Genomic DNA, 144,179 nt, shown 5'->3' on the forward strand with positions numbered 1-144,179 from the left:
TTTGAACATTGTACAGCAATTCTTTTATACAAAGTCCGCCGATTATATATTTCGGAGATTGTACAGTAAAGGGGTACAATGCTAGGATTGTCCAATTTCGGACATTGCTCGTAACATATATATATATATATATATATATATATATATATATATATATATATATATATATATATGTATATATATATATATATGTATATATATATATATATACATATATATATATATATATATATATATATATATATATATATATATATATATATATAAACATTCAGGTGCAAAAAAATCGATCCATGGGTATTATTTGCTGAAAAAAGAAAATATTTGAAGATATTAGTTTTAAATCAGGTATATATGTAAAAGTATATGTTAGATTAAAATAATTAAATAATTTTTACAGATTATCCAAGATGTCTTCCCATCATATCCCATAGATGTTCTATGGGATTGAGATCGGGACTGCAAGCTGGCCAGTTTATACGGACAATTCCCACCTCCTCTATATATTGGTTGAAGATTCTAGCACAGTGAGGAAGCACGTTGTCTTCCATAAAAATAAAATTAGGTCCAATGAAAGGAGCAAAAGGTACCACATGCTGATATAAAATACTTGTTATGTATCTTGCAGCAGTCATAGAACCTCTATCTACAATAACTAAATCAGTATGGGCTTCTGAACTAATACCAGCCCAAACCATAACGGAGCCCCCCGATAACTTATTCTTTCCGCAATACTACATTGAAAATATCGCTCTCCGTGTCTTCGACAAACCCTTTCTCGGGCGTCTGGTGACCTTAGACAAAATCTGGACTCATCTGAGAACAATACATTGCTCCAATCTGCATCACTCCAGTTTTCATGTTCTCTTGCAAAAGCAAGGCGAGCTCTGCGATGTTCTATGGATAGTATTGGAGATAAGGCTGGCCTTCTGGATAATAAATTACCTTCTACAAGTCGTCGACGAACTGTCCATCTGCTTACATCAACATTTCTCACTTCGCTCAGACGATTTGAGAGTTCAACTGAAGTTAGATGCCGACTTCTCAAACATGATGAGACCAGAAATCGATCATCTCTTTGGGATGTTACCCTTCTACGACCTGATCCTGGTCTTCTTGTGAAGTTACCGGTGTCGCTAAAACGACGAACTGCTCTTTGAACCGATTGACTAACACCCAACATTTCAGCTGCATAATATTGGCTACGACCATCTTGAACTAAAGTCACCGCCCTTGCAGCATCTGTCGGAGTTAGAGACATTTAGGAAGGATAATTAAATAAAAATATAACACGTTTTGAAAATAAAATCACTACACTAGTATGGTTGTTGAATTAAAAACAACATTCAATAAATATCTATTTGCTTTCAGACCCTTTTTGGCAAAAACCTGAAATACCAATTTGTTTTAAGAAATATAAAAAGCAATATTAAAAATATTATTTTATTTCTCGTATACAAGGGTACACCTAAATTTACATACGTAATTTAATGTCTCTAAAATTATACAACTTCAAATAAATAAGGAATAGATCGAGTTTTTTGCACCTGAGTGTATATATATATATATATATATATATATATATATATATATATATATATATATATATATTTGTTAAAATTATTTTGTTTTAACATATTTTATAGACTAGAACTGCTTTAATATAATAAAATAATAAATAGATATTTTCTTAGGTGCCGGTAATGACCCACGTAATGCTTCTTCGAGACTACTGTCTGATAACAGCACGTGATGCCGTTTACTTTTGTTCAGTTATGCTACGGGATTTTGGATGACTCATTTTATTATTTGTTCGTTAGACTTTAGTAATAATAAAACAATAAAAAATACGCTTTTCTGCACTTTCTTTCCATTTTATTTACAAACATTAATTCTATATACAATATTGACAATTAATATATTTAGAGAGAAAAATAAAAACAAATAACAATATATCTGGTGTTCTATTTAAAATTGAAGTTCTATCACACTTTGGTATGGGAAACCCTATATACATCAATCTTTAATAGTTTCTACACAAATCTGCAGAAGGGTCAGAGACCTTTTCGCCACAAAAACGCAGCTATTTATGGATATTTATAATAAATGGAATAAAATTGTTTTTAGGGGCAATCCACATTGAGAAATGTCAAATATAATATATACAAAAATATCAGAATGGGGACATATTGTTGGTTTAGTCACTATAATATATATTATCAAATATAGCGACCCAGAAAATATGCTAGGAGAGTTTTCGGAGTAAATATTTTTCCCCAGTTGTGGAAAATGAAGCAATGCACATCATTCTTCGGCCAGGCATTCCATAATCTCATGTATCAGACAGAGATGGAGATATTAGCAAGAAGAATAAATTTCCCAGATTTATGGACATTTCATCGACAAATTGATGGTCCCTTCTGCCTCACAAAATGTCTTGCTGAAAAGTGTGCCTGAAGGTTTTTTTTATTATATCCTTCCCATATACCCTTCCTTAATTTATACTACCAAAATGATATTTGGGCAGGATTGGCAACATGGATAAAAAGTGCTGAACGGGTCTTTGATTTTCAATGGAACTTCCCTAAATATGGAAATATTTAGCCATCTCGGGTAACCTATATTCTTCCCTTCTTGCCTTATTGAACTTTGAAACTGCCGATAATTGGGTATCCACCGTAGTAAGAAATGTATATATGTACATTAGTTTTTTGATGGCCAAATCAGCGAATTTGTATGCTGACCTAAGACCAATTTTCAACAGCTCATCTGTCAGTGATATGTTACGGAACCAATTCTCGATGTGGATTTATTTATCCAGATAGTAATTATCTGTATTATACCCCTAAATATACCTATAAAATGCATAATAAATATACAATCAAAATTTGTTAGGTGTACAATATAAGTAAATATAAAAAGTATAAAAATATCACGGTTGTCGAATGTAAATATTATAAAAAAAATTTAAAAATATAAATACTGTTACAAACAATGAACTAATATACAATAGTAATCTTCTTAAGGGTTGATAAATGATTATTTTATAAATAGAATACTTTTTTTTTCTAATAATAGATACATTGCCGAAATAATACAGTAAAAACTAAAGTGTTCTAAATTTGGCTAAAGTATTATTGATTTTCAGCGCCTGAATAAAGTAGGATGCGGAATTTATATTTTTTGGGTGTGTATTGTAATCGCTTCCATTATAAAAATAATTGGTATCGATGTCATAAGCAAAATTTACATAACACTACCAAATTTGTTCAAAGATAAACATTTTGAGAAATTTTAGTATAGCAAGCTAATATTTGATGAGTTTTGCCTTTTTTCAGAGCAGAATCCCAGTTTTTAAATATAATTTTCTTTAAGACATTACACTGCAATGGAATACAGGGCAATACAGGGAATACTGAATTTTAGCTATGTACGTATGCATTTTTTTCAAGAAAGTGTTGCAGGCAGAATTAAAATATTAATTAATGGAGATCTTTGCGGTTATGTTTAATAAGTGCCTCAAAGAAGATGAGCCGCCACTGGAAGGAGGGAATAGAGCCATCATACGTTTTGATTGGAATTGCTCCTCCAAACATTAAAGAGAAAGTGATTTCTGAGATCGAGAAGTAAGAGAGTAACCTTTGTCATCCCATGTTTGGCCAGCGAATTTTTTGTCTACACGTCACGGTGTATTCGCTCCGTGCGTGACCATGGTAGGGGTACTTTGAAACGATGCCAGCGCGCGTAGCGGCGAAATATGACAAAATTGGACATACCTTTTTACGCATAAATTTTATCAAAAATGTGTGCAAATACATATTGCATATTTAATTGTGCTAATAATAGCAAAAATAGTAAGTGTAGTTTTTATAGGTTCCCAAAGAGTACATATAAATTAGAGAAAAGAAAAAGATGGATCCGTGCTATTAATATGAAAAAGTAAATATCACATAACTTCATTTTTATGCAATTGAAATAGGAACAATTTAAATAATTTACCTTAAATGATATATGTTATAAGGCTACAAGCTAACTGCAGAGTGCCTGATGACTTAAGCTTTTATATCATAACTTTTACTATTACTGTTTTTAAATATATGCTCTTTCACGTGAAAAACTTGATTTGCCAGTACTAGATTTTTCCTTTCTTTTCCGTTTGTGGTTGAAAAGATATATTATGATGAATTTTGAGAAACCCAGTTTTTATTAATACATTTATTTTCTACATAAACTGAAAAAATATAATTAAAAGGTTAATTATTAATAATTGTCAATTTCACATGTATTTAACAATGTCAAACATATGTCATATGTTTAACCTGAAAATTGGTAGGTCCAAAACTGTCAGATGAAGGCGGTAGGTGTCGCGTCAGTCACGCACGGAGCGAATATCAAACTTAAAAGATGGGGATATACAAAAGATGACGAGTGTGACTGCGGCAAAGTGAAAAATACTGAACATCTATGGGTTTGCACAGACTTGACCTAGGCATACACTCACCTTGACTTAATGGCAGCTAATGACAGGGCCATTTAAGTGGCGAAATATTGGCAGTATGTGATCCGAACATGCAAAGTAATTATTTTTCATTTATAAGAAAGGAAGCACGAAAGACTGCAAGAATTACAGGGGAATTAATTTAATATGTTCTTTAGCAAGGCTACAGAACTTACAGAACAGCCTTTATGGACGAGTATTTAAACACCAAAGAATTGAAGAACAAGTTAAAGAATCATTAGTTCAAAACATAGAAAGAAGCACACTCATAATATGGCGAAGGAAATGTGCCCAAATGGGAATAGTATGGCCAACTACTGATAGCTGTCGATACTGACTACTCAAATTAGATGCTAAGAAAACTGTTTGAGGAATACGAGAAATGGGGATTAAAAATAAATGTACATAAACCAACATATGGTAATAGGCGATGAAAACAAGCAAGATCTCGTCAAATTTAATACTAAGCATTGCTCACCTTTCACATACTTGGTATAACATTAACATATGACGGAAAGAGCCAGCAAGACATTAAAAACAAAATTGAATGAGGAGGACGTTCTATTCGATAATTAAATTCAATCCTCTGGTTTGGTTGTTAAATTCATAACGTAACAAATAAAATAAAATATATATATATATATATATATATATATATATATATATATATATATATGCTTTCAACATTGTTGAAAGCATATATACATATGGGTCAGAAATATGGAAAGTTCGAAATAAAGATACAGACAGATTGATTGTTATCACTGTTATCGTCATCATTGTTAACGTCAAGATTTCAAGGCTAGACCATGTCAAAAATGATTAAATTAGAAGAATTATTAATGTAGATGAGAAAACCAGGTCGAACCACCCAGAAGTATATGATTATCAATGAAATGAAGAAATTAATTCCGAAAAAATTATAGATATCCTTAAGCACCAAACTATAAATACAGTATTCAGAGCTAAAGCAAAAAATTGATTACATATAGTTCATAATAGTGTCTAATTTTTTATTTAATTATGTTTTAAATCAGATGTATTATTAAATATAGATTCAAATATTCTAAATATTAATTTAATTAATTTACTATTCGAGATGTTTGAATTTTTTAATAAATTTTCAATTTCAAGGTTATAATGACATTCTGAAACTGTTTCCTTTTTGTAAAAATAGAATTTTCTGGAAGTTGCAACCAAAGAAACTTATTTCCACGTTCTATAACAAAAAATGAGATATGTTGATTTGGAAAGTATCTAAACACTTGTTTAATTAAGCTGAAGACTCTTGGAGGTCCTGATTTAGTACATACTTAAGAGAGATTTAGGAAGAACCGTATTCGTTAATTTATAAGTACTTAGAGCGTATGCATGATTTCAAGAGTTGTTAAAGATGCATGCGTGAATGTAAAAGTATCTAGAGACCTATTGCTGATTTGGCAAATAGTAAAAAAGTAATTTATATGGAAAGTACCAAGAAATTTATAAATGCTCTTTGAAGAACCTAGAAATATATGACTTAGGTATACATAACACAATAACAAATAATATATACGTCTAAATACTGTTTCATCTACATGTGGACACTATCAACCCTTAATAATTAAGTACAATTTCCATTAGCCTGCGTTTCTATCCTCCTTACATCATTAACTTTGCTTGGTGGAAAACGTATAAAAACTATAACTAGAATACTCAATCCATATTAACTATCGTTTGTACTTGGTGTGGACGAAGATTGGTTTTCTAAAATATATGCTCATATTACAACGTTAAGGAGGAAGAAATTATTTTGGCCATTTAAGCGTTTAATAATTATACGAGTATGGTAAAAATTAATGCACTTTCAGATTTTTATTTGTATACATTCCATCTATTGCCAATTGGTTTTATTATAAATATGGGGGTCAATGATATTTAGTTTCACCAATCCTTACTAAAAAATATTTATTGCTCTGAAATTGAGTTCCAATGGAGTATTTTTTAGTTAATCACAACCTATATTAAACACCTTCAAACTAAATCATAATTTGAAATATAAGACCTTAGTAATACTAAAGCGGTCTGACAAGTGCGCGGCCTCGCTTAAAGATCGTAACCCTAATCGTATGATCTTTTCTCTTACGTTAGTACACAAAAAATATGTAAAATTACAAATCATTCCAATGCCTATATGAAAAAATCGAGTATCGAGCAGTGATAAATTTTTTACTACAAGAAGTGTCCAAGATGATCCATGTAAAGGACGTCCAAATCTGAAACTGCACAGGAAATCGTCGACAGAGTGCATGCTATGCTTTAGAACTTTTTCTTATTTAAGTGCCATCTCCATTTCGTAATTTTCCAGTGCCAGTGCTTTAAAGTATTGTTTCGAGCTGCAACCATACTATTCTCTCAGGCTTTACAGAAAATGTTTTCTTTCTTTTATCGTCCTTAATATAATCGATCCATGAAATCTTCAGAATTCTTCTGTATGTCCACATCTCAAAGGAGTTAAGTCTCCTTATTGCCGCTCGTTTCAGCGTCCATGATTTAACTCAATAGTTTAGGACTATTTGAGTATTCTTACAGCTACTGTCAAATTTCTACTACAAAGAACGTTTTAGTAGATTAAAAATTTAATTTTTGCAAGGAAAATTACATTTTTTTACATCTATAGTTCACTTTGCTAAACTTTTTATTAAAAATTAAGTGATCGTGTGGGAAAATAAATAAATATAATAATAATAGTCTCCCGTTTTATACCGCTGTCGCGGCTTTGGGAGTATAGCAGGGTAGTCTGCTATATCTAGGGCCTACGGTATACAAGGAAGGTAACATGGCCAGTGCTACGCTTCAACCGTCTATTATTACCCCTGGTTTTACCCAAGCTACTCATTTTTATTCAGGCTGAGTCGTCCTGGGGCCTATAGACATTTTGTAAAATGTCTAGATGTTCTTGCCGGCGGTAGGATTCGAACTCCGGACCACCGGCTTGCGAGGCAAGCATCCTACCGCTTGCGCTACGCAGGCCCCCTTAAATAAATAAATATGGAAGTTTAATTGCTTATTTGTCTAATTTATAAAATTCGTGTTACAGTTTTCAAAAACCGCATACAGGCTGAAATTTTTTCTATGAACAAAACGAACTAATTTTTTAAAACTAGACCTGATATTTTAGTGTGAATAAATCAGTTGTTTAGGTGGTAAAGTGTAACGTTTGATCAAAATATAAAACACATCGAACATACCATTCAAAAGTTATGATAAATAAAAATTTCAGTCAAAATTCACAACTCATCCTGTACATCATTAAACAATTAGAGCAGACACTTTTTAATGGTCATTTGTTATTCCCCATAGGAGCCTCCATACGAGGTATGAGTATGTGCAGTTCCTCATGACTCACCCTGTATATATGTGCTATATATATATACAGGGTGATTCATTAATAATGTCAAATCGCTGAGTTGTAGATTCTAGACCTCAAAATATATTGATTCTGTCCAATATGCCTTATACAAATATGGCTAGTTTCTGGGATAGAGTGTTTAAAATTAAAATATCGATTTTAATTTTAGCATGTTTTCACAATTTCTATTTGAAAATTGACAATTTTAGGTTTTTTGTTATGAGGATTGCTAATTTAGACTCTAATTTAGCATTGCTAATAGAGGTCGCTAGTTACACTTGGTTGTGTTTAGTAAATCAAAGCAATAACAAATTAAAGTAATTTATGAAAAAACAAAAAACTTTGAAGTTAATGTTCAAAATGTCCACCATTTACTTCAATATACTTTATGATCTGATTTCGCAAAGATCTCTTAATATCAAATAAACTTTGCTTATTATTTTTATTCTCATTCGCGGCTTCTTTTATTTTCTGTAGCCATTTTAAAAGAGAATTAATTATATTTTTGTAAACTAATGCCTTTAGTTGCGACCAAATGAAAAATACAAAGGATTGAAATCAGGACTTCTTGGTGGCAAAGCAACCTCACTTCCGTGACCAATACCTCGATGCGAAAACTATTGATGTAATTATTGATGAACTTATACAGAGGTCCACATAAATTGGTTGACAGTTCAAAAGAACCTATGAATTAGTCACATATTTCACCACACCAAATGTTAACCTTACGTCATGCTGAACATGGGCTTCTCTCAAAGCATGAGGATTTTCAGAATCCCACAAATGATTATTTTTCAAATTAAATATTCCTCGTGTATATTGCTTCGTCAGTAAAAATATATCGTATAAAAAAAGTTTTTTATTTTTGGTTTTTAATTTATTATTGTTACACAGAGTTAGAGAACAAATTTTTAATTTTAAAATAAAAATTCATTGGACTTTTTAGAAGCAAATAACTCGATAACCGACCGAATTACATGAATCAAATAAGAGTAACTTTTTTTGTAGAATTTGCTTTAATTTACTAAACATAACCAAGGGTAACTAGCGCCCTCTATTAGCAATGCTAAATTAGAGTCTAAATTAGCAATCATCATGCCAAAGAACGTAAGATTGTCAATTTTCAAACAGAAATTGTAAAAACATATAAAGGTATTGCGAAAATTAAAATAATATTTCAACTGTAAACACCCTGTATCTCGGAACCTAGTAATATTTGTATACGGTATGTTGGGCAGAATCAATTAAGAATGTAAAATCTCTCAGAGATTAGACAGTCTTAATGAATCACCCTGTATATATATTTTGAGTATACTTGACACTTCTATCCTGTATAGTCTCTTTCTTTGGGTGTTTATTTTATCTCGCTATGATGAACACATCTAAACGAAAATGCGCAGCATGTTTATTTAAACTAAAACATGAAAAGAAAGAGAAAACGTTCTGTATGGATTCGAGAGTGGATTATAATACGTGAAAAATACTGTTTTCCAATTTTTTAAGAATGAAGCCAGTCGATTTCGAAAGACTTGCTTATAAAATTGGTTCCATTATATCAAAGCAAGATTTCAAATTCAGAAAAGCAATTACTCTAAACAGAACTTGCAGAAACAGACTTGCTGTAACTCCACAATATTCTGCCATTTTCTTATAAGCATTATGTTTTTAATCTGTCCTTATAAATTTCACTTGTAACATCCCATAATTCATAACTGATAAGTTTACAATGATACAAATTAATTAATTGTTCCAAATTTAGCTATCAATTACTCTTTTTTATCAACCATCTTGTATCATGACCCAAGTGTCAAAAGTAGAGTAGCATCCAACTTTTTGCAATAAGTGTCCGACAATTTCAGTTCCTTTTTCAATTTGCTGCTTTATACTGCTTCTCCAAAAAGCCAATGCAAAGAGTGCCATGAACATCGCACCATAAGTCTTAATGAGTCATATCTTGAAATTGTTTTTAAAGGTAATTCAAAAGAAATATACACAAAAATACACAAGAAATTAGAGCGTTTTTTCGCAGACATGCCTAGATCTGAATCAGGAAGTATATGCCTGTTTCATTGATTTCGAGAAGGCATTTGACAGAGTGCAGCATAATAGGTTCAAAGAAATTTTGTTAAATAAAAATATAGACAGTAGAGATAAAAGGTATTTTAAGAACGATTTTCGAAGTGAAAATTGAAACGTCCATAAACTTATTTTGAACTTAAATTGTGAGTTATTCCCAATTAAAATAGTAATTACTTCAAAATGCCACAAGTAAATAGCTTCAGAACGGTATTGGAACACTGCTAGATGAAATATATCGATATGAGAAAAAATCATGTTGAAAAATAAACTTCTTTGAAAGCATAAATTGCCGTTTTCACTAACAGGCCAAAAACTTTTCAGACTACCTATATATTTTAAAAGAATGTACTTTGATCCAACTTTTTTTTAAGAATTTTATTTTTTTAGAACACTGTAGTTTTTATCGCTGTGAAAATGCATCAATTTTTACAAATAAATAAAATAAAAAATATATTTTAGATTACGACGGGTAAGAGATCTGCATATTTTGCGGGGTTTGACAATGTTAAAGACCTCAAGCTCTTCTACTATTTCTCCTTATTGTCCTTAATAAGCCAGGTGTGGCTTATTATGCTACTACATCTCGCCACTTAACTCGCTGACATTAAAGTTTAAACAGTAATTACGAAAACACGTTAGAAAGTTTCAGATTATTAAAGTGTATTTTAGAATTATTAGTTTATATTGCATCGTTAGCTACTTAGAGCTTTATGACATACTTTACGAGTCTGTCTTTACGACTAGTACATGACCATTTATCATAAAAAGGGGTGTTATCCATTTTAATTAGTGAATTATAAAAATAAATCAAAGTTATGAAGAACAGTTTCTTGAAATAGTTTTCATCGTTATCTTAACAGCCATTCCTCTTCTTTTAGGTTTTACAGCGTGTTTTTACGGCAGTATCTGTTAAAATAATTAAAAACTGGACCCCAAAAATGACCTAGGTGCAAAAAAAGAATCGACCCTTAAAAAAAATAAAATGCTATAGATAAATAATTAGTTTTACAAATTCTGAAAGATGGCATAAGATGTATGTACCAGACCACTGTTCTTGCATTAAAAAGCTAAGTGGTCACTGACGTTGTACTGCTAATAATGAACAAAGATATATTTGGCAAACTTAATTTAACCTATTCTAGCCAATAAAAGCATCGGAAATAATAAAAATAAAATTACTTGCAGTTTCAATTGCAATTCAGATCCGACAGTCCACTACTGAACATTAGCCTACCCCATCTGCTCTGCACCGCTCTTACCTAGTTTTTCTTAACTTTGCTTAAGTCGTCCTTGTCCTCTTAGTTTATATACATTCACCAATTTTATTTCTTTTCCGTTGATGGTTTGTTGAGGCACTAAATTTGTCATATTTTTTTCTGCATTTGCTGCATTTTCTTTCCTAATAGTAAATTAATTCCTAATTAAAGTACCCAATAAAAATATCTACCCTAAAATAGTCTGGCAATAGTGTATAAAACACACAAACGCCCAGATTTCAATCCATTAGTAGTTTTGTTGTTGCAGTGGCGACGTTAAAATTAGATTTTTTAAATACGGTTATGTGATCGAGAACTCGCATTTAAGCAGTAAGTCTGGTCCACTCTTGTGTTTAAATCATAAAATATAGAAAGTTTTTTTTATTTTACAATTCAGGTATTCACAGACATTAGGCATTCAGTAGCCGTGCTCATCAGTATTGTTGGAGAACTATAATCTCCAACCACATAATTCTGTTGCATAACTAATAAATATATTTCCTCTGATACACAAATAAATTCTTAATAACAGTGTGCATTAACTTGTTTCGTAGAAAATGTTATTCTCCGCCCATTTGACCTTAGATCGGCCGATCATTCAAATGCAATATTGTTTTCGGAAGTTTGGTAAACTGTATATATTTTCTAATTAGGGGAAACGTTCCTTACGATAGTTATTCACTCACTGTTAATAACATAAGTTTCTACTTCTTGCCATTTTTCAAGTTTAATTACAGTTCTAGCTAAAAAAGCAAGTGTTTTATTTTATTTTATCAACCTATTCAAACAGGCCAGATCACAGCGCATTCCAAGAGTCCATCTAAGTTTCTCTACTGAGCATTCGAAGGCTAGCGGAACATTGGACTTACAGCAAGTGCAAACCGCTGAAAGAGACACTGATATCATTTAAGACTCACCCTGAAGGGGCGTTGAAAACCGGCACCCCTTTAAGTATGTCACCACTTCTAGAGTTTTAATGCCAGAATACTATTAGAGCCGCCCTTCATCAATCTTCCTGCCAAGAGTCACTGCCAAGTCTCACTGCTCGCAATCTACTATCTGTCTATTATTCTTCCTTTAGTCATATCCTTATCCACCCCAATGACGCTTCCAATTCTGAACAACGATACCCTTTTAATGTTCTTGTTTATGGTTCGAGCCTCACTCCAACCAAAAATTTTTCAAACGCAGCTATACAAAAACAAGTCAATTGTAGTTGTGAGTCACTTATTTCTTCTTTATTTTATCTCCATTGGTACGGTTTTAATTGTTATATGAAATCTTGAACTTTTGGTTGATAGTGTCAACCACTGTAAAATTCTACAAGCATTATTCATGTACCTCCTCCTTATTTCTTATATTTACTCATTTCTCAAAAGCCATCTATTTAATTATCCCTCAATTAATTAAAGACTTTATCACTCATTATATTCTTTTCTTATTATCAGCTGGCTTATTGAGAACCTTTTTCATTTATTGAGAACCTATTAACATGGCAATTCTGATCTTGCTTACGACACTTCTGTATAGTTCGACCGATGTGAGCCCGAACCACTTCCGCATTCCGCAGAGTTTGGAGGCACGGATGTCTTCTTCTGCCTGGGCCCCGCCTGCTGTCTATTTTTCTCTGGATAATCAAATGAAGTAGACGGTACTTATCTTATTTCAATAAATGGCCTAGATATTCAAGTTTTCTTTGTTTAATTGTGCTCACAATTTTTTTCTCTTTCCCAATTTTGTGGATTACTTTTATGTTGGTGACATGCGCGGTCCAGCATTTTAATTACGTACTCTAATAAGGTTATTTCTCACCATACATTCCCATTACTTCTGTATTTGTTGATGTAAGTAACTTATACAGCCCCAGTTTGTCGTTTTTTGCATTAACATTCCATTTTTTCTCTTTTAATTTATTCATCACCTAAACTTCCTCTGTTTAACGCCTCATTAGTATTTTAATTAACTTTTATCGAATGCCAATTATATCTTCCACATTCGTTCCGCTTCGCATGATCTGGTTTCGTATATGTTCTCTCAGAGAAATGCCTAACACAACTCATTCGATGTTACTCTGTGTTGTTTCTTTATCGCCTGACTGATAACTCTATACGTGTCATGGTATCCATTCCATAAGTCATAACTGGTAGAATACAACTGTTGAATACCCGTTTCTTTAAATTTATTGGTATCTTCTTTTTTTTTTCAACAACAGTGAGTATTCCTACCGCTGCCTAAGTCATTGTGATTCTTCTAGTGATCTCTGCTGTTTGATTCTGGCTGCCTAGTTTGATCGTGTGACCTAGGTATATATAATTTTCGACACTTTCAATCTCACTGCAAGTCTATTGTGACATTTTGATGTGTCATCGCTATTGTTTTATTTAAATTCATTTTTAAACGAATTTTCCCAACCATTTTAAACCAATTTTAAAAATGGATACCACGAGAACGTGGCATCAAATAATACAAAGCAGGGAAGAGTAGAGAACTCATGAGGAGGCCTTTGTCCAGAGTGGATGCAAACAGAGTGAAGAACCAGAAGATATATTCTTATTTTTGTTATCATGGATATGTTCATTAATTCTTATGTCTTTAAGTCCTAAAATGGACAACAAACAAAATTCAAACTTAAAATTAATAATTTAATTAAAGCTTTTTTTTTCAACTGTACAGCTAATCGGCCAATCTTGTAATTCAACTTTTAAAAAAGTATAAAAATGCCACTTTAATAATCTGCCAACTTTTAACATATTTGTTTAAATAACAAACTTTCAAATAATCAAAGTGTGTTTACTACTATGCTCAAGAGCGGCTAGAACATCTTGTTTCTGCCTAACGTACAACCTTCCCTGCCTCCAAGGGTTTTGAAGATGTAAAGGTTTGAAATCATCCCTAAGGCAACGCTCCCTCGCACCTATCACTGCTACCAGGCAAAAATTGTTCAGCTTGTCGACGTCATACACTGGACCATCTTTGCCCTTGAGAATGACGGCCATGTTGAGCTGTTTTACAACTAGATCGACAACTTCCCGTGCAGTGGTTTGTGGTGTTACATGTAGTTTTAGACTAGTTCCTGCAAATTTATAATAAACCATGACATTTATTTTTGATAATTTCAAAAATTATTAACCTGCCTACATAAAAAAAGGCAGCCTAATATCCGAAAGATATAAAAATAAAAATAATTTAACATAAAACCAAAAACTTATAGTATGTAAAAATAATTATTTATAGCCATGCAATTAAAAGAAAGGGGTGGAACTTGTAGATTGGCAACACGGCGTTGTCTCTAATAATATTGAAGATAATTTAAAAAAACATGGAAGCATAACCAGACGAAAACACATAGTACTTAGATGATATAGATCGACATCTCAAATGGAACAGGTAATTTACAGTAAAAAAACACATAAAAAATCATAGAGCATAAAATACCTGCATGCTTTGCTTTGTAGACTTGTCTGAGACTTGAGATAAGATTCACCTTGGAAATATAGATGACTGTTCCATACATAACAGACGTTAGTTAACAATATAAACGTTACTTACAACCTCAACACGACTACCACGCCAATAATGCCTCAATTTTCTTCATGAATATTTCTTTATTTAAGAGAGTGCAAATTTATTATTCTGTTAAAGTACCCCGGCACTTACATATAGGTGGATCAAAAGTTTTCAGTATCCCAAGACTCAATCGTTTCTAAGTTACAGAGCTTCAAAGTTTCGGTTTTTAGTTAATTTTTTAAAATCATGAATTTTGAAACGTGCCGTCCCACACATTTAATTTACGCCATCTGAATCTCGTTAATCACGAATATGGGATCTGAATGACTTGTTTAAACGTCCCTTTGTAAAAAAAAGGAAAAGTGGGATATCCCACTGATCCATATATAACGGATATCTCACTAATAACGAAGACAGTGCTACAAAGATATACCAATTTCCTACATCGACGTCTAGCTAATTTTGTAGAGGACTAAATATGCGCAGAAGCTTTCAAAAGAATACCAATCTCCACAGAAGTCACAGGAGGGGCCGATGCATGCGCAGAACTTTTCAGTGGCTTGCGCCAAAGTGTATCAGTACTGTGTTCACTTGCACAAAAAGTACTGGAAGAACTGGTACATATGCGAAAGCAGGCAAAGGATGTACACCCGGGTAGTAGCGATCATTAAAACATATACCTGCACAGAGCAAACTAAGGATTTCGGAGAGGTGTATACATGCGCAGTGAATATCAATGAAACGTACACAGGCGCCGACGATACTATAGGGGCTGGCACATACGTAAAAGATTTGAGTGAGTTGTACGCAACCGCAGTTGGTATCCATGAATCTTTCTCAGCAGTCTCGGTGCAGACTGAACTGCAGAGGCATGTGTACACCCCATGAAGAATTTTGCGAGGTATACGTTTAACTGATACGTAAGGCAGGTTTTACATCTCGCTGAAACATTCTACTCATGTGTTGGTCGGCCCCTAAAGTACCGTGTATGCAGGTTTATCTTTTACAGATACCTGTTGCGCAAGTGTTCATCCCGCTGAAACATTTTGCGCATGAGTTAGACCCTACACCACCAAAAAATCAACTGTTTCTGAGTTACAGAACTGTAAAGTGACTGTTCAGTGTTAGAAGTAGTTTAGACTTCTGAATACGAATGATCTCATGATAACTTGTGAATTTGAGAGGTATTATGTTCTGTTCTTGTTTTGTATGACATCAGAAGGGTCTTCACGTACTAATTCTTTAATAAAATAGAACGATATACGTATAATTCGACTTCTTTAAACTAAGTGTAGGCCTTTAACGTTAAGAAAATTGGGGGTTATCTAAAGCCTCTTTCACTAATCAATAATCAATGGTCCCTTCTGTGACTTCTGTCCAGAATGTCATTTTTTTGAGAGCTTCTTTGCATATGTACACAAAATGAGCTAAACATATATGTAAGAAAGTGGAATATCTCTGAAGCCTTGTCCCCGTTATTATATGTTTGATGTGGCAACATTAAGAAATGTATTTCACAACCCATATTCGTGTCTAATGAGATTCGGACGCCGTATACTGAATGTGTAGGACGGTACATTTCGAAATGCATAATTTTGAAAAATGGACTAAAAAACGAGACTTTGAAGCTCTGTAACTCACAAACAATTGATTTTTTAGTCTTGGGCAATGAAAATTTTTGATCAGCATGACCAAGGGTCTCTGCAAAGTTACAGCTAGTTTTATTGAAACCACTTTTCCATACAAGAGAAGTGCCGGGGTAAGTACTTATATTTACGCATTTGCAGACTTTGAGGAAAGGGCTCATTGATACTTTAATTCAAATGCGAAAAACTTGGGTTAAAAGTTATGAACTCTAAAACAATTATCAAATGGTGATATTATATAAACCCTAAACGGAAAAATAGCAATAGTTAAGAAAATGCATTTACAGCAAAGTTTCCCAACTTTCTTAAAGAATCACTTTTTTCCCAATTAGTTAGATTAGGCAATATGTATCGAATTGTCTGGTCCTTTTGTAATGAGAACAAAATATTTCTATTAAAATTGGAGCTCAGAAGGATTCACAAGGTATATTTTTTTGAGTGTGAAGATTTTTCGACTTGTTGAGTTTTCTAGTAGAAATACCATATGATGAACCCATATTTTAGTAATGTCGTAACAGTATGGTATGATATGCTATTTATAACTGCCAAAAAATCTTAAATCAGGTTAAAAAATGTTAAAAATTGAAGTTGAAGAAGATATATGTAGCAACAATGCCGATAACGAAGGGTAAGAAATATTTCAAATACATACCAGATGCCAAACCAGTTTCATAGGCCGCATACACTTGCAGAATTCCATTCTCATTCTTAGAATCACTTTGATATAACCCTGTATCCTTTGTACCATCCTCTACATCTACATAAGCGTTAAAATTGGTCAGACTTTTCGATAAACTGGAATTAAGATCTGGGTGTAATAAAGTTCTGTTCGGAGATTTTACTTTTTCGACTTTTAGGCTTTGTTTGACGTTTATCATACTTTTGGAAGTCACCATTTTGGATTTTCGTCTTTTGTTAAACGATCCCATAAAGGGCTGTAGGCTACAATCGCTATCAGAGCTTACGCTCTGTATACTATTTGAGGTATCTGTTACGTTTATGGTGTTTATACTGGCTAGACTGTTGGATTGTTTTACGGATAAAAGGGGTACTTCTATATTGGACGACATGTTACATATGGTATTTGCTCTTTCTCGTTGTTGACTAGGGGTGGCTAACCGGCACAGCATGTTTTCGCTTTTGGCCGGTGTGATGCTGTCTTTTCTTACCGGTTCTTTTATACTATTATTACTATAATTATTGGTGTATTCGTTAATGTTGAGGTTCTGTTCACTTTTACTGAACTCTGTTATAAGGTTCGTTGAAGACATTGCATGACCAGGACCTGGCCAAGATCCTCGACCTAGTGTATGCTTTAATAATTTCTCTTCTGGAGGGATTTGTAGTAGACCCGGTGTTCCGAAATCGGTAGTTTCTGTTTGCATCAAACATCTACGATACAAAAAGGAATATTATAAGTGTTATATTAGTTTTACAACTGAAATTTACCTTATAGATATACCCAGTGAAACTCGATCTCTAGCAAATGTAATAACGTTCATTAACCACCTGACACTGTTCCATATATTGTTCATCTTATCTTGCAACTCTTGAAGTTTTAAAAGCTTCGCTTTGGCGCTGGCAATTTCGGTGTTGGAAAAAGCTTCTCTATGCAGGTGATCGGCCGATGCTATATCAAGTTCCAAGCTGCAGCTTAGCTTCGCGTACTTCTTGGTGATGTTCGGTTTGTAGGTGTTCAAATGTATCATTTCGAATACCTTAAAAATAGACATGGTAAATCAGTTGGCAACATGTTTATATCACGTATCAACGAATATAGACGCTTATAAAATGCTAAACCCCCCTGAGGTTGATCCGCACCCCCAAAAAATAAACTACACATTCAAAAAATTTTTAGAAGCTGTATGTGGTCACTAGAAGTATTTAGACAAATTTTGAGCAAACTTCATGTCTTCGTTTTCGAAAAAACTAAAAAAAACTACTTTTTTCCAAGCAGGAAAACCAAACATACAATTTTATTAATTTTCTTACAGCATAAAGATATAATCCTAAGAAATACTTGAGAATTTTTGAATGTACAGTTTTGCCACAATGGGAAAAAATAATGTGCTCCGACTTATAATAAAGCTACCGGTAAGAAACCGGACAAAATTTTAATAACAACATATATAAAACTGTAAAAGTGTAAATTGAAAGTTGAAAATATTTTCCTAAATATATGAAAAATCTCGTTAAACAAGAGTGGTGGCTCCATCTGAAACATTGGTAATATTTATCATCGATAGATAGTATTACTTTAGGCTTCGAAACGCTTCAAACGAAACGTCATACTAACAGGGTTGCTATATCAATTACTTTGTACACTTCCCGTCATATAAAACTGGTACACTTTTTTTTTCCAATGTAAACCTGGGTTCAGACTGGATACAGTGGTTCGTGAATTAATTCGCTGTTGCCATCACAGATAACGGAATTGCACTAAATCTAATTAAAAAAAATAAAGTTATTATTAGATAGGTATTATTTTTATCATTAACAACAAAAAACCGTATTTAATAAATTTAATAACCAGAGATAGGGTTCAGCTAATACTCAAAATATTTGAATAATCTTTAAACCTAGATTATTGGCACAGGGAACATTGGAATGCATCTACTGTACCTAATTTTTTACTTCAAATACCTACCGAACACGAACTGTATTTTGTATCAATAAGTTTAGTCACAGGCCAACTACCAAGATTAATTTATTATATATTATATGAACGATAACATTAACAAAAACTAACATTATACTTTATCCTACGTAGATTATAAAGTGACAGATCCAATATATATATATATATATATATATATATATATATATATATATATATATATATATATATATATATATATATATATATATACCCGGTATTTAGGCGTTCCACGCCCTTCCGGTAGGGATCTATGGAGGAGTATCACCTAGCCGCAAGCCCTTATCTCTTGCCGTACTGCTCCACCATAGGCCGATCAGATACCAGCATATTCTAGACTAAGCCGCAGATTCATTTTAGAATTTTAAACTACTGCGTTAGCCTTTTTGTTTGCTATTCACCGAGCCGGGGATTTGAACTGACATCTCTCGCATTGAAGCGAAGGAGAAGCCAGCCGCCCAGCCCGCTTGGCTATCCGATCGACGACAGATCCAATACCTCACTATAATGTTTTATTATAATAATTTAAAGTTATGTCTAGATTGATTTTATCTATCACTATACTTGAATTGAAAGATTTTCATAAATTATAATCAAGGTATGAGTACTTCGAGAATGTTTTAGTTTTTAGAATACTCAAAACTGACGGTCTGTCACACAGCCCTGCTTTTAGCTGATTTCATATAATATTTTCGTTGAACTGGCAACAGTGCCCTAGAAATTAGAATGACGCATGTGACAAGATCAACTTACACAACTTGAAAAACATGATTTTCGGTAATAAGAGTTGTACCAGTTTTTTATGACGCGAACGGTACAACACTTTGGCAGATTACAACAAAATTTAATAAGAATATTATCGGCTTGAATTTTGAACTGGCCATGCTGAAACTTAGGCGCATGACAAAATATCGTTTTACAAGCAGTTTACAAAAAGAAAAGAAGACCTATTCCTCAAAATTGTTTGATTAGTTAAGCCAGAGAGTTATTAAGTGGTATGTGTATGTGTGCACTCAGATTCATATTAAAACTAAAATTGTATGCCAGATTATAAAAATAAAATAGTGCCTAATTCTAACACTCACAAGTGGTATATTATAAACTATTTAAAATGAAAATAAAAAGCTTACCTTAATTGGTAAACTAAGCAGATCACCTCTCTGTAATAGAAGCTCCCTCTGTCCTGGTACTGCGCACGACAACTCCGCAGACGGGCATATAACTATAAAACTAACTTCATCGTTTAATTCAATAATATTCGATTCGAATATTCTATGACTAATAATATCGTCACTGTTGACGTCCATGTAATTAAACAGACGTTTCGATGCACTCGTTACTAAATCTAGAAAATTCCTTTGAACTTCTGTGGTATTGTTTACCACTTCTGGACGATTCAATTGCTTAAGATATCCCCATTCTTCTCTAAAATAGAAATCATTTATTATTTAGAGCGTGTTAGAATTTAAACTAAAATTATAGATTTTATTGCTCTGATGAATTAAAAAGAGAAATATATGGCGTTGGAGCACAAAAATTGATCTAGAAAAATGTTAAACCTATTTCATATATTTCTTTATTTTTTTTTTAACAACTCCTTTAACTTCTAGGATCCTCTGAGTTTTCCTTATCTCTCAGTTAATTATCGAAAAGATAAGGACTTCTTCTTCAAGTTCCGCTCCTATCGGAGATTGGAAATCATTCTGGCAATTATAATTTTGTTGGTTACGCGCCTGAATAGTTCAATTGAACTGCATCCAAACCATTCACGGAGATTGCGTAGCCACGAGATTTTACGTCTTCCTACGCTTCTTCTGCCTTTGATTTTTCCCTGCATTATATTCCTTAGTAGTTCGTATTTTTCACCTCTCATGATGTGCCCCAAGTATTCTAATTTCCTGATTTTTATGAAATTTAAAACTTCGCATTGTTTTCCTAGTTGTTCGAGAACTTGTTCGTTTGTTTTGCGACCCATCCATGATATTTTCAAAATACGTCGGTAACACCACATTTCGAATGCTTCTAGGTTTTTAATGTTGGATTATTTAAGTGTCCAAGCTTCAACCCCATACAAAAGGGTAGAGAAAATATAACATCGAAGCATTCTTATTCGGAGCGATATATTGATATCGCAATTACAAAAAAGTTTTCTCATTCTATTAAAAGTTCATTGCGGCATCTTATTTCTTTTGTCTGATCAGTATCTTCTGTGATCCATGCTCCAAGGTATTTGTACGAAGATATTTGTTAAATTTCTGTATTATCTAGTACTAGCTTAACTTTGATGTTTTCTGCTTTTGTAAATACCGTGAACTTGGTTTTCTTCAAATTTATTTTTAGTTCATAATCGTTGCAATATATATTTAGTTGTTCAGGAAGGTGTTGCAGTTCTTCTAGTGTTCCTGCCGGAAGGATGGTGTCGTCAGCATATCTTATGTTATTAAGTGGCTCACCGTTTATTATAAGGCCCTCACTGACCTCGGCAAGCGCTAATTCTGAGATGGCTTCACTGTATAAATTGAATAACAAGGGTGATAAATTGATAGATAAGGTATTGCCCTTTTCATTTCGCTTATTTTTTTATAATCTAACTCCTTAGTTAGTATGATTATTTTTTAATTTACTTTCTTTCTTAATGTTGTCAGTTGGGAAGACATATTGTCTTTTCCTATACTTCTGCTGACCTATATCACAATATCTTCCGAGAGCGGCAGTACTATTTATAAATTTAACTACCTACTTCGAGCAAAAACTGTTTTTTTTAATTTTTGGTATCGTCGTATGTAGCTCGCTTGACGGAAGTCAAACGAGTAATATTAGCACGTTTTAACTTAACTTAACTAAAAAGGGAATACTTACGCGGTAACTCGTGGGTTATCCCTTATCTTGCAATGAGGTAATATGTTTGGCGACTTGGAACTCACAATAACTTCGATGGTATCGACAGAACTCTGCATTTTGAGATATGCCAAATATAAACCTCTATTGAGTTTTAAACTAGAAACTTGGTGGTAATGGATTTGCTGTTTTATGCTGGCCATGAGCATTTCCGATAAATTGTGGTCGTCGCTTAATACTATTTTCTTGAAAACTTTGCTCATTGGCAACCACCTGAAATAAAAAAAAACTATAAAAATAAATTTTTCTACTATGTATACGTACATTAACGAGAAACGAAGGAACTCTCCATTCCTTAGATAAATACATACACTATTAATAATAAACTGAAAAACCAAAAGTCTTCAGGCCTGCACAAAATTACAAACAATATTTTAAATTATCGTGAAAATATACTCACTATCAACTAGGAAAAAAATCGGTCGCTAGGCATTTGCTGCGGAGATCATTGAACAAGCAGTCTTATATCTATCTACCACAACCAACGCTCCTGCTTATTACTCCTCTGGATATTGACAATCACGTTAACATACACAGCTTTGTTAAAAAATGCTTTGAATAAATGCGCGGTTGCCATTCCCGGCTACTGTCTTATATTTTTAATCCATGATTTTCATCGACACCTCTGGTGTTCTATTAGCTACTCTATATAAATCTAGTTCAGATAGATGATGGTATACAAAAGCAGAATAGAATGTCCAACGAAATGATGACTCGAAAAAGTGGAAAAGGACTTGAGAGAATTGAAGGGCAATATCAAGCCGATATTGTAGTAGTACAATATCTATGCGTAAAATCATGATTATCGCACTTGTAAATAAATGAAGGAGGATGGAAACCCAGCAAAATGTGTTCTATGTGGTCGACCCCACCCAGCAAATTTTAAGGGATGTCAAGTCTACTAGGACATCTTAAATAAAAGATACCCCACAAAAAATGATAATACACCACAAAAAACACTAGGAATCCAGCAACAGAGACCAAGAACAAATCAAGTACCAAAAAAGCCAAGCAATATAGAAAACTTGCTTCAGCAATCAGGTACTTATGCCAGTGCCACCAAAACAACGAGACTTCGATAAAACAGAAAAATGCGGCAGACATAACCCAAAATCGTAGCTTTACACAATACCTACAACGTATAATAGAACAGCAACAAACTACAACTAGTCCAGGAAATCAGAGAACTTAGAGAAGAGTTAAAATAGGCCATCACAAATAAGTGTAATGGTTAAGCTACTTACTTACTTACACAGCAAAATGTGTTCTATGTGGTCGACCCCACCGAGCAAATTTTAAGGGATGTCAAGTCTACTAGGACATCTTAAATAAAAGATACCCCACAAAAAATGATAATAAACCACAAAAAATACTAGGAATCCAGCAACAGAGACCAAGAACAAATCAAGTACCAAAAAAGCCAAGCAGTATGGAAAACTTGCCCCAAACATCAGGTACTTATTGCCAGTGCCACCAAAACAACGAGAACAAAAATGCGGCAGACATAACCCAAAATAGTAGCTTTATACAATACCTACAACGTATAATAGAACAGCAACAAACTACAACTAGTCCAGGAAATCAGAGAACTTAGAGAAGAGTTAAAATAGGCCATCACAAATCAGTGTAATGGTTAAGCTACTTACTATAGTACTGTGGAACGCAAACGGCATAAAGCAACAAGAAATAGAAGTATTCCTAGTAACCAACAAAATTGACATACTGTTAGTCTCTGAAACACACCTTACCTCAAAAACCTGCCTGTCACTGTCAGCAAGTCTACTGCCTGTCATGTCGAAAATTATGGCAAAATTATTCGATAAGAGACTAATAAAAATTATTGCAGAAAAAGAACTTCTAACGACATACCAATTTGGATTTAGAGCCAAACATTCAACATTTCACAAGGTGTGGCATCAGGGTACTGTATAAACTAAAAAAGGACCTACACCAGAACATGCACGACATACTATACTCGTACCTAAAAGAAAGATATCTCCAGGTAAAATATGAAGACGAAATAACCCGTCTACATCTCATAAAGGCAGGCGTTCCTCAAGGTAGCGTTCTTGGGCCGATCCTTTATCTACTAGTTACTGAATAAAGTACATACAGCCACATTTGAGGACGATACTGCAATAATGGCGGTACATTCATATCCCGTTGTTGTAGCAGATTAACTCCAAGAAAACTTAAATAAATGAATCTAAATCAAGCCACATAGTATTCACTATATGCCTTAGCAATTCACCTCAAATATTACTTAACAATGCTCCCCTTCTAACGGTAGATACTGTAAAATACTTAAGCTTATATATGGACAAGACACTCGACACCTCGAAAACTCATATATGGAAAAAAAGAAAACAACTTGATAACATATATAGGAAATATTATTGGTTACTCGGAAGAAAGTCCCAGTTGTTGCGAAACAAAATACTTCAATTTCAAATAAATTCAACTTCAAGCTACGGACAAAATAAACACAAGTCACCGCATGATATTTAAGTCTGCACGTGACGAACGCCTTCCTATTGGCCATAAATTATTCAACTATCTTAGTGATGTCTGTTGGGCTACCAGGCACGTACTTCGTTTTTCCGCTCCGTCGTCTGTCGAATGAAGAGTCATACCAAACTGTTTTTTGGTTTGTTGATTTGTTAATCGTTAGGTCGTGTCTTGATAGTGTAAAGCATTTTTTAAAAACGAATTTATTTATTGCCAATACAAAAGTTTTCCCTACTTTCTTCCTGTAAGTATATTAAAGCATTTATAATAGAACAAGATACGATATAAGATCGTCTCTACTGATCTGTATCATATTTAATAATTTAATTTAATAAAGTTAATAAGTAATTAAAAAATAACTATTTTTGTATATATTAAAAAACAATATCGGCTCGGGCATATATTATTTTAGATTTTGTGGATCGTTCGAAACAAAAAAAATATCATTTTTGAAATTACTAAGTACCTAAATTCAAGATAAAACCTTATCAGTTTTTGATAAGTATTTTGGACTTATTTCATTTTGAATCATTGTTTTTAGTTGTTAATGCAGCCCGATCGCCCTTTCCGATAAGAGACCTTCCTCATTAACAAATAAAAAAATATATTTTAGAACAAAACATGGCAAAATTTTTTATCAGAACCTGATAGAAGAAGGTTTAAACTTGAACTTATGTACTTGACAAGTACAAAAATAATATTTTTTAGTTGTCTTTTTAATCCTTAAAAATCGTCAGTTTTCGTTTTTTAGTATTAAATTGTTTATAACTCAAAACCATCATCATAATAGAAAAATTACAAAAGACCTTTTATGTTTCGAATAATAAAAAATAATATAAAATAATACCAAAAAAATCTAAAATAAGCACATCAGATTCTGAAAGTTAACTCAAATAAGGTAATTTTATAAACTTTCTTTTTTCTGCATACCTACATACTTTATTTTGTGGTAAATAGCTCTCGATATTGTAAATCATTTTTATATTTAAAAAATTGGTGTACTATAATCTGTATCTGTTAAAGTATGTCTGTTTTATATTGTATCTTTAATTTACTAGTCCGGCCCTGAACAAACGCGTGTTTCCAGCGTGCATTTGTTTACATCGTCCGTAGCACATAAACAAACAAAGTTATAAGTTAGGTTAGAGTTATAGGTTAGAATCGACGTGTGTGTTTGTCCGATACTGATTACTGCATTACTGCAAGGCCGAGATAATCAACCAAAAAAGAAGATGTATTTGGTAACTTTTATAGTAACTTTCTTGGGTGTGAATCTGTGTTTTTAGTTTACTCCTCCTGGTTAAAAAACAAACCATATTTTATTAATACTCACCTTGAATTCAGAAGAGATACATTCCTAGGAGATTTAACATAATTAACGACGCTTAACACCATAGTACCACGCGAGTCTTTTAAAGGTTTGTGATATATCTGTCCTAAGTCTTGCAAACATAGCAAAGACTGCATCTGAATGGCAGCAGAGAGTATTTTCTTCCGAAAATGTATACGCGATGAGATATGTTTTTCCATTTCGAATCGCAACACCTTAGTTTCGTTCCATATACAGGCTACCTTCATCAGCCAGTAGAGATCGGTGTGAATGCAACTAGGGAATATTTCGTCTATTTCTATCACAGGTAGGAAATCTTCGTTGGTGAGGAGTATTCTGTCTTCGTGGTAGAGGATACAGGCCAAATATATACCCCTAAAAATACGAGAGTTTGATTTGATTATTTTTTTTAATTAACAGAAACAATCAATAACAAGTATATACTCTAATATATTGGCTTTAGTGCAGGCGATAATGACAAACTACTGAAAAAGAAAAGAAAAAATTAATTTTTAAACAAACTATATTTTAAATCCTTCAAGTAATTTATATTATTTTTCTATTAAATATTCTAAGAGAAACAGAGATATAAAATATGTTAACGTAATCATTTTCATATTCATTTATTACATAAAAGATTTGAGATCCTTAAATTAATGCAGAATATCTAAATTATATGAGTGAAAAGTGGCTCTGTTTTCTTGTGGCATGTTTAGGTTAAATATTATTTTATATTGCATTAAACTACAATTGATTTTAATGAGAATTACATTTCACATTTGTTTTAACGTATTGAATCCGGAATTGTTTTCAAAAAATTTAAATAAAGAAATTATTAGATTTAACCTCGAAATATTTATTTACTGGTTAAATCTAATAATTTCTTAATGTAAAAATTTTTGGAAACGATTTCCGGATTGGACAACTCAAAACGTCGAAACGTCTAAACATAATTCTCGGTACAATCAACTGTGGTTTAATCCCACATACAGTAATATTTAAATATCAGTGCTCCTAAAAGCAACAGTTAGACTTAGAGAGTATATATATCAGAAGGGACCATAATAAAAAGAAACGTGAAATAGGGATGTGTGTTATTTCTTCTCCTGATATGTGTGTTTGATATGTATAAAGGAATTAAAATTACTTAAAATGAAACAAACCTGTGCAAATTTCTCTGAAACTTGCTAGCAGCTGAAAACAATTGTTTTATCGTAGTCTTGCGCTTCTGTATTTTCCGAAGAGGTCCATGAGATTCCAAAATTTCGTTTCCGGGCCTATACTGTCTCACTTCTTCCATTAATTGATCTAGCTGATCCAACTGAGCATTAAATCTATAAAAAATATTTATGGAATTGGCGGTTACTTAATGGAAAATTATGTTCAATAATAATAGGTGATTCAGTGAAACGGCACGATTTGGCAACGTTGCTGGTGAAAAAATAGTGGAGCCGCAGGCTTGCGACGTAAACATGAATGTCGTGAATCTAGAGAGTGGGAAGTTTAGTTATCTTGGAGAAGTGGTCGGGTGAACGCATTTACTGTGCAAGTTTATTACAAAAATGGTGAAAGTTTAGTGCGTGTACAACGAGCGTTTCGTTTACACTACCATTTGCCGCCCCGTGCTCCAGTTTCGTCTAAAAAGGCTATTCAGACATCACAGAAAAGACGTGTAGGGTCAGAACTGCTCGCACACCACAGAATATTGAAGCGGTTTGCATTACACGTGAGTCCTCGAAGATCCCTACGACAAGGAAGCTTAAATCTGGTGTTCAGCTATACCACTATGAGCAGAATTTTGCATAAAGATCTCTAGTATCATCCATACAAAATCCAGATTATGCAAGCCCTCAACGTTCGAAATTATCCCACCCTAGGGTTCTGTGAACAAATGTCGGAGCATATTAATGGAAATGACAACTTGCTTTGGGTGAGTAATGAAGCTTACTTTCATCTAAGTGGATATATAAAAAAACAAAATTTCCGCTATTGGTCCGACAATAATCCGCGGCAATTACACGAAAGACCCATATATTCAGAAAAGGTAACCGTGTAGTGTGCAATTTCTTCGTTAGAGATCATCGGACCTTATTTTTTTTAGGACGAGGATTGGCATGCAGTAAGAGTAAACTATGATCGCTACGTGCACATGTTAAATATTTTTTTTCTTCCGGCAATCAATAATTACAGAAATGAACAGACCTTTCAACAGGACGGTGCAACATGTCACACATTACGAGTGTCAATGGATTTACTAAGAAGATCGTCCCCGGTCGTCTTATGAGTAAAAACGGCGATATTCCCTGGCCACCTCGTATTCCGGACCTCTCCCTATGCGACAAGTTTTTTTGGAGATATCTCAAGTAGAAAGTGTTTCAAGATAACCCCCCAAGAACTATCGAGACTTTGAAAGAACTGATAGGCGAAGAAGTGCAAGACATACCTCAAGAAATGTTACTCAATGTAGTAAATAGCTTTCTACCACGGCTGCAAGAATGTGTCTGATAAAATGGAGTCCACCTTTCCAATACCATCTTCAAAAACTGACTATTTCTTCACTTACACATTAATTTACATCTGTGTAGTATACGTTTTTTTTTATTAAATTTAATAAGAAGATATATTTTTTGTTTCTTTGAAATCGTACCGTTTTATTAAATCACCTCAAAAACAAAACATGCTTCGCTGAAATATCAGATTCTTCAAAAGAACGATTATTTTATGGCTAAGTAGGTAGTTTACTGGTACACACCAGAGACCAAGGAACAGTCAAAACAGTTGACGGCACCCGACGAACGTGCTCCGAAGAAGGCAAATACTGTCTTATCGGCCGGAAAGGTTATGGCCACGGATTCCTGGGATTTATAAGGGGTGATCTACATCGACTACCTGGAGAAGGACAAAACGGTCACAAGGCTCTACTACGCCGAATTATTTACGAAAAAATGCTCTTCCACTACGAAAACGCTCCGGCTCATCCGAATTGGGCTATGAACTGTTGCCCCATCTACCGCATTCTCCAGATTTGGCCTCTGCGACTTGTTTTTGTTTCAAAACTTGGAAAAGGCACTAGCCGGGCAGAAATTTAAGTCGAATGAGGAGGTCATCGCCGCCACGGATGACTACTTTGCTGACCTCGAAAAAACGTATTTTTCAGACGGGTTAACGCTCTAACTTCTTTAACCTCTCCAACCGCTTGCAAAGTTTACTTTTCGGCAGCTAATTCGCATTGGTAATGACCAACAATATCTTTTGTAAAGAGTTTAAGTCTCTCGAAAAGTGCATATTTAATATGCAGATATTAACAGAGTAATGACTCTATAGGTCTTGCAATTAAGTTGATCACTCTTTTTATATAATAAGAATAAAATATATTTAATAAAAATAAAAATAACACCAAAACATTTTCTAGAGGAAATCACTGAGGAAAAATTCAATGTAGAATCACTCTACAAGAGAAATGTACCAAAGGATAGCTTCCTTAGCACATAAGATACAACTGAAACAAATAGACGACATCGAAGATATAAACGTGAGCTGGGAGAAAATTAAAAACAACATTGAAGAAGCAGCAATAGAAGCTATAGGAAAAAGCAAAGTCATACTGAATAAAAGAAACAATAACAATATACCATGATTCAGAAAAGAAATAAAAGAGAAATGTAAACACTAAATACAAAATATCAAATACTCCAGAATCCCGAGACACCTATAGAAGAATACGAAATGAAACAAAGCAGTTGGTAAGAACAAAAAATGAACATTGGAACAGTTTACAAAAAGATGGAAAGCGACTTCTACGGTACACAAAAACAAATATGGAGATTCATAAAAAACCAACGGAAAGAAATGGGAGAATTGAAGGAATACAATAACATACCAGCAAACGAATCAGAAAGATACCTGACGATACTGTTTAAAGGAAAGGAAAATAATAATCAACACAATAACGTACCTGAATTAAAATATACGAAATAGAAACCAGTTTTCAGGAAGTAGAGATAGCCATAAAGAAAATAGAAAGTCACCAGGACCAGACGGAATAACCAACGAGCTTCAAAAACACGGAGAAAAAAGTATAACCCTAGAGATGACAAAACTTATATTGCACTGCAAGATACCAGACGCATGGAGAAACAGCATAATGATACCAATGATCAAGAAAGGAGATAAAGAAGGCCCCAACAATTATAGAGGTATAAATCTACTGAACACCGGACTTAAGCTTACCACAAAAGTCCTAACCAACAAAATCAATAAACTAACAACTTCATCCGATGAACAACAAGAATTCAGATCCGAAAGATCCTGCGTATACGCCGTATTTGTTCTAAGACAAATCACAGAAAATGTCATCGAGTACAATAAACCAGTATATCTATGTTTTATAGACCTGACAAAGGCTTTCGATCGCATCCAAGTCGAAGACGTCTTACACCTACTGTATAAAAGAAACATACCAATCAATATTATACAAACCATCGAAAATATCTACTTACCTAATCGAATATAGGCTAAGATAAATGGAAAACTAACAAAGTGTATGCCAGTACAAAGCGGAGTCAGACAGGGTGACTCATTAAGCCCACTTCTCTTTAATATAATGGACGAAAAAATACAAGCAGTACGTAAAGGTCATGGTTACAGAATGAGGAACAAAGAAATCCAGATATTATGTTATGCAGACGACGTCGCATTAATCGCCGAGACAGAAGATGAGCTCCAAAAATTAACACACATCCTCAATACAACAGCCAAAAAATACAATATGATATCAGCAGAAAAAAACAAATGTATGACAACATTTAAATACTCACTACGATGTAAAATCCAAATGTATGGAAAAATAATAAAGCAGGAAGCAAGGTTTAGATATCTGGGAATAGATATAACTATTTATGGAGACGTTGAAGAAAAAGTACGACAACAAAGCTTAAAAGCAAGTAAAGCGGCGAGATCTCTTAATGACACAATCTGGAAGAACAAACACCTAAGACAAGATACAAAAACAAGAATCTATAAAGCAGCAATTAGACCTATATTGACATACACGGCGGAGACAAGACCTGACACATCTTAAACGAAATGACTACTAGAAACAACAGAGATGAAAATACTCCGACGAATATCAGGGAAAGTTCTGTTGGATAAAGAGAGAAGCGAAATCATAAGAAGAGCATGCAATATAGAAGACATAAATGGATGGGTGACAAAACGGAAACAGGAGTGAAACGAACACATTATTAGAATGGCAGAGGATAGGATAGTACGAATAGCACGAGATGTCACCAAATAGACGAAGAAGTATTGGCAGAACAAGAAAAAGATGGTGCGATAATTTAAACAATTTATTAGGCTAATATTGAAGAAGAAACAGGCTTTGAAGCCTACATACAAGAAGAAAGAAGAACTCTTTTTATACAGCGACATATTATTCCCTTTAGCCACTCCTCTGGTATCAATTCGTTCTACCACATGACTACCATTCACTTATGGATTGCTGCCAAAAGCTGATTGCTGGCACCACCTTCATTATACATTTCAGAACAGATCTCGTCGATTCCTGGGGCTTTATTTTTTAAATTTTTTGATGGAATTTGACACTTCTCTTGTTAGTGCGTAGTTGCTGATACAGGTTTAGTTGATTTTATATGTTGTCGCCTTCTTCAGCATAATTTAAATTGAGATGACCTCTGAAATACTGTGTCCATCTATTTAGAACTGAGTTTGTATCATGTAGAATTTCACCGTTAATATCTTTAAAACTTTTTAGTCTTGGTTTAAACATTTGTCGCCTGCTCTTTAGGGATTTGAGTATTTTCTTGTTTCATTTTTATCAAATAAACTTTGTATCTTAATTAACGTTTTCTGTTCATATTCAATCTTTTTAAGTCGGTGGATAGAGTTTTTTATATGCCGCGTTTTTTCTGTTTGTTGCCATCTTGCCCTCATCAAACCGCTGACTTTTTTTTCTGCCCTTCTTTTACCCAATGTTTCAACCGATTTCTGCAATACAATGTCTCGTATTTTTATCCATAGCTGGTTAACATCATCTTCTATGTTTTCTGTCCTTATTTTATCTTCTATTTTCTCTCTATATACATTAGCTATATCTTTTATTTATATAATATTTATCTTCCCTTTTTCTGATCTCCTTGTTTTGATCGGATATTCTTTCTTTAAATCGTGCCTTAAGCAAATAGTGATCACTATCTATATTTGATCCTCTGAAAGACCTAACATCTAAAAGGTTGGAACATAACTTAAAATATGTAGTTCTATTTTATTGTGATTGTAAAAAAATGTATACATTATAAGCAAAAAATGATATAGTTTCCAAGCTTTTGAATTACTTACCTATTTACATTATTATCTAATGATACTCTTGGCTTTTCCAATTGACCTTGTTGAGCAGCATTGTAGAGAGCTAAAAGTACATACATTTGTCAAGTAATTTTTTTACGAAAAATAAGTTTAGCATAAAACGATTTTTATTTAGTTAGATTGAAGAAGAACTTTGATCGGATTGTGTGTTCTCGTGGCTTCGATTTGTTCTATGAAAGATTGTTCAAAAGATATATCCAATATACCCCATGTCCCGGCACAAGGTAAACATACAAAATTCAGGGTCCCTGAAGAAGACGTTAATTTTGTAAAGATGCATATCGACTCGTTCCCACATGTAGAATCACATTACTGTAGAGCAAACTCACAACGTCAGTATTTAGACTCCTCACTTACTGTTAAAAAAATGTATGAACTCTACACTGAAGTCTGTATATCTTCCAGTAAGCAACCAGTTAAGGAATCATTTTATCGCAGTACATTTTCTAATCAATATAACTTACACTTTCACGTCCCTAAAAAAGATCGGTGTGATCTGTGTGAGGAGGTGAAGGTTCAGACGCAAAATGATACTTTAACGGAGGAGAAGAAATCGGCGTTTGAGAGGCACATTCAAAATAAAATTGCGTGCCGTGAGAATAAAAACAAGGATAGAGAGACTCAGACTACATTTCTAGTTTTTGATCTGCAAAATGTGTTAAGTTGTCCACATGCTAAAGTCAGCAACTTCTACTATAAAAGCAAACTCAACGTTTACAACCTGACAGCAATACTATCAAGCACAAAGCAGGTATATTGTTCTTTGTGGCACGAGGGTTTAATGGGAAGAACTGGTAACGATCTGGCAAGTGCTCTGATAAAAATTTTGGAAGCAGTATTTTGGATAATCCAAATTTAACTTCCTTGTTGTTGTGGAGCGATAGTTGCGTCCCCCAGAACAATAATTCAATCATGTCTGTTGCAATTTCTCTTTTTATCCAAGATCATCCCAATATAGATACAATTACAATGAAATTTTCAACGCCCGGCCATTCATGCAACCAAGAAATAGATTCTGTGCACAGTTGTATAGAACGGGTTTTAAAAAGATCAGAGTATTATTCGCCAGTATCTCTATTACGAATTCTCTTAAAAGTAAATTCAAAAAAGCCGTATAAAATACTGCAATTAAAAAACAATGATTTCAAATATTATAAAACATGTGCTGCTACATATAATTACAAATCAATTCCCTTTAGTCAGGTTGTTGCCTTGAAATTTACACAATCTGTGTTTGAGGTAAAATATAAAATTAGTTATTTACATGAAAATTGGGAGGAAGTTGTTATTCGTGATTCTCGTCCTACAAGAGCTGCAGCTGGTAGTATTAATATGCAACCCCCATCTCGGTTATCGCTAAATAAATCCATGCCGCAACAAAAAATACAAGCTATAAAAAGTATGTTTAGATGGATGCCTCAAGTTGATAAAGATTATTACATGACTATCTTTCCAAAATAATTGTTTATTATTACTTGTTTATAGTGTTATAATGTTATAATATATTTTTGAGGAACTTTAATTTATTTATTTGCAATAAATAGAATTAAATAAAAAGTGTTTGAAAATACAAAGTTGTATGTAATAAACATTACAGCAATAAACTTTTTCAGTAGTATAACATAGTTGTATGTTTTTTTTCAATATCCACATTTTTGGAGAAAACCCTAATTTTCAGTATGGCCCTGCTTAAAACCTTGACACATTGTAGCCAAATTTTACGTCTGTACTTATCTTAAATATTTATTTTTAGAAGGGCCAGATTTACAACCATCAAAATTTTGTATTCCGTTTTTCTCAAAACTAGATTTACTACACATACAACAGTGTAACTCTAGGACAACGATGTGCTAATAAAAATGCAAGGTTTCGCCGCTTCACACGCGATCGTTTTTCGTAGCTCCTCAAAGTACTGCATACAGCGACTAGTAACATAGGACGTGATACATAATACCGTTTTGACTGTTGTGAAAATTGTAATCTTGCTATACGTTTTCCAAATTTTACACTTTTTGATACCTCAAAATTTTCGTAAATAATACATCATAGGGCCCTGCATCGTATTTTTGATTGTAAGCTTAATACAATTGGATATTGTATCGTCTCCTCCAAATGCCATTTTTGTATACACCACGTCATGTGTGTCGAAGGACCTTTCTTTCAAATGTTGCTAGTTGCTGTCTGATTGTGTCAATATCCAGGTTTGTGAATCATAGACACTGGTCCGATCAAGGTTTTATAGACCAGTCATTTAGTTTTCTTGGTAAATATGTATGATTTCAGATGTCTAGAAGTTTCAAAAATCCATTGTATACCCGATTGGCTACATATATTTTGCGCTTAATTCCCGGCATTGTGTTGTGTCTGTTTATTAGGGAATCCAGGTAAGTATGTAACTTATGCAATACTTTGTATATTTTTCTTACCTGTTATCTGTTATGATAATTTGGGAGGCTTCTCGCCTACTATTTATTGACATTTATTAGATTTTATCAAAATTCAACTTAGTTAAATGCATATGTGACATAAGAAAAGAATAACCATTGAAGAAACCAGAAAAACGGTTTATCTCGAGGGAGTGGTCACGCATTTTGTGTAACATACCTATAAGCTGAGATAGTATGCAACACACACACACACACACACACACACACACACACACACATACACGAAATATTTTATATAATTCCGATGGTGTGGTATTTTACAATATGCTCGAGGAAGAAGTTTTGAAGATGAGAGGAGAACTCTATGATACCTTGAAATACTTCAACAAATCTTATTTTAACTGTTCGCTTACTATCTAACAAAAAGCAGACAAAAAGGAAGCTTAACATAATTTGGAGCCAACAGAAAAAACTGCCCAGAATCGTCGGAACCAACTGTAAAAGAAATGCCCACCAGTTGACGCCACTGATCCTAGGGAAGAGCTGACAACAGGATATGAATTGCTGTATTTTACCTGGATAGTTACCAATAGATTAAGAATAAACACGACATGATAAAAATAATTTAAAAAGATGGGTTTCCATTTTACCATCCTTCCATTTTATTCAATTAATTCATAGGTAAAGTAATAATACGAACACGGTTATTACGAAGTTTCGCTTATAACAAGATACATTAGATGTCCCGTGAAATTTCTATTGAACTATAACCGTCTATAGCGAGGCAAATTTGGTTATAACGAGAGAAAATAAGATCCAAAAACGTGTTTTTTACGTTTTTAGTCCGGTCGTGGCTATAAATAAATACCTTTTCAAACAGCCCCTCAATAAACTTAACTGCAGCCCGCAATAAACTTCTTTACAATGAATAAATACAACTGTTTCACATCTTTAGAAAATATATGATAGAATGATACTGGACCATTTAAAGCAGTTAAAAATAACAGAGTTCTTAAAATTGCAGAAGCAATAGTTTATGTTATCCTTGAAAATACGATTTATACATTATGTAGTTGGAAAAAAATATAGTATATAAGTACATAAGTATATAAGTACAGCTTTTTTGTTTTAACGTATATCATTGATAATAAAAGTAAACAACTCTTTTATGTTTTAATATATTTCATTGACAATAAAAGTAAATAACTTTTTTTCAAAAACGCCATTCAAACAATATTTATTAGCATCTTATATTGCTCCGAATGGCTTCACTATAGGAAGTTAATGGTTTAGAAAACTACAGATTCATATGTATGCACAGTATTATGATTGTCTGATATAACGAGATCGGCTTATGACGAGGTAATTAGTCTGTCATTTCAGTTTTCGTTATAGAGGGAGTCTACTGTAGTAAAGTAAAAGAATAGATTCTAGATATAGGATATTAATACATAATATATATCAACACGCTGAAATGGTAGTCACGATGGATAACGGAATGAAAACGAGGCCAATAAAAATCAACCGAGGAGTAAGACAGGGAGACACCATATCTCCAAAACTATTTACTGTCGCACTTGAAGACATCTTTAAATCACTAAATTGGGAAACAAAGGGACTATCGATAAACGGAAAGTATTTAAACCATCTAAGATATGCAGATGACGTAGTACTAATAGCCGACAGCTGGAAAGAACTGAAGACGATGATCAATGAGCTTCATACGGAATCCATAAAAAAAGGACTGAAAATGAATCTGAGTAAAACTAAGCTAATGTCGAATAAAGATGATCAACCGACGATAACCATCCAAGGAACAAAAGTGGAACATGTAGAAGAATACATATATCTGGGTCAGAATATCAAGATAAACAAATAAAACCAAACTACCGAAATAAGCAGACGAGTAAGAATGGGATGAGCCGCATTTGGAAAACTCTCATACATACTGAAAGACAAAAAGATACCCCAAAACCTTCAAACCAAAGTGTTCGATTCTTGTATCCTTCCCGTTCTCACTTACGGAGCTCAAACCTGGACATTCACAAAAAAAAACATGGACAAGATTCGAAAAACTCAGCGAGCCATTTAACGACAGATACTTGGTATCTCACTAATAGATCGGCAAACGAACGAAGCAATCCGGAACAAAACAAAAATAAAGGACGCCGCGAAACAAGCAGCTAAATTAAAATGGAAATGGGCTGAACACAACGAACGTCTCGAAGATGGTAGATGGAACAAAGAAGTCGGAAACTGGCGACCGTACGATGCGAAGAGACCAAGAGGAAGACCTCAAATGCGCTGGAGCGACGATATCAAAAGAGTCGCAGGACCAATGTGGAAACGCCTAGCACACAACAGGGATGAATGGCGAGAAATGGGAGAGGCCTTTATTCGACAATTCGGATAGAAAAAGGGCTACATAAAAAAAAGTAATAGTACCGCAAATGTTTTTGCTCCCTGTCAAGAGGTTGTCTTAATACTTATTATTTTTACACATCTTTAAATAACTAAAAATTAAATCAACAAAAAATTAGTCAAGTATTGTTATTAGTAAAGATCAAGTGTACCATATAAAAAAACATCGTTAAAAACGTAATTAAGAATATTTATACATTGATATCAAAATATTTCTCCTAAATAAATCTTACCGGGAAACTGTGAGGTAATTTTTGAGACACCTTGATTTTTTCGCAAAAGTTTGGACTTTTTCTTTTTAATTTTATACCCAACGAGAGGTAAAACTCTCTCTGGGGCTATATTAGCTACCTCCATTTCAAAATTACCCATTAAACTATCTAGCTAAAAAAGGAAATTAATAATAATAAAAAATTATAAAAAAAATATACTTATCGAAAAAAAAAAACAAAAACATAGAAAATATAGACAAAAAAAAAGTTGCAATTATAAGAATACAGTAAAGAAATAAAAGTCTATTACTGATCTCAAAAATAATGGATTGGCGGAGTGACGACGAAACTTGTTTATTTTAAGTTATGCAGTGTAACAGATTCTTTTTTCATTTTTACATAATATTTGACTAGCTAGAAATTGAAAATTTATAGTTTATTGTTTAAAAAATAGAAATAATCGTGAAAAAATTTTGTTAGGACTGGTTTAATAGTTTTTGCATAATAATTTTGCAATTCAGGATCCACAAAAAAATTTTAAATTTGCAAAATTGTGCTGGGCCCAAAATAAGCACTTTAAATAGTTGAAATTTTTTTACATATAAAGAAAGGCAAAGAAATCAATTATCCATAAACTAAGAGATATGATAGATTTTAAAGTAACATACAGAAAACTGTCCCCTATCAAAATAAAAAACAAGAAATCTAGATTAATATTCATTAATGTATATAAATAATAATATAATGTATTAACATATATCAGTCTTTTCAGTAATTAATGTATATGCCCCAAGTGAGAATTTTTTCCTTTCCCTTTTCTAAAGGAAATGACAAAAACAAAATTTACGAGAAACTAGAAAAAATAGATATAAAACACCCAAAAATGGCTTTCTAATTATACTTGGGAATTTTAATGCAATGATAGAAAAGAAAAAAATAAACACAGATATAACTGGCCAAGAAACAATCCACACCAATATGAATACTAATTGGAGAATGTTAATATGCAAACTAGCAACAATGACACAGATATTCACTATGAGTAATTTCAAACACAAAAAAGAACATAAGGTATTATTAAAAAGATTTCAGGTCAGGTATAATTAAAGATGTGAGGTCATAGGTTGGTGCAACTACATATTTTGTATATACATACAACTGGCTATAACTGTTAAATTAATTATTAGCTAATTTACGAGTTCTGTAAAAAAATGCTTCTTTTCCATAAGACTTTAGAGCATTAGCTTTAGACTGGGTTTCTTCAATGTTCATGTATAACTCTGCTCACTCTCAGAAAGCAAAACTACTACAAATTCTTGTCCAAATTACTAGATTCATGTGTTCCATTGACTTTTTAATTTACCCAACCTTAATCTGATCACAATTCTTAAGAAGTTCATGAAATATCTAAAAAAATAAGTAACACCATGCATTGAGTGATTAAGCTCTTACTGTAAGCTTGGCACATGGCTCTAGCAATAATTAAAGCCAAAATCAAACATAAAAAGGCTCTGTCAAAATGATTTGATGACCCATTGAAGCTCTCCATAAAATTTTTATAAATTATATTTTTTATTCTAGCACATTACTAATAGAGTTGTCTATGTTAATATATATAATAATAACTTTTATATCAGTTTTAATTAATGAAAAAATAAATCTAGTGAACTTACTGACTGAAATGTGGGCCACTTTTTTATATCAGCAATATTAATAATCTCAGGTTCTGCATCCAGTTTATCTGCATTGGAAAAGTGAAACAACCTTTTTTTCAGCTTATGCATTGTAAAATATTACGCATTATTAGAGGAAGTGCATTACAAGATAAGAACTGTTGCATTTTATAGCGATATACCACAGGCAATTAAAATAAAATTTATACAATAATTGAAGATACATTATAACCATATAAAATATTACTTCACAAACTTCTACTAGAACCATATTGTTGATTATGTTCTGAATTTTACATTCTGTACATGACAAACTCTTCGTGCAATATGAAGTTATCAGTAGTTATCTGATTGCTGTGGCAGAAAAACCACAATTTTTATTTATTTTTAACCACATTAATATCTACAATGTTATTAGCTGTAAGTAGCATATTTGATTTATACTGTTGTTTTAAAAATTAAAAGTTTTGACCAAATATAGCTGATTCAAATCTTTTTGGTAGTTTATAATTTTTCAAATTCTTATATGATTAAACAAGAAAGAAACTTAAAGCCGTATATTAACGGTTCTTCCTTTTAAATGTAAGTAGAATTTAAAAAATTAAAGATAGTGTTTTGCTTCCTGTTTATTTATGATTTATCTATGATTAGATAGGTACATGTAACGAACTTACCCCAATTTTAGTGAAAGCATTGTTAAGTATAAATATTCTGTATGCATTATTGCTTTATTTTTGTCGACGGGTTTACATCAAACATTTTTCTAAATATATAGAAAATACATTCAAGAAAACAATAACAATTGGAACATAACCTACATAATTTTTGACGTCAAATGTTTGACAAGTGACAAGTATATACATTTATTTACATGAGAAAAAACGTTCAAATAATTTGTTTAGGTATTAAACAGTTTTATTATTTAAATAGTTTTACCACAGAATAATAAACAATCTTCGGTTCTTATTTTTAAATTAATATTTCTATTTATGGCTGCACTTATGGTTTGTCGCACTTATAGTAAATAAGTGCGACAAACTATTATAGGGGATGATTCTGCATGAAAAAAATAGGTAATGACAGTTTGCTGTATAAATTTACGTCATCAAATGCTTCGTTTTCCGTGATACGGGGTGTGAAAATTTTTCTTACAAACTGACAATTTATTTATTGCTCTCAAAGCGGTTGAGATATGAAAATGGAATTTAGTGGGTTTTAAGAGGTACCTAGTTCTTGCGCATTTTTTGACATACAACTAAGAATTTATTTTCACCAATAGCGCGCATACGGCTAATGGTCGTAAATTTGGCACGCCAATGTTCCGTACTTTCCCTATCTCTTCAACGATTAGAATTAATGCTGAAATGCCTATCTGTGGAAATGCCCTGGTGCATCATCATGCATTAACCATAAGTGTTGTGTTAGCTGTGTCGGATTTTCTTTAAAAAGAATAAGTAACTCTTCTTGTAGAACACGAAGGTAAGAATGGCCTGTTATGTGGGAGGAAATATAGACCAATTGAGTGATTATTAATTACCTCAATCACATATTTACTGCTGAACATGAGCTTCAAAGATTCCATATGGATTGTAGTATAGAATAAGGGAACCCAAGAGTACGCACCCGCCCAAGAGTGCGCATATCTATTTTTATTAAAATATGTATTTTAGAAGTGGTAGTTGAATCTATTCCATACGTTTTCAACTTTTATCCGTATAAATACAGATCCTCTGCTTTCAAATTGACAAATTACATATTTGTTTAGAGGCATTGAGTAAAAACGTGCTTGCAGTATAGTTTATGTATAGTTTTGCTCTTGCTGAAAATATCGTGTTGTGTGGTAAGTAGGCACATTTATTATATTTGAATATGGTTATTTTACAGATTATGTTTGGCTTTATTTATTTTACAAAAAAGGATTTTATGTACCAGTTGGTATGCTGCCCCAAGAGTAGACACGAATTTTAAAGTTCCCAAGAGTACGCAGTGTGTTCTCTTGGGAACGGTGTACTATTAAAGTAACATAAAGGGCGGTGTAACTACTGTTAAGAAAAAAAGGTGTATATTATAATCTAAAGAAATCACTCTGCTTAAATGAACAGTTTGTGGAACCACCAGATAAAGACCTTTCGTTGGATAAGTCTTTCCATGTTTTCTGTGTCTGCTCTCATAACATGTCCAAAGTATTTTAATTGTTGGAGATGGACTTTGCTGGATATCCGTTTGCTGACTTTTATTTCATTTAAAATTGAAATATTTGTCCTGTGGTCGGTCCACGGAATTTGTAACATTCTCCAACAGAACATTTCAGTGGCGTCTATCTTTCTTCTTTCCGCTTGTCGTAGGGCTCAAGATTCACATCCGTATGCCAGTATTGGGAATATTTGGGCCATTTTTCCTACGGCGACTCTTGCTAGATCACATCTACGTTTTATTTCTTCCTGTAGTGACCCTGTGTTTGTGATTAATGATAATAATAATAATAGTCTCCCGTTTTATACCGCTGTCGCGGCTTTGGGAGTATAGCAGGGTAGTCTGCTATATCTAGGGCCTACGGTATACAAGGAAGGTAACATGGCCAGTGCTACGCTTCAACCGTCTATTATTACCCCTGGTTTTACCCAAGGTACTCATTTTTATTCAGGCTGAGTCGACCTGGGGCCTATAGACATTTTTAAAATGTCTAAATGTTCTTGCCGGCGGTGGGATTCGAACCCCGGACCACCAGCTTGCGAGGCAAGCATCCTACCGCTTGCGCTACGCAGGCCCTGTGATTAATGATCCCAGATATAAATATGAGCTCACAACTTCAAACCGGTCAATCGTGGTTATGTGTGGATAATTGTTATGTAGTCTATCTACTATCATGATCAAATATTTGACTTTTGCTTTCAACCAGTCGTATGAGATTAATGAACTCTTCTTGACTATTGGCAAGTAAGGCTGTGTTGTTTGCTAAACATAAGTTGTTTATTTTTGGGCCATTTATTGAGATACCATTTTCCCATCCTTCAAGGGCTCTTCTCATAATATGCTCCCCATATATATTAAATAATTTTGGAGAAAGTATACATCCTTGTCTGACACCTTGTTCTGGATGGAATTCGTTTAAGAGTGTGTCACGCACTTTAAATGTTCCTCTAGTATGTGTTCGTAATACACACTACTGGAACACACTACAATTAGGTTTTAATTTGATAATTAAAACCTAACAATTTATTTTATAATGGAAGAAGTATGTCACCCGCGTACTCTTGGGCCATTTTACATTTTACCCCACATTGTCATAGAAGCCTCGTCAGTAAACAACACCCCCTTTAAAAAATTAGGAATTTGAGCGATTTTATGAAAAATCCATTAACAAAAAATAAACGAGGAAAAAAGTATTTAGGTAATAAAGCTTGCACACTTTGGGTATGAAACGGATACAATTGATGTTTTTTAACAATTTTAAATACAGTGAAGTTGCTTACACTCAATATGTTAGCAATTAACTTAACAATCTTCAATTAACTCGAAAACTGCCTCTTTTAGTTGCACAATTTGTTGCAAATATAATCGTCGAGCTTATCGAACATTTCCATTACTTCGATCATAAAAAAAATGCATGACTGACAATTCTGCATTTGTAAAATTTCCCATTCTTTTTGATAAAAGAAAAATTAATTAATTACTAACAATAATCTACCAATAATCTTACAGCAAACTAAAAGCTTAATAATGAAGAAAAGTTAATTTAACATCCCGTATTTAACATTAGATAAATATGTTAAAAGTAGCTAAATAAAATAACTGATAAATGTTGACACTAGCTTAGTAGACAATGTATTAAAGAAATTAAAAATGCGCATTAAGATGTTTTATTTTTTTGCATACAAACGGTTTCTCATATAAAAGAAGGCAAGAAAAATTTTGTGTCACAAATTGAACGAGAAATCAAAAATAATTTGAAAAAGTGGCGTACCATCTTTTGTTTTAAATAAATTGAGACTATTACTCATCTGAGTGCCAATGATGAATATAAATTTTAGTTGTAAGTCAAAAAATGCGCAATAACTATCCCTTAAAACCCTATAAATTTCATTTGCATATATCAACCGATTTCAGATCAATAAATAAATCGTTAGTTTATAAGAAAAATTTCAACACTCCGTATCTCGAAAAACGAAGCATTAGCGGACATACAATTATATAGCAAGCTGTCATCATTTTTTAATGCAGAATCACGTCTTTGTGGTAATCTATAAGCTGGTCGCACTTATTTACCAACACTCTATACACACACACACACACACACACACACACACATATATATATATATATATATATATATATATATATATATATATATATATATATATATATATATATATATATATATATTACTTTTACTTTTCTCTCGGATTTGCTAATGTTTGGAGTAGGAAGCTATAAGTTTCTAAGAACTCTGGCGATGCCTTCGTCAGACATCCTGCGAAAGTAAATTGAAGATTGCTCCTTCTAAGAACATTAAGACATGTTTTGTAATTTAGTTATAATTTTTAATGTATTTTTTAAATAATAAGTTTTTAACACCGAAAACCATTGTAATTGATATTGTTTTTACATCTTATGTTACTTCAGTAGAACTGAAGAAATACAGGCATATATTATTATATGTCTATGGCAGAGTCCCTGCATCTCTTTCTAAAGGACCGGGTTTAGCGACCACGTGACCTTCTCATTGGTCATTTAGATCACGTGGTCGATAAACCTGGCATACGTAAATAATCGAAAGAAATTAGAGGAAAGAGCAGTACATGAATGACAAACAAGGATTATCATAAATAAAAAGAATAATTATTTAATTAATTAGATAATAATATACAATCTTTGGTAAAAGATTGTTTTTATTTACATTTACCTAAGTACTTTACTTTTAAATCATAATGCTTAATTAGTTACAACTTACCTCTGACTTGATTGCTCAATTGTTCTGCAAGTATATTTCCTGTCGGTGTAAAGATAGCTGGTAATGTTTTTGAACGCAGAAGAGGTGGACATTTTCTGCCCGTCCGCCTGGTCCCTTCAAAGCTGACAGAAGCTGCTCTTTGATCCGTTCGACATAGTATCGTCATATAAGCACTGAAATGTACTGTTTGTAGTTATTTGACATATAAAAATATACTATCTTATAGTTTTCTACAGATTTATCTAAGAGATAAAGGAAAATGTTAAGAGAACATTTTGTGTGTGTGTGGGTGAGTTTTTTTAATGCATGGTATCAAACGGTAAGCGTTAGAAACATGCGAAAAGAAAATTTAAGACTCTCACATTCATAACTCTTTAGTGAATGTTCCATTCCACAGGATATTTACCTGTGCCGGTTTGAGACTGAGTTTGAGCCGTGAGAATCTGCGCAGAACATATTAGACGGGAAAGCTCTCAACCCCTATACAGAGCATTTCGATAGTTAATAGGGAACGTCGTATGGAACTAGATCACATTAGGACTTAGGGTGTTAATAAGGTATAACTCTCATGCAAAAATACACATACACATGCACACCTGTATCATGCTCAATTGTGGAGGAACCACCAGAAAGTCGCAGCCCAATTGATTTATCATACGGTGAGAATTGTGCTGCAACTATTGCATTCCCCAACTCTCTGGTTTAAAACCACCGTGCCATGGAGATAAATGGTATAAAGGAAAACGTATTGCCTAAGCCCTGCCCCAGAGAACTGGCGAACTCTCGGAAACTATAGCTTTTGAATCTATAAATAAAATTATAAAGAGAATAAGCAGAGAGGCGACCCTGGTCACAAACTCACTCTCTGTAGCCCAAATAGGTCTCAATGACTCCAATTAGGATCATAAAGATGAACATTTAGTATCGTAAGACAGTTTTTACAGAACCTCCTGTTGTTATTAGAAGGTCCGATGTCGCTTTGATACTGAAAGCCCTAGATATACCAGGACAAATAAAATGTCTGTCGAGTCTTGGCAGTGTGTTAAAATATGGCATAGATGTCAAGCTCTCGAGGACTTGTAGGATAGTTAATGAAAAATGTACAATAATCTAATTAGCTCCATTGCGAACTGCAAATAGACGTTAAAAACTAGGTATTTATAGAAAATCATGTACAACATCATGAAACTTCTTAATAAATTAGATAAAGATGTGGCTAGCTTAGATGTTGTAATAGAACAACAAAGGAAATAATATTAGAGAAGACTATGTATACGTAAATTGCCTAATGTATGATATCTTTTCATATTCTAAATTACAAGAAAAAAGGCTTCGCCCAAATGGAACAAAGCTACAGCCAATGAGGCTACCATAAATTATTTGAAACAAACATTCCCTGGACGATTAATTTCTACACGAGGAACAATAAAATGGCCCCCTAGATCACCAGATTTAGTACCTTTAGAATTTTATTGCTGTGGAAGGTTAAAATCAAAATTATATCGGCATGAATTCGAACGAGCCACCAATTTAGCACAACTCTGTAGTCGGATACAGCCAAACCAGCTGAATGCAATAAGACTTGCTTTAGTTGATGGATTCGGATTTTGTTTAGTGCAAAATGGTGGGTCGTTCGAACATTTAATTGGTTAGAGATTTTTTTAAAAATGCCTTTAATTTTAATTTAATTATTTAGAATAATTTTTTTTCGTTGGTTTTTTCTTATAAAAATAATATTTATGTTTTGTTAATGTTAAGTTAATTATTGTTTTATTTCCAAGCCAAGCTACCGCAGCTAAAAATCTACAAGAATTGCATTTAAAACAAGTGTTCGAATTTTTCGTAAGATTTACCGACGGAAAGTTGGCGACGAAATAATTTTATGCAAAGAACTACACACTCTTCATCAGTGTCTGATAATTACTGAATACCAGATAGCCGGATGTATCTTGGCGCTTCACACTGTAAAGAAACATGATACAACATGGTAAAGGAAAGCGTTGCTTATTATTAATTTTACAACTCGTCAGGGGAATAATGCTTTGTTGTCACACATCAATTTCTTAAATCAATGTTCTTTGTTAACTAATTAAGTATTTGACTATTTGATAGAATCGATTAAAAAATAACAATTACATGGCTACTTTATTTAAGTTTTTTTTGGGACAATATTACTTTTCATTCTACAATGAAATGTAGTGGATTTAAATATTATTTTACAATCATGCATCGGACTAAAATTTTATAAGGAAAGATGTAACAGAAATATAGCAACACTGTTTACAAGTTATACCTACTCCTTCGAGATGATGACTGCCTCTCACTTCTATTCAAACAATTAAGTGTTATCTTTGTTTCACATACTGAATATCGTATACGGTATATCATTTTGACGAATCGGGAACCAGTACAGTACAAAAACCTATTAATATATTAGCTGAGAAAGGAAAGGAAAAAGTCTGTCGAATTGTAAGTGCTGAAAGAGGTTTCAATGTAACAAAGAGATGCGCAGTATCAGCTTCAGGAAATTATATCCCGCCTTCTTTTATATTCCCTCGTAGGAGAATGTCACCTCTTCTAATGAAAGGAGCACTTGTTGGTGTTATAGACTACGCAAATGAGTCTGGTTGGATGGACAAGTACTATTTTCTCCTATATCTCGATCATTTTATCAAATTCGCAAAACCTACTCAGAAATATCTAGTTCTGCTAATCTTGGACGGCCATATTAGTCACAGACAGCTGGAAGCTGTCTTAAAAGCTAGAGCAAATAACATAACTCTTTTAACATTACCACAATACTGCAGTTATCGAATGCAGCCATTGGATCTTGGCATCCTGGAGAAAAAATATCCATATAGTAAACGATAGAATTATACTGCAAAGCTTTTCAAAAAGTAGCAACTGTTTTGAAGGGCACTAAAGGATTTGAAATAAGTGACACATTTCCGTATAACAGATATAGTTGACGAGACTGACTTTTTACCTTCAACAATATTTGATACTTCTTTCAAAGCTTGCATCTCGGAAGATTTGCCCACATCAGCATTGCACCAATCTGAAATAATTCACTCTCCTAAACCTACCACTTCAAATCAGCAATTATCTGAAACTTCAACCGGCAAATCTGATAATTAATTTTCTCAACCTGGCACTAGTAAGCAGACTGATGCAGCTAGCAATGCTAGTTCTTTTACAGACATACTTCAACTTCTGTCTCCAAAACCCAGTTAACATAAGAAAAAGCACCAAACCAATACTAAAAACGAGATATCGAACCCCAAATAAAAATGATCTTGGGAAACAAAAGGAAATTAAAGGCAAAATAACAAAACCAAAACCACGCAAAGTATTGCAGAATCAGATTCAAATTTTGAAGCTTATGCAATAGTCGGAGCAAGAACGAAGAGGGCTGGATAAAGTGTCAGCAATGCAATAAATGGGTACATGATGCATGTGCCGATGTGAAAGAAGACGAATATATGTTTCTTTGCGAATTTTACAAGTACTAACTGATGGTCTCACTTGCTCTGCATACTGGTTATACAGGACCGGACGCCATTTTCACTTTTAGTTGTAGTTTTTTTTATACATGTCACTTTATTTACATTTTTTGTTAAGTATTATAATAAAAAATGTTATTCAAAACTATGGTTAGGGTGGTGGTGTCTTATTAAGTAAAAAGCAGCACTTTACTGGCAGATGCAAGTAAAAAAGTGTGTTTAGTGCTTTTTGCCCCGGTCATATCCCGGTACCTAGTTGTAGCCACATCGGTACCGTCTGAACGACTCTTTTCTAAAGCTGGCCAAATAGTAACTCAGCAAAGAAACAGGATAAAAGGAAAACTGCTATCTAAACTATTATTTTTACACGTTATTGATAAGCATTATTGGGCTTATAATTTAATATATTACTTAGTTGTTTTTTTTTCTAATAATTTGGTTGTGATTAAGATATCTATCAAGAGATAATTTTAATTGACACACCACGTTTTTCAGTAATTAAAACATGTTTAAGTAATACTTATTTAATTTATTCTTTTCACATTACTTAAAATTTGTAAAAACACTGTACTGAAAAGATATTTGATATAAGTAGAAGGGTAGCCACTTGAAGATACTTTGACCTTTGACCTCTGATGTCACAAGCTCCTTCGTCCACACTCCACGCTCAAGCCGCTCCGATCATGCCAACTGCTTAAAATTTGGTAAAGCTGTTCAAGGCATGTTCGAGACATGTTCGAGACCTGATCAAAACCTGATCAAGACCTGATCAAAACCTGTTCGAGACCTGATCAAAACCTGTTCAAGACCTGATCAAGACCTGTTTGAGACCGGATCTAAAGCTGTTCAAAGATTGATCGTATACCTACATTTTAGTATAAATAAATCTTCTTGAATTATTTGTCCTTGTTTGAGTTGTCTCAATTTACTTTGGATGTTTCTCCGTTTCGTTATAAGTTGTCTTTTCAAATCTTTATTTATCGTAAAATGTAGGTATACGATCAATCTTTGAACAGCTTTAGATCAGGTCACGAACGGGTCTTGATCAGGTCTCGAACAGGTTTTGATCAGGTCTCGAACAGGTTTTGATCAGGTCTTGATTAGGTCTTGATCAGGTCTTGATCAGGTCTCGAACATGTCTCGAACAGGTCTTGAACAGCTTTAACAAATTTTAAGCAGTTGGCATGAACGGAGCGGCTTGAGCGTGGAGTGGGGACCAAGGGGCTTGTGACGTCAGAGGTCAAAGGTCAAAGTGTCTTCAGGTGGCTACTCTTCTACTGATATAAGTCTTATTATTGATAGAATTTTGATCACTTTTTATGTGAATAATCAAAAATAAGACTCATTGCTAACGAGTTAAAGGTCATGGTCATCTTTTTGGTTGTTGATACCACATTTCAATGAAATATTAAGAAATACAGAATAATCACTTTGGGTATTTCTGAATTAGAAAAAAAATAAAATTATGGCGGAGAAACAGTTATTTATTCAGCGTGCTTAGTTCAAGAAGTTTAAAAAACTTTATAAATCATATTTCTAAAAAACTTCAGTGAGCATGAAGGACAAATACAGATAGTAATCTCATATATTATGAGAATGAAGGACAACGACAAATAATAATCTCATATATCACTATCCAACAGTTTTATTGGAAGTAAATAATATTTACTAATGTGTAGGACCACTCCTTTTGAGCAAGGTGAGTTTTACAATTTAAGAATTATTGATTTAGAACATATCAATTCTATAAATATCCATTTCCCGCCATTATTCCACTTGCAAACATAATATCCAATTAGCCTAATCAAAATCTTTTTATTCTCCGGTTCTGATTCCGTGTGAAATTAATTAGCCGAGTCTAATAGCTATTGGGCTAGTAACGAGAAAAGAGAAAAATCCATTAAATTAGCAACATCACTCACCTTTCGTTTAATTTCTCCTTCTTTTTCTTGAAAACCTTTTTAATCCTAAGTAAAATAAAAGCTGCTCGATCGATACTAAGGGATTGCCGCTTCTTTTTGTCCATGTTTTACTTGAATTTTTCTCAGCAACGTATATCTGAAACAATATCGTAAATAAGTTATTGCTGTTTTATCTTGTGTAAATGTGATAAAGAATGTTAGGAAGAAACAAGGCAAAAAAAACTTTTTCCGCTGATCCTACAAAAATCTCAACGTTTCCGCTCAGATAATCCCTGGAAGTCATTATTTCTTTACACGAGGTTGTTTTTACGCAACAAAGAATTTCAGTCAGAACATATTCATTTCTGTACTATATTAAAATAATTATTTCTTTACAGATTACTTCACAAATAATGTTTGAAATGATAAATTTTTCCTATTTTTGTATTTTGGTACCAGGACTAAATAGCTTAAACGGTAAAATCTCTATCACATGAACTAGTGATGTGAATCGAGAATATTCTCGAGAACGAGAATATTCTCGAGAAGAGAAAAAATTCTCACCGGTAATTTTCTCAAAATACTTTTCAGTATGGTTTGCGGTTTAACCCGGTTGCGCCTTGCCATCGGAAACCAACCTTTACCGAGGAAAACGGACTGTGGTGAAAAAAAAAAAACTAGTTCAAAGGGGTAGGTCGAAATAAAATTTATTTTCAGATCAGGGTGAAGTGGAGGAAGATTTAACAACTGCGAGCACATTAGGCTGCTTTAGTAGTATCGCTTCAAGCTCTAATTCCACATTGCGCATATTTATGGTTTTTTCAAATAAAGCAAAGCAAAGTTGGATCAACTATTTTCAAGAACAATTTATGCTTCTGGAACATTATTTGCAATCTCGGAAAATAAACGTTAGCAGTCTTCATTCTTTCAAACATTAAGCCACCTTTTAAAATGCCTTCACGATATTCTTTGTCCAATAAACTTCTAGAAACAGAATATGAAAGCACAGCCAAGATAAAAATTAAAATAAGTGAAGCCAATGCTTTATGACTGCAGTGGATGGTTGAAGGTTGAAGCAATAAAAGAAGCGAAGCCATTATTATATTTTATTACCACCGCTTCTACATACCCACACACTCAACTTATAAATAGAAGACTTCCCAAAAATGATAACTCTGGCTTCGATAGAGACAATGTTAAAACTATCATTAAGGAAAGTAATAATTCTCATCTTTTACTGACCAGTTTTAATTAAATCCAGACTGGAAAAAAGAAGACAACTAGGTAAACCAAAAGCGGTAAATTTTTTGGAGTAGGAAAATTAGTTTTAGGTGAACATGTTTTCTGGGTACGACAGACCCCATTGTTGAATATATAACCAAACTATAGTCAGATATGCTAAAACTAAGTCAAGTAGTAAAATAGAAACACATGTCCAAATAGTATTACTTTTAAGTCTCTTTAGAAAGCAAAAAACAAGAGCAAAATTTTCAGAAATTTTTAGGAAAAAGAAAGCATACCAATATAAACCCAATACATTTGTCAGATAATCTATTAGGTCCGCGTTTTAATAGTGTTGTAGTGACTAAGAACTGGTGTATTACATATCTAAAGAAGAATTTTTTGCAAAACCATGCGTTCTAAGGTCCTTCAATGCTTTAGAGCCCAAGATTTGGTGAAAAGGAGCCTGTTTTGGAACAAAAATAAATAAATTAGTGGTTTCAATTTTGGGAATGCCTGCTTTGGGAACTAGCGCGGCTACCGAAAAAGTTTAAGTACACATGGTTTCATACACTCTTCGAAAAGAAATCGTTACAGATACTGTTTCGTTTCGCATCTATATTTATATATATTTAGGGATTCTACAGTATTCACTGCCTTCCCTCGCTCAACCGTTTCCATCTCTGTCTGTTGTTCCATTCTCCATCGTTTAGTCCTCTCTTACTCATGGCGTCGTCTACTTCGTTCCTCCAGGATTTTCGGGGTCGTCCTCTTTTCCTCCTTCCTATGGGGCTCCATTCGGTTATTCTTTTTATCCATCTGCTGTCGCTAGTTCTTCTTACATGTCCATACCACTTTAGTCTTTTTTGTTCTATATATGTTAGTATGTCTGTTTCTATTGATGTTCTTTGCTTTATTTCGTCATTACTTCTCCTATCCATTCTTGTTACTCTGCAGCATCTTCGCAGGCATTCCATATCTGTTGCTATTATCTTACTGCTGTTTTTCTTGTTTATGATCCAATTTTCGGCCCCATATGTCATAATACTTCGCACTAATGTTTTATAAATCTGCGTTTTTGTCTTCATATTTAGGTGTCTATCCCACCATACTGAGTTAAGTTGTCGGATTGCTGTTCTTGTTTGTCCTAATCTTTGTGTAATTTCTTCCTCTGTTGTTGCCTTTTTCGTGATTATGAACCCTAGGTATTTGAATTTATCCTTTCCTTTGATTGTTACGTTGTCATCAATCTGTAGATCTTCTATGTCTTCTTCACTTGTAGATAGGTACTCTGTTTTCGCGAGGTTAATATCTAGGCCAGCCTTGGTATATTCTTCTTGTAGTTTCTTCATCATGTAGCTGAGGTCGTCTTGGTCTTGTGCAATCACTACTTGATCGTCTGCAAAACTTAACGTATATAGGTATTCGTTCCGTACCGGTACTCCCATGCCTTCGCATTTTCTTTTCCATGTAGTCAAGGCTTTCTCTAAGTATATTTTGAATAGGGTTGGAGATGTGGAACAACCCTGCAGGAGCCCTTTTGTTGTGGTGAAGTCTCCTATGATTCTTGTTCCCATTTTAATGGACACTTTATTTTCTTTATACAGAGCTTTTGTAGCTTCTATGTGTTCCGTCTGTATTTCTAATTTGTACATTGCCTCCCATAGTTCTGACCTTGGTACAGAGTCATACGCCTTTCTCAGATCCACAAATGCCAAGTGTATATCTCTATTTTTTGCTTTTTTCTTTTCCAACAGTTGTTCCAGTGTGTATATGTGGTCTATGCATGATCTTCCTGCCGTGAAGCCTGCCTGATCCTCCCCGATTTTGCCTTTTATCGCTTGCTCTATCTTTTCTCGCAGTATCTTCCCATATAATCTTCCTATTGATGATATTACGCTTATTCCTCTGTAGTTTTCGCATCGTTTTCTATCTCCTTTCTTAAATATAGATGTCATATATGCCGCCGTCCATTCCTTTGGGAGCTGTTCTCCATTTATGGCTTTCTGAAATATCCATTGTATCATCCGGTGTAATTTTTTTTGATCCGTATTTTATAAGCTCAGGTGAGATGCCTCCAGGTCCCGGTGCTTTCTTATTTTTGATTGCTAATCTATATTTATTTTAATTTGATCTATATTTATTTTAAAGTTATTTATTACAGTGGTAATATATTCATACGCGCCACTAACGGGAGCGCTTTGTGTTTTTGCCCGTTGAGGTAGAAGCCAGCTTTTGACGCGAACAACCTCACTTCGCCATCAACACTCGACCAAGTCGGTCGATATTTTGTATAGTCGGCTTTTTAATCATTGTAATTATAACATACGCAATAAAAAGTGTTTCAACCCCCCTTAGTTTTTCTTCAGATACCTTTATAGCTTATAATTTAAAACTATTGGATCAGAACCAAATATCAGCGATGTCCAAGCGGTCCAGAGAACCTATCTACTTTGCACTACCAGTCTTTGCTCCTTATCTTAAAGAAATATCTTAATGCTTTTTTTCTTTTTTTTTCTCCACGATTTCCGAAGTGGAGATTGAAACATTAATAAACTTATTTTAACATTCAATTGTGGCTTACTCTCATTAAAATAGTAATTACTTTAAAATGCCACAAGAAAATAGCTTCAAAACAATATTTTATAATTTTATTAATTAACTAGCGGACCAACTCGACATCGAGTTTTTTAAATTAATATTTTGCGAGAAAATATACAATATATACAATGACCGGAAGTAAAAATATTTTTATCAATAACTCAAAAACTATAAATGATAATTTCGTGAACTTACATTTTTGAACTCTACGTTGAATTCTCTATTGATTTGACTAATAAAAACGAAACCGGAAGTCGACCTCAAAACCGGAATGCAATTTTTAGTTCATCAAATGTCGACATGGATATCATTTAGCAGATAATTTTGCATGCTGATCACGAATCCGGTGTCAGATTTGCTCTATCTTGACGTTTTCTGCGCGTTTCGGGTCACTTCCGGTGTCTGCGCGGCAACCGGAAGTACATATTTAGATTCGTCTCGACGAGACCTTTCGATCCATATATACATTGTGGGGTCTAAAACTTAAAGTAAATTTTAACTTCCGGTCATCTCAAAACCGGAAGTGAATTTTTGTACCAAAAGTATATCTTGACAATCTCATACGTAATACTAATAATATTCCGAAAAAATATTTTAATTATCTAATATGGTTTTTGAGTAAAGTGGTGGACAAGAAAAGGGCTTAGCGTTTTAGTATATAAGATGTAGTTAATTGTTCTATCCTTGCTGCTCCACAATACTTCAGTAATTCGTTTGGTATCCCGTCTTTACCTGCTGCTTTTCTGTTCTTCAGTTTTTCAAGTATTTTACGAAGTTCCTGTACATTTAAATTAAGTTCTTAATTTGTGGTAATTTCTTGTGTTTCTGGTTCTAGCGTCGTTTGTACCTCCTCTGCATAGAGCTTTTTTAGGTAGTTAATCCACGTATCCTCTTCTATGTGTTTTGGTTCTATTAGTTCCTTTATCTTCCTTCTTTGACCTCTTATGAAGCTCCATATTGCCTTTTGCAGTGCATGTGTTTCGTTTATAATTGTCTTTAAATTCTTCTAATAGTCTTTTGTTTTGCTGACATGGATTTCAGGTAAGCTTTTTTCTTTTCTTTACATTTGACAAAATCATGTTTTAATATTTTTTTGAGCACTTTCACTCAACTAAGCACGATTTTTGTAATGGATATGAGTAAAAAAATTAATAGAATCCGGCCATTTTCCGGAAACCAACTAATATAGCGGCTCTGGTCGCGGTACCAACGGCATCATTTTGACTTGACCACTGACGCAATACAATCCAAAGGCTTCACCTTTGAAATACCTTGTAATGTGGAGACACGTTCATTTATCCAATATCAACGATTTGCTGTGAACTATAATTGTTTGCAACGTTATAATTGAATGCTGCTCGATCCGGATTAAACTCGAAATTTCTACGTTGTTGATTTAGATTTCATCGATTCTGTTCAATTCCATTTCTCTCTTCGCGTCGATCGTCATTTTTACAATTAATTGTTTTTACATAATTTTTCTAGGGAGAGCGATGCTCCGCAGCCCTCCCTCACCAACCGCCACCGTTTATTATGTATCCTTAATGGGATTATTCTGTTGTGGTATATTTTATAATTCGTTTAGTGAGTTCTGTGTGAAGTATAATGTTTATGATCTGCTCGTATAAAATATTTAAATTTACTTTATCATATATGTGCTTTCGTTCAACGTTTTCAATTATTTAGTGTTGACACTATGGAAAATCCAAAAGTGTTTGTACCTGCAAAAGCAAAATTGATATTCTACTGCGGAAGTTTCGTGTTTATTTACAACCAGAATTTAAATCTTTTTATCATGGTTAAAAAGTTTTAAGCTAAGTGAATCATAGCGAGATTCACTGTATGACTCCGGTAAATGTGGTTATTTATTTGGTTATTGGACTGGTATAATAAGTTAACAAAATTAGTTTACATTTTTTTAGCAATTTAAATAATGTAATGTAATATTAGCAACAATAGAAAGCCCCTAAAATACCAATGGCAAAATCGACGTAAATATAAAAATAGAATTGTATTAAAGTGCTATTTAAATCATAATTTTTATTACCTTTGGCTCAATATATCTCACCTCAAAAATTTCCTAAGAATCGCTAATAGTCTAGGTGCCAGGCGACATATTGTATCACTCATACATAACAGGCTACAGTTTTCAGGATAGCTCCATAAGACCTCGACCCCCAAATATCTCTTGGGATACTTTCTGTACCGGGTGCCTTTTCTCTCCAGCTTATCCAAAAGTGGTCATTTTGAAGTGATGTATCAAATTTATTAATAACGTATTGCTGTTTAATGAATACAAAAGTCAACTTCGTGAAATATCCGAAAAAAATCTTGTCCGACAAAAATTTTGATTCCATAAGGGAGTCCACCAAACTAAACATGCCAAAAAAACAACTTCAAAAAATTTAGTAATAACAAGATGATTTTCTCTGTATCGTTCAAAAATAACGTGAAAAATACTATTTTTACATTGTCCGACAAAATGTACTCGCCGATTTTTCCGTCCGACAGTGAAAATCGGCTTTTCCACGAGTCAGTGGAAATTTATTAATAACGTTTTGTTTTTTATGATTTTTAGTTTTTAAATGAAGCGTACAACTTAATGAATGAATTGTCCGACAAAAAAATAGGGCCTTTTATCTAAAAATTCAAAAAATATATAGTCGAGATATATACTTTTTTGTAGAATTATTATTATTTATTATATTTTGTAGAATATACTTTTTTGTAGAATGTGTGAGTAATAAAATTGTAGATATATCCTATTTATAAATAACAAGCTGATTTTTTCAAAACTGTTTTATAAAATCTCATAGTATACAAATGTAGAATTGACGGATAAAAATATTTTTCCGATTTTTCAGTCGGACACGTTTCGTCGTACCCTTGGCTGAAATTGTGTATATAAATTTTTTTTTAATTGTAAAACCTTTGTTTTTATTTATTAATATCCTTAACATTACTATTTATGATGGATTTTACTTGCTACATACTTTAACAAGATTACCTCAAAAGTATGCAGCAATTTCTAAATACATTTTTAAATTTCTACTCTTTGAAAGAAAAGAAGTTCATATCATATTTGACAAATACAACTCATCAACTATTAAAGACCACGAACATTAGTTTAGAGGAGAAGAGAGTAATATTCAATATGATATCAGAAGAGAAAATATGCCTCAACAGATTTTGGCAAATTATTAAGAAACAGAAATTTTAAAGAAAAGTTTGTGGAATTTCTCATTGAAGACTGGCGCAACGACGAATTTGCTGAGATATGTGAAGGAAAAATATTAAAATTTAATTATAATAATTGTTACGTGTATGAAGTTTTTAACAATCGAATGAAAAGATCTGTAGATTATAATTCATCTTGTACACATGAAGAAGCAGATACAAAGATTGTACACCATATTTGCCAGATGAACACGAACTACCAAATGACAGTTCGTTGTACCGATTCTGACATTCCTATAATTATGTTATCCAATATGGAATTTTTAAAATCTAATGTGGAAGTTATTATAGATATGTCAACCAACAAAAAAAAAGGAATATTTTAATATCAATGATATTTATCAAAATTATGGAGAGCAAATAACACGAGTTCTAACAGTATGTCATGTATTTACTGGCAATGATTATAACTCTGCATTTTATAGAAAAGGAAAGAAGAGACCATTTGATATTTTCAAAAAAAACGAGAGATACCAGGTAGCCTTCCTGGATCTTTTAAGAATCCCTCCATCTAAAATGAATACTTCAAACCCAACATTTAAAGTCATTGAAGAATTTATTTGTAAAGTTTATTCCTTAAAAAGCAAATACGTCAACATGGGGCTAGTTGAGCTCTTCGAGGAGGCTTTTGGAAACAAAAATCACGATGAAATGGTAATAAAAGTTCAGTTAAGAGGTCTCCATGCATCAAATATGCCTCCATCTAAAGAAAAGCTATTGCAACAAATTAAAAGAACAATATTTATATATGCAGTGTGTGGTGCAATGCACATTTAAGATCACCAACAAATTTAAAACCTGAAAATTGTGGATGGACACTGATAGAAGAAAATATTACCACCATTGGTTTGATGGCCCTCAGTGTCCTACATTTGATGATATATCTTTAAATATATCAGGTAATAATATTTTATGCTTGTTATTTATATTTGAAATATAGTAATTGTAAAAAATCATAATCTATTATTAAGTATTTCAGATACGGAAAGTAAAAATGAAGAGAACGATAATTACATTAATAGTTCAAGTGATGAAGAGTTAAATAACAGTTCTGATGAAGAATGATAAAAAAAAATTAATTATTTAATTATTTTTTATTGTATAGGTACATATGTTTATATATATTTATATTATTTTTACATTTTTTTTAATAATCATTCAAAATATACCTAATATAAAATATCAAATACTTACCTAAATACCAGTAATTCTTGTTATACGCATAATTCTCAATAACGCGATTTAATAAATGCGAATTTTTGCATTTCACGCGAAAAATAACTGATTTTTTCATAGGGCGCTCTCGCACCATTTGATTTGTCCGCCAATAGTATTAAACATTAAATAATTATCTAAAAAATGAACTTTGTACTTAGTCCGACGGTTATTAATAAAATTTAAGCTTTGCGTAACATCTGAAATTTGTATAGATTAAATAAATAAAACAATTGCCATTTTTTGTCGGACTGCAATTTGGGTACATTTTATTTGTCGGACACATATTCCATTTAGTATGTAAATCTTTCACAAATATATTTTTTTTTGTCCGACAGTTATTAATAAATTTCCACAGACTCGTGGAAAAGCCGATTTTCACTGTCGGACGAAAACATCGGCGAGTACCTACATTTTGTCGGACAATGTAAAAATAGTATTTTTCACGTTATTTTTGAACGATACAGAGAAAATCAGCTTGTTATTACTAAATTTTTTGAAGTTGTTTTTTTGGCATGTTTAGTTTGGTGGACTCCCTTATGAAACCAAATTTTTTGTCGGATAAGATTTTTTTCGGATATTTCACGAAGTCGACTTTTGTATTCATTAAACAGCAATAGGTTATTAATAAATTTGATACATCACTTCAAAATGACCACTTTAGGATAAGCTGGAGAGAAAAAGCACCCGGTACAGAAAGTATCCCAATAGATATTTGGGGGTCGAGGTCTTATGAAGCTATCCTGAAAATTGTAGCCTGTTATGTATGAGTGATACAGTATGTCGCCTGGCACCTAGACTATGATATTTTCTCGTATAAAATTTATCGATTTCTTAGCTACATAATTTAACGATTTTAAATTTTTAAACCTTGAAATATCAATTTCGTACGATATTTCACGGTTTGAGGTTTGATTATATTTTTAAGAGAGTCGGTAATTTCCATTTTTAAAATTTAATCTAAAAAAATGTAATTTTCGGAAAAAGAATCAGTTTTCTTTTCTTGTTATCAGTTCATCATACTTTTTATATTAACTTCTTAATTTTTGCAGCAGCACGTTCTGAGATTATTTGCATAATTTGTAATTATAGGTGGACTACTCGTATTATCAAATTTTCTATCTGACATTATAGGACGCGGCATTTACATCTGACACATGTCTGACACGGACATTTTTAGAAATCTGTTGAAATCTTCTTCTTCTTCTAATGGCGCTACAACCCTTTTTAGGTCTTGGTCTGCTTAATAATGTTCTTCCTGTCGGATACTTTCATTCGCCACTGCCTGATGTTGATGGCTTTAAGATCTTCTTCTACATCGTCTATCTACTTTTTACGGGATTACAGGGGCACCGTTGAAATATATGTATTGATAATTATGGAATATTACTGAGAATAAACCACAATTTTAATTTAAAACATATTTATTTTGACGTTTCGCTTTCCACTTCGGAAATCGTTCTCAAAATTTTCGAAGTGGAAATCAAAACGTCAAAATAAATATATTTTAAATTAAAATTGTGGTTTATTCCCAGTAAAAATAGAAAATTGTATTAATATGCCAAAAGAAAATAGCTTTAAAACAATATATGAAATATTAATTCAGTCATTTGTTATAGAATAAAAATACCTGTAGTACGTCATACGCTAAATGAATAAACACCCTCCAAAACACATTATAAGCGACTATTTCAGTACCTAGGGAGACAGAATTATGACTTTCTATTATTAAAAATGGATCCCTAATTATGGAAGGATATAAATAATGATATAATAAAATATCATTTTGTTGAGGCGGTAAAGTTCCACTGTAGACATTTAAATTTCACGGCCTACTAAAATTAGGATTTGATAGCTACATATTTCAATGAGAGCATTTTGCTCCAAATTTGAAATTTGAAATAAAAACTCAATTTTCCCAAATACTATAGTGTTATTTACCAGAAAAAGTCACAAAATATAGGAAGTTGGAACTATATTTGGAATAAAACATTAATCAGGTTTTTTTTTGTGAAAATGTTTTAACCAGATTTTTATTCAGATGGATGCACGTTCCAATTTTAAATTTGGAAATTATCCAAAATCTGCAAACGAACTAAAAACTTTATTACATCTACTATAACAGAATTGGGGGTGATTTTATTCTGTGCGATGAATCGTCCGGTTTTGTTTTTTAGAACGAATTTTTGATAAAAAATGGGTTATAGTGTTAATTTAACGAACCGTACGAATACGTTACAATAATGTCTGCCACAGAGTATGTGTACTTTGCCATATATGTGTCGTAAAGATTAAGGCATTTAAAGGGTGCCTGTGTTCGGAAAATAAAAGATAGGTATTTGATTTGTGGTCAAAGTTTTATTTAATATAATTCAACATAAACATTATAAAAGCATACGACTTTCCTGTCCTAAGCTGAAGATATAACTTCACTAAACGCATAGTAAAGTAGCATCCTAGGTTTGAGACAAATATAAGTAGAGGTAGACCTCCAACACGATGGAGCGATGGCAGTAAAAGAGTCACAACAAACTGAATTCATACGGCGCAAGATCAACATGGAAACGACTGAGGGAGGCTCATGTTTAGCAGTTGACACTACAGTCTGCGTCATTATTATGATGATTTCAGATTAAATAGGTACTTATATAGTAAATCAATTTCTCACGTGAACTATGAACTGTGCGCGCTTATGATTTATTACTTGATTAACATTTTTGGCCCTTTAGGGACCTCTCAAATATTAAGAAGTACATTATATAGAGTAAAAAAAGAAAACACAAATTTCGAAGAAAAGTTTATCGTAGGAAAGGACAAAAGTTGAAAACGTCATATTTGATAATGCAAAAATGACGCGGTATTCTTCCGAAGTTCGGTTTTCCTGTTAGATATAAAATAAAGTATATTTAATGAAAATAATGCCCGATACCTACTGGTAAGGCAATCTAATCATAACTATTCACTAAACAAGTTTTAAGTCAATTATTTATACAATTAAACAAGGAGTAAATAGCGAAACATTCTAGATCGCAGTGGCGGCTCGTGGCTTTTGAGACAGGGTCGGCAAGGTTTTTTGTCTCTTCAGACATGTATGACGTCTAATAAAAAGGATTCATTCATCATAGATACATCATAGAACAGATATCTTTTCTTTGGCGTAACTTTTAAATTTTAAATCGTCAAAGAGGTCAAAAATTTACAAATCTTCAAAATTCGAAAAACGAGTATCAATTTGCATAATAATAGTATAAAAAATTTCAAAATGTATTCTTTTTTCTGTATGCTTCATAGACTTTAGGAATGCCTTTGACCGAGTGCAGCATATGAAGTTAATAGATGAATTAAAAAACATCAATTTAGACAAAAAAGACATCGAGTTTATTAAGGCTATATACTGGAACCAGAAAGCAGTAGTAAAGGTGAACGATATAGAAACAAATAATATACCGATTGCGAGAGGGGTTAGGCAAGGATGCGTCTTGTCTCCGACGCTTTTCAACGTGTACTCACAGGTCATATTCAGAAAAGCCTTATGGGAAAGAAAAGAGGGAATAAGAATTGGTGGAGAAATCATAAACACCATGAGATTTGCAGATGACACGGTAATTGTGGCTGAGAGTATAGAAGAACTACAAACTTTACTAGATGCAATAAATAGTGAATGCATTCAAATGGGACTTGACATCAACACAGATAAGACCAAATTTATGATAGTATCAAGGAGTCCAATAAATAATGAACAACTAACTCTTGGTGGACAGCAAATAGAGAGAGTGACAAAATTTAAATATCTGGGAGCTTACATCAACACAGAATTAGATCCAGACCAAGAGATCAGGGTACGAATAGAAATAGCAAAGGCAGCGTTCTTAAAATTCAAGCAATTGTTCTGTGACAAAAATCTGAATACTGCGCTGAGACTGAGGTTTGTTGAATGTTACGTCTGGTCGCAACTATTGTACGGGGTAGAAACATGGACATTAAAAGCGCAAATAATTAAGAAGCTTGAAGCCTTTGAACTTTGGATATACAGGAGAATGTTGAGAATTCCATGGACTGCCAGGGCCACCAATGAGGAAGTGCTGAGAAGGATGGGTCGAGAAAAAAAATTGTTGAGAACAATACAAGTACGCAAAACTGCATACCTTGGACACATACTAAGAAATGATAAATATAGTTTTCTGCAGGTCATCATGCAGGGTAGAGTCGATAGCAAAAAGGGAATAGGTAGAAAGAGGAAGTCATGGCTGCGAAATATTCGAGACTGGACAAACATGACTGTAGACGAATTATTCCACGTTGCAAAAGACAGAGAAACTTTTAAAAATGTGGTCGCCAACCTCCGTTAATGGGGACGGCATAAGAAGAAGATTCTTTTTTCGAGATCTGTGTTTGTGTCATGCCTCTGTTTTTTTTTGTGAGGTTCGGAAATATCAAGCGAATCCAAAATGTCACTGCGTATATATTGAAAATTACTATCATTACTTTGGACTACTCTCCTTTAAAACATCAAAAATAGATTCTGCCTTAAGGCTGCTACTCACGTCTGTAAAACTCTCCTAAAAACCTCTCATAAATATTACCAAGTAACGCGTATCGAACAACAATAATTGATAATTGTAAATGACGTGAATAAGAAAATGGTATCCTGAATTTCAGATTCAACCTTATTCAAAATGTATCTAATTGATTCTATTAATTCATTCTGGATTGTTTTAGATATCCCGCTAAATGTCTTCGCATTAGAAAGTAAATTAGAAGATTTAACGAATGCTCCGATTCATCGTGTCCCCTAAGTAATAATTCCTGACAACTTAAAAAATTTCGTTATGTTTAATAGCATTTTCACCTTGGACATTATCTAATGAAACATAGATATTTTGTTTTCCAAATAAATCTAATTTAACCTGTCTGTATGTATGACCTTTGGAAATATCATGTTTCTGTAAAGCCCTAAATAATTCTTTTAATAAGCCGGGACATTTTATTGCTCCCATGGAATAGATGAAAAATTTTGCAAAATATAATTTACAATATCAGATTTAACAGTGTTTGTTTACACTTTAATTTTAAAAAAGAAAAAACTTCAAATATATCAAAAACTCTTTAGCTATTTATGGCAACGATAACTTGTCACAGTATTTGTACTGCACAGTCAGTGTACCATCACTTCACTACTTAAGTACTTTTCCCGACCCCAAATTTAACATTTCATTTGCGGTCAATCCAAATGAAGCATCGGCAGATTCAATTTTGCCGTACCTACCGTTTAAATGCGTAAGGAGAGAAATGTATGTTTGGTTGCTTATCGACTAATATTCCGTTGATTTTTAGATGTAAATCGTCAAGCTTGGGATCGGCTTTCCGAAACGGGTCTGTATCAGAATTCACAGAGTCGGATGCATGACTCAGATCTCGGATCATTAATTTGAAAAGTGTCAACACTCGAGTTGATCGAATTTTTTTAAAAACCATGCCTAAAATTTAGTCTGTATTATCTCACACATATTTTTTTTTTATTTCAAAGCAACAAACATCGAGTTAGAATCTATGGAGAAGCTATGAGCATAGGTATTAACGTGTGTATTAAAAACGGCGTAGGTAGGCGTGGCTAACGATGATACCAATATGGCGGTGGGATCATGGCCGGACTCAATAATATTAAAACTACTATAAAAATATGACTAGTTATTCAGAAGATTTAATCATAATCTAAAAAAGGGCAATACATTTTTAATAAACTATGATTGATTTATCCCGCGGTAAACACTAAAAACACGATATATTATACATAAAGATATATTAATATAGTCAAAAACTATTAATTTATTCTCTGAAGTACGGGCCATTACTTTGTTTACATATTTGTATACTAGCCTGTAAAACGCTATTGCTGAAGATTTTTTATTAACATTGCTTTTGCTACTGCAACTACGTTGAGAACAAGAAACCATTATTGCACATATCACAATATATTATTACAGTTTCTATAAAAGTATTATAAAACTAAAAATATTCGAAAAACAACAAACGTAGGCAAACATATACGATCTGTCAAAAGTGTCAAAACAATCTTAACGATATGGCCGAAGTGAGGTCGTTTTTAGTCACGTGATGCCCTCTCCATAGATTCTAACTCGATGGCAACAAAGGACATCAACTTATTACCCGCGATAATTAATTATTGAAATACTGATTAAATTAAATATTAAAAAAATCTATAATATATCTATAAATATGTATGGGTTAGTTTATTTATAATAATGTAAATTATAAATAAACTAAATAATTTTCTTAAATCACTAATTTCCTTTCGATGTTCATGCATGGGGCTGCGTATAATCGACAAACTCTTCGTAAGACTGTACGTAATTACTGAGTACCAACCGCAAGCACGATGCAAGATGTTCGTCAGTTAGCTGATATTTTGATTGAACTATTTTCATTTCTAAAAACGTAGATTCGCATAAGTATGTTGATCCGAACATTCCTGTTAATGGAAGAGCTATTTGTTTTAAACATGGATATTTGTCTTCGGATATAAAATACCAAAATTTGGTACCAGATAATCTGGCTTTGAGACGAATATGTCTAAAAATATCTGTAATACTTTATTTTGGACAGAAATAACCTCCATACTGCACGCGTTTGATCATGAAAAATGTCGTTTATTGTTACAGTAGACTCCCTCTATAACGAGAACTGAAATGACAGACTAATTACCTCGTTATAAGCCGATCTCGTTATATCAGACAATAATAATACTGTGCATACATATGAATCTGTAGTTTTCTAAACCATTAACTTCCTATAGTGAAGCCATTCGGAGCAATATAAGATGCTAATAAATATTGTTTGAATGGCGTTTTTAAAAAAAAGTTATTTACTTTTATTGTCAATGAAATATATTAAAGCATAAAAGAGTTGTTTACTTTTATTATCAATGATATACGTTAAAACAAAAACTCTGTACTTATATTTTTTTCCAACTACATAATGTATAAAGCGTATTTTCAAGGATATCATAAACTATTGCTTCTGCAATTTTAAGAACTCTGTCATTTTTAACTGCTTTAAATGGTCCAGTATCATTCTATCATATTTTCTAAAGATGTGAAACAGTTGTATTTATTCATTGTAAAGAAGTTTATTGCGGGCTACAGTTCAGTTTATTGAGTGGCTGTTTGAAAAGGTATTTATTTATAGCCACGACCCGACCAAAAACGTAAAAAACACGTTTTTGGATCTTATTTTCTCTCGTTATAACCAAATTTGCCTCGCTATAGACGGTTATAGTTCAATAGAAATTTCACGGGACATCTAATGTATCTCGTTATAAGCGAAACCTCGTAATAACCGTGTTCGTTATAGAGGGAGTATACTGTATTATTATAGTATTGAACAATTTTATTAAATTGATTTTACAGAGAACCTTGTTGGTTATTTGCTAATAGAAGATATTCAAAATTTAAAAATGAGTTGTAAAAAGATTTCTCAATGATTGGCAAGAATTAATAAAAAATCGGGTACGAAAAATTCCACATAAGCTTAAATAATAACTTGCACTTAAACATAATTGATTTACCTTAAAATGAGATAGTTCCCAGTGGTTGGCTGTAAAAAACTAGTGTTATTGGTATATTTGTTAAAATATTAAAATAATGAAAATATCAAAACGGATTACAATTATTTTCAAAACGTTTTCGGTCCTATTAGACCATCATCAATGAAAACTTAAGTACTTGCATGAAAGCCTCTCACAAAACGGTCTAAAAATACGTAAATATTTAAAATATAATTGAAATATTTTAGACAGTTTCGCGAGAAGCTTTTATGCAATTACTAAAGTTTTATCTCCAAATATCAGCACTGCGGGTTCGATCTATTGATTAACTTTGAATTTTTTTTCAATTTAGTTTGCACTATCGTCTGATTACAAATGGAATTATTGTGTATTTTCCATATGCTTTTAATACACAAAATAAACATTCTAGCGGATTTGGGTTTTATGTGTACACCAGCAAAATTTGAATGCACTCAACACTATCAATATTTCATTACCTAATTGCATGGAATTGGGTAGTCGACAAAGATAAACCTATAAACATGCGAATGTACAAGCATAATGATAATAGTATATTGCGGATTTATCGAGATTACAGGCGTAAAATGTGTAATAATACCCATTTAACACTCTTATACATCTTAAGAGTAGGTCTATCAGTATATTTTATAATAGTTTCTTTGTTGCATATGTTTTAGTGTGTAATTCCATATTTTTAAGTTATTTTTAAAATAAAGTGTAAAAAATCACAACTACTACACACACGAAAAATATTCTTCTTCTTCTTCTTACGTTCCGGATGTTGGCGATCAGCATAGCTATTCGGAATAGTCCGGTTGTAGACGTATTGAATCACTTCCTTAGGTTTTGAAGCCAAGATATTCTTCTTCTCCCTGGTCCTCTCTTTCCAAATACAGTGCCCTGAAGAATGAATTGCAATAAGCCACATCTGTGTTCATTTCTCATAAAATGGCCAAGATATTCTAATTTGTGCTCTTTGATTGTGATAGTGATCTCGCATTCTTTGCCCATTCTAACGTATGGTCCTAAAGTTTTGGGAAAAATTTCACCTGGTCTGATTGAGAAGCAAAATGCATTTCACAAAGAAGGCCATGGAATTTAAATGTCATCAGTTATTGACATTTAATAAACAAAGCAGAATATTTTGGTTTGTGCTCTGCAAAATGTCTTATAAAATTGATATTCATCGAGGTGTTTATAATATGGTTGGGCGAATGTCGAAACGAAATATTGTTAATATTTATCGAGATCAAAACATAAGCAAATCGACAATTTATCGCACAATCAGAGAATGTGAAGAAGGGATACCATGTGTTAACTTGCGTAAAAGTGGCCGACCGCGGATTTTTAACCATATAAGAGAGGCAAGACTGATTACAGCAGCTAAGAACAAAATTGGGGTCTCACAGCGAAAACTGGCCAGAAGATTTCATGTTGGAAAGACTACAGTATACAGGACCCTATCGAGTAACAATATTATCTACCGGAAAAGAAGGAAAGCTCCAAAATACACAGAGGATCAATTAGAGAGAATTCCGAGATGTTGCCGCGCGTTAAGGCGAGTGCATTTCGTCAACAAGTCGAAACTTTACTTTAGCTTTGTACCGAAAGCAGACAATCCCCCCAACCTACCTCAGGCTCGTCCAATTGAAGAGTTCTGGGCAATATTAAGTCGGAAAGTCTATAATAACGGATGGGAAGCACAAAATCAGGAACAGTTAAGACGTCGCATATATACAAAAATTAGAGAAATTGACGCCGAGGTCGTCCAAAGGATGATGCAACGTGTCAGGGGAATTATTAGGCAAATCGAAAATAATGGTCCCTTGTCTGTCATTTGAATTTTGATTTATAATAAGGATAGTTAAGTTAAATTGTTGAATAATTTAATAAAAATATAAGATTATTGTGGTCAGAGTTATATGCTTTTGAAAATTTTCCCAAAACTTTAGGACCATACGTTACGTAGGACCTCAATATTAGTCACACGATCCTCCCATGAAATTCGTAAGATGCGCCCAATTCGAGATAACACCACATTTCGAAAGTCTCGAGCTTTCCTAAAGAAGCTTCAGTGAGCGTTCATGAATCTACCCCGTATATTATATAATACTAATACATATTAATGTAGAAAATATATAGCATCTGATGATAGACATTTTGGTAACTAGTGGTAAATCGTGACTTATGAAAAGAGATTTTATCTTTACGAACGCTGATCTTGCTTTCCTCATGCGTTGTTTTATTTCAGTAGAGTGGTCCCATTGACTGTTTATGTTAGTACCAAGATATGGGTAGCTGTTTACTCTGTCAATTGGTTATTGGTTTACCAAAAGGTGTGTATTTAATATTTCGCGCTTACTAACCACCATGAACTTTGTTTTGTTCGTATTGAGATCCAGCTTATATTCTCGACTTATATCTGATATGCGCGACATTATTGCTTGTAAAGCATTTAGGCTATCTGCAAAAACTACTGCGTCTTCAGCATATCTAATGTTGTTTAGATGCACTCCGTTAACTAAGACGCCTTCCTGTAGTTTTCCTAGTGCTTTCTCGAAGATACGCCCCGAGTACATGTTAAATAGCACTGGAGACAGAATGCACCCTTGTCTCACTCCTATATCTATGGAGGTTGTCTTTGTCAACTGGTCATCCACTTTAATGTTGGCAGTTTGGTTGTAATATAAATTATATATAATTCGCAAGTCTCTATCTTCCAAGTCCGCTTCTTTCAAGATGGATATGAGTTTGTCATGTTTTACTCTATCAAATACATTTTTGTAGTCGATAAAACAAATATATACATCACAGTTGACATCCCTGCACCTCTGAATAAGCACTTGAATATCGAATAGAGCTTCTCGGGTGCCTAAGGTATCGCGGAATCCAAATTGTGTCCATGACTTGTTGTGAACAAAAGTTATAAGCAAAAAAAAAATTAAAAGAAGGAGCGTACAAATTTGCTAGCGTTTAAGATGAGGACCATCATTATCAGTTGGGTCTACAGCATTTTGTGAGCCCTGGCCTGCCTGAAAACCTTCTTCTAGCCTTCCCTGTCGAGTGTCCGTCTTTTCCATCTCCTTACTCCAATATCCCTTAAATCGTCCTGCACATTGTCCAGTTATCTAAGTTTAGGCCACCCCCTTCTTCTTCTTCCGACCGGACTATTTAGCATAATCATTTTCATCTATTTGCATAATGTGGCCAGTGCCGGATTTAGTTCATGGACCGCCGGGTGTTAAGTCATACTATACCTCCACTCTCCAGTAGGTATAGATGCGTCTTAGGTTAACAATTCATTAAAACTATTTTAATATTATTAGGTAATTTATTACAAATATACAAAAAAACCACAAAGACTCAAACTCACAACTTATAAAGTAAATTAACATAATTATTTACAAACAAATTTTCCTACTTGCAAACAGGTCGATGATTTAATTAAAATCTAATTTTGTAAGCAGATCATTATTAATATTTAAAACAGCGAACGAATTTAATGTTTCTTCCATCATCGTATTTCTCAAATAATTTTTGACCTGTTTTAAAGTAGAAAATAATCTTTCACCAGTTGCGTTAGTAACCATCAACGATAAGAAGATTCTTAGTGCTATTACTACGTTTGGGAAGGTTGCAATTATATTATTTTTATGCAAAAGCTCCATCACAAAAGTAGCACCGTGAGTTGTTGGATTTTTATACTCAACTTGGCCTAGTAGTGATATTATAGCGACAGGTGTTCCGGTGTCCGAGCAATACCTAATAATGAATGCCAGTTGATCTGTGCGTGTTATATCAGGCGTAGAGTCAAAACTGATTGAATAATATTTGCCACAATGAATTTGTTTTACAATTTCTTCTAATATGTGGTCCGAAAGCACTTGCAAAAATTCAAAACAAATCGTTTTTGATAAATAAGATACTGAACCACAGTCTTTTGAAGCATATTTTTCAATATATTCTTTTAAAAGAGGATCATATTCCGCCAACAACTCTAGTAATCCAAGGTAGTTGCCATTGCTAGTAGAATCAAATTTTTCGTCGGTTCCTCTAAAAGGTAGTCCCTACTAGCTAAGAATTTTATGACACTAAAGACTCTTTGTAATATGTTTCGCCAAGATGTGGTCCCATGTTTAATCTGTTACCGCAGAGAATCATCGATCTTTTTCATACTCAATGAATTTCTTGAAATAAAATTTTTAAAATGTTCTAAATGAACGACTGACCATTCATGACTGTCACATTTTTCTTTAACCTTTTTCCAGTCGTCAAATCCAGTAAAAAAGGAAAAAGTGCATTTTTTGAATTCTTTCAGCACTTCATCTACACAATTTCTTAGCCAGAATTGTGGATCTTGTAAATCAACTCGATTAACACCACTTTCGACTAGAATTTGATGTTCAGGAGAACTCTATTTAGGATGTAACTCGATATCACAAAGTGGGTCTGAATTTGCTGTGGATGAATCATTTCGACGTGGTGAAGATCCTGCTGCAAATTTTATTTTATTAAAAAAGTAACTAAAACAATCAAATAAACCTACCTTCTAAAACATCTGAAACTGTTGTAATTGGATCGTCTTGAAAAGAAGTGCTCGTTGGTATACTATCTTGCCTGTATTTGGTAAAAGTAAAAAAAAAGGTGAATGTTGGTTTTTTTTTAATACTGCATTTAAGTTTTGTTGTTTTTCTAACTTTTGTCGTTTCCAAAATGCACTTCCTTCCTTTCCGCTCATTTTTTAGAAACGTAACGAACACACTTACTAATAAATAAGTAAAATTTGAGACTAGTCTCGAAAACTGCGCTAACACCACTGATGACTGATGACATGGCGTGTTGCGTGTTGCGAACCGGACACGCTGCCGCCAGGCGCACGGCGCAGTGGCGCTGGTCGATTTCCCGGAAACATGAAACGTGTTTTTGTGCGACCTGCTACCGCAGGCACGGATTTTATCGGTGACGAGACGAAGTTTTATTACCATACTATTTCAGAAAGTGATGGGAGCGACGTACCGCCTCTCAAAATTTACCGCCGGGGGCTAATAGTCCCATAGCCCCCCTTAATTCGGCACTGAACGTGGCCCACCCATCTTAGGCGGTTTATTTTGATGGATTTTACGATTTCTGCAACACCAAAAAGTCTATAGCGTTCGAAATTATATCGCCTTCTCCACAGACCCTGTTCGTTAATAAGAAGAGGATAAAGGTTTAAAATTGTGGTATGTAGGGACCAATAACACAGTTACTCAACTGTACTAGGTATATAATAACAGTGGAGTGGGTATAATTGCTGAAATATAAATAAATAAGAATATGATATAAGTTGTGAAAACGAAATATAGGATAATATCAGTGAAATTTGAACTTGATAAATAATTACTAAAAATGGTGTGTCTGTGTGCTAGAGAGAAGAACACCCAAACCGGATCCTGCGAGATATCTTAACCCTTTCAGCCATCTTATAATAATTGTACCCATTAATTTGGAATTCTACAGGAATATGTAACTTAAACCAGTTTAATGAAATTTACATTCTATAAGTATTTTACTTATGCGTTTTGTACCCAGAATGTGCATGGATGGTTTTATTCTAAAAGAAAATTCATGTCAAAAGCAATATGGCGGTAATTGCATTGTTTGTAAGAGGTAAGTGTACTTGGTTCTTCAAATATCAGTTTGAATAAAAGTCAATCGCCGTTTATATTTTCAGTGCGATGTTGAAAGTAGTGTTACTTATTACTAATTGTGAATATATTTTATTGAAATTTGACTTTTTTCAAATATATAAGTGCACCTCAAATTCGATGGACACAATTTTATCTAAAATGACTAAGTGAAATATGGACAAGGTGCAGCTATCGTATTGCAATTATCAAAAGTACTTTAACCTAATAAGTATGCATTGTACTCTGACAATTATTTTACGAGCTATAACCTTTTACAAATTCTCAACCAAAAATCAATACTTGTTGCTGGTACTGCGACAAAATCAATAGATTTTCTAAACCTGATGTAAAAGATTTTTCAAAAAACGAGAGAGGATCAACGTAACAAATTATTTCTTCTGATGGAATTGTAGTAACAAGATGGTGAGATAACAAGCCAGTGATAGTAGTATCCAACTTCGTTGGGGTTGGTACAGAAGATATTGTAAAAGTTTGGAATAAAAAAACAAAATGTTTCATTAACGTAAGTCGTAAAAACGGGAAAGATCTTCAAGCGATACATCTAGTCCAGTAGTAGCTGCAAAACGCTAAAATATTGAAATTAGACCTCCTACTGAGGTGAAATTTGATAATATTGGACATTTTCCAGAGCACCTACAGCTACTTTTACTTTTAAGATGCAAAAACCCTGGTTTTACAGAAAAATCAAGATGGAAATATCAGAAGTGCAATGTCCACTTGTGCCTTCAGAAGGAAAGAAATTGCTTTTTTATGTTTCATATGTGCTAGTTTTTTTAAATTTGTTAAGTAATCTTGGGTACAAATAAACCCATAATAAATTATTTTTTCGTTTGCTGAAAAAAAAAGCGGTACTGAAAGGGTTAAGATATGATGTGTATCATAGATGGAAGCATAGAATATCCAAACAGCAATTATAAGCAAACATAAGTCTAGATAAGAGTAGCTCTATCAAAAGAAGACAACGCGCTCACCTTTTGGCATCACAGTGTATATACTAATGTAGTGGTATTTACTAATGTAGTGTATTTACTAATGTTGATTTTATATGTTTCAGACAGATCTCAAAAAATCTACAAAAAACGCTTTCGACAACCAAAAAAAAATAATAAAACACTTAACAAATGGCACAAGCCACAAAAATAACTAACAAAACCCAAAAAACAGACAAGAGGAGCCCACGTCCTCGAATGCAGAGTCGCCGACTCTGGGGCTCCCACATGACAAGCATTTTGCTAATTTGAAGCATCTATAGCGCATCAGCCTGCTATCTAGGGTGGAGGATAGTTTGGAGCATTGAAATGTCATTCTTAGGGGTGTGCAAGTCTCAAAGGCTGGGTTTAATAATATTGCTTGCTTGCTTGCTACTCAGACTTTACTTACTGATTAGACGAAATTTAAATTGAATCTGAAAAACAAACTGTTATTCTACAAAGAAATATTAAAACTTCTATGGAGGTATGGGATCAAGTTCTGGTAAACAATATCTATTTCCAGTATCGGCATTTTAGAACGCTTTCAAATTAAGGTGTTCTGACTGATGTTCAACTCCCCATAGTTTATTTCAAATTTAATTATTGCAAACAATCTTCATATAAATTTGATTAAATTGGAAATAAAAAAACTTGTAAAAAACAAATTGTACATAAATCATTTGCTTGTTATTGAAATTTTTCTTTAGACTGTTTCCACATAAAGTAGGGTTTACGAAAATATTGTTGAAAGGTTAAATTCATAATTTGACGGTCTTCTTCCAAGGAAGCCAATTGTCACAACCTTTGAAAACATAATGTCAACAATATTTTGACAGTTCAACCTGACACGGTTCTTATTCAAAAATTTCTATTTTTAATGAGTATACGAGAGCTCCTCAAAATAGCTCATGAAAATGTTGTTTACTGCGCCGACCATACTTGGAGTAATGGATTTAGTTGTTATCAAGAAACCAACATGAATCTCCTTTTAAGAGAGACAGGTCTAACAGAACCAAATTATGTAGGATTAAGGCCTAGGACTGTAAAAGATTGTATTCCTAACAGTAAATTAGCCAAGTATTCAGACTACGAATACCATGATTCTAGAGAATTGTCATATAGATTAGAAGATTTTAAGAAAACAAGTTGTGAATATGATTTTAGCGGTGAAGTGACAAAGGAGCCATGGATGTTAAAAGAAGTTGATGAGTATTTTAAGTATTACACTGACTTTTACAAAACTCCAGATTCAAAAGAGGAGATCCAAAAGACGAATAGGTTTAAATATTTAACTAATTTTGAATTACCCTTTATGAAGTGCAATTCTTTAGCAGAATATTTTCTTAAACATCAAATAACTAAAGATAGTACAAAGAAATTGTGGGATGTTGAATCTTTGGATTCGAAAATGATTATGTTTAGGACTCTCCGGTCCTTTTGTGATCAAAGATCTGTCTTGGTTTATAAATCACCAGCAGGTCGATTTTACGTTTCTGAATGTGATGATGTCAGTAGTGAATTAAAAGAAGATTATTATGAATGGCTAAAACATGACGTTAATGGAGAAAGTAATATACATTTAAGTTCCCTTAACGAAGAAGTTAGAGGCGATACAGTCTTCGATGCCGATGTGGAGTCAATGCAAAACAGAAGACTATATTCAGCTGTTTTGCAAGGATTTTCTTCAAATAAAATTCCTACAACGCAACAAAATCCATTACCACTATTAGGAAGAAGTTTATCTGATTCTAGTGAAAATACGATGGAAAAATTAGGAAGTACTATTAACTTTTGTAAAAGAAAAGTAGATTCTGACGATACATTTAAAAACAATAAATTTTTTTCTAACTGTAGTGCACCAGCTGTCTCATCTACTGGTGTAGATGGTGTTTCCAGTTTTCAAAACGAAAAAGTTTCCCCAGTGAATGCTGTACCACAACATACATTTTGTACATTTTCCCAACCAATTCGTTATCGGCCGAGCTATAATCCTAGTAGTTACCAGTTTCCCCCTTTTTATATGTTTGTCCACAATACTTTACAACAAACTTATGTGCAACCCGTTTACAACCCTATATATCTTCATAGATCAGTTCCAGTAAGTATGGATAGAAATATCCTTCATGCGAATTGTTCGCATACTCAGTCTCAGTATTTTTCTTGTAAGTATACTACAAATATTCAAAAAACAAAAAGTGGGATATGTAAATCCAGGTCGAAGAGAAAGTACTATTTACGAAAAAATAAAATAGCTTTGTTAAAATGCAGTTTTACTAGAGAAGACAAAAGACTGAACAAAATATATTCTATGCCAACGGTGACAGATTCGGACTGTTCACTTGGCGAAGTGTACAAAGATACAGACGAATTGGTATCAAAAATAATAAATTTAGTTTTAGACGACTCTCTTCCTGACTGCAGTGTGCCTGTATCTAAAAGTCATTCCGATGAACTAGAAAGACAAGCTCTGGAGCAGTATAACAATTCCGATGAAAATGTTTTTCAGGATCTAGAAAGACAAGCGGCTGAAGAATATGAAGACAATTCGGAAAACTACAGCAGCCCCCCGAATTGTAGATTGTTATTCGGGGGGTTATATAAAAAACTTAATTATTACGTATTTTAAGGAATATTCTTTAAGTTATCAACAATAACAATATAGCTAATGAAAAGATTCTTTATTGACATAATCAAGATATAAACCAATGAATGTTACTCAGATGTTCTAAATATTATGTTAAAACAAAATTGGCGCATAAGATAATTAATTTTATAAATAAAACGTTAAATTTATAATACAAATAGTATATTTTCAAATGTTTCTTTAATGTTATTTACTATCGACATTTAAAGTCAAACTGAAGATAATAAAGACAGTAATATATATATATATATATATATATATATATATATATATATATATATATATATATATATATATAGAAATACTGGATATTATTGACTGTCTATATAAACAAAGAAAGCAGTTTATTAGGGATGCAGTCAGTAGGTTTGGCCAGGATGTTATAGAAACTCTCTTATCTGTAATGATAATTTGAGATATGTTGTAAATATTTACACTTTCTTCTAATTACAGTGTCTTGAAGAAGGAATAAAGTAATTCCGAAAGCTCGACCAAAAGTCAAAAGAGTGTTTCTATAACATCCTGGCCAAACCTACTGACTGCATCCCTAATAAACTGCTTTCTTTGTTATATATATATATATATATATATATATATATATATATATATATATATATATATATATATATATATATATATATATATATATATATATATATATGTAAATTCTCACAAAGCAGAAACTCTTTTAGCGTCTTTTAGGCACCGACAAACGGTGCCGACAGGTTAATTAAGAGTAATAAGTTTACAGAATTGATATCAGTTTTACGACTTCGGATACTGCACGTGTTTGTACCTTATTTTTCTTGGAATGTGGCTATTATATATATACAAGGATTTCCACAGTTTTCACTGTATTCCTTCACTCAACCGTTTTCTCCAATTTTTCCTGTTTAGCCAGTCCCCTTCCTGTAGGTTTCTTCTACTCATTGCTTCGTCCACCTCATCTCTGAAAGATCTTCGGGGTCTGCCTCTCTTTCTTCTTCCTATCGGGCTCCACTCTGTTATTCTATTTATCCACCGATTTTGGTCTGCTCTTCTGACATGTCCGTACCAGGTTAACCTCTTCTGTTCGATGTAGTCTATTATGTCGGAGTTCATGCCCATTCTCCTCTTAATCTCCATGTTATTTATCCTATCTCTTCTTGTTACTCTGCAGCTTCTCCTTAGAAATTCCATCTCTGTTGCTCTTATTTTGTTTTTGGTTTTCTTATTTATTGTCCAATTTTCACACCCATAAGTGAGGATATATACACCCATAATGTGGCTATTCTGTTTTTGAAAAATCTTTCACTAGTGTACAGTTGTTCGAAGAGTAAACTTGTGCAATTTTTAAATTTAAAACTATGGCTAAGAGATTTGTTAGATTGTTCTAATTGTTACTTTGATTAATAATGGAATGAGTCAAAGAGAAGTGGCCAGACAGCTTGGAGTCAGTCGTTGTATGGTCAAAAAAATTTACCAACGATTCGTAGAGACTGGATCTCACGAACGACGACCAGGATCAGGCCCGAGAAGAATCACGACGGCCAGAGAAGACCGTTCTTTACAACGCACTTCTTTGCAAAATCGGTTCTTTACGGCTAGATCAATCCAAAACCGTTTTCAAAATGCTCACAGGTAGACTTTAAGCACTTCTACCGTGAGAAGATGGTTGAGAAAATTTGGTCTAAGGGCTCGCTGTCCAGCAACAGGACCTTTGTTAACAGCAGCACATCGACAACGCCGACTACAGTTTGCTAGAGACCACGAGCATTGGACGATAGAAGATTGGAAAAATGTTTTGTTTAGTGATGAGTCCAGGATGGTTCTTTATGGCTCAGATGGTCGCATCAAAACATATTGAAGACGTGGGAGCGATATGCTGCTGGTATTTGACGAGTACGTGTTGCTTTTGGAGGAGGTTCGGTAATGTTTTGGGCAGGCATTTCATTCGAGGGCCGTACTGATCTCGTATTTATTGATAGAGGAGCGTTGAATATATATATATATATGTATATATATATAATATTATATATATATAATATATATTATATATATATATATATATATATATATAAATATATATATATATATATATATATAATATATTATATATATATATATATATATAGATAAATATATATATATATATATATATATATATATATATATATATATATATATATTTTTTTAGTGGATTTTCTTGGGCTTAGGTTCATAAAAAAATTTGATTTGGTACTAAGGCATTTTCATATATTTATTCGACGTTTCGGCAGGAAATCCATGCCTTTTTCAAGAAGTAATATTGACAAGCATGTAAAAATTTGTTACTAAAAAGTAGACGTCACAATTAAAATAATATTAAAAACATAGGACATACCCACTAAGTCACTACATGTAAAAAAACTTTTAGTAACAAATTTTTACATGCTTGTCAATATTACTTCTTGAAAAAGGCATGGATTTCCTGCCGAAACGTCGAATAAATATATGAAAATGCCTTAGTACCAAATCAAATTTTTTTATGAACCTAAGCCCAAGAAAATCCACTAAAAAAATATATATTAAGGTTCAAGAACTAAACTCAAACTATATATATATATATATATATATATATATATATATATATATATATATATATATATATATATATATATATATATATATATATATATATATATATATATTATACACACCGATACATTACCGAAATTCTAGACGAGCATGTAATGCCTTTTACTGGGTTTGTCGGCGAAAACATTATTTTTATGCAAGACAACGCGCATCCACACATAGCCAGGATGGTAACGCAATATCTGGAAACTGTCGATGTGCCAAAAATGAACTGGCCGGCTCAAAGTCCAGATTTGAACCCGATTGAACATGTTTGGGACCAACTCAAATGAAGGGTAAGAAACAAAATACCTGCTCCAATAAATCTTGAGCAGCTTCGGTTGGCGCTCATGGAAGAATGGGAAGCTTTTCCTCAAAACGGCATCCAGAATTTGATCAATTCAATGCCAAATCGAATGAAGAGTGTAATTCACAATAGAGGTGGTAATATACAGTATTAATAATCACGACTTAATTGTAGTTTTATAAAGAAACCAGAAAAAATGTACAATGTTAATTTTTTTCTAATTTTTCAATAAAATCATTATTTTGGAAGAAGTTATTTTTTGACATTTGTTTTTAAAAAAATGATTGTATACTGCTTTAGAACATATTCTTAAACATTACACAAACATCTAATGACAATCACTTTGTGGTATGATTCGTAAAAATTAAAAATGGCAAAAATTTTAGGTGGTACCTTTTTGGTAGATACGTCGCCTATCTACAAGTGAAGAAGACACAGAAGATATACAGCTTGATGATAACGTAACAACCAAAGGAAAGGATAAATTTCAATCCTTGGGGTTTATAATCACGAAAAAGGCAACAACAGAGGAAGAAATTACACAAAGATTAGGGCAAACAAGAACAGCAATTCGACAACTTAACTCAGTATGGTGGGATAGACACCTAAATAAGTATGAAGACAAAAAAACAGATTTATAAAACATTAGTGCAAAGTATTATGACATATGGGGCTGAAAATTGGATCATAAACAAGAAAAACAGCAGTAAAATAGTAGCAACAGAGATGGAATGCCTGCGAAGATGCTACAGAGTAACAAGAATGGATAGAAGTAATGACGAAATAAAGCAAAGAACATCAATAGAAACAGACATACTAACATATATAGAACAAAAAAGACTAAAGTGGTATGGACATGTAAGAAGAAGTAGCGGCAGCAGATGGATAAAGAGAATAACCGAATGGAGCCCCATAGGAAGGAGGAAAAGAGGACGACCCCGAAAATCATGGAGGAACGAAGTAGACGACGCCATGAGTAAGAGAGGTCTAAACGATGGAGAATGGGACAACAGAGAGAGATGGAAACGGTTGAGAGAGGGAAGGCAGTGAATACTGCAGAATCCCTGAATATATATATATATATATATATATATATATATATATATATATATATATATATATATATATATATATATATATATATATCTTTTTCGTGTGGCGCAGTGTATATAGAAGATATTGAAGTTGACGTTTTTTTCTTTCTACACGTAGTTTGACAGGTTAGTCAAAATAAGGCATCTTTAAATAAATGTTCTCTGATCTGTATTTAACTTAAATACAGGAGTTGTTTACTTTATTAAAGGACGCGCAACTGCGCATCTCTTCAGTAACTTTCTATTTATTTTGTTATCATAGCTTCTTTTGTTAGACATAGTATGGCGCCATCTATTAGTTATATTGCGATTCAACATTACAGAAAAACTGTTTTTAAGGTCTTTCCGGGTAATTTTTTGAAAAAAATATTTTACACAAACCTTCTCCTGATAACAAACACAACAAAACAATAATTATCTAATTTGGTGCCGTCGTTCTGAAGTAATGCCCGTACAAACATTTCGGCGATTCATTTTTATTAATATAGATACTACGAAAAAAATTTATTCTTCATATAAAACTGTGCATGGTCTGAAACCTAAGATGCAACCATCAGATATCTACTTTTCTCGATCTTATACGAGGTATGTCAAAAAATATGAATTTTGCTCAAGAGTAAAGTACCTTTATATTTCACAATATCGAAAATTGTTATTATGAAAAGTTAGTTGGAATTAAAAACTATGTTTTAATAAGCCTTTCTTCTTTAAGTGCCGTCTTCTAATCGGAGCCTGGATATTATCATCACTATCTATACTCTATCTATCGCTGCTGTGAAGATTTCTATCGAACTACATGTAAATCAGTCCCTGAAATTTTTCTACCATGACACCCTTCTTCTTCCTATACTCCTTCCTCCCATTTTTTTCCCTGTATTATCAATCTTAGCATTTCATATCGTTGTCCCCTCATTACTTGTCCCAGATATTGTAACTTTCTTATTTTTATTGTATTTATTACATATTTTTTGTCTATTATTCGCAATACTTCCGGGTTTGTTTTCTTCTGGATCTAACCATCCTTCTATAACACCACTGTACACCATTTCAAATGACTGTAGCTTATTTAAGTGTTATTGCTTCAGTGTTCCTCGTGTGAGAAATCCCTCCCCATTAATTGGAATATTGGAATACTTTGCACCGTACACAAAAAAGGAGATATATTTGAATGCTCCAACCACAGAGGAATTACGCATCTAAATGCCGCTTATAAAATATTTTCGATACTATACCACCATATGGCACCATTATACAGAACGGATAGTAGGAAAATACCAGGTTTGTTTCAGAGATGGTATATCGACAATTTATCAGACTGCAACTCTGAGCCAAATTATAGAAAAAACACTGAAATATGACATAGATACTCATTACATATTTATAGACTACAAGGTAACCTACAACTTTGAAAATAAAAGAGAAATGATCAAAGCAATAAAAGAGCTAGGAGTACCAAATCTGGCGGTAAGTTTAAAAAAACTAACTCTTGAAAAAGTTGTAATGTAGAGTACGAATCAAGGGGGAACTGTCTGACCTTTTAAAACAAATAACGGGCTGTGCCAGGGATATCCTATCTCCTGTATACTGTTCATTCTGGCTCTGGAAGAAGTAATACATATGTCACAAATCACAACCACCTGTTCAATATATAATAAATCAGTGTAAATCCTTGCCTATATTGATGATAGAACGGAAGACTCTGTGCGAGAAGCGTTTGTAGCACTATAATAATCAGCTACAAAAATGGGTTTTTTAATAAATACCAAGAAAACGAAATATATGAAAATAAACACGCCACCACAAATCCTCGGATCTCTTGTTATAGAAAACGAAATATATGAAAATAAACACGCAACCACAAATCCTCGGATCTCTTGTTATAGAAAACGAGTCTCACGAAAACTTGTTTTAAAAAATCTATGGAGCGGTGAACGACAATGGAGTGTGGAGAAGACGATACAACTTCAAACTTTATATAATGTAACAGGAACCAGATATCGTAAAACATATGAGGATATGAGGACGTCTGAGGTAGATAGGGCATGTAATGCGGATGAAACAAAATAATCCAACTAGAAAAACGCTCCTGGATAGACCCGTTAGTCAGAGAAGAAGAGAAAGACCCAGAACAAGGTTTCTTGATAACATCGATGAAGACATGAGAAATATGGGAATACGTGCTTGGCGAAGGAAGGCGATGGATAGGGACGACTGAAGAGAAATTCTTAAGGAGGCTACGACCCACACAGGGTCGTAAAGAGCCAGAATGATGATGATGATGAACTTCCATATAATATTTGGGAGCAAATATCAACAGCCAATGTAATAAAAAAAATTCTCTCAAGAATCGAACAAGCGAGGAAAACACTTTTTATAAGATCAGACCTTATTTTGGAGCTTAGAATCCGATTGATCAGATGTTACGTTTTCTCTGTCTCGCTCTATGGCTGTCAAAGTTGGCAATGGACTCTGAAACTGAAAAAAGAATAGATGTCTTTGATGTGCATATATACAGAGGATGCTGAGAATTCCATTCATATAAAAAGTTCCCAACGATGAAGATGAAAAAGACGAAAATACAATACTTGAGTATGTGCTGAGAGGTGAAAGATATGAATAACTCCCCATCATATTAGAAGGTAAAGTACATGGCAAAAGATCAGTAGGGAGACGCCAGAACTCATGGATAAAGGACCTGAAGAAATTATTTGACCACTCAACCGGAGACATCTTTCGTGCAGAAGTTTCCAAAGCTTCAATTGCCACTTGGATTCATATATATTTGAAAGTAGAAGGCGCAATAAGAAGAAGAAACTTTAAAAATTGATTTCAAAGCGGTTTAATAAGTATTTTTGACAAGTCACAAGTCTCAAATCATTGGAATAAAGCATATATGAACCCATATTTAAAAAAGAGATAAAAGTTTTTGTGAAAACTTCCCTAACATATTAAAAACAGACTAGACAAGCAAATGGAAGAGGGGCAACGTGGTTTTCGAGCAAAGACATGTAATCGATAAACATTCAGAACGAAATTGAGCTACCAATCTTGTATTTATAGATCTTAAAAAGGTTTACTCCGGTGTCCTCTTAAAGAAGGTATTTGAGATACACATAGAAGCACATTTAATCCTACATATGTAAGAGCAACATATAACCTTTAACCACACGGTTTATTTGCTGACAGTTATGAAGCCTCCCAGGAGTTAATAAATAGGATAACAAAAGTAGGTCAGAGATATGAACTTTCACTAAACTTTAAGAAAACAAAATGTATGATGATCCCTAAGAAAGAACAACGAATAGAAAGAGTAAAAACATACATCTACCTTGGTACGAACGTTAATGAAAATTGAGACCATGTCATAGAAATCAAATGTAGAATAGGCAAAACATGATCTGCATTTTAAAAAATGGCTAAGCTATTCAAATGTCATGATTTAGCAATAACTATAAAAATCAAGGTACGATGTTATATCTTTCCTATACTGTAGTACGGAGTTGTGGACTCGCAGACGCTACCTGCAAGAAAATTAAGGCTGTCGAAATGTAGCTTTATTGTCTATTCCTAAAGATATATAGTGATATATGGTTTAATGCTCGAATAAATCAACTGTAATCAAATAAAAGGCAGATATCGAGCACAATTTTTTATTAAATCTTGCCCAAGTACTTTCGGTCTTAGAGTATCTTCAGGGGCATTTCGTCAAAATTGTAGGCTATCCAGTATTTCTATGAATGTTATAAACATTAAATAATACATTTATACAACACTAGATAAAGGACAAACAGTTTAATAAAAGCTACATTGTACAAAAGAAAAAGAGCTGTTAACCACAATAAAAACAGCAAAAATCGAATACCTCCGTCACATCATGAAGAACAGTGAAAGATATGGATTGCTGCAACTAATTTTACAAGGAACAGTGAAGACCAGGAAGGCAAAGGATTTCCTGGCTGAAAAATCGACGTACGTGGTTTAACGCAACAACCACAAATATTTTCAGAGCAGCAGGGTGCAAAGTACAGATTGCCATTATTTTCGCCAACATCCATAAAAGACTTAGGTGATAAGATATTTAAAAAACAACAGAGGATGTGGCCCGGGAGGAGTCCAAAGTGAGCTTCTAAAACATGGTCCTGAACATGAAGCGTACATCACTAATAATGGGAAATAAATATTGTTAAATGAACAAAATGTCGTCCTATCGTGTGTTGACAGTATTTTTAGCGTCAAGCTAGTGATAGAGAAGAAATTGGAGCACAACCGGCAAGCTCATGTGGTGTTTGTGGAGTTGACAACAGCATATGGCAGTCTACCCTTGAGGCAACTATGGCTGGCAATGAAAAATAGTAAGTAAGCAGTAAATATATACGCACGGTACAACAACTTTATAATAATATGACAGCAACGTCAGAAAAAATTCAAATTAGTAAGGGCTTAAAACAAGGATGTTGTATAGCACAAACACTGTTTAAAATATATTTAAATGAAATTCTTACTAGATAGAGGAGAACGTGTCAAAACGTGGGTATATCTGTAATCGACGACAAGCTTTTCACATTAAATTTTGCAGATGATCAGGCTGTCCTAACTGAGGATGAAATGGACTTAGAGTATATGCTTAGAAAATTGATCCAAGAATATAATGATTATGGCCTTACAAAAAATATGACAAAGACAAAAAAATTTGTTGTTGGGACTAACGGCCAAGAGCTCTAGATAGGGATAGACAAAATAACAGCTAAGGACAACTTTACGTACTTTGGTGTTAAATTGACATCAGATGGTGGAAGTGACAGTGATAATATCAACAATAGGCTAATGCAAAATAAAATTCGTATGTATATTATAGAAGGGCCTCTGTACGTATAGTGCGGAGATTTGGAAGATCAATAAACGCAGTACGTCCAGAAGAAATGCAATAAAAAAAGAACTATGGTGCTCCAGAAAAACCAGACTAGCTAGAGAGAGAAATAAAATATCACAATAGAAACGGGAATAAACGTAACCACTAAAGAAACCATTGAAATAAAATAACTCAAGTGGTATGGTCACCTGAAAAGAATTACGGATGATGGCCATGAAAAATATGAGAGAGGATTCCGACCTTAGAAGAAAAAGAGAAAAACCGAAACGCTGCTGAAGTAAATGAGGCCATAGAGAAAAGAGGTCTAAGCGATCAGGACTGCTATGATGGCAAAACATGGAAGCTGGGACGCGAGAACGGCAACAAAAGCTATGTATATATATATATATATATATATATATATATATATATATATATATATATATATATGTAATTACCTACTGGTATTACGCGTTACTTACATTAATGCTTTTATTGCATGAGTACATATGTACAAAACTAGATTCCAAGAAAAAATTAAATAATCACGATTAATTACCTGTGGGGAATAAATAATTATTCTGACATAAACAACAGAATGATAAGGTAACATATTACGTCGTCATTCAACGATTTAATAGTTTAGTTGTTTTTTTGTAATCAGGAAAAATTGATCATTTTCAAAACCGCAGTTGTTAATAATTCAAAACAATCTTAAATGTTACATACATTCCCTGCAATAAAAATATATCTAGGTACATTTATATTTGGCTTACAAATTATAATGTAATAAAGTGTATAAATTAATTGCATTTGAAATCCCGAAATAATACTTAAAATTCACTAGTGAGGGTTTAAAGTACCCATAAAAACACGCCGTGTATGTTTAACCCTTGAAATGTATGTCAAGTAATTATTTTTTTTTCAATCTACATGCATTAGAAATTCTACTTACCATTCTAAAACTCCGAAGTCGGAATCCACTCAGCAGTGGATTCTTCTTTAAATAAAAAGGAAAACATAATGAAGGGATGGGATGGCATAGAAACAACACCGCAAGGGTTAAAATTTCACGAGACAGACATGATCGTGGTGACTGTCCATATTTGTAGGATCGTAAGATCGATCGCGCAAAGGGGGCGTGCCATGTTGTTCTTCATTTCGCTTACAACGGCGCATCAGACTTCCAGATAAGATAAAAAGTCAGATAAATTATGGAAACTTGGAAGTTAACGGACCATACAGCTTTTTTTGAAGTGTTTTCAAGTTCAATTACGGATATTGCCCATTACTTATATATTGTTATAAAGTGGAAACGCCAGCACGAACTCATTATCACTTTGTTTTACCCTACATTTGAAAATTCATGGCACATTTTTCCTTTCTGTTGGTCTAGTGTGCAAAGGTTTCTAAAGAGGTGTTTTTTAGTAGTTTCTCTGTATAAGTGACGATAAAATTAACGCGACTAGTTCACCGTATGGGAGGGAAACTTTCTACTTTCGATTTTCCCAACGACTTACACTTCGATAGTTGATTTCTTCAATCCCGTTTTCCTCACTACATGGCCCACATATATTAAGTTTCTTTTAAAATTATACACCCTATATAATTGATGCTAAATACAAAAAAATCTGCAATAATAATTCAAGTTTCTAGTCAGAATCGACTTTCGTAAACTATACAGGGTGTCAAGAAACTCTCCTGACAAACAAAAACCGGAGATTTCTCAGATAATTTTAAGACGATTTAATCCAATTCACCTAGTCCGAAAATGCTTCCTAAGGCAGCTAGAGCTCTTTGAAGATAGCGCTTTGCAAATAGTTTTTTTCGAATACCTCCAAAACCCTTCTATTTAGAAAAACGAAAACTGGTACGATTATTTACCCTTCAGAGTTGAATCGATTTCATTAATTACAAATTTCTAGTACCGTTCATAGGCGTCCGTTTTGGGTAGGTCAACAGTTATTTTACCGCATAACCTTTTTGTCTTTAACTCTTAAGCATTTGTGATACTAGATTATTAAATTTTTGGATATCCTAGTACTAAAAGATACTCTTACTTTAAGTCTGTAGGATACACCGTTTTCTAGAAAAATCGATTTAAAAATTTTTCGTTTTTTCGTCATGAAGGCTAAATTAATAGGTACCTTAATTAATTTTATAAATTACCTTTTGTTTCAATAAATGCTGCACACAATTCATAAAAAAAGTTTGGGAAAAGAAGAAAAAAATCAATTTGAAATAAAATTTTATTTAAATGTTTTTAAAAAAAAAGTATTTATTACGATGGAAAGAAACTACGAGTAACACAAAAATACAAGTATCAAAGATAGATAGTAACAAAAGATGCTTAATGTGATGACCGTTAGTCTCTTTTATATATTCTCAAATACAATACTCGCCAGGATTCAAACTACACTATTTGTTATTTTGTCTGTCCAAGGTATTTTCAAAATTCTTCTGTATATCCACATTTCGAAGGCCTCTAGTTTATCGGTATTGCTCTTGTTTAAAGTCCAAGTCTCTCTCCGTACAGCAGTATCGAGAAGATGTAGCATCTATCCAATCTCATTTTCAGGTTTAAGTTAATGTCATGACTTCCCAGAATGTCCTTCATATTAACAAAAGCAGCTCGAGCCTTTCCAGTTCCAGTTTTTATTTCTTATGTGATGTCATTGTTGTTATTAACGCTTGTTCCCAAATATTTATATTTGTGCAACCGTTCGATTTCGTTATTGTAAATGTACAGGTTTGCATTCAATCTTTGTTTTTTTGAAATAATCATGAATTTCGTCTTCTTGACGTTCATTGTTAACCCTTTCTCTTCACTAGCTGTGACTACCTTGTTTAAAATGGCTTGCAGGTATTCTACTGTCTCCGCCATTATCATATCATATTACCATATCATCTGCGTATCTAATATTATTAATTGGTTGGCCGTTAACTTTTATCCCAATCTCTTCTTCCTCTAATGCTTTCTTCATAATTTCTTCCGAATAGAGATTAAATAGCATTGGTGACAGCACACATCCTTGTCTAACTCCTTTTTTAATTTGAATTTCATTTGTTGTGCTATTTTCGATGCGTGCGACTGCCTTCTGATTATAATACAGAGTAGATATTATTCTTATATCGCGAGTGTCTAACCAAAGAATATAGACGCTTATATGCTATAAGCGTCTATATTCTTTGGTCTAACTGTTTAGCTTCTAAGTGAATTGGGTTAAATTGTCTTAAAATTATCTGCGTAATCTCCGGTCTTCGTTTGTCAGGAGAGTTTGTGGACACCCTGTATAATGGACTATTATAGTATAATTAAGAGAAGTAAAATGTAAATTCAACAATGGAGGCAACAAGAAATTTGCACACCATCTACCACCTAACTCAAAAAAATGTGCATCTGGATATGGGGCGAAGTGATCAAGTATGGATATCCGACACGCCCTTCTTGTAGCGTTTGTAAATTCCTTGATATATATTGAAATTTCCTTGTATATGTATTAGAACACCGAAGAATATTTTCAATGTATTTCATTTCCTTTCGGTATGTGTAAAAAAAAACCGAAATAATATTTCGATCCCGTTTGCGTCGCCAAGTATTATAAACACGTTTTAAAAGTTTGTTTATGTAAAACAGATGTGTATTTCCTTTTTATCCTTTTGATCTAAACCGCTTTAAGATATTTTTCGTCGTCAAATGAACGAAATATTCCAGTTTTCCAATTTCCATATTTTCCAAATTTCCAATTTCCATATGTTTTGTTTATACAGTTGGGAAGCGAATGATTTTTAAGAATTACATCACTCTCGCTAAGGCGGCTGTCGGTTGCAGTTGCTTACAGTGTTAGTCAAAATTTTTCTTCAAATTTGTAATATATTCGTCCTTCGTCCTTTTTTATGGGAACATGTGTAGCAGTGTGAAGTTAATGGTAGCAGTTCAATGTGTAGTTGCAGTCTAAGTGAGATTTTGAAAGATAACCAAATTTTGCCATTGTGTTCAGTTCTACCTGTTCCAGTTTTTTAAGGAGAAAAGTTTCCAAAGTTTGTGTTCCAGTGCCCCAACTTCCAACCTTAATAATTCGCAGTGTAATATGCAGTTTTTGTTCGTGTGGCAGAGAGTTTAAGCCCAGTTCTACCCCCAGAAATTCCAGTGAAGTCTAGTTTCCACCCCCAGAAGTTTTAGTGCAATTCAGGTAACTTTTGTGTTTAAATTTTAAAGGAAAAGTAAAAATAAACATTTTTATAAATAATTGCTTTCATGGGAGTTTGTAAAGATAAATTTTTATTTGTAATGATTTATTTCTAACACAGTTTATTGCCCGGTAACAATAGTAAGTGTTCCTCTTTGTTATTTTTGTATTTACTTTTGTGACTATAAATATAGTATTCTTGTATTGTCTATTTTTGTAACTGTTTGTGGTGAGACAACAATAAATGTTTAATTTTTTTTCTAAACCATTTTGTTTATTTCTCTTAACTGACTCTCTAACCCCTTTTTTGAGTTTCATTTAAAAATATATATTTTGAATTTTTAATAATTATTTCAATAGTTACAACTAGTTGTTGTAATCGTTATATTAGGAGATTCATGTGAGTATCCCTTTGTTTCATTTTTGTAGTTGCCCCATCCAACCCCTTTGCCATTCACTTATCCACGGCCCAGCAACTCCAAATAAACCCTGAGTGCCGTTCGCATAAGTTTCGTATATTTTGCTTGTCCTACCTCCACCCCAATAAATTCTGTCCCCAATTTTCAATCCCCATAATATTACCCTATGTGGTAGGCAAAATATAAAGTTACATTCTTAGATAGTCCATTTCTACCACTTCCAGTTTTTTCTTGTCTTTCATCGTCATCTGCCAACAGGCAGATCAGTACGTCAAAATTGGTTCTACAAATGACCTGTATGTTCCTTCCTTCGCTTGTTTTTATATCGCTAATCGAGATCTGTGAGTCTCTTTCTTCGTCCTTTATTCTTAGATATTCTGTTTTGTTAATGTTGATGGTGATATCTTCCTCATCGTTTGCTAGAATCACTTGATCGTCTGCAAAGAAAATATTTGTTATGTACTTGTTCCCAAGTTCTATTCCCATTCCTGTGTATTTTCTCCTCCAGTTATTCAATGCTTTCTGAATATAAATTTTGAATAGAGTTGGAGATAAAAGACATTCTTGCCTCAAACCTGTTGTGACAGGAAATGCTCTTAAATTTTATTCTTCATGTTAACGACTTCTTTTTCTTCAGTGCCTTATCCGGTCCGGATGTTGGCGATCATCAAGGCTATCATGGTTTTGTTGACTGCTCTGCGAAACAGCTCCGCGGACGTCATCCTAAGCCATTGTCGGAGGTTTTTTAACCATGAGATACTAGAGATATTTTCTCCGTTTCGCATCACGTGGCCGAGGTACTGAAGCTTACGTTGTTTCACTAAATTAAGCACTTCTTTTTCGTTTGTCATGCGCTAGACCTCAACGTTAGTGACATGGTCCACATACGATATTTTTAGTATCCTCCTGTAGATCCACATCTCGAAGGCTTTAATCCGCTTTTCAGTAGCTTGCGTCAGTGTCCAGGCATCAACTCCATATAATAACACTGGAAGAATGTAGCACATCACTATCTGCATATCTTGGTTCCCAAACTGAGATCACTGCAGCACAGCAAGGATCTCAAATTGATAAATATAGACCGTGCCATTTCAATTCTGAATCTAGTCTCTTGAGCGTAGTCCCATTGTGAGTTGAGGGTAGTTCCGAGGTAAGTAAATCTGTCAACTTTCTGGATGTCTTTGCTACCTGTCATTAGTGCCCTAGGATCTAAATTTGCACGGCTGACAACCATGAATTTAGTTTTCTTAATATTAAGGTCTAGTCCGTATGTTCACCGTCCACTCGGATTCGCATCTCTAGGTTTATGAGAGCTCAGTAAAAATTTCCTCAGAGTATATATTGAAAAGAGTCGGCGAGAGCACACAGCCTTGCCTTACTCCTCGCATGATCTTCACTTGGTCGGTCAGCTGGTCTTCGACCTTGACTTGAGCATGCTGGTTCCAGTATAAATTCATGATAATCCGAATGTCCTTCTCATCCAATCCTACTCTTTTTAAGGCGGCGACTATCTTCTGGTGCTTACAACGGTCAAATGCCTTGGCGTAGTCAATAAAACAAATATAGACATCACAACTGACATCGCGGCATCTCTGAAGTAGGACTTGTAAGGTGGAAAGTGCTTTACGTGTACCCATGGAATTGCGGAATCCAAATTGCAATTCACCGACATTTTCTTCACATTTCTTGTAAATTGTGGCATGTATGATTTTAACGACACTTTCTGCATTTATGTACATGTTCGCTGTAGCATTTTTGTATGTATTACTTACTTCTGCTTTCGTCAATATTTCAAACAATATGTTTAAGGGTACGGTATCATAGCCCTCCTCTAAGTCAACAAACACTAAATGAGTCGGTAAATTTCTGGCTGTTCTTTGCTCTAAAACTTGTGAATCACAAATATATTGTCTACACAAGAAAGATCTGCTAGCACGGAATTTCGTCTCTGACCTTTTATTTCCTTATATTGGTTTTAGATTCATTTTTTATGAATCAACTGTACAGCCTCCCCAATGAGCTAATAACGCTTATACCTCTGTAATTTTTGCATCTCTTCCTTGCACGCCAAGCTTCAACCATCTGGAATATTTTTTTGTTCAGACATTTATTACACATCTGCGCCAAAAATTCTATTGGTATTGATGGTCCGAGCTATATTAATTCAGTGAGGATGTTTCCAGGTCCTGTGGCTTTCCCGTTTTTCATTTAATTTGATTCGTCTTATCTCGTCCATACTGATTGGTTGTACTTCGTCTTCGTCTATTGGATCTGTTCTGAAGTCTCTGTAATTTATTTCGTTATATGGTTGGGTTTCCGTCAATTTGTAATATTCTTCTCACTATGACATACTCATGGGATTTAATCTCCCTATTACTTTTTGAACTTGAACTTGAGTACTTAGGACATATGATGAGAGGGCAAAATACGCATTATTACAACTTATTATGCAAGGCAAAATCCGAGGAAAGCGAAATGTGGGAAGACGAAGAATATCCTGGCTTAAGAACTTAAGGGAATGGTTTGAATGCAGTAGTGCAGAACTTTTTAGAGCGGCAGTCAACAGAGTCCGCATAGCCATGATGATTTCCAACCTTCGATAGAAGGATAGAAGATGGAACTTAAAGAAGAAGAAGAATTACTTTTTGATCTTTTTTGAGGTTTCATATAAAATTACATGTTTCAGATACTTGAGTTCCACCCACATATTTGTTTATTTCTTCACATTTTTGTCCCATGTTTTTATTTAAAGTATTCTCTCCATACTTTTCAATAATTTGTCTCCGGAGAGACTTTATCACCTCCCACGCTTGCCCAACTCTTGTTCCATCCATATGCCTATCCACCTCTGCACGTCTTAGATCCCACATCTCATTTTTACTTTTCACTACTTCTCTTTTTACATCTCGATTTAATTTTTTATATATCTTGTAATCTTTCTCCTTTCTCGTTGACTTTCGTTTTTTGCAAACTATAATTATATTTTCACTTTAAAAGTAAAGAAGTCTTTGAACTCTCCTCGTACCATAAATATATCATAGTCCCTTGTTAATGCTCCTCTACCGCTTTTATAGGAAACACTACTTTTAGTAGACAAATTTGTACTTTAGACATATTTTGGCTTTTGAAGTCACATCGTTTTAGATTTTGTAGATCCAACTCGTACACTATTATCAATTTGATTTTATCACCATGTGTATCACGTACATAATCATTAGATACATTTTAGTTTTATATAAAGTTAATATTAACATAATCATAAAAGGTTGATTTGTAAGATGAAGAAACATCTTTCTTGAATTCCTCTAAGTTTAAATACAATGAAATATCGAGCACTGTTAAGTATGCAACTCAAAATACGTCTTCTAATTTAAGAGATCTGAAATAAAAGAGATCAAAGTATGAAATATCCCTAAATAGTACAGGGAAAGTTGGCTCATAGATACAATATAGTCTTGATGTTTATTATCAAGATCTCAATTATCTTGCACATATCTGTAATATTAATTAAATTTTAAAATTAATTGCATTTAAAAGAGGACTAGTATGACAATTAGCTAATCCATAAAACTTATAATTTTATTTATTTATAATTTTTTAGTTTGTCATGAAAGCAAATTTTTTATTAATGAAAAGTTGTTAATTTTTACTTTGAATAATTTTAATAAAAAGTACTTGGTATCACTGGCTATTGTATTTCCTTTAAGAAAGTTTTTGGGATTGAAATTGAATCAAAACACTGCAAACAACACACAACTCTGTCAAACACAAGCTCAAATTGGTCTGGAGTAACCATGGAACACAAATGGACAATTCTTGGGAAGTTGGACACTGATTCGGGCTTAACAAACTACAATCTTCAAGACTCAGCCACTCAAGTTCTTCTTTGAACCATGTGGACCTCTCAAATGCGCCGTCTTACAAATCTCTCAGATAAGGCACAGCACAAACAATTGGTGATTAACTCAACAAAAATTGCCAAATCGCATTTTTAGCCCAAATTCACCTCTCAACTTAAAAAAAAATTCCCGGCTTTGAAGACTACACCCGAAAGCTATCTCTTCCAAACCTCAATTCTAACTGCATTTCACTAGTTTCCGATGACAACAAAAAAAAACGAATAACGAAAAAACAATAACGAATTTGAAGAAAATCCGGGCTAAACAATGAAACCAAACGCTTTGGCGTTTCATTGTAGAGTGATGTCATTATCTTCCCGCATCACTTTCCCCAACAACCTAAGTGGATATTTATTTGACGCCCAATATTAAGCGGAATCAACATCAAAAGAAAGCAATTAGTGTTATTATATACAAACCAGAAATGTTTATATTATAAATCTTAGCGACGCAAAAAAATTGAGAATATTTTTCGGTGTTACATGTTATATGTGTTTCGAACATATACGAAAATCAAAATGCTACAACGTTACCATTTATTATCAATATGTGGTATATATTTTGTGGTCTTTTTGTAATTAGCATGTATTTCGTTTTTTTAGCGTTTATAGTAATTCAGCACTATTCATACTTAAGCTTTTGATTAAATGTTGTAGGTCTTCTATGCTCGTTGCAATGATCACAATGTCATCTTCATATCGTTAGTTGTTAGTTAAATTTCCGTTAACTAATAGTAACTTCCGATTTATATTCCGATATTATTGTCGTGGTTTTGAAAATTTCTTTAGAATATAAGTTAAACAAAAGTGGCGATAGAACGCATCCCTGTCTAACTCTTCTACAGATCTTCATTTCTTCTGATTGTTGCTCATCAATTTGAACTATGGCACTTTGGTTCCAATATAATGGTTGGATTATCTAAATGACATAACTTTCAATGTGTTTATTCATATTAGTTTTTCATGTCTTACTCAATCAAAGGCTTTTTACTTCAATAAAGCACAAGTGTAGGTCAACGTTTACATCACGACATCGCTGATTCAGTATGTTGATGGCAAATAGTCCTTCTCGAGTAGCCATTGCATTTCGGAACCCAAACTGAGTCTCAATAATCTCCTTCTCTAACTTTTCATAGATTCTCTTATGTATTACTTAAAAAGTACTGTTAAATTATGACTCATAAGGCTCAGTTTTTGGTAGTAAGAGCATTTATTTTACTGCTTGTTTTTTATGAATGATTATAAACGCTAACTTCAACCACTCTTGCGGTATTATTCCCGTATCGTACACCATTTTAAACAAATCTGCCAATACTTTCAAGTTATCTTCATTCACTACAGGACGAATACCTGTAGAACTTAGCAGTTGTACAGGTATTCGTCAAAGCTAGCTGCCTTATCTTTAGAGTTTTTAATAGCATATTTGATTTCATCTATCGTGATCTTCTCTCTCTCTAATGGATTTAATTCTTGTATCTACTACATTTCACCTTGGAAAAGTTCTCTAAAGTAGGTTGCATTAAGCAAGAGGCGCACATTTTGAATATCTTCTCTGAGATGGCGTAATGTCACAATTATTACACAAGCACATTCATTTTTAATAATTTTGGAAATCAGTGGCGTCCTCAGTGAATTTCACTCTTACGGTCAGAGCTGTTTATTAAAAAAAATCACTATCCTCTGTCTCAATACTAACTGAACGTATCACACATTTGCATATTATGAACTTTTAGTTAAAATTAAATGATAATACAATAAGTTGAGTGTTAAACGTCTATTTTTTACTTAGCCATACTATTACCCTATATTAAAGACAAGGAGGGTAATATACACAGAACAGCAAGAAATACTAAGAAGATGAACAGACAATTTTAAGGAAAAGCTTGAGGGACATATTAGGGAGGCGAACCCTGTTATACCATTAGACCAAGCAGAGAACAGAGAAAAGAGTCCAACAACAATAGCCAAAATTAGAACATCAGTAGACAAATTAAAGAACAATAAATAACGATAGATCAAATAGCATCAGAACTACTGAAGGAAAAAAGAGACACATTACTAAAAACAATATATGAGCTGATAACAAAGATATGGTTAAATAAGCAGTTACCACCGAAGTGGAATAGCGGCATTATTGTAACATTACCTTAAAAAGGAGACCAGTTAGAATCTAGAAACTACCGTGCAATCACACTGTTGAACGTAGCATACAAAATAATGTCCAACGTCATTTATTATTAACGACAGATAACAAATACCAATATGGCTCCTGTAGCCAAAAGTCAACCAATTAGACCAGCTAATTGTTCTACGAAAGATCCGCAAAAAAAAAAAAAGTGAATATAATATCGACACACATCATCTCTTTATAGACTTTAAAAGCGCACAAACGTGACAATATAAATCAAGAATTCTTAATACAAACAATGGAAAAATTTATTATACCAACACAACTAATAGTATTGATAAAAGAAAAATTAAAAGATTCAATTAGAAGAATTAATGGAAACAATAGATGTGAAAAAGAGACTATGTTATAGAGACGTTCTATCATGCATCCTGTTCAATATCATTATCAAACAAATAAAAGGAGACGCAACAGTCAATACTCGCAGAACAATAATTAATAAAAGTGTGCAAATCTTAAATCTTAGAGTTTGCAAGTGCTTTTGACATAATGACACGGCGGTTAAATGAACAAAAATGTATGCGTCAGTTATATGGTAGCTAAAGGTGCATCAAAAAAGGGCCATTCTCAAATTAAACAAGGTGCAAATACCCCGAAAGAATTCGATAGATTAAGCAAGGCACAACAGAGAATCACACTGCTATGGATGTGAAGTTAAGGGGAAATACACAGCAACAAAAAGCTGATGAACTTACTAAAGTATGATCAGCAAAAAATATTTCGGCCCAGAGCCAGTTTTAGGAGTGCCCGTAAACACTCTCTACGACCGGAAAAGAGTCTGGATCCGCATATAACAATCCTATCGAGCACTTGGCAAAATGTATATTGGACAGGTATGCGCTAATAGAAATGAAGTTATACGGAAAACAAGCAGGAATCAGCTGAGAATGGTCACAGGCTTCCTTACAAAACATGCGCCAGTCAAAGGATACCTGTATACAAAGAGGTTGTATCATGAAAACTTAAACTGCAGCCTCTGTGTTATAGAAGCTGAAACAGTAACCAAGTGACTTCAAAAATATATGGTACACATCTACTAGACCTGTCCAAGCTGGTTCAATGCCAGAATTCTGAAATAGATATCATGGATAAAAGGAAGATATAAAATATGCCATTTGGCTGTAGTACGACAGATTTATAACAGAAGACTTCAAAAAAAAAAAATGTGTGCAACGAGACCGTACCACACTGCAGCCGTAGAGGTAATACAAGATATTTCCCCTTTGCATATACATATAACGACGATCTAGAAAGTGTCTTTAGGCTAACAAGGACTCAGTACTCTATTCCCGGACCAGAACCATCCTTCGGTATACCAAAAAGCCTCATAGCATGCAAAGTGGAAAAGGAACCTACTTCAGCCTACTGGGAAAATATTCTAGGCCAAAGGTAAGTAATATATCCAATCTCCCATCTTTCTAAAATGGACGAAAGTGCACAGTGTAACATGCATATTCTATTCAGAGGAATCAGACAATCTCATTAATAAACGGACCAGGTATTTTTAGAACCTGATCAGCTAATCAACACATCTCCGAAACTGATAATAGGGTCTTATAAACGACACAGGAATTGGAATATTTTTCAAACTATGTAATTAAACAAACAAAATTTCTGATGATTGGTGTAAGATCACTTTCATACCTATCTACAAGAAAATTTCGACAACTGACTATAATAAATATCGTACTAGAGCTCTAATCCCCCACGTAAGTACTACAATCTCTTACTACAATCTCTTACTACAATTAACTAGAGATTAAAATCAATACGTTTACCACAAATACCCCAAGAAGAATGTGGATTTGTTCCAGGAAGGGCACACGAGAACATATTCTCAATCTTAAATAAACTATAGAAAATTTAATCCAGAAACATATTTGGGCTTCGTCGACTATTCGAAATCATTCTATAATGTAAAGTGGCATAAAATGTAGCGAATACTAAAAAATGGGTACCCCGAAAATCTAATATACCTACTAAAACAACTGTATGCCAACAACTTAGCAAACGTAAGAGTCAACAACACATACTCCAATATCTTCAAATTTTTTTTTTCGTCTTTATAGGGGGGTTCTGGAATCTTCAAAAGACATCTCAGTCCAGGACGCCGCCTGACTAACTTTAGTGGAGGATTCGTTCTTCGTACTCCCGACGATAGTTCCCGAGGTACTTTAAAATGCCCTCTCGTCGCCGAGTCTACGCCGAACGCCTACCTACTAAACCAGACCCTCCTCTGTCATCCAGCGATCCGGAAGCGGAATGGCCGCTGTAAGGCCGGCATCTCTTCCGAATCACTACTTTTATTCTTTCATTCTCCATTCATACATATCCACACTCTATTCATCAGCAAGGAGGCTCCCTGTCTCGTTCCAGGTAGCGCGTAGAAGACACTTATCGCTCCTAATTCGGCATCATTCCCAGATGGGCATTTCCTTCTTCCCCACAGTCTGACTCACGCATTTTAACTCATACAGTGTGACCCACTTTTTTAGCTTCACCTTTCAGCATCATTCACTCTTACCTTTAGCGTTTGTCCAGCAGTCTTTCTTCCTCTTCCTTTTTCTTGATCACTGCACGGATATAGCTGTGTATGTTAGTCCAAACTAATTTATTTTCAAATCATTCTCTCAATCATTTCTCTCACTGTAACAAAATTCACACCTGTCTCTCTCTCCATTCTGTTCCTTTCCACTATCCATCTGCTGCAATCTAACATCGTATGTGTCACAGTGTCCGAGTATCCACAGTATAGGCATTCATCTGTATCAGCCTTTCCGATCCTATAGAGGTAGGCCCTAAAACACCCGTGTCCTGTGAGCACCTGCGTCAGGAAATAATCCAGTCGCCTGTGGCCACAGTCCACCCAATCTCTTATGTTCGGGATCAGCATTTTCGTCCACTGTGCCACATCTTCCGTGTTGTTCCATTCTTCTTGCCATCTTTCAACTGACCTTTCCCTTTCCTGTCTTCTCTCGGCCACAGTAAGGTTTGGACCTCTTCTCTCATAAAGCTCTTTTCTTTCCACCGCCAAAACATGCAACGGAACACATCCAGTGATGGTCCATAAGGCTGCCGCAGACACAGTCCTGTAGGCGCATGCCACTCGCAATAGACTTGTTCTGTCTATTCGTTTCATGAGACTCCTATAGGCCGTTATCTCTACCGCCTCGCTCCAGACTGGTGCCGCGTAGAGGACGATCGACTGTACAACACCGTGTAAGACCCTCCTCCTTTTGGATTTGGGTCCTCCAATGTTCGGCATCACCCTCCCCAACGCAGCCGCACTATTCGCAGCCTTCCGGACCACCTCCCTCACGTGCTCCCTCCATTTTCCATTCTGGTGCAATGTCACTCCTAGATACTTTACTTGTATCTTGGGTGTTAGACATGCTCCCGCACATTTTAATTCAATATTTTGCCTGTTCCTTGTCCCCTTCAGAATGTTGGCTTCGGTTTTCTCTGTCGCAAGTTTCAGTCCGTGCTGCGTCATCCATTTCTTTACGACGCCGCCTGCGTTTCGAACCCGGTATTTGAGATCTGGCTCATCCCGGGCCACTACCAGTACAGCGAGGTCACCCGCGAATGCGAAGGGGGTTGTACCCTCTCTGTATTCACAGTGCATAACTCCGTCATATGCCAGATTCCATAGCGTCGGGCCCAAGACAGACCCCTGGGGTACTCCGGCCGTCACGTCCACGATCGTGCCCTTTTCCACCATAATCCTTCTCTCGGACAGATACTCCGCCATCACATTTATCAGGTAACCAGGACATTCTCTCTCCTCCATTGCCTTCATTACCTCGTTCCACTGCAACGTATTGAATGCATTATATCTTTTAAATATCTTCGAACTAAAAGCCGGAGTTTGTCAAGGATGTGTTACCTCTTCCACACTATTCAATATTCAATATATATATATATATATATATATATATATATATATATATATATATATATATATATATAAGAAATACTGGATATTATTGAATGTCGATATAAACAAACAACACAGTTTATTAGGGCTGCAGTCAGAAAGTTTGGCCGGGATGTTACATAAACACTCTTTTGACTTTTGGTCTAGCTTTCGGAATTGTTTTATTCCTTCTTCAAGATACTGTAATTAGAAAAATGTGTAAATATTTACAATATATCACAAATTGTCAGTGCAACTTACTAGTCGTTGAGATTATTTATATAAAGCTATGACACTCAACATATGTGTATTATTAATGTTGAGTGTCGTAGCTTTATATAAATAATCTCAACGACTAGTAAGTTGCACTGACAATTTGTGATATATTGTAAATATTTACACATTCTTCTAATTACTGTGTCTTGAAGAAGGAATAAAACAATTCCGAAAGCTAGACCAAAAGTCAAAAGGGACATCCCGGCCAAACTTATATATATATATATATATATATATATATATATATATATATATATATATATATATATATATATATATAATATTAAGTCTTTTAGCAAAAGCTACTATCGCTTTGTTGATTTGAATGGCCAATAATATGGCCTAGGAGAACAAATTCGTTAAACTTGACATGTTCGAATCGGTATTAATAGAGTGTTATGACCCATTTCAGCATCCCTGCTTCATCAGACACTCGGGCTCAGCAATCTCAGCTATGTAGATGACACTTTAGTACTAGCATCATTAACAGATGAACTTGAACACATTATAAACAGATTATATATAGTTACTTAGTCGTGAATAAAGACTTAAAATTAATTCACAGAAAATTAAAGTGATGATCATACTTAGGTTCTGTTAACACAAACAACGGTGGATGAAAAGACGAAATACGTAGACGCCTTACAATGGCCGTATCATCATCCTCATCACCAACCTGTATGCGTCCACTGCTGGACATAGGTCTCCTGCAACTCTTTCCAACTGTCTCTGTCTTGTGCGGCTTGCATCCCGTTACTTATAACACGCTTCAGGTATTCAGTCCATTTGGTTGGTGGGCGTCCTCTGCTCCGTAGAACTTTTTGTCTTGGTCTCCACTCTACAATACGTTTTGTCCATCGGTGATGGCCAGATCAGCAACGGTTAAACTTACGATACGAAAATCTGGAAAGATACGACCATAACTAAGAATACGAACTGTGCCTAGTATGTGCTGTTCCGAAATCCTGTAACCAATTTATCAATACGATAAGTAAAGTAACAGTTCCACTACTGATCAAAAAGTTGTTAGGTTTATTTAGTGTTGGTATGATACGATGTGATATGTCAAGGATGCTGAAATATACTATAGTATTGACTATTTGTTGGTTTTTAACGAAGGCGTCATCAGAAATGTATCGTATTTCGTTAATGCGATATCAAATTTTTGACGTTTGCTTTTTAAAATAATGGTATATTTTCAATTAACTAGGTATATAAGGATAAATAATCCTTCAACTTTATTCAGTCTCCAGTCCCGTTACAGTACATCGTACGATTTTGAATAGTCGTGTCTTGATAAAAACGATTTCTTGAATATTCATTAGATGACTTAACACATTACAGGTATGTCTATAAAAAATATGTGAATTTAAAGTTATGGTTATTTATTTTAAATGAAATATAAGTTATTTTCCTATGTAATTACTTTTGTTTTTACTGTTTTTTATTTAATGGTTTTGTCATTTGTTGGTTGTTTAACGTTATAAGGATCAGTTTTCCGTTTTTCAATCCAATCGAAACGTTCATTTTCATTATTTATTTATTGGCACATGGCTATTAAAGTACCTAAGTATAAATGTATTTATATTTTTTGCCTTTTATCATTGAATTACAAATACAATGAAAAATAGTTTTGGTTTTTATATCCCCTTGCATTTATAACCTTTAAATAAATATCAGTAATCTGTAAGTATTTTCAACTTTTTGTCCTTTTAGAATAAATATATGCTTCGTTTATTGGATACATACTGGGGGTGAAGTCGTAAATACAAAACAGGCATTGTTGCAAATGTTTCCCAATTTTGATGTTAAAAACAACTTATTTCCCATATTTCGTGTATCAGTCAACGGATATGTCGTTATTTTTTCCCTTCGCTTTATTTATGACTTAATTCGAAGTCAGGCCATTGACGAATTTTCGGAAAGCCCGCATGTCAATTCTGACCAAATATAACGAAATCCAGCATAAATCCAATCCGGTATGATATTAACTTATCTACTTTAGGTTCTTAACACTTTTCTGAAAACACGTCATCGCCGGACTAGCTATCAGTGATAGCTACTTTCTAGTTATAGTTCAAAATAGTTACTTTGTTGCATGTACAGGCCAAGACATTTACACAATAATTGTATGTTTTTCTTGTATACTCATACTAAAGAACAACTAATTTAAATATTAATGGACGGATTCAATGATTTTGAATGTTATTCAATGTTATAGGTACATATACAACGATTTCTATGTCATAGAAGCACTACAATCTGTGAAGTATCCTGTGAAGTGTACATTTTGTACAATGTTTGCTAAATGAATAATTAATATATGTAAAATGACTAATAAAGAACTTGTATTATTCAAAGAAAAGAAATATTAAATGAAACATTAATCACTATCAAGGTATGTATTGGACCCAAATAAAAATCGATCGTTTTAGTTTTGTGCGGTCGAAATTAGTGCAGCCAAAACGACAAAAAATGTATGTGGAGGAAAATGATCAAACCGGAGGTTTTTATTTATGGATCCAAGTTCCAAGAAAACTAGTAAAATCACATGTAATATATGATATCCTATAGGAATTTTGATAATTTAGATCTACAAACATTGACACCCCTTAGTATTAGTATTTTTACAGGTTAGACAAATAAAAAAGTATATGGTTTTTAAATGTTTATTTTTTAATTTTTAAAAAATAACAAAATTTGACAATACTGTCAAGATTTGGTGCATTTACCAAATATATGAATTCCTCAAATCAAGACTATAGATATTTTCTGAAATAATGGCAAGTAATGTTAGCGATATTGGTGTACGTATCAGTCACGAACCTGAGGAACTCATACTTTGAACGAAACAACAGTAAGGTACTATATTGAGATGTACACAAACTCGACCCGAAATCTCAGATCAGTCAAGATCTAGTAACATTTCTAACAGTGCTAAAATACTCTTTAATACAGCTTTAGTTTGTTCTCTATACTAACCGAAGTTACAAAATATTAAATAATGGAAATGTCAACTAGTCTCAGAGACACTAACAAATACAAAATTATTGTAAAGATTCATACTTTCATGCGACACACTTAGAATAAATACTATACAAGCTTTCACAACATTCTGATTTGTTAACTATATGATACAATAAATAACACAGAGTTACTGAAAAACTATGAGAATATAGCTTCAATATAACCAATATTGATTCTTAAGATCATTTCTTATAATATATGATAAAAGACATACAAAAATGTTAAATTTACACCAATACTTCAGTTTTTGTACACTATTTAAATACTACTATGATTAACATATTTGAATTAAAGATAACATTTTTGATGAACAACTATCATTTCAGTCTTTTAAATATCCAAAACCAGTTTGGAATGTTAGTTAAGTGGATATGTTAGTTCTACAAAGAACTTATTGCAATGTCGTGTGTATTTTAATTTGGAGAACATGTGAGACCACAAACAAATACAAAAAACAGACCCGGAATTAAAGTAAATTTAATTTACCGATAATATTATAGGTCAAGTTATTTCTAGTAAATTTGGAATAATTGCAATACTATTTGTCTCATCAAACAACTATTCATTTTCAGAAAATTTTACTCTGTAATTTAGAAAATGACCAACAGATATAAATGTTGGTAATAAGCAGTTTGGTTTACTACTTTCGTTTATCTGGTACCGAATTTCTTGACAATTATAATTAACTGACAAATGCCTAGATTTTTTCAAACGCCCTCGTTTTTAACGAAAATACCAGATATACAATTTCCCATCCAAAACTATGTTTAGAAACCCATTAACCAAGTCGCTATATAGTAGGTAAAACTTGCCCGAAATTATTTAGCTCAAACAGTAATCAATATCGGAAACATTGAACCAATTCCCAAATTTTTTAAGATAACTTTTTTAAAACTAATTTTGGTCTAGATTTCCTATCGATTCCTCCATGTTCTTCAAGCTAATCTTGATGTTTTCTCATTTTGATTATCTCGCTATTATGCTCTTTGGTATACACGTTAGCGAAAATAAATAAAGAATAAATATTTCCTAAAAACTCTTCAAAATGAGAATGAAGTATATTTGAAAATTGCTATGACACGTTCATATCTGAATTTCCTACTTAAAAAATACAATTTTCAAATCAGTTCTATTCGAAAAATCACAATTTTAAGCATCTATTCTAAATGCCTTTTAGAATACTACCGCAATAATAATTGTGCTGTTAGTAGTGATGTTACTAGAGCTACTGCTGATTGGTAGGATGATGATGAGCTTGCCGGCCACGCTTCTATTGATTCTTCTAATCCACATTGCCTCTTTCCATATTCTGTACAATGAACCTGTAACAAAAGAAGCGAAATAAGAATATGTTTCCAAAGACTAACCTTTTATTGAAGTGAAAACTTCTTTTAAGCGAAGTTGTGTACTTTTTGAGCTCAAGAGCGGCTCGAGGGTTCGTGACGTACGAGGTTTCGTTGAAAAAAAAGAGGGTAACTAGTACAACGAGAGAAAAACAAAAATGCCAAAAGGGCATTACATCATATTTCCGTTGTTATTGGTCCGATTGGAGCTTGTGATGCGTTAAATGAAAGGGGAGAAGGTAACTGTTATATTTAGACAGAATAGAAAACAAACACATCCTCCATTGTTGGAGATAGCAATCAAAGAAGAAGAAAAATAATAGCATAACCCCACATAATCTAACCTTAAATCCCAATTTATAGTTAGTGTATGTATTATTTTGTTTTTTAAGGCACGTTGATACACTCAATATATCGAACCGACATAGTTATATAAAATACAGTTATATGATACAGACCCTAAAAGAAATGTAAGCCAGTTTTTAATATTTAAGAGTGTCGCAAGGATAATCGTAAACTACGGGAATATTTTATTTACATTCATAATAAAATACCGACGCAAATTAGTAGATGAAAACAGTACAATCCAAACCCAAATGGTAGCCAATAATATTTGGAGTAATTCCAGGATAAATAAACTAAAATAATGACATCGAAGGAGGTAAAGGGGATACTTTTACAGTCACGTCCAACGTCTTTCAACCGTATTTTTTCTTACGAATTAAAAATACTTACGTTTAACATTGAGGCCGACATTCTGTTTAAGAATCTTCGGCTGAACTCAGCTGTATCGTCTCCGCATTTGTCCCTGACAGCAGTTGTTGAGCATTCCATGTACTGTTGGAAAGCACTGAAAAGAACAGTCCAATTTTAGTTACCAAGGTTTATATAGTAAAAATTGTAATTCTAGCTTGTATAAGGTTTCTAGACCTACAAAGTAATAGATATATTTTCTGCAACTTACCAGCAAACGTTTTTGATTCCTTCATCAGCGATGGCTCTCTTTTTCTTTAATTCACTGGTAACATCAACCATTGCAGCGTCAACTTCGACTTCATATGTATTTGGTTTGAGTTTAGCCATTGATGTGGTGTAGGTCTCGAAACATTTTTCATTTTCAGCTGATATTTGGGTCATGCAAGGCGCATGTCTTAAATATTCTGCAACAATAATAATAAAGGTTAAGAATGTCTAACACTAAGAATAAATTAAGAATGAGGAGATGCATCAACAAATCTGTTTGACTTCCATGACTTTTTATAGATGGCATCCTTAAGATATATGTCTGAAGTGCCATTATGAATAAAGGCAGATAAAATGAACCTACTGAAGAATTTTCTATTTCCAAGATAGAAATCGGAATGTATAATATAACTTATTTTTAATTATAATTGTGGTATATTGCCATTAAATATAATAGTTAATATATTACTGAATCCCAGTTTGGATTTAGGTATGCTGTTATTAATATTATTGTTTATTTTAATTAAATATAGTAGATCATATAGAAATGCCACAAGAAAATAGCTTTAGAACCGTTTTATCCTTAAGATATTTAAAGTAATGTGACTTTAAAAAAATAAAACTATACAATACAAACAATGATATTATTATCTACTACTTTTCAGACATTATGGAAAACAGATAAATGCGACAATACAACGTAACCTCAATATTTAATGACGATTTTATTATTATTTGTCATTAGTATTTTGACAAATGCCTTAAAAGACAAACATTAAGTAGTTTGTATGCTATATAACGCAAACAATATACCTCCATCAAAATTATATAATGAAAGATGTTCAATATACAATAAATATAGAAAAAATATAAACTATTGTGAAAAAACGAGGTATATCTGGTAATTTTCGTTCAAATTAGGTCTTTCCGGAGATATTTTTCAACTGAGACAATAATAAAGTATCTGGTGATGGTTAAACACAGCGACTACCTCGGGAAAACATTATTAGAACAATCAAGAAGGACCTCACGTTGATAGAAAAATGTATCCAAAGAAATGAGGGTAAAAAAATTGAAATATTTGTTCAGGCTTTATAGAAATAACGTTGATTTTTGAGTAAAAATTAAAAAGACAATGTACAAACATTTCTATATAAAAAGTGGATACTGGAAAGACTTAAATTTTGAACAGATACTAAAAAGGGTCGAGAGTAGGTAATCATTCCTTAATATAGTGGCCTATCTACAACTGACTGAAAAGAAACCACATATTAAAATCAAAGAAAGAACATTAACCCACTACACGACGTTTGCTCTTCTAGTTTTTAGTAACAGGCTTTAATTTCGTGATCGATAATTGAATTTGAAATGTAAGCATATGCGAATTGAAATTGAACGCGGCGTACATAATCAGGGAATTAGATAAATAAAACATATATTCATATTTCGTTACGGCACCAGAATAGGAAACAATACCATCCTATCACTAATTATAAAACCAAAATTGTCTTTTAGAATTCGAAATTTGCGATATTGTTAATGCTTCAGTGAACAAAAACATTTACATTGTCGATAAAAGATAAAACCAGACAAAATTGAAACATTAACTTGGAGGGAGAAATAAAACACGCATATTTGCTAAAATAATTGAGATATTTGAACTATAACCTAACCTCACATAACCTAAAGAAGAAAAACGAATAAGAAATATCTTTGAATAAACCTTTTATCCTATATTCCTATGACGTATTGCATTCAGTCTGGATTAGATAGAATGTACTGCAAAAAATAAAAGTGTTCAAATATTGTAAAATGCATTAAACTACAACAATATATTTTATTTAAATTTATTTAAATGACTATAAGTTTGTCTTTTGTAGCATATATTTAATTCAATCGTTTTAAATACCATTTCTAGTAAAGTTTGTCGTGACATATTGGCGTAAATACGTAAAAAATATTGCAGGGAGCTTACCTTCTTGATAGCGACCGCTTCTGCATAGTTCATGTACAATTGAGCCGGTTCCACGAAACACTTCCCTAAAATGTTCCCTATCCTCTTTCTTCATGCAGCGCCTTGTGAAATTGTGGATGCACTTGATGGCCGTTTTAAGATTACTGCAAAAAAGGAAATATTTATAATTTGTGGTCAAAAGTAATGACACAATTTGATTGGATATTAAATGAAAGATTAAGAACTATATACATTTTGAGCTGCATTTATAAAGTCATTGACTTATAACAATCGTAATCTCAGATTTCCAAGCCCAGATATTCTGCAAATTCTTGTCTTTCTTTTTCATGTACTAGTTCCTAAATTTTGATTATTTTTGCCGTTGTGAATATAATCTTTTGACTTTTTATCCTTCGTGAATTGTTTGTTTTGATGTCGATTTTACTCATCACTTGAGCTCAACGAAGAGAAATGTAAAAGTAATTCCTCTTTGTCCTGGCATAACTATTACAGACATATTGTAATAAACACTAAAATATATATCTATTCTACATTTATTACCATATTTAATAAGAATACTTACGGGCACACTGCCTCCAAGTCCTGTCTATTATTAAAGAACGTTAACCCTGAGTCCGTTAATACTGATAGTGGTTTTGCACATTCGATAAAGTTTTGGAAATTGCATGCCTCTGCTTTGACTTTGGTAGTAAACACTGCAACAAAAATAAAAAAAAATAAATATGTAATAATTTTTGTAGTGAATATTGAAAAAAATTAATATACCAAAAATTAAACCAAACATAACATAAAACATTTCTTTTCTGTATCACATACGCAGGTATAAAAACTAAGACATCTTAAAGTAAAAGAAAAAATCAGACAAACTAAAAAGACTGGTAAAAATGAAATTCATTCGATTTTCAACAAAGTTGTGAAGATAAAATTTTTAATCATCTAACAATAGTTGTTGTCATAAGTTAGTAAATCAATTTTGTGATAATTTCGAAACCTGTACTTTCCAGTGTTGCATTCATCAATGTTAAATTTTCCATATATGTTCACTGACAATACTATATACGAATTATTATTAATTAATAGAGCCTTGAGCTAATTTTGTAGATTTTCTTAATCATCGCCCAAAAACGCCTACGTATCGTTAATAAAACATCATCCAATTTCGGAGAATACGTATTTTTTGAAAGGTTTCCTTCATGAAGAGGAAAATTACATTATTATTGTTTGCCTTGCTTACAAACAAACCCAGTTGGATTAAGGCCTTATACTCATACAATCCAGAAAACCCCTGTTTTACTAGACACATCTCTCTTTTTATAAGCCCTTCGTTACAAATCTTGTTTTCCTAACAATTGGGAATGCCTAATTGAAAGTTTCTGGAATCATCTGGTCTTGATGTTAACTGGGAATTTAGTCGACCTCATGTAGAGATCGTAAAGTAGAAAAATAACAACTTTAGTCTAAACTTCAAATTACACGAGTAACCTTATTATCCAATAAGAGAAAGAAAAACTCAAACGTACTAATTTCGTGAAAAATCTACTTACTTACGTTTCTTTTCTAGTTACTTTCGTTCATTTCATGTGATGTTAAATCCCCATTAAAACGAGAATATCTATACAAAACATTTATTTCACGAAGTTTACTTATCTGTTCATTAAAATTTATATTTTTCCATAAATATAAGGAACTATGTTTACTAATAAGACCCTTAAAAAGTTCATCTACGTGTATAAATCTCCGTTACTCTACTAATTAAAATAAACTATTTCTCACGCCAAGTTAGTGTAAAACTTGTTGAAAATTTATAAGTAAAATACGGGCCTTCTGGGATCCTTGTTGGTTTCTTGTCCGAGAAAACAACGGAAACCATCTTGGGGTAATGCTGTCTCCCAAAGGAACGAGAAAATTAATGCCAGTTGGAATTTGCTTGATTATTACTTTCGGTATTATTTAGCCTCGGTTTCGGATGTGGGGTCGTAAATTTAACGAAGTTTCTAAAAGTGCGGATTTTCATATGGACCAGGAGAATTAGTATGTACAGTAAGATCAAAAAGAGAGAGAAAAGAATTATTTCCAAATGGAAACACTTTCTAGTAGTTTTTGGAAAAGATGGTATAACATATCTACGAAGAATTATACTTTACTCAAATTGTACATTGTACCACGATACACAAATGTATTTGTGTGTCGTGTAATAGACCCTATTAAACAATCATTACCTGCTCAATGTTTTGGTCACTTTATATTGAACGTCCTGTAACAGGTGAATAGTAATCCAAAAATATTAGTTTTGTAGTCATTTCGATTCAATGTTTTCATTTGATAGGAGTTTAAACTTAGGCTGTATTAGCTGTTTCTTTTATGCACTTCGCAGGTATCGTAAAAAACTCTTACGACCGATAGTCCTCGAATCATAAATTTTTGTTAATTTTTTATTAATTGTTAATTCTAGAGAGAATAGATATATAGGTATTTTCTTAAATATATTTTAAATGTTTCGGCCATTTCTTTGGTTTATTTTCCCACAGGTTTTCTTTGTATCAAATTCTGTATGCGGTATTTGTTCTACTTTCTTGTTCTAGCTAGATATATACGTATTATTCGCTTTGAAAAAGTAAAAGTATGCAATACTTGTGCTGAATATAGTCAAGAAACCTTATATACAGGTATCTATTACATTAATTTCATTTAATATTATCTAAAGAATTGTTCGGATTCCAGTTATTTTTACACCAGGAAATCCAATTAAGTTAAATAAACATCCCTGGACTCCAGGTGGAACAAAAGTTATAAAACCGTAATAATATTAGGATTTTATCTAGAAATGAATGCCAGTGCTGATCTTATCGCAAAATTTGCGTTAAGGTTTTAAATATTGAATAAGTACAGGGTCGCAAGATAAAACTACTTAGTCAAACTTTCCATATCAGTCGTATAAATAAGTATATGAAATATTAGCCAAATATGCTAAAATAAAGGTAAAATAAGGAAAAGATATTGTCGAATTAAGATCAAAATTAACAGAAAAATATAGATAAAACAAAAACAACAGTTAAATATTGGCTGTAAAATACGCTACAGATATACAACCGGTATGCCTCAATATTGCGTACTATGGCCTGTATTGTTCAGAATTGTAATTTTATTTTCGCCGCCATTTCCCCACTTTAGTTAAGTTGCTATTTTCTTTTATGGATTATGCTAATATTGTATGTATTTTCATCGGTAGTCCCTAGACTACTTGCCGTTCTGTGATTAATGTCAAAAAGAACAGTGACAAAAACATCTATTTTATTAAAAACGTGACATGAATACCTAACAATTTTATAGAAATATTGTGACTGTCATTATATTGATTTCACACTCAAATTATTCTTAAAATACAGATAAAAATATGTACGAAAATCGAAGAGGACCTTGAACTTCCTCGAAATATGTGCCTTAGGCACGAAACAAATGTTCTATAAAATGAATAAAATAAATAATTCATACCGAACGGAGAAAGTTGTTAACAATTAAGATTTTAATTCAACAGAAATCATTTTTACTAGATTCGTCCATGTGTTACAAGAGATAGTACTACAGTATAACACATTGTAGTGCCATTCAAAACCTGGAAGATCGAGTACATAAAAAGACGATAAATTGAAAATAATTGAAAATAAAATTTCAATTGAAAAGTATACAATATGTTACAATTAACTGTATTATACATGTAAAATCTTAAAAATCTTGCGGTGTTCTTACGAAGTAGGTGGCCATTTTATTGATTTCACCATATTATATTATCTACTACTATAAGCAGTTTACTGTCGTCTGTTCCATATAACTTTTTCTAAATTATTTTTTCCAATGCTCTTTCGTAAAAAGTCATGAAGGCGATGCTTAAAATGTAAAATTCTAATGGAAAACAACTAATATTTAAACATCAATTTTCCTTTTCTATGAATTATAATTTTCTATCACATTTGACGTATATCCCTTTCCGTTCTGATAATAAAAACCATATAATCATTAACCAACGACAACTTACACTCGTATGATTTTGATTATCACCGAGATTTATTCGGTTATCTAATCAGATTGGTGCCAGATAAAATCTTTCTAGTTTTTTCCGTTACGTTCATTGACTAAAACAATATATGAGATCAGGTGTACAGTATTTCTATTGATCCCTTACTAGATCAATTTTAAACTAAAGTCTTTCATGGAGTCCAAGCATCTACATAAACGTGCCACTTCTCTCACATGTGACAATATCAAGATTTTTTGACAAAAACTGAATTTTTTATGTATATTCCAATTTTTCCTGTTCGTTCGTAAGTTTGGAATCTATCAAAACTTTTAGTTCAAAACACAGATAAAGTTTTGTCGAAATAAAACATGTATCATATTATACCAATTATAAAATGCGTAGACCGTTTATAGCCGGGGTAATTGTTCCAGTCTGCAGATTCGCAATGTTATCGCTACCTCAACAATCAAAGCTCCAGTTTCATGAATGCATTTTAAATTTAATTACGGTTTGCATATAATAGTTAATTTACATCAAAAAGTATCTCTTGCGTCACCGGCGGTTTTACCCCTCCCGCCTAAAAACATCCGAAGATCAGGTGATACCAACACATCAGGCGACTGTCTCACGCTTGAAATTTTAAAAATAAATAAGTCATAATTAGTTCCAGGTAACCAAAGCGTAACGGATAAACCAAAATCATTGGTTTATCAAAGCATCAATACAATTGGTATCCGCTTGTGATAAATATATTAAATTACTAGAATTACGTGTCGCTAGAACGATGACGTAGCACGAGTGGCGAGCCCTCGCCTGATGTTCTCTGATTGGTCGAATCGTATGGTACGATTCTTGACTTAGTAGTAGGGGACATACCTAAATTCATACGGTTACTTTAATAAATGCGGTGTTGCCGCGTTTCTTGGGCTATTTTTAGATTCAGGAGATGAGAAAATAACTGTCCAGACTCTCACGATAGATAATTGCTTATTATTAAGAATGATTATTTATATTTTTATGTTGTAATTGATTTTGATTATTGGAATGTTTATCTTGGGATTATATATAGACCAGACTATAGTATTATCTCTTGTTTATATGTTTATCTCTTTAAGATGAATCACATTTGAGACGAAATTACGACATAAATTGTCTTAAAATACTGACTAATACGAGCGAAAATTAAGAATTTGCCAAATAGTGATGTTTGCTACAAATATGGCAAAACAAGATACAGGTATTCCAAGAATATAAGCCAGTGTAATGACACTTCAAAGAATACCTACCTGAAAGTACATACGATATAATCGATTTTGCAATTAAGTTCAGTACAGAGAAAATACAGTAAAGCAAGAAAATTGTGTACACTTCAAGATGATAAGGGAAAGTTAGGTTTTGGCGACCCGTTTGAAATCTAGAATACCAAGCTCTAATATCTATATATAAAATATTACGGTCGAAAATTAGCTGCCAAGGATAAATAAATCCCAAAAAATCATTTGGAACAATGTAATATATTAGTTGTAATAAACAGTTGGAGAAAAACTATTCAAGAAATACGTACTAGTATAATATGGCGATAATTCGACATTATAATAGTTTTTATGTATCTATTACGATAATTTTGTGCGAATATTTTGCAAAAGATGGTAGAACCCAGTTTTGTTATTTTAATTCTAATTGTAAAAAGTATACTCATTACTTTTATTCATTTATTAGTTAACAAGATCAATATATTATAAGAAAACAAAATGCAATAGGCAATCTGTAAACTGGAAAAATTCCGGGCGATAGGAAATTATAAAGCGTAGGTATTTTAATGAAAGGAATAATTTTAAAATCTTAAATAAGTTGTAGGCCTGGCGATGTCAGATACCAATCAACCAGAAAACTATTAAAGAGTTTATTTTATTTTACCCTCTATAATTAATTGTGACGATAATAAAATCGCAAAAAATCACTAAGAAGAAACAGAAACATAAATTATTGCAAAGAAACGATACGAAAAAAAAAAAGACTAAATTTAAGAAAATAACATTCAGAAATCATTATGAAGACAAGCGGAGATATTTACCATAGGAAATTAATTTTCCATAAGAAAACTAAACTACGTTCTATCATTGACACACCCATGAAGTTAAAAATAACGAAAATCTATTTTGATGATTTGAAAATTTTCCAAAAACCAGTTGTTGATGTTTAGCTAAAATATAGCGCAGTTGTTCACCTATATAGCAAAAGCTATATTTATACTATAAACGATGAACGCCAAATTTTACTTTGGAGTCAACAGGTAAAGTGTACAAAGAAGCAGGTAAGCGCGTCTTACAGGTAGGGTGGCTTTTGTTACCTTCAGTACAAGTTTCTTGAAATTTTATAGATATAAATCAATAAAAATAGGCAGATAATGAATATAAAGGGCTTCAAACTGATTTTTGAACTGAATCTGTGGAAATGGAAGTGTAATACGTATTTTTTTGAGATACATCCCTAAGATGACCGTATTTGAAAATGGTTCATTTGATTCCATGAAACTAATTAACTGTAACCTGAAGAAACTCAATCATAGATATGATTGGTCTTATAAAGGTTTGTCTGTGAAAAGGTTTTTAACTCGATACATAGGTTCCTCTTGGATCAAGGAAGAACCTTACTGAATTTGTAATCAGTAAGTCACCAAACAAACAGATAATTCTGGATAGAGTTGCAGACCAACTCTTGAAACGTGGCAGGTATACAGTGGCTATAAAATTCGAGGCTTTATTTTTCATATTTTGTCCTTTGATTAGTATTTATTTATACCAAGCATTGCATCATATACAGTCGGGATAGCAACACTCTCATATTGTCTCTTTGTCCATCGTAAACTACGGGGAAGATACTATCCACAAAGAAAAAGACTAAACCCTATAAAAGACTATTTTAAACTTAAAAACACTAACCTGACCCAATAAGTGCTAGACCTACAAAAACTGGAGCAAGGATTACAGAAGTCCTAACAGCGACCTCAGAAAGAATAGGACTATTTATATAAACCCAAATGTATGCCAACTAATACACAAAAAGCTGGGAATGTTAATGCAGATGTCACTACCAATGACCAAAACTTCGAATCAGTGAAAGAATTCATGGCACAGGGGTCGACCCCAAAAACAACGAGAGAAATAAAAAGAAATATACTGGTAAATAGGTGATCTATCCAAATACCTTGCTAACAAGTCTTTATTTCATCCTATCTAACTAAAAGAGCAAGACTATACAGCACAATCACATATATACAACTAACGAAATTCCATTTAATCTATCTATTTTTGTGAATGAAAAATACTGTGCAAAACCTTAGGAGCGGTTTGTAAAACCGGATCATAGGCACATATAAACTAAGCTGCAGAACGTATACAGGCAGAAGTTCGCTGGAAAGGATATGTATTGCGACAAACAAACAAATCTTGGGTAGGATATGTAGGTGGGTAAGAGTATATGGCCATGGGGTAAACCGAAGCTTAACTGGTTAGAAGATCGGTGCTTCCAACTGAATGGGAGTTTCCCAAGCATCAAACACGTAGATCATAGGAAAATTAAGAACGATGAGTCCTTGTGAGGCTTGTAGTACTATTGATAATGATGAATTATTATTGGGTTTAACATTTATTTCGGACTTCCAAAAGCTTTCTAAATATATGAATAATTCATTAAAGAGTATAAAATCTGTAGTATTATTCCATAGAAAAGTTTATCGTTTATAAAACACATTAGAACTCAATTGCGTAAATATAGTAAAAATAGTAATGATATGGATTATCCGATACTATTATTTATATAAGTAATATTCTCCGTAATAGAACAATTAGGAGCCGCATTAATCATTTGAAGGCTGAATTTTGATAGTACCATACGATATGACGTAGCAAATATGGAGGTGGTGGTGTGATGTTAGATGACTTGTACAAACAATGCTAAATTACTACTTATAGCCATGTCCAATAAAACTAAACAACCAATCAAAAAGATATTTACTGCAAATAAAAGGCCGGGACACCTGACAAGCCAGTTTTTGTGGGTTATTATTTTTATAAAGGTGTAATATTGTTTTTGTCTACAAAAACTGAAAGATCAATAATAAACATGTTTTGATATCCATTTTGAGAATAATACCAAGGAATAAAAATAATCCTCTGCCCAGAAACAATTGTTAAGACTTTTTTACATTTCACTTTTGCAAAGACTAACGAAAATTTTATACCTATATCGAAAGATACTTATACACAATATTGAGTTATTTAATTCTAAGTTTCAATCCCTTCTTGACTGTAATAAAAATTAAATAATGTAAGTATGAAAATAATAAGTTCCCTTTAAATCCCTTTAACAAATGCATGCTCAGATTCCGGATGCACCAATAAATAGATACAAACTGTTTCATTGATGGTATATACAAAAACTTGTATATAGAGATTTATTATGTATGTATAAGAGACCATATTAGTCTGTCAAGCTGGCCTTGAGCCGGTCCTACCTGCAGTATACATTCTTTATGTAGAACCGTAGAACCTTCGAGAATGCTGAAGGAGAGCGGCTATTGAAAGGGCACACTTGGCAATATTTTTAATGACTGGTCTGTTTTTTAACATAATATACAAAAAATTACTTGTCTAGAATATTTGAATGGGAAAAAAATTGTGGAAGAAATTGACAAAAATAAATTTTATTCTTTTGCAGTACGCCTTATTAGTTATGTTATCAATGACGAGGTTGGCTATAATGTAAATTACAAATTTATCTTCCAGTGGGAGGTATGAGGCAGATGCACGCAGAATTTCTGTTTTATATTGCAGTTTTGGTTGAGCTTTTCTTTTTATTTTCATCCGTACTGTTTTTGGTCATTTTACCGATACTTAATTATTGTAATTATATTCAAGATAGATTTTGAAAAGAAATATTTCTAACTATGAATTTAATTTTTTTTAAGAAAACTAGAAAAACAATAGTAATGTTGAAGTCACAATACTCAAAAGAATGGGAAGTCGGAAGGCTATCGAGAACAAGAATAACACTTTTTATCGTGTAAAATTAAGTACCTTTATGAAAAATTAATCTATGGCACAATCGATGGAGTGTAAGAGGGAGAAGGATCAATCAACTCCCCCACGGCACTGTACCTATCTTAGTTGTTAAAAGACAAAATGTATACAAGAATAAGGAACCTTCGACATATCAATCATCGGAACTTTTAACTGACGCTAAATTATATGTGATGAATTAAAATATCATTTATACAAATATTTACTTTTAAATTAGCAATATTACGAAAACACAGATTATTTACTGAAATATGTGCGAAAGAGTCAAATCCGGATTAAATTTAAAAAATGCAGAAAGTACAAGAAAATATCTAAACAATTTATGTTCAATTTTAAATTTATGATACTAAATTATTACTTTTTGAAGTATATTTACTGCACCATTGATAACATCTAAGGTGCCAAGGATCTTATCAATGCATTAGAAAAATCCAAGGATTTTAGCATAGAATAAAAAGTGGCAAAGCCTATTAAATTATTAAATAAATAATTGATTACAAATGGATTAGTTTTAATATAGGTAAAAGATACAGAACGAAATGTTTTTTTGCACGAACTATAAAAAGTTGTGTACCCGCCTTTTTTTTTAAATGATAGTACTCACCTGTTATGATCAGTGCAGATAAGACAGCAAAGCTGCATTTAATATCATTAACAATAGTATACATGTTGCTAACTTCTTTCACTAAACGTCACACGGGTAAATAAATAATAAGGAATTATAAATATTAGAAAGGAACTTGAAGTTACGAGAGTCACGTGGCAGTTGTGTTGATACGGAAACGACTACACTCTCAACTGCTTCGTGAACGACTGATTAGACGGCTTTTGATTCAAGTATTTTAAAGCGGCTTCAACCAACGTATGTCGCGAAAAGCCGACAGCGTTGCCGGCTTTTATAAATATATGCAACTACCAAGAAATTTTCCACTTAATTAAATTGTTTACTCTGACTATAAATTTTCCAGAAATTTTTCCTAATACGCAATAAATCTAGTTGTATATAATGTAAATATTTTGTACAAGATTGTTCGCTTGATGATTTATTAAGGCGTGTTGTTCGAATCAGCCAATCAAGTTGCTTTACGTATGAAGTTTACTTGTTGTCCCATTATTTACCAATTAAGAATATTGCGCTTTTGCAATTCTATTTTTATTAAGTTAATTGTATGTGGAATATACGTAAGATGTTTTTGTTGTTATGTTCGTTTTACTTGGCGTTTTAAATTATAGCCAAAAAAAAACGAGGGCGGTGCTATTATAACCAAAGGGGTTCGGATTGATTCATTCTCGGATTACCATTGAAACTAAGCAATTTTTAGGTAGATTTTGTGATTAACACACCCAAAGTCATCGTAACTAGTAAGAGAAGACGCCAGAAATGGTCGATGAATGCGACAGCTTGGATAAAGATAATAATAACGGATTCAAACAATATACACTAAACGTAAATAAAGTCTGTAGCATCATATGAAATCTTAAAGTAAACAGACAGATAAGCCAAACAACAGCTCTAAGATTAACCGATCATTGATGCTCAATATTGTCGATCACCGCAACGAATAATAATCAAGACCTGCGAGAAACTCAGCACTTCTTCGAACCTTCGCACTTGCAAGTCTGCACCTGTAAATATTTATTAATCTTCCCAATACCAAGTCAATTTTAAAACATTTAGTACCAAGTGGGACGAATTATCCCAGTGTTTTTTGTATATTTATACAAAATTATTGTTAAAATGATATATAAGCGGTAATATTTTATGATATTATAATTTTGAAGACATTTTTACCAATAACTATTACTAGAGATAATTCAAACATTAAGAAATACAATTTTATTCAAAAATTTTTGAATTAACAAATCAACTTTCACATTTATTACATATTTTAGCTGTCTTGCTGTTTGATGCACACACGATCACGATATTATTACATTGAGAACATTTGCTTTGATACTTACAATCTTTCTTCCTTGGGTGGTGAATTCGGTTTTTTAAATGAGTTATTTTACGTTGTAATGATCTTCCAGTTCTTTCAATATCTGGTTGATACTTTCTTTTGTCTTGTTGGTTAGACGAAATTGGATTTTTGGGTCGCTTATTCTTGTTTTAAGTGTGGCTCTAAAAGTATTTTGCTGTCTGGTAAAATGTCGAACTATTTTACAAGATTTTCTGCTGCACTTTTTCAACCTTTTTGAATGTGCCTTTCACATAAACACACAGTTTCTTGGTTAATAACTTCTTCAACGTTGTCATCATTGTCTTCTCTTAGGTTAACATTGCAATTATCCTCTATTAGTTTCCTATCCTAGATCGAGTTAGCAAATACAAATATTTAGGCACTTTTATAAATGAAGACAACGATAGCTCAGCAGAAATCAAAATAAGAATAGAAAAAGCCAGATCCATATTCACTAAAATGAAGAGAGTGTTCTGCGGAAGAGATTTGAGCCTTGAAATGAAACTTCGCCTGATGAGATGTTACGTACTTTCTGTGCTGTTCTACGGAATGGAGTAATGGACGTTGAAAAAGATTGATACCAAAAAATTAGAGGCATTTGAACTGTGGATGTATCGCAGAATCCTGAGAATATCATGGACCGAGAGAGTCACAAATGTCGAGGTCTTGAGAAGAATGAATAAAGAAAAGGAAGTCATATTTACGATCAAAAAACGAAAACTGCAATATTTGGGACACACTACAAGGGGCGTGCCATCTTCGGAACGAAGATGGCACTTGAAGAAGAAGTTTCCTTAAGTCATTTTTATCCTGAATTTCATTTAATTTCTTGCGGCAAAGGAGAAGTCGAAAGTCCTACTCTGGGTTCTAATCCAAATATTGCCTTTTAAGGCGATTGTTTTATCTTTGACTGGTTTGCGCAGTTTTTCATGAATTAGACATATTTAAAGCCTTCTGACCATTTCGTTGAAACGTTGTTTTTCATCCAAGAACCTATCATCTTCTCAATATCTTGATTGACACGTTCAGCGAAGCTCTGGCTTTGACTGTGCCTGAGATTTCCGTGCACAAGTTTGAGTTCTGGCCAGAGACTGGCAAACTCATTTATAACATTATTGACAAATTCCTACCGGTGTCAGATTGAAGAATGCAAGGCGATCCTACAATTAGAAATATATCATTCAAATGGTATGCCATCTCTGAAGAATGGCCTTAGAAACTATTTTCTTTTTCGTCTGTGTTTTCTTTTGATGACAGATACTATACATATTTTTGTGATGCTTTGGGCTAACATCACGATCTGTGACCGACAGCCATATGAGCTCCGTATAAAGCCATATACAGTTCATCGGATGGAATATAGTATTTTATATTACCTTCACCCTGTGCAATCAGTTTTTCCACATCTCCGATTTTTAGCACAGCAAATCGTTTCAATCTCCTTAGTTGTAATGATGTCTTTTTTCAGATTTTTCTGCATCTTCAACTTGTTCAACTAGTTCCAAAATATTGGTCTGATGATAACACATCATAATGAGAAGACTTCAATATGGATGAACCTACGTCAAATCGACAAGCATTCTGACAAAGAAGTTTTTGGGAAAACAGCTGAAAGACTATAAGTAGGCTATGTGTACTCTTTATTCTTTAATTTCAACATTTTGTTGGTGGTCACCAACATTATCAGGGAATGTTACAATTTAGTTAACATGAGAAATCACAGCCTTTTAATATGATCATACCTACTTACAATGCGAGGATAATGCCGTAATAAAAGCTGGTCATCATTTTAAAACATTACAAACATATAGAACATTGAAAAATAGTACAAAAACAAACACAAACATTTACTATTGTAAATACATGGACTATCATCTTCTGTATTGAATTACATTTTATTTAATAACTATGAATAGTCTCAACCACATGTTTGGCTTACTTATTGCCGTTTAAAGGATATAACCTTTAAAAACTTCTTTTCTCAGTATAGGCCAAGAAGAAGGTTTTGTGGCCATAGTATTGGTTTAATGTTTTAGCTCACACAGTAAGTCCTTTATTTGAGCACTATTAAAGTTGTTTTAAAACAAAGTGACAGTTTAAATTATAAAAAAAGAATGGATTTATCGCCACATAAATTTTGAACATGAGGTGAAAACCTCCATTTTGATTGATTGCTGAAAAATATTTTTTATGTTTATAATATGAAACAACCAGAAATTTAATTTTATTGTTTTTTTTTGCCAAAAGTCTATTATAAATTATGTGATAGTATGGTGAGTGACTTTAATTTAGTCTAAGATGGAGTCTAGAGAGTTCCAGTCTATAAAATTACTACAAACAACTTTTTAACTAGTCTGTTGCGGTCAGGACGTCGTTTGGTTCTTCAGAGTAAGATCTTAAAGAATATTACTCGATTATGGGATGGATGCTATAATCGTAACAAAGTGTGAGCTTCTTTCTACATTTCAAGAGTGCTTCAGCACACTTTCCGTGGCTTGTGCGGATATTGTTTAAGGTTGACCATTATCCACGGTATAAATTGCAAACCCGCAGGTAGATCATTTATACATTTTAGAACTTGGCAGTCGATGGGTACGTTATTCTCCCATTCTCTTATCAGTCTTATCTATTGAGCAGTCAGTCGCAAGTCAGTGTTTAACATGTCTTTTGCTAGTAATAGTCCATCGAAGTGTATTTATACCTAGTTTGTTGGTACTACTACTACTACTACTTGTCGGTTTATAACGTTCTCCGCCGTTTTCCGACTTCCAATCGCCACTTAGACCGGTTGTTCCATAGATCTTCTTCTATGGCCCTCTCTCTCTCAGTTCTTTATTTATTCCTTCGCTTCAACTTTTTCTCGGTCTACCTCGTTTTCTCTTTCCTTCTGGTTGCCACTTTAGTATTTCTTTTGGCATTCGTTGTTCGTCCATTCTTTGTATGTGTCCGAACCAGATAAGTTGTTTTGTTGTTAGGTCATCTGTGATTGTTCGTTTGATTCCCATTATTTCTCTAATGCGTTCGTTGGTAATCCTTTCTCTTCTAGATCTTCCTGCGGCTCTTCTCCAAAAATCCATTTCCGTCGCTTTCAGCGTTGACAGTGTTCTTTCTTTCAGTGGTCATACCTCACAGCTGTATAAAGTGATACTTTTTACTATAGTCTCATATATCCTCTTTTTATTTTCTTTGCTGATGGATTGGTCCCATAAAATGGTATTTAACATTGTGATGGCTTTTCTCCCTGACGTATTTCTCTCTCTTATGGCTTTGTCTAATGTTCCATCTTGTGAAATAGTGATACCTAGGTATTTGTAGTCACAGCAGTGCTTTATCGTAGTGTTATCGTCTAATATGAGATCTTTTTGTTCTGTTCCAATGCACAAGTATTCGGTTTTCTTTTTATTTACTTCTAGACCCCATATAGCATACTCTTCAATTAATTTTCGTGCCATACAGTTTAAATCGTCATAATCTTGAGCCATTATTACTTGATCGTCTGCAAAGTTAAGCGTATATACCATAGTATTGGTGAGCGGTATCCCCATTGTCTTGCATTTTTGTTTCCATCTTTTTAAAGCACTTTCGAGGTATATTTTAAATAAAGTGGGAGACAAGCAACATCCTTGCTTTAATCCTTTTGATGTTATAAATCCTGTTGTTATTTGTGTCCCTGCTTTTATCTTTGTTATTGGTTTGGTTGTATAGCACTTTGACGGCTTTTATTAATTCTATATTAATATTCGTGCTTTCCATTGATTGCCACAGATTCTTCAGTGGAACGCTGTCGTAGGCTTTCCGTAGGTCGACGAACAACATATGAATCTCTTGATTCCTTGCCATCTTTTTTTCTATTATCTGGGTTAAGGAGAAAATGTGGTCAATAGTGGATCGATCCGTACTAAATCCTGCTTGTTCTTCTGCTTCATAATCTAAGTATTCTCTCTCGATTCGGTTCTTTAACACCTTTCCATATATTCGACTCATAGATCCGGTTACAGCTATTTCTCGGTAATTTTCACAATTATTTTTATCACCCTTTTTATGTATAGTGCTGAGGTATGATATCTTCCGTAGGGATTTCGCTCGTGTTTATGCATTCTTGAAAAAGTTGTCGAAGACATTCGTACAATTTGTTCGTTCCGTACTTAAACAATTCTCCGGGTATATCTCCTGGTCCGGGTGCTTTGTTCCTCTTCAGCTGTTTACATACATTTTTAATCAAAGGACTCTACGAAAAGTCCTTTGAAATACTCTTCCCAGTCTTCAGGTTTTATGCTCTGTATTACTTCTTTATTCTTTTCTTTTGTCAACTTTTTTATCAGTTTCCAGCTTTCTGTGCTTCTGGTTCCTCCTAGATAAGTATTTATTCGTTGGCAGTTTCTTTCCCAAGACTCGTTCTTCTTCTTAGAGATTTTCCTTCGTACTTCTGCTTGTTTTTCCTTATATTTTATTTTGTCTTGTAATGATTTAGAACTTAAATATTGTTGGTATAGTTGTCTTTTACATTTTATTTCTTCCTCTATTTCGTTATCCCACCAGTATGGTTTGTTTACCTTGGGTTTTATGTAGTATATGTAAACAGTTTTTTATCTGTTTATATAGCTAGTCGATATTCTTGGGGGCGGGAATTTGTAGCTTCTTATCCAATCTATTTTTAAATAAGTCTTGGGTACTAGAAAGTTAAGGATCTTCTCTAGTTAATGCATGTTTACTTTAAGTGTGGATGTGCTATGTTGCTCAATGCTCAGTGTGGGTAACCAAAAAGTTGGCGTTGATATTTTTTCGTGCTGTAATGGTCCTCATTGCTTAGTTAACTTACGTATCTGTTTTACTTGTATGGATGCTGTTTTACCAAACAGGTGCATATTGTGGAAAAGACTAGGCCTAGTGTGGAACATTTCAGAGTTATTGTCGGCATTTAAATCTGTATAGCATTTCTTGTTGATTATTTTTTTTTGCATCCATATTTTTCAGGTGCTGCCTAAAAGGAGAGCGTTTTGTAAAACGTTTCCAAGTTTTTATGGAAATGTGTTATGTTTTAGTTTAGTAATGTTATATTTTTAATTATAATTTTAATTATAATTATAATGTTATATTATAATAATGTTATATATTTTAGTTTAGTTATGTTTTAGTATTCCCAAATTCTATTTGTCTATTTGTCTTTGCCAGAATGAAGACTAAAACCTTCACCAGCAAAAACAAGTGTTTTCAATAGCACGTGATTTATGTAACTTTCTTACACGTGACAATATAAATATTATTTCTTTCTACAAAATATTTTGTACAAGCGTGCTTAATTATATATTACATTACAGGCAATCAAACCAAGAGATTAAAGTTTTTTTGGTCTAGGGATATATATATATATATATATATATATATATATATTTGTTTTTATATTCAAAGTATATTTATATTTCAAAGTTATTAACAAACTGGAAAAAATATTTAAATTGCCTTCTGGCTGTAGACATTTGTTGAATGACTCGTTTAATGAGCTCTAAAAGGTAGTACAAAGGAAGTAAAAGTACAAATAAAAATTTACAATTAAATAATATTAAAATTGATGTTAATGTTTATATAAAAATATATTAATTTTTGTAAGCTTGTACGGTGGAATCTGTTTTCAGAGTTAAAAGAAGCCAAGTTAAAAATATTCGAAATGACATCTTTATTTTTAAACGTGCCATTCGGGCCTTAAATTTGAATCTTTATCACTCACGCCTAAGGGGAAATAATAATATTAAAATTTAATACAGCTAAGAGTCCTTCGATTGCTGATTGCTGTACTGAATATAAAATATAATATAATAAGAAAGTTAATCAAAATCAGCAATTGCATATTAATCAGTGCGGAAAGTCCAATTACTCATTTGTCGTAAAATATACGAAAACAATTATTTAGGGAAAAGTTGGGACACAGATAGGACGATACTGTAAAAATATTTTCAAATATACAGGGCCACCCATATTGACGGCGTAGAACAAACATATCTTCTTTTTAATGGAATACCCTGTATATTTTTACCTTTTTGGACTCTTCTCGATATTCTCGTTTTTTCAATATAAGGTTTGGCAGTGTTATATGAGGTATTTTAAAAGATAATTACGTTTTTACAAAATGAACACCTTGTAGAATGTAGAGATTTGATATTAAAAATATATTGATGTTCAAAATATTTGTAATATATTCTACTTTTATTAAAAATTATTAACATAGCGAAATAATAAATTTTTATGTACAGGGTGGGTCGAAACTCCGAATGAGTATTTTCTGAGCTTTCTTAAATAGAACATCCTGTGTTTGAGTATTTTAATGAAATGCTATTTTATTTTACTTTATTATTTATTAAGCAAACATTAATTGCAACAAAGATTAGGTGAAATGTTATCAGGTTGGCCGTGAAAAAATACATAATATTCCATACTGATCTTTAATTTGTTAATAATTAATTAGATATCAAAATATCTAAGAAGTTTAAAGTGGCATGACATTTAATATTTAAATAAAATTAAATACAAAACAAAATATTTACTTAACAAAAATAACACAAAAATCTTTGTGTATTTGTAATAAATACTCAAAATGGCCTCCGTCGACGTCAATACGAAAAGCGAAAGAGCAACGAAAAAGCGACTTACCCTAGTTAATACATTTCTGTTTAATCTCATACATTTATTTCTAATTTTCTGATTTATATTTTCTGTAGTTGTAGCTGATGTTTTATACACCTTATATTTTATTTACCCCAGAAAATACAATCTAGCTTGTTTAACTTTGAAGATAGTAGAGGCTACCTTCTCGCTCCTTTTCTTGTATACCTATTAGCATTCTCTTACATATATGTACTACTCAACGGTACTACTTAAAATAATTTCGGCAATTTGTTGTCCAAAAAATGTAGATACATGGTTCCATGTACGTGATACTCGAAAAAGACGGGTCCTATGACATAATTTCCAGGAATTCCAACCCAAACATTTAACGATCATTTTGTTTGACTTTGGGTCAAAATTTTCTTGTAAATTAGAAATTGAGTATCTAATAGTGGAGATTATGTATGTTTACAATACCGTTCCTGTGGTAAGTAGCTTCATCTCTAAATAAAATACTTAGTTCGCAATGAGAGGTTCGCAAGGAAACGAAATTGCCGATAAGTTAGCAAGATCCGCCTTAGACTTAGACAGAGATTCTATTCACCAGTGTATTTCATATACAGATTTTAATGCCACACTTAAAATAAAGCTAAAAACCATATGACAAGAACTGTATGACAGCAAACAAACAGGATTAAATTATAAATTATGTCAAGTCCAAATCCCAATACTAAGATGGTTCCACAACCAAAACAACCGAAACTTTATGGTACTTTATGGAGAACTTGGGGACTAACACACATTATACTTGGTTGTTCACTAAATAGTCAAAGCACAGATAAATTTTATAATGAAGTAATTAATAACAAACTTTGCTTACCCATTAATTTAAACTGTATAATTATTTTCAATAAGAATATTAATATATTGTACTGCTTATATAATCACATCAAGAGGTGCAAAATGAAATTGTAAATTACTAACCATATTTTTGTTAGCAATTCTGCAACTAGTTCGATTTTGTAAGTGGGCACCGAAAAAATAAAAGAAGAAAAATACAAAATCAAATAAAAAAAAAACAAAAAAAAAATATAATAAAATAAATAAAAAAAAAAAACAAAAAAACAGAACAAAAAAAACTTTAAAAGTAAGAGAAAAAAACTAAATTATACATATAAAAAATGTATAAGTTAAAATAAATAAGAAAAAGAAAACAAAACAAAAATTTGCTTAAAAATACTTTAAGCATTGTAATAGTGAAGAAGGATGAGTCTTCAATTAAGTTAAATTAAATTATCATAGTTAAAAAAAATTGTCTGGCTAATTGGTCTTTACCAAAGCCATCTAATTAACAAAAAATCTCCAAATAAAACGTATTCCAAGAAATATGCATCATTCTGAATTTGAGACTTTTATTATAGTTATTCTCATTAAGCTCTTGGTACAACTGTGCGTGATATGAATGCAATAGTTTTGCCGAGAAAAGCACCTGGTCTAGATGTAATTTCAAATAGAGCTCTGAAGTATCTACCAGCAAAAGCAATAGTACTTTTAACCAACATAACGAACGCGATCCTTAGATACAGGCTCTTCCCAAATCGATGGAAGGAAGCCCATGTTATCATGATTCCGAAGCCAGGAAAGAATAACATGTTTCCGCAAAACTACAGGTCGATAAGCTTACTGCCAGCAGTCAGCAAGATCGTAGAAAGAGTAATGCTAAGAAGACTATAAGCTGAAACATACGAAATAGGACTAATCCAAGAAGCTTAGTTCGGATTTAGAGCAGAACACTCGAGCGAAGTACTTAGACTGACAGAATACATAGTAGCTGGATTTAACGAAAAACAGTACACAGGAACAGCGTTCCTGGATGTAAGCAAAGCCTTCGACAGAGTCTGGCATAAAAGCCTAATATACAAAATGAGAGGCTACGGATACAGTGAGGCCATGACGAGACTGATCTCCTCGTACTTGAGCAACCGAAGCTCCAAGGTACGAAGAGGACAAGTATGATCCGAGTGTGGAGTTCCTGAGGCTGGAGTGTCACAGGGAGTAGTCCTGCCATCCCTACTGTACACAATATACACTGCAGATGTTCCAAGAACACCAGGAACACTACTCATCCTTTATGCAGACGACACAGCGATTGCGGTCAAACACAGAAACTTAGAAGTAGCGGTCAACAATCTACAGACAGTATTGGATAACATTGAAGAATAGTGTATCCAATAAAAAATAGCAATCAATTCAGAAAAGACACAAGCAATCATATTCAAAAAGAAAGGAGAAACCCCAGAAACAGCTGTTAGTGCAAGATAATCCCATCGAATGGAAAAGAGAAGCGAAATACCTAGGAGTCACTATGGACCAAGGCTTAACCTTCACGCAACACGTAGACACAACCATAAAAAAACAGCAATAGCCAGAGCAGCAATAAGAGGACTCATAGGTAGAAAAAGCAAACTGCACATAAGGACGAAAATGAGACTGATAAACAGCATCATACTTCCAATAGTCACATATGCATCTCTCGCATGATGACACATAAGCAATTAAAATAAACAGAAAATACAAGCAGCCCACAATAACATCCTCAGAGAAGCGGTAAATGTACCCAGATACGTTGCTGAGCGCTTTTTGTTTAGAGAACTTCCACAAGTAAGGGTGAAAGATAAAATGGCAGAAAAAGCCAGAATTAGGTTTGCAGAATTAGAAAATCATTCAAGCTGGATTCTGCGACAGTTAATAAGATATGATGCGTTTCATCGATGGAAGCACAAAAGACCAAAACAGCAAATCCTGGCAAACACATAAAGTCTAGATAATTCGTAGCTCTACCAACAGAAGAAGTCCCAGCACGCAGCACTGAAAATTTTATTAATTGATGTTTATTTTCAGGACAACTTTCAAAAAAAATTAAAAATAAATAAATAAAGGTTTTGCCACCAAAAAAATCAAAAAATACTAACAAAAAGGCGGCAGCCATCCAAAAAAAATTAACAAAACCCCAAAGCCTGGGCACGAAGGGCCCACATCCTCGGACACCGAGTCGCCGAACTGGGCGCAGTTCGGAGCGGAGACTCGAGGCCCGAGCAAGCCATTTCAGTTCGATGATACGTCACTAGAAAAAGCAGGAAAAGAGAGCGTCACGCTAGCCTGCATTGATCGGGTGAGGATAACGTGTTGGCGTTCCTTTAATCAGGACTTTCACACGAAAAGCATTTGGCTGATAGTGGTGCCCCTATCGCGCATCAGAGTGCTATAGGGGGGAAAGGGATGGCCTGGAGTATTGGAGCGCGGTGGAGTGACTCCTGTTTTTAACTCGAGTTAATACACCTAGCTCCAATGAAGTGTTACACCTGAACGTAATTCTTAGGAGTGAACATGTCTCACAGGCTGGGTTTACTTAAATTGCTTGCTTGCTCTTGTTCTTTTTTGAAATTCTTCCTACACTACAATCACTAATTTCAAAAACATGTGCAATTTCCCTTGTATTAACATGCGGATTCTCAGTGATATTAAGGATTACATTTAATTCATTTTCTTCATTTACAATAATTTTTGTTCGATCAGATTTTTGGTAATTTACGTGTACGATCCGTTGAAACTCTTCCAGTAAACTTTAAAAAGCTTCTCTTCTTGGTTGTCGTCTATCTGGAATTGTTGATGATAAATTTTTGTTGGTAGTTGCACATTTTTGTTATACCCTACTGGCACAAAACCTATATAAATACGTTCCTTAAAGAAATTCATGTTAGTAGTAGTAACAAAGCAACAGCAAGTTAAGTGTCAAAGTCATAGCCAACTAGGTAGAATGTTATGTTTTTATTAATATTTTCACACCAATAATCCTAACTACTAATGTATTTTGATACCACTCAATACTAATAAATTAAGGAGCAGTCTATGTAGTTCGTTTCGAAAAATTTGCTTTGATTGAATATTTTCACGGCCACCCTCATAAAATTTCATCTAATTTTTGTTGCAATTAATGTTTGGTTCAAAAAATCACGAGTAACTCACAAATTAAAGCAGTTAGTTATTATAGGGTATGCTTAATAAATAATAAAGTATCATTTCATAACAATACTAAAATACAGGGTCTTCTATTTAAGAATAATGAGGAAATATTCATTCCGAGTTTCGACCAACCCTGCATATCAAAATTAAATATTTCGCTATGTTAATAATTTTATACAATAATGGACTTTATTAAAAATCTTTTGAACAGAAATATATTTTTTGATGTCAAATCTCTACAATTGTACAGGGTGTTAATTTTGCTACGAAATTAACAAAAAAACGTAATTATCTTTTAAATTTCTTCGTATAATACTGCCAAGCCTTATATTGAAAAAACGAGAACATCGAGAAAAGTCTAGAAATTTAAAAATATACAGGGTGTTCCATTAAAAAAAGATAAGTTTGTTCCACCCCGTAAGTATGGGTGGCCCTGTATATTTCAAAATATTTTTAGAGTATGGTCGTATATGTGTTCCAACTTTTACCTAAATAATTTTGCTAAATAATTGGACTTCCTCGCACTAATGCCGCACCCTGTATATAAAGCTGAATACACACTGTCCCAAGTCCCAAACAAGGCCAACAATAGCCATTCTTTAGCGTTTGTTGTTCAGGTATGGAAGGTTTAGAGAAGGACAACAAAGGTTCGGCAATCCGAAGCGGTACGTTCGAAGGAATCGGACAATTCAGTGTAGACGGAAAATATAGAAAATAAAAGCTTAAAAACTCAGTTCGTAGGAATAGAAAGATATTTTTACTAATTCATTGATGTAGAGAACAAGCCAGTCCTTGGGATCCTGCTCATAAAAATTACGAGTTGAAATCAAATAGATTTTTAAAATGAAATATTATTTAAGAATTTTGTTGAAAAGAGTTGTTAAACCAACGCCAAAGTTGTTAAAACAACTTTTTGTTATACTCTCTTTGCAACAAAATTCTTATATAATCTTTTTTGAAGACAATTTTCGGAGAAGAAATCGAAACCATATCAATCGAATCAATTGTGGCTTAATCCCATATATACCATATAAATATACCATACATAGTTTATAAAATTTAGCCTAGAATTACAACTTCATCTAAGATGAATCATTGTTTATAATATTTTTTGCCGTGTGTATATAATTAAATATTGAAATAATATAACATCAAAAAACATTCGATGTGATTCATTCAATTTCTGAATGAATAAGCACAATGTTTTTTTAGTTGATGTAATATGGGAAAGATATTATTTCATGAATGAATTGGAAAAAAGTTGAAAAGTCTTCATAAATTAGATTTGATCTTTTAAGTTTATTAATTGATGATAATGTATTTGGATAAAATTTTGGTGACAAAACTAAACAAATGGAGCCTAAAAATTAATGTAGTAACAAAGTGTTGTATTATGGCAATAGGCCGTGCAAAACAAGATTTAAATATTAATCAAAACGTGTGTAAAAATACAAAAGGATACAAATACTAAATGCAGACGGAAAAGACGGGAAAGACATATTGCAGAAAATAGTCTACACCAACACAAGTTATGAATTACAGCTTTGATGTACAGTGATGGGAGCTAGAGTGGAGACATCTGATGTAGGAGGAATGTTAACTCCCAATTTTGGAGAGAATTACCTTTAAAATACTGATTTAATATATATATATATATATATATATATATATATATATATATATATATATATATATATATATATATATATATATATATATTATATTTAAAATTTCCACAGGAGCTATATTCTGCGGTTTTTCGGGTTTGACTAGGCGTTGAATAATTTTGGTTTTGAGAATAAATACCATTTTTTAGACGACGCTTTGGCAAGATCGCACTTGCCGTTATGAAGTCAGGTAGTAATGCGTCTTGCTGGTGCTTGAAGTAAACTGGCTCTCCCGTTCGAAGCCGTTACTTAAATAGAAGATCTTGACTTGTTTCTCTCGACCGATACTTGACAGCCCTTGACAGAATTCATCACCAAAGGATTTAATGAAAGAATGTACACAGCTACAGCTTTTCTGGACGTCAGCAAAGCCTTTGACAGAGTCTGGCACCATGGACTCATCTATAAAATGAATGAATTTGGTTACAGTGAGGCGATGACATGCCTCCTTGCGTCATATCTTGCCAACAGAAGGTTCAGAGTTCGAATAGGGGCAACCCTATCCGAGGTCGGGACCCTGGAGGCGGGTGTGCCTCAGGGAGCGGTGCTGTCGCCGTACCTGTACACCATCTATACGGCCGATACGCCAAAAGAGCCAGGCTCTCTGTTGAGTCTTTACGCTGACGACATAGCAATAGCTGTTAGCTGGAGAAACCCGGATAATGCAGCTAATCATCTGCAAAGAGCACTAAACAGATTCCAAAGATGGTGCATAAAATGGAAAATAGCCCTAAATCCAGACAAAACACAGGCTGTAATGTTTAGTCACAGAAGAAGTGTACCAAATCGCGAAATTACAATCGAAAACACCCCAGTAGACTGGACCAACCAGGCTAAATACCTAGGGGTACATCTAGATAAGAAGCTAACGTTCACTGAGCACATCAATCAGCAAATACGCAAAGCCAAAGCGTTGAAAAGTCAGCTCTCAACACTTATTGGAAGGAAAAGTAAACTACGATTTAAAACCAAAATCAGGGTTGCGAATAGTATTAACCTGCCAGTCCTAACATATGCATCCGCTGCGTGGGGACACACCTGTAAAACAAACAGGAAAAAGATACAGACCACTCAAAATCAAATAGTCAGAGATGCCCTTAAGATACCAAGGTACGTACCCTTGATATATGTATATAGAGACTCAGGACAAACAAGAATCCTACGCACGTTAGACGAGAGAGCATACGAAATTTTCAACGGACTAAGAAACCACCCAAGCAGAATGTTAAGAGAGCTGACTAACTACAATGAAAACATAAGGACGGTACACAGAAGACCAAAACAACAGATAGCTCGATATAGGGAGAACCCGAACGAATAAAGAAAGAATGAGATGGTTGCAAGAAGAACGAACAAAGAAATGCAGTCAATCAGAAAACACACCAAAAAAACTCTGGCGAGAGGGTACGCTTTTCTTTTTTAGGTTTTTAGGTAATTATAAGTCCAATATACACCGGGGTGTGTGAGAGCATTATACACTTGTGAATGCACACCCCAATACACGCACACAAATAGGATTAAGGAAAAAAGGAAAGAATTGTTGCCCAGGCATTTTATAGTCCCGAAGCCACAAGGAAGTCCACAAAAAAAATGTGTTTTCTGATTAAATAACGTAAATTCATATTGATATATTCATACTTTTCATTAAACCGTTTAACGTAAATTTACATTATATAGCAAATATAGAAGGGGCCCGTCAGGCCTTCTATATACCGCTCCGCGGACTAGGCCCTTAAGGCAGATCGAATGAAAGATCTACTCGCGAAATCCGAGCACTGAGGTCATGTGCGGCATACATGGGCTTGGTGGCCGGACCCCTCTCGGGTGCTCAGCCGGCGAGGAGAACAAAATTTATTTTGCCAAATCGGCGGCTGAGTGACCGAGCACACACTCTTTTCCGGACATAGAGTCATAAGCTCAGGTTGATGGCTCTATGGTCGGAACACACGCTCTTTTTTCTTTTTTTTAGGGACTCAAGTCCCGCCGTAAAGCTAGAGTAAAATCAATAGAGTCAGTAAAGTAAATAGGGAGAAAAGCCTAGATGTGGCTACCCCTACAGTTAGGTGGCATAACCCCATTCACTAAAAACCGAGGATGTCCTATTACCCAGGGCATCTTAAGTAAATTTCAGATCATAAGCCTCCTCACGTAAGTCACACGATGAGGAGGGGTGGTAGAAAAGCCTGGGGGTCAGATAGGTACCACTTCGACTAGCGAGGTGTGACCGGTTTGATCTTCGGACATGTGGATCCCATTCTTACATTGGTATACACATGTTCCTAGGGACAGGGTTGATCACTGCGTGTGTGTGTGTGTTGACAGCCCTTGTTGTGGTTGCCTTGTAGGTAGGTTGGATCGTACTGATCGGCCTTGTTGCCTGATTGAAAAGGCCTAAGCAACAAATAGTGAAATAAATAAAGAAACCAAATAAAAGTGAACTCAAACAAAATAAAAGGTAGTGAGAGAAAACAAAATAAATACGGGAGAGAAAATTAAACAAGGAAAAAAACAAAATCACCAGAGAGAAAACAAAAACCCCAGAGAGAAAAATATACAATACAAACCAACAAGGGATAGTTTGTAGCTCTAATTATTCGACAAACACTGCAAATCGCCGCACTGTATGGGCCCCAAGGGGTTAAGGACCGAAGGAACTAGAACAATAATACCTTTCATATAGACATCCTACAAAAAAAATTAGCAAAAAAACATAAAAAACGGCCTAGGCCAACAAAAAAAAAATTAAAAAACTAACAAAAACCCGGCGAAAGCCAACCAAAAAAAAAAACAAAAAACAAAAAATCTGGGCACGTAGGGCCCAAATCTCCAAAGCACCAAGTCTCCGAACCGTACGTAGTCCGGAGACTCCTGTTTTGCAACATTAATTGATTGAATGAATTGTTACACCCGAACGTACTAATTCCCAGGGGTGAACATGTCTCACAGGCCAAATTTCAACGGTCAATAGAATGTAATAGATCATAGATATGAAAACAGGTTTAGTGCAATGAACATAAAATGTAATAGAATATTCATCAATGTTTACAAGAATCGGATAGTAAACAGAGGTAAATTAAGAAAGCATCTCTGATCTACTAAATAAAGCAAACTGCGTTTTAAATTAATTAATAGAATACAGCAAGATCTGGTTACCAATACTGAAAACAAAAAAGATCAGAATTTAATGTCAATCTCTTCTTCTTCTTCTTTGTCAACCATTTTCCATCCATTCCTGAATGTAGGTCTCTCCCAATTGCTTCCATCTTTCTCTATCTTACGCCAATCTAATCCACTGTTTGCCTGCCACTGTTCTTATGTCATCTACCCATCTTTCTTGAGGTCTTCCCATGCTTCTTGTTGTCGTCCTTGGTCTCCATTCTAGAATTCTCCGTGTCCACCTGTTGTCATTATATCGGGCTACGTGACCTGCCCAGCGCCATTTCATTTTTGCAATTTCTTCCACAATATCCCTACTCTTCGTTCTACGTCTTATCTCGGTGTTTCTAATCTTGTCTCTTAGTGATATTCCAAGCATGATTCGTTCCATTGCTCTTTGCGTTGTTTTTAATTTTTTAGCAGATTTTTTGGTAAGGGCTACTGTCTCCAAGCCGTAAGTACAAACTGGTAGTATGCATGTGTTATACACCTTTTTCTTTAAGTTTACAGGAATGGAGGTGTTTTTAAAGATATATGCTAATTTGCCGAAAGCGCCCCATGCCAGTTGTGTTCTTCTTTTAATTTCAGCATCTTGATTTGGTTTTCCTAGTTTGATCACATGACCTAGATATACATAATGTTCAACATTTTCTATGGTATGATTTTGTATTGTTATATTTGTCTGGTCTCGGCTCGGTATTTTTGTTTTGCTGTAGTTCATTTTTAAGCCTACCGCTCCTGAAACTGCATTTAATTGTTGTAACATATCATTTAGTTCTTGGATATTATCGGCTATTAAAACTATGTCATCTGCGAATCGCAAGAGGTTTAAGTATGATCCGTCGACGTTGATACCCTTATTGTTCCATTCTAGTTTCTTAAAAATGTCTTCTAGAGCAAGGGTAAATAGTTTGGGAGAGATGGTGTCTTCTTGTCTTACTCCCCGTTGTAGTCTTATGGGATTAGTTTTTGTGCTTTCGTCCAGCTTTATCTGCATGGTGGCATTTTCATATATGTTTTTAATTACGTTAGTGTATCTTGAATCTATACGTGCATTTTCTAGAGATTCAAGCACTGCCCATAATTCGATGGAATCGAATGCTTTATGGAAATCGACGAACGCCATATGAATTGGAACATTATACTCGGTGCATTTTTCTATCAGTGTTCTTACGGTGTGCAAGTGGTCTATGGTACTAAAATGTTTTCTAAATCCAGCCTGCTCGATAGGTTGATATAAATCGAGCTTATGTGTTAGGCGGTTGGTTATGATTTTAGTTAGTAATTTATACAGATGTGAGAGCAAGGATGTCATGTCAATGTCAATCTAGGATACAATAAAATTTTTTCTCTCTAGAATTTTAGTGCCTAGCTGTTGCCTCCAGGATCAAGGCAAAGTAAGTATAAACTGTCAAGAATTCATTAACCGCTAATTAACAAGACAATATTTTACGTCAAAACATCGAAACAGAAGACATGTAGTTTTGTGAAACATGGCAGATAGTTTCACAAATAAAATAAAATTAAATGTAATGATAGTTAAAACGAAGTTAATCATAAATACAAGATAATATTAAAAATGTAAATGATGAATAAATTCTATATAATTTTAAAAATTAATAAAATCATTAAATAAAATTTTTAAAGAAAAAAATTAAAATTTTTTAAATTTTAAAGAACTTAAATATGTGGTGTTATCAAAAATATTAACAATTCAGTAATAAACAGACGTAAAATTTCATTAACTCACATAGTAATAACGCGATATAAGAAGTATTCACTTCTGTTGGCACTTCCCAAGTGCCTCGCGCCGTTTTTTTTTTTTTTTTTTAATTAATGAATGACTGTAGAATTTTCTGTTCTATGCGACGGGCAAAATTACTAGTCTGTCAATAAAAAACTTGATTCGTAACGATTGTCAAAATTTAAAACTCAGCATGTTATAGTCGGTTCGCTATTCCCAGTCCGAACTGTCTAGTGAATTTAGTAATTATTTTTTTGCGAAGTTAGTTACTTTTTGACAGACTAGAAGTGGCTGGAAATTACTATACAACCAAGCATACGTACTCATAGCCAATATTTATAGTAAACAAACGTTAATAAAATAGAACTTTACGAATTACCGACAATCAATATTTATTTATTTCCACCATATAATGTATTGATAAGAAATAATAAATTTATTTAGTGTATAAAATAAAAATATTTTGGGGAAATAAATTCCACAAAATTAAGCAGTCACCAGTCAATCAGAAAAGGTCTTACGGCATACTTAATTGTTGTTGATGTTTTACTAAGATGAAATCAACATAAGCTTTGGTTTTATTATCTTACAAAATACAAAGCAAATATTAGTAGTTTCCAACAATTCATTCAGTTATGCTAGGTATTCATGTCCCGCAGAGCAACAATAGAACTATATTTAATAAAATAAACAGCGTCATTAATACAAATATTTACTAGAATAATATATTAAATTACAACAAATATATTTTTTAAATTTATACTACCCAAAATTTTATGGGTTTAGTATACACTTCCACTATTTGACATAATTCTTCTTTTTTCAATGAAAGAGTCCATATTATTAGTTTATTTAAGGTGCTAAAACTGTGATATAGGAACTTTTGTGTTGTAGGTTTCCAGCTATGAATCTGTCAAAATATGCCCGAACTAAGCGAATGGACCTTATCCAATTAATAACAATATTGAATCATGTATTTAAATTTTTCACAGACTTCTCATTTTAAAATAGTAAACAACGTATTCTTTGTTAATACGTCAGCAGGTGGCGTTAGGATCAAACATAATAATTTATTGAATTATTTTAATATAATTTAATTTGTTTAAAATATAAATCATAAAATTACTTTATTCAATTTTAAAAATATTTAAATTTTAAAAATACAGAAAGCATAGTATGAAGCCTCGCGCTAGTCTACTGTACCACCTACTGTATTATCTTTTTTTCAAGAAGCACCAGAAAGCTTTAAAGCCTCTACTACGTACAACAATATTATAATAAACATAACATCTGATGATTGAGACGTCGGTTCCCATTGGTAAGTGATGACATTTGAAGATTTTATCTTTACGAATGCTGATCTTAACTTCCCTATACGATGTTTTATTTCCCTAATTACAAACACTGTGGTATATTCCCAAAATATAATATATTCCGTGAAAAATATCTGTTAGTTTATACAAACAGAATCATATAAATAAATGTAAAATGGTGGATCGTTGCAGGATTAAAGTTAACCCCAGACAAATATCCACAGGAATATTTATCCAGAAAATTATTTCAATATGAATATGTATGTACTCGGAACAAAGAATTTAATATTTTACAAGTCAAACAAGCATCCCACTTGAATGCATTGCTGATTAAGTTATTTTGCCTTTTTGGCTTGAGTAGGTACATAAAGGTTGCTACTGATTTTTAATGTAAGTGGAAGGAGTATTTTAAATATAGCATATTTTATTCTTTCATAACGTTTCATATATATATATATATATATATATATATATATATATATATATATATATATATATATATATATATATATATATATATATATATATATATATATATATATATATATATATATATATTATATATATTATTATGATTGTTTATTTTGACTTTAATCTTATTTTATTGAGCCAATAAAAAAATATAACTTATTTGTTATCAAAAGTAAAATAAACTCCTTATATTACCTGTGTTCGATGGATTCAAAGATTTTCTAGTTGTCTTTTATCGGGTTAGAGAAGAAGGATAAGAATACAAAATATATTATATTACAAAAATTTACGTTTCTTTATTTTATATGAACGAATAAAACAATTATCAATTTCTGTCGTTATCTTATCAATCAGCATACAAGAAAATAAATCAAATTTTTATAATAATAAGATTTTAAATCCACATACATTTATATTAAGTGAAAACCAATTTTACTTAAATTTTTCTTTACTTGAAACAAGAAACAACAAAACTTTAAACTTTTGATTAGCCTAACAAAACCTCAGTTCTTAAATTTTAATGCTAATGACCATGATGTCAAAACGATCCTTCACAGATATAAAATTCAATTGTACAAAACACTTACAGCTTATTTTCTTATTGAGTTGTATGTTGGAACATACCCAGAAAAGTCCGGTCTCCTCAACGATGTGATCTCTCCTCTTTGGCACCTCGACTCCTTCCTAATGTCTCTGCAAACCTCCTGCAGACTGCACAAAAAACACCTGATTTACTTCTCCAAACTCAGCTACTTATTTATGACACAAGGACCTTCTTTTGTCAAATTGATGCCGTAAAACTACTTTCACATATACTTCACAAAATGCCCACGGTAGATACAAGGACCTCTTTTAATCTACTTGTTATCTCCTTCTGCAAAACTATTCACTTCTTTCACAATGCCGGTATCCAAACTCACGAACCACACTCTATCTTGAGACAAACTACTGTTTCTTTCGATGACCAAATTATAACTAACTTCTCCGGTCTCATGATAAGCTCACAAATTCCCATTTAAAAACGACCGTCCAATCAAAAGCTCAAATTGTGTTTACCATGATTTTGGAAAAGCCTAATTTCGGTTTCAGAGAAAAACTAAATAGCTTACTTTAAAATTGGTTTTGTCAATACACAATTTATACATATTTCAAAAGATTAGAATATGGTCATTTAATACTCGATTATACAAACAATGAAAAGATTAACTTACAGGTAAAATGTCTTCTAATTCTAAACAAATTTCTATTCTTATCTACACTAAATCTTATCTTAAATTACTACATACAATTTGTTTATATTGATATCTTAAAATTTTATTTCGATGGATTTTTTTATTTATTTTTCTTTGGTTGGGAAAGAAGAAACATAACAATATATATATATATATATATATATATATATATATATATGTATATATATATATATATATATATATATATATATATATATACAGATTGAACGAATTTAAAACGGAACATACGAAATCAATGTATTTCGGCTCAACTCCGCTCTAGGTGGTTGGCCAACAAAAGGTTGTCAAATAATTATATTATAAAAATCCAATACTTCAGCGGGCTGCTGGATTCTGAATTCATTCAAGAACAAGTCAAAACTCCACCCAAATAGGTTGCCTAGAATCACTGAAAAAACTAGACTACACAAGCAGTTATTATGCTGTCAAACCACTAATCGCTTCCTTATAGTCCAAGAGATAGAGCCGAAATTTTGAACTGATCAGTAATATGACATTTCTCTATTGGAATATATTCATTGTAACTGGGTTAAAACTTTGCCTTACAGGCGGACGCCCCTCGTGGTACAGGGGGTGGCTATACAGGGATGAAGTTGTAATTTTTTTCGGAAAAATGAACGATCGATAATATGGCTGAAAATTTGCCCAGAGTAAGATCTTGGTATAACTAGACGAAATCCCAAAGGGCGGACGCGAGAGTGGATACATAAGGGGTGGTGGACAGGGGTGAAGTTGCAATTTTTTGGGGAAAAATTAACGATAAGTAATATGTCCGCCATTTTCATGACTCATTATTTAGCCCCTAAAAACTCTAAATCCAAAAGGGCGGACAGCTGGGTTGGTACATAGAGCCATAAAACGGGGTCAAATGTACCACTTGCCTGCGCATTTTAGGTCTCGGTAACAGTTTTCAAACGGATTTTATTATGATATTTTTATACCGATTCATTTGAAAATTTGTATGCTCACTTCTGTTACTATTCTGAGAAGCGTCAAGTAGAGTTTTCCTCAAAATTTTCCAAAAAAATTTCTTTATCTTTATCTTTATCTTTACTTTACAAATCACATTTTTTTCTTAAATATTAATATTTTACGAATTAATTTTTAATTGAATAAATGTTTGATATTTGATATTTTATTAAATTAAAGTAATTTTATAATGTTAACTATTAAATATTTATAGGATAACAAATAGTAATTTTACTTATTTTTTATTACAATAAAAAGGTTTTTAAATTTATATTGCATAAATAATGGTTGTTCAGATATAAGATAAATTTGATTTATTATTACATTAATAATCAAATACAAAATATATTATTTATATTTATCAATAGGTAAAATTCAATTTGTAGAATTCCTTTAACATTTTACAAATAATTATTAATAAAAATCAATTTAATAGTGGAATTATCAATTTTTTAAGTTTTGAAATTTACTTTGTAGATATTTTCAATATTTTTTTTAACTTTTAAATTGATATAATTTTTTTTATTAGTTAATTATAATTTTACAAATTCTGTTTGGACATTAATTTTGCATCATTATTATTTTAAAATATTAAAATAATAATGATGCGCGTTCCATTTAGATCAGTAATTCTAGACGCATGCGTTAAATGTAATAAGTATCAAGATGCTTTTATCCAACTTGGTGAAACTGACTTCGATTGTAATGAAGTTTTTGAAACCTAAAAAATTTCGATGCTTCAAGCTTACCACCATGTCAAGATGAATTACACCAACATCTACTGCGAGCCCATTATATTTCAAATATTTGGACAAATGCTCATAAAAAAGTACCAACAGAATTGATTGTTGAAGAACATGGTTGGGAGTTTGAAGATGAAACATATAAATTCAAATGGTTTAGTGGACCTCAGATGCCAGAATCAGTTCGAGAAGTAGTGATTGAAAATGAAGCAGATAATGAATGTAATATTATTGAAAGTGAAAGCGACGAAGATGATGAATGTGATGACATCAATGAGAGTGAGAAAAATGACGAAATTTTTAAAGTTTTTCTAAATTTTTTTTTCTTATCGGAAAAATCGTTTGAAAATTTTTGGAAAAATTCGATTTTACCTCAAAAAATTACGAAAATTTTCATTTACGGAAATTTTTTTTAAAAATTTTGAGGAAAACTCTACTTCACGCTTTTCAGAATAGTAACAGAAGTGAGCATACAAATTTTCAACTCAATCGGTATAAAAATATAATAAAATCAGTTTGAAAATTGTTACCGAGACCTAAAATGCGCAGGCAAGTGGTACATTTGACCCCGTTTTATGGCTCTCTGTACCAACCCAGCTGTCCGCTCTTTTGGATTTAGAGTTTTTAGGGGCTAAATAATGAGCCACGAAAATGGCGGACATATCACTTATCGTTAATTTTTCCCCAAAAAATTGCAATTTCACCCCTGTCCGCCACCCCTTATGTATCCACTCACGCGTCCGCGCTTTGGGATTTCGTCTAGTTATACCAAGATCTTACTCTGGGCAAATTTTCAATAGAGAAATGTCATATTACTGATCATTCCAAAATTTCGGCTCTATCTCTCCGACTATCAGGCAAGCTCCTCTTTCCTTTAAAGGAGACAGATAGTTGAACGATATTTTATACAATGTCTATCACTGGGTATGGATTTATTTTTGTCCAAGTTTTATATTGGTCCACTATTTCAAATGCAGTTCAAACAGACATATATTAAATTGTATGTTCCGTTTTAAATTCGTTCAATCTGTATATATATATATATATATATATATATATATATATATATATATATATATATATTTCAAATTATTTTCGACCGTACTGTTTTAAATATTGATTTATAGTATCAGCAATCGGTCTGTAGGAGATGAAACTCTATTGTTCTGTCTCAATATTTCGTCACGATTTTGTGACTTCTTCATGAGAAAACTGTAAATTTATTAGAATAATTAATTATAATATACATTCACCTTGTTTATATATTATAATTAATTATTCTAAGCAATTTACAGTTTTCTCCTGAAGAAGTCACAAAATCGTGACGAAATATTGAGACAGAACAATAGAGTTTCATCTCCTACAGACCGATTGCTGATACTATAAATCAATATATATATATATATATATATATATATATATATATATATATATATATATATATATATATATTTATATATATATTTAAATAGAAACTTTTTTATTTCCTGGGTTTATCGGTCTGATGTAAAATAAAACTATTTAAATTTTGCTTAAACGTTTCGATAAATCGATACAGTACTAATCGAGTAACGACGAGAAGTAGATCCACCAGGCTTGAGAATGGCAAGTGAGACCTTGCCGAAACGTCGCTAAAACAATGGTTTTCAAGAAAACCAGCATTTTACAACGCGGAGTCAAACCCGGAAAAATAGTGACAGCACATATAGCTCCCGCGGAAACCTCAAAACAAACATATATATATATATATATATATATATATATATATATATATATATATATATATATATATATATATATATATATATATATATATAGGTATAACGGTCAATTAGATATATCTCGAAAACACTAAAGGCAGTGACGGACTAAGACTAAAGCAGGCCCTAGGCAGTATTGCAATTCCGGGCCTATTTTTCAGTCATGACACATACTTTGCGTTTGGTAGTTTAGTTTCAAAGCACATAGTATGTAGTTCTATTTAGTTGGCGGATTCCAAGAAAGAAAAAAGAAAACAAATAATATACATGTACAAAAATTAAATAAACATAGCTTACTAAAACAATAATACTTCAACAAATTTACCCAAATTTATTTGTTATATTGCACTTTTTCTCACTATTGCTCTCAAAGTTGTTTAATAACTCTTTCTATATAAAGTAATAATAAACTATTTAATTTTTGTTGGTCTAATGTGATGTTAATTTTTTTTTAATTTGGCAATTACTGAGAATGATCTTTCACTCCTTGCATTGCTTATTGGAAGGGTTAAATACATTATCAGAACTGTGTTTAAATTTGAGAATGTTGCATTAATATTATTTTCGTGAATAAATGACTACATAGATACAGGCAGAATAATATTTTCTTTACTTATAAAAGTCTTATATTGTAATATTTCACTTTTCAGTTCTGCTAGGTTTAAATCTTGTACACATCATTTTAATTGCTCCCCTGACATCACTATCATGAAAAATTATTTTGAATTTATTGTTAATAGTTTTATATCCGTCAGAACTTTATGGGATCAGTAAAGAATCGCATGCAACAACAAAAAACTTAACTTTAAAATGTTGTTTGCCACTGAATCTTATTTCATATTAAGGAATTTCATTATAAAATAGATTCGTATTTTCTGTCGTTTTTTTGTTTAGTATATCTAATACCTTTAACTTTTTCTGCTTCTTTTGAATGGATCTTACTCAATGAATCATATATTAAAAAGTTGTTTAAAACATAAAGCATTCGCACTGTCAATGGAAGATTAACATAAGTCAGAAAAAAACAATTTTTAGTTATTGTGCTGACTGAACTGCAAAAGCTGTAATCTTTCCAATGGAAAACCACAACATCTCGTGATCTATATGCATTACATAGAAAAGTGCGGATATGTTGGGATTACATTTTAAAAATTGTCTGAATTTGTCAATGAAAAAGCAACACATAAATTTTCATGGCAGTTTTGCCTTAAAAATGCTGATATTAGTAATATTTTTTACTAGTGGTAAACCAACATAACATCAGACTATGGTGCTTGTTGATTGTTGTTGCCAGTTTATTTTACATCCTTTCATAATGCTATATCAACATAAGGCAAAATGTGTTAGTTTTACATTATAATAACGTTTGTTTTATATAAGTGTAAAACTAACGCAAAACGAAATATGTCGGTTTTGAGTATGAAATTGTAATCTAAAATTTCGCATCGTACTGCCATTAAACTGCCATAATACAAAAATGTGAGGTTAGTTTTGTCTACAATGGTTTGTTTACGTTGTGTTGCATTTGGTGTTGCACTCGCGTGGTAGCTGTTTTTAGTGATAAACAAGGATTATTCAACAAGGTTCCAATGATATTGATATTACTGATATTATCATGTCTGCGTCCATGATCTTTGCTACAGAAAACAATCCTGCCCACCAGGACGAAGGAGTTATCATTGAAGTTCCCAACGAAATGCATTTCAGTGAGAACATTATCGAAAGTAACTCTTTTGAGCCCCAAATGGTACAATATTCTATTTGTAATAATGACATGGCATCTTCTTTACATGAAGGTGACAATGTTCAGATTACACTTGGGTCAAACATTGGCAATGAAAAATATGGAGATAATAATAAAATGCATAGATCAGATATTATATCAGATAGCAGTAATGAATCATCAGAAGGATACAATCCAGAGAATAATGTAGATAGTTCTGACTCAGATGAAAATCTTCCAGTATTAATTGTAGAAAATGATAGCCATCCTGTTGGTATAGACCTAATACCTACGTCTACAACAAACAATATTGAAAATGAACCAGCTAATGAAAACCAAAAAAATGGAAAGTCAAGAAAACGAAAAAGGAACCCACAAGAATGGACACGTAATATTAGAAAAAAACAAAAAAATTTAGGCGAAACCTATGTGACTAAGTCAAATAAGAATGTTCGTGGAAAAGCTTTGAGAGAACCCTGTGGAGAAAAGTGTAAATTTGAGTGCAACAATAAAATAAATGTGGAGCAACGACAAGATATTTTGAAGTCCTTTTGGGCCTTGGGAGACAACACGAGACAAAGACAATTTATTTGTTCTAACACCGAAATAATTGTTCCCAAATACCGTTATGTTAGAGAAGGTAGTCAGAGAAAACAAAATCAAGGATTCTATCTACCTACTGAAAGTCAAAAGATTCGAGTTTGCAAGAAATTCTTTATGGCAACTCTAGATGTGGGTGACACGATCATACGCACGACATTTCAAAAAAGGGACGATAAAAACATTGCTATGACTGATCAACGTGGAAAACACAAGAACCACTAAAAGTTAGATCCGGTCTTAAAAGATGGGGTTAGGAAGCACATTGAATCGATACCCACAGTGGAGTCCCACTATTTAAGAAAACAGACAGAAAGGCAGTTTATTGAAGGAAGCCTAACCCTTCCAACGTTATACCGTGATTACAAGAGAGAATGTGAAGAAGCTGGCAAGGAGTTTGTTAAGAGTTGCATTTATGAACATATTTTTAATTATGAATATAACATTGGGTGGCACCAACCAAAGAAAGACCAGTGCAGCACGTGCGCTAAATACAAAAATTCATCACCGGAAGAGAAACAAGAATTGCAAGAAGAATATTCATTACATACGAAACTGAAATATTTGCCGCGAGAAGAGAAAGAAAAAGATATTAAAAAGGCGGAAAATAGTGAAGATAGAATTGTAGCCGTTTATGATTTACAAGCGGTTCTTTCTACACCGGCATCTGAGATGTCAGATTTTTACTATAAAAGTAAATTGGCTACCTACAACTTGACAATATTTAATATTGTGAGCAAGGAAGGGTTTTGCTACATTTGGTCGGAAAATGTCGCAAAACGCGGAGCCAATGAAATCGGAAGTTGTGTCCTCCAATTTTTAAAGTTATACTGCATAGGGAAACATGTAACGTTTTATTCTGATAACTGTGCAAGATAAAATAAAAACAAATATATTGCCTCCTTGTATCTCTATGCCGTTTACATTCTTGGTGTGTCCAGCATAACGCACAAATTTTTCATAACTGGACACACACAGAATGAAGGTGACTCGATGCATTCGTGCATAGAAAAAGAGAACAAAAGGATTTTAAAAGGAGGTCCAATATTTATTCCTGCAATGAATACCAATTATTCAAGGAGCTAAAAAGAGAGCCTTATAAGGTGAAGGAAATGGACAACCGAAATATACGACCTACAAAAATTGAGCGCTGATGTCGGAAATAATTTCGTATTGGACAAGGAGAAGAACAAAGTAAAGTGGACCGATATTAAAATATTGCAAGTCAAAGCAGCTAGTGAGAACAACGATACAAAAACAATTTATTATAAATATGATTATAGTTCTGAAGTGTCATATAAGGAACTAATTATTGTTAACGTTAACAATCCACAAAAAAAAGCGCGGTGCTTGTGTTGGTCGTCCTAAAACACTTTTTCTAAAACAGGCCTAAAGAAGAACTGAAAATTTCACGAAAAAAAAGGAAGGCTTTGTCACTTTGTGCAATAAGAATCTGAATTTGAGAAACGTTATCAAAATTTTTACCTTAATTTAAGGAGTGAATGATAACATTGTAAATATTATAATCATTATACCTTAATTCCGTTTCTCCAATTAGTTCTAATTAAGCAGCAAATAAGTTAATTTAATAACTTTGGTTCGTTAGTAAATGATTAGTTTATTTAGTTATTAACGTAAGTGTTTTTGAATCAAATTAAAGTTCTCTTGTGTAAAACTTAAAACAAAAATTGTACA

The 144,179-nt window shown here is 33.1% G+C and overlaps 3 protein-coding genes across 8 annotated transcripts; 1 reads left to right on the forward strand and 2 right to left on the reverse strand.

Moving 5' to 3' along the window:
- Nucleotides 1–1,853: 1,853 nt before the first annotated feature.
- On the reverse strand, nucleotides 1,854–84,313 carry wake (ankyrin repeat and fibronectin type III domain containing protein wide awake). Of its 6 annotated transcripts, XM_072520200.1 has the most exons (11): nucleotides 84,166–84,313; nucleotides 49,223–49,358; nucleotides 43,798–43,970; nucleotides 32,127–32,196; nucleotides 26,933–27,103; nucleotides 25,773–26,144; nucleotides 21,893–22,144; nucleotides 20,164–20,458; nucleotides 17,827–18,095; nucleotides 17,030–17,769; nucleotides 1,854–14,297 (listed from the first exon to the last, which is right to left on the reverse strand). In XM_072520200.1, the coding sequence occupies exons 2-11, from the start codon at nucleotides 49,324–49,326 to the stop codon at nucleotides 13,996–13,998; spliced, it is 2,748 nt and encodes a 915-aa protein (XP_072376301.1). In that variant the 5' UTR covers nucleotides 49,327–49,358; nucleotides 84,166–84,313; the 3' UTR covers nucleotides 1,854–13,995. The 6 variants fall into 6 exon arrangements, with proteins under 6 accessions (XP_072376301.1, XP_072376304.1, XP_072376303.1 ...); XM_072520203.1 differs by lacking the exons at nucleotides 43,798–43,970; nucleotides 49,223–49,358; nucleotides 84,166–84,313 and adding exons at nucleotides 37,195–37,341; nucleotides 39,521–39,808; XM_072520202.1 differs by lacking the exons at nucleotides 43,798–43,970; nucleotides 49,223–49,358; nucleotides 84,166–84,313 and adding exons at nucleotides 37,195–37,345; nucleotides 39,521–39,808.
- LOC140440753 (uncharacterized) lies at nucleotides 72,548–74,505 on the forward strand. The gene has a single exon (XM_072531127.1). The coding sequence runs from the start codon at nucleotides 72,599–72,601 to the stop codon at nucleotides 74,345–74,347; it is 1,749 nt and encodes a 582-aa protein (XP_072387228.1). The 5' UTR covers nucleotides 72,548–72,598; the 3' UTR covers nucleotides 74,348–74,505.
- Nucleotides 84,314–100,752: 16,439 nt separating the features above from the next.
- Nucleotides 100,753–115,329, reverse strand: LOC140432353 (uncharacterized). The gene is made up of 6 exons (XM_072520194.1): nucleotides 115,106–115,329; nucleotides 105,968–106,100; nucleotides 105,406–105,548; nucleotides 103,432–103,627; nucleotides 103,203–103,317; nucleotides 100,753–102,446 (listed from the first exon to the last, which is right to left on the reverse strand). Exons 1-6 carry the CDS (start codon nucleotides 115,167–115,169, stop codon nucleotides 102,306–102,308), a joined length of 792 nt encoding a protein of 263 aa, XP_072376295.1. The 5' UTR covers nucleotides 115,170–115,329; the 3' UTR covers nucleotides 100,753–102,305.
- Nucleotides 115,330–144,179: the final 28,850 nt, after the last annotated feature.

Source organism: Diabrotica undecimpunctata, chromosome 1, assembly GCF_040954645.1.
Source record: "Diabrotica undecimpunctata isolate CICGRU chromosome 1, icDiaUnde3, whole genome shotgun sequence".
NCBI lineage: Eukaryota > Metazoa > Arthropoda > Insecta > Coleoptera > Chrysomelidae > Diabrotica > Diabrotica undecimpunctata.

Excerpts from the sequence above, each read along its gene's own strand:
- wake (XM_072520200.1), bottom strand. The coding sequence starts at position 49,326 with ATGGACAAAAAGAAGCGGCAATCCCTTAGTATCGATCGAGCAGCTTTT. Across the intron at positions 22,145-25,772 it reads GTATCTCTTCTGAATTCAAG|GTGGTTGCCAATGAGCAAAG; the intron begins GTGAGTATTAAT and ends TTTTTATTTCAG. Across the intron at positions 18,096-20,163 it reads TGCTTAGTTTACCAATTAAG|GTATTCGAAATGATACATTT; the intron begins GTAAGCTTTTTA and ends TCTATTTTTAAG.
- LOC140440753 (XM_072531127.1), top strand. The coding sequence starts at position 72,599 with ATGAGTATACGAGAGCTCCTCAAAATAGCTCATGAAAATGTTGTTTAC.
- LOC140432353 (XM_072520194.1), bottom strand. The coding sequence starts at position 115,169 with ATGTATACTATTGTTAATGATATTAAATGCAGCTTTGCTGTCTTATCT. Across the intron at positions 106,101-115,105 it reads ATCTGCACTGATCATAACAG|TGTTTACTACCAAAGTCAAA; the intron begins GTGAGTACTATC and ends TTTTTGTTGCAG. Across the intron at positions 105,549-105,967 it reads GACTTGGAGGCAGTGTGCCC|TAATCTTAAAACGGCCATCA; the intron begins GTAAGTATTCTT and ends CCTTTTTTGCAG.